This window comes from Mya arenaria, chromosome 12 (assembly GCF_026914265.1).
Source record: "Mya arenaria isolate MELC-2E11 chromosome 12, ASM2691426v1".
NCBI classification, from domain to species: domain Eukaryota; kingdom Metazoa; phylum Mollusca; class Bivalvia; order Myida; family Myidae; genus Mya; species Mya arenaria.
Window position 1 is genome coordinate 4,897,937 of NC_069133.1, and position 112,063 is coordinate 5,009,999.

General features: G+C 34.9%; 7 protein-coding genes and 1 long non-coding RNA gene across 11 annotated transcripts; 5 read left to right on the forward strand and 3 right to left on the reverse strand.

Annotated features, from left to right (window-relative positions):
- Window positions 1–507: 507 nt before the first annotated feature.
- On the reverse strand, window positions 508–1,467 carry LOC128211693 (uncharacterized). Its single transcript, XM_052916710.1, has one exon. It carries the CDS (start codon window positions 1,465–1,467, stop codon window positions 508–510), a length of 960 nt encoding a protein of 319 aa, XP_052772670.1.
- A 380-nt stretch (window positions 1,468–1,847) lies between these two features.
- On the reverse strand, window positions 1,848–3,242 carry LOC128211694 (uncharacterized). Its single transcript, XM_052916711.1, has one exon. It carries the CDS (start codon window positions 3,240–3,242, stop codon window positions 1,848–1,850), a length of 1,395 nt encoding a protein of 464 aa, XP_052772671.1.
- Window positions 3,243–12,082: 8,840 nt separating this feature from the next.
- LOC128212455 (antiviral innate immune response receptor RIG-I-like) lies at window positions 12,083–28,803 on the forward strand. Of its 3 annotated transcripts, none has more exons than XM_052917924.1 (18): window positions 12,083–12,331; window positions 12,400–12,535; window positions 12,742–12,876; window positions 15,345–15,479; window positions 18,944–19,321; window positions 19,546–19,584; window positions 19,706–19,819; window positions 20,299–20,385; window positions 20,844–20,993; window positions 21,169–21,257; window positions 21,422–21,670; window positions 21,943–22,105; window positions 23,710–23,796; window positions 25,023–25,198; window positions 25,447–25,588; window positions 25,681–25,914; window positions 26,137–26,304; window positions 27,234–28,803. In XM_052917924.1, the coding sequence occupies exons 3-18, from the start codon at window positions 12,744–12,746 to the stop codon at window positions 27,851–27,853; spliced, it is 2,964 nt and encodes a 987-aa protein (XP_052773884.1). In that variant the 5' UTR covers window positions 12,083–12,331; window positions 12,400–12,535; window positions 12,742–12,743; the 3' UTR covers window positions 27,854–28,803. The 3 variants fall into 3 exon arrangements, with proteins under 3 accessions (XP_052773884.1, XP_052773883.1, XP_052773882.1); XM_052917923.1 differs by having other exon boundaries at window positions 12,442–12,535; XM_052917922.1 differs by lacking the exon at window positions 12,400–12,535.
- Window positions 28,804–37,201: 8,398 nt separating this feature from the next.
- On the forward strand, window positions 37,202–49,993 carry LOC128211696 (antiviral innate immune response receptor RIG-I-like). Its single transcript, XM_052916716.1, has 17 exons — window positions 37,202–37,362; window positions 39,783–39,923; window positions 41,088–41,222; window positions 41,387–41,645; window positions 42,332–42,450; window positions 42,612–42,656; window positions 42,929–43,126; window positions 43,466–43,552; window positions 43,688–43,843; window positions 44,268–44,323; window positions 44,631–44,879; window positions 45,157–45,319; window positions 45,550–45,636; window positions 46,385–46,540; window positions 47,030–47,272; window positions 48,000–48,167; window positions 48,369–49,993. Exons 2-17 carry the CDS (start codon window positions 39,791–39,793, stop codon window positions 48,986–48,988), a joined length of 2,874 nt encoding a protein of 957 aa, XP_052772676.1. The 5' UTR covers window positions 37,202–37,362; window positions 39,783–39,790; the 3' UTR covers window positions 48,989–49,993.
- A 2,433-nt stretch (window positions 49,994–52,426) lies between these two features.
- LOC128211697 (uncharacterized) lies at window positions 52,427–58,465 on the forward strand. Its single transcript, XM_052916717.1, has 5 exons — window positions 52,427–53,126; window positions 55,370–55,682; window positions 56,148–56,255; window positions 56,688–56,868; window positions 57,720–58,465. Exons 1-5 carry the CDS (start codon window positions 52,427–52,429, stop codon window positions 57,837–57,839), a joined length of 1,422 nt encoding a protein of 473 aa, XP_052772677.1. The 3' UTR covers window positions 57,840–58,465.
- A 2,808-nt stretch (window positions 58,466–61,273) lies between these two features.
- On the forward strand, window positions 61,274–64,972 carry LOC128211698 (uncharacterized). The gene has a single exon (XM_052916718.1). It carries the CDS (start codon window positions 61,274–61,276, stop codon window positions 64,970–64,972), a length of 3,699 nt encoding a protein of 1,232 aa, XP_052772678.1.
- A 26,530-nt stretch (window positions 64,973–91,502) lies between these two features.
- On the reverse strand, window positions 91,503–92,168 carry LOC128211132 (uncharacterized). The gene is made up of 2 exons (XR_008257216.1): window positions 92,062–92,168; window positions 91,503–91,737 (listed from the first exon to the last, which is right to left on the reverse strand). It is a non-coding gene; the product is annotated as an uncharacterized LOC128211132 (long non-coding RNA).
- A 5,323-nt stretch (window positions 92,169–97,491) lies between these two features.
- Window positions 97,492–111,833, forward strand: LOC128211374 (antiviral innate immune response receptor RIG-I-like). Of its 2 annotated transcripts, none has more exons than XM_052916095.1 (18): window positions 97,492–97,693; window positions 101,063–101,203; window positions 101,907–102,041; window positions 102,166–102,424; window positions 103,108–103,226; window positions 103,388–103,432; window positions 103,700–103,912; window positions 104,235–104,321; window positions 104,502–104,657; window positions 104,981–105,072; window positions 105,483–105,731; window positions 107,327–107,489; window positions 107,675–107,761; window positions 108,548–108,720; window positions 108,920–109,061; window positions 109,207–109,449; window positions 110,084–110,251; window positions 110,478–111,833. In XM_052916095.1, the coding sequence occupies exons 2-18, from the start codon at window positions 101,071–101,073 to the stop codon at window positions 111,095–111,097; spliced, it is 3,084 nt and encodes a 1,027-aa protein (XP_052772055.1). In that variant the 5' UTR covers window positions 97,492–97,693; window positions 101,063–101,070; the 3' UTR covers window positions 111,098–111,833. The 2 variants fall into 2 exon arrangements, with proteins under 2 accessions (XP_052772055.1, XP_052772054.1); XM_052916094.1 differs by having other exon boundaries at window positions 97,493–97,693; window positions 104,978–105,072.
- The last annotated feature ends 230 nt before the right edge of the window (window positions 111,834–112,063 follow it).

The following is a 112,063-nucleotide window of genomic DNA, read 5'->3' on the forward strand; positions in this document are numbered from 1 at the left end:
AAAAATGATTACACGCGAAATAAAACTGATTACGAATTACTCAGCTCTTACTCAACAATAAATTTCTTAATTAAGTCGGTCACGACTGCTATCAAAGATAAACAATTTACTACTCTTAATTGTTTAACCCAAAATTTAAGTATTCCAAAAACAATTCACAAATATGTTATTACACAAATTAACCATCAAGTTCAACAACCTTGCTTGATTGTAACAATACATACTTCAGTATGCAAAATGTATGTATCTAAAACAAATGCAACAATACAAATAATGTAATCAACACATTACTTAGTTCCACACAATCTTTGTTAAAAAGGCTTAACCATGTTCCTTTATGTAATATTAAAGGTAATATGACACCATATGCTGCATAATGCATGTAAATGATCAAATAGACTAGTAAATGATAATATCATGATGGTAACGTTTGTCATTTCTAAATGAACACAACACTATACAAGTATATGTTGTAGGTGTAGCCATGGATCACCAGTCTCTTAGTCTCTAAGATGGAACAAGCAGCACCATCTCATTAACTGGGCGTACATATGTAGTCGGTTTCCCATTTTTGCCAACAGTCCGCACTTCCGCAGTCCTGACAAGTCCATCGTTACTGGGTTCTGCCCGCACCACTAGACCCATAGGCCAATAATTTCTGTGTTCTTGCTTGTCTCTCAACAACACTACATCACCACACTGAAGATCTCTCTGCTCTGCTGTCCATTTTCTGCGCACTTGCAATGTTTGAAGGAACTCAGACCTCCACCGCTTCCAGAACTGTTCTGCCAGGATTTGAACCCGCTTCCACTGTGCCCGATACATGTCTTTAATATCAGTTGTTATAACTACGTCCACAATACACTCACTTTTTTGTGTAAGGATCAGTGCTGGATTTAATGGAGTAGGGCAAGAAGAATCTGCACACACTGGCACTAATGGTCTTGAATTAATAATGGCACTCACTTCCGCCAAGAACGTAGTTAAAACCTCATGTGTAAGGCTGTTTCCAGGTAGATCCAACAACATCGAATCAAGAATTCTTCGCGTGACGCCGATTATTCGTTCCCATACGCCTCCACGGTGTGATGAATGAGGAGGATTCAAAATCCACACTGCACCTTCCTGGTCCATATATCTTCTAACACTGTCATTGACGTTGACGCCTAAAACGTCTAACGCTCCCATGAAGTTGGTCCCGTTGTCTGAACGATATACCTTGACCTTGCCACGGATACTGGTGAATCTACGTAAAGCATTGATGAAAGAAGAACTGCTCAATTCCTCAATTACCTCGATATGGACTGCTCTTGATGTAAGGCAGGTAAACAGAACAGCCCAACGTTTGTTTGCAGCTTGACCGCCCCTCGTACGTCTGCTCACGACATGCCATGGACCGAAACAGTCAAGCCCAACTGACGTGAAAGGAGGACCTGGCCTCAAACGATCTGTTGGCAGATCAGCCATCTTCTGACATCCCAATCCTCCACGAAGTCGTTGGCATTTCACACAATGATGGATGACAGACATAACAAGCCGCTTGGCTCCTGTTATCCAGAACCCTGCTTCTCTAATGGCACCTTCTGTAAAGTGTCGACCCTGGTGTTTGACCCTCTCATGGTAATGTTGTACTACCAATCTAGAAGTATGGTGTTTACCCGGAAGGATAATGGGATACTTTTCGACAACTCCCAAGTCTGAATTTCGAAGACGCCCTCCGACCCTCAACGTCCCTTCTTCGTCTATAACTGGATTTAAGCTTACAATTGAACTGTCTTTTGGTATTCGACTGTTATTCTGTATAGAGTCAATTTCTTTGAAATACACCTCTCTCTGGACTGACTGAATCACAATTTTCTCGCAAATGTTTTCAGCTCATGATTTTCAACGTGCTCATTGTCAATGGAGTCACTGGCGCCATGTAGCTTCCTATAAACACGTCGCACAAATCTTTTCAAGACCACCAGTGCATTCACCAATCTACTCCACTGAGAGAAAGTTTCAAAGCCTCTTGTGTTTAGATATGTCTTAGACACAATATTTGTTTTTATGCACTGTATGACTGGACGTATCTCTGGGTCGTCTGCTGGAGAGTGAAGCTGGTACATGTCTTCTGTGTCGCGTGTCTCGGTGAGAAGAAAACTTGGTCCGCAAAGCCAAATGCTGTCTTGAAGAGTTTCTGCCGGTGTGGGTCTCGTACCCAGGTCCGCCGGGTTTTCTTTAGTAGGCACAAAACACCACTGATCAGGTCTCGAGAGTTTTAGAATTCTACTGACACGGTTTTCTACGTACACATAGAACCGTCTCACACGGTTATGGAGGTATCCGAGTACCACTCTACTGTCTGTGTAAAATCTCATTTGTCCAACTGGCATGTGTAAGTGTTCACAAATGATGTCCGCTAATTCTACAGCTAATACCGCTGCACACAACTCTAACCTTGGAATTGTATGTCCGTGTTTGGGTGAAACCTTAGATTTTCCTATGATGAAGCCAACACTCGTGTCTCCATTTGCATCTATTGTCTTAAGGTAGGCGACAGCAGCTATTGCTTTCTCGGATGCATCCGAAAATATGTGAATCTGTTGGTCAACTGTAGCACTAAGTGACCCTTCAAGGTAAGTTCGTGGGACTTTCAAGTCCTCAAGATGTTTTAATGATTCGCACCATTTTACCCATTGATCCCTAGTGTCGACTGGCAATGGCTCATCCCAGTCTGGAGATTTCGACATCAGGTCCCTCATGATGATCCGTCCATGGACTACGACAGGGGAGATAAATCCCAGAGGGTCAAAAAGACTGTTCAGTGTAGACAAAATACCGCGTCTTGTGCATGGCTTGATTTCTTCAGAAATTGTGAACGTGAAATAATCAGAATCTAGGTTCCAGTTCATTCCAAGACTTCTCTGTACAGGGAGATTCTCATGTCCCAAGTCTAGATCTTTTAGATCTTTCGCCAGATCTTCTTTCGGGAAAGCCTTCATGACCTCTCTGCTGTTTGATGATATCTTGTGTAGCTTCAACTTTCCACCAGTATCCAGTGCCTGTTGAGTCCGTTTCATCAAGTCTATCGCCTCTTGTGGAGTCTGCAGTGAAACAAGACCGTCATCAACGTAGAAATCTTGTAGTACAAAATTAGCCACATCTGACCCGTATGTGTCTTCCACCATCAGTACACTCTTGTGAAGCCCGTAAGTAGCTATTGCAGGAGACGGGCTGTTCCCGAACACGTGCACACACATTCTGTATTCTACTAGTGGCAACTCAGGGTTGTTGTCCTTGAACCAAAAAACCTCAGGTAGTTACGGTCCTTCTCTTCAACATGGAATTGGTAGAACATCTGTTGGATGTCGGCAGAAACTGCAACGGGCTCTCTTCTAAATCTCATAAGGACACCAAGCAAGCTATTATGTAAGTCTGGTCCAGTCATTAGCACTCTGTTCAGTGATAGACCCATATATGTGGCTGAAGAGTCAAAGACCACTCGAATCTGATCAACTTTCTTAGGGTGGTATATACCAAATATAGGTAGATACCAGCATTCAGTGTCCGACATTACTGGAGCTGCTACTTCAGCATGGCCATTGTCTATCATTCCCTGCATAAACTGCATAAAATGACGTTGCTTTGTTTCATTCTTTCTCAAATTGTCAACCAAGCGGTTCATTCTGTTCAGCACCATGTTCCTATTGTTTGGCAACCTTGGTCTAGAAGATTTGAATGGCAAAGGTGCAGTCCAACTGCCTTTACTGTTTTTCTTGAACCCACTGTCCATGATTCCTAGAAATTCCTTATCTTCGATAGACGTGCCTATTTTCTCATCTCTATCAGTCACTAGGAATACTTGTGATTCCTCATCGCTGTCCAAGTTGTCATTCAAATGTCTACCAACGTCTTTGACTATCAGCTTATTTTGGCACTCTGGAAACACAGAACTTCTCCCGTCTACGTGTACGAATGTCTTCTTCACAGTGATGGTCGGCTGGTGAACCTTGCCTAGACATGTCTCGCCAATCACAACCCAGCCTAGACTTAACTTCTGTGCATACGGTGAACCTCTTGGACCAGTCCTCTGTTCAAGTACGTGGTGGGCCTCTGGCAAGTCCCTCCCCAATAGAAGCAAAATCTCTGCTGATGGATCGACTTCGGGTATATGAGCCGAAATGTCTTCTAGATGTGAATGGTAAAGTGCGCTGTCTGGCGTTGGGATCTCATCTCTCATATCTGGGATCTGATTGCATTCAGTCAGGGATGGCAGATTCAGTGAGGATGAACCATCAAAACTACTGATGACAAAACATATCAGAGTCAGCCCTACGACCTGTCGTGTTTGTGACGCCAGCACACGATGACAACCTGTATGGCACTTCAGTGTATCCTTCTTCAAATAAGTTGAAGAACTCGGGCCGAGCTAGCGACCTATTGCTTTGGTCGTCTATGAGGGCATACATCTTTTTCTCTTTGACTGGATTGTTTATGCTATGTACTGTCACTAGAACTACCTTAGCACATGATTTTCCCATGGAGATGTTGCGACCACAGATCTTTGTGCATGCAGAGCGAATGTCGCCACTCCCACTGTCGGCTGAACGAGCCTCCCCGCCATGCGCATGTAGGGCTGTTGGATGGCTGTTTAAGTTACACACAGTGCATATCACTCGTTCCTGGCATGAATTTGCCCTGTGATTGGTTGACAACCCACATTTGAAACATAATTTATTGTCTCTAAAGTACTTTTTTCTGACTCCAAAGGGCTTGTTAATGAAAAAACCTACATCCATTTAGGTTGTGGCCAACCACATTGTGGTAACTGCAAGTATTCATGTCAGTAGGTGCCACTGCCACTTCTGTTTTATAACTTCGGATTCTTTGTCCTTCGTTGACACTATCTCTAGAGTTCTTGACCTTTTTCCCAATACTGTCTTTTTGTGTGTTTTGCTCGTAAACAAAGCTTGGATTGTTCAACATTGAACTCATGTCACAAACAAACATTGCAAACTCTGAGAATGGTGGATACACAACGTCATTTCTCTTCATGTACTTGATTGCTCTATGTGTCCATTTTGACTGAATGTGGTATGGCAGCTTCTGGACAATGGGGTTAACGCCTGTAGATGAGTCGAAGTACGCCAACACAGAACTATACGTGGGGCTCTGCTTGGTAGCCTGTATCTCCGCCAAAAGGTCACTGAGATCATATAATCTGTGCTGATCTTTAGTTGTGATTCTCGGGAACTCTGACAGTTTACGTTTAAGGGTCATTTCAATAACTTCCGGAGCACCATATCGCTCGTCAAGTCTCTTCCAGACCTTAACAAGGGCTTGCTGAGGGTCGCTTATATAGGCCGTTTTGATGCTGATAGCATGTTTCTTTGATTGAGGGCCAAGCCACTTCACTAATAAATCTAGTTCCTCTACACATGTGACATTCAACTCACTCACTACATTGCTGAAGCCCTCTTTCCACATCAAGTATTTGTCTGCAGCATCATTAAAGGTATACAGTCTATTAAACAGTAGGTCTTTCTTTATCAGAAATTTTGACAGTTCGGTTGCAAGCGACGGGATTTGTTCATCGGACTCACGGTGAGACACTGACCCAGCAACACTTTCGACATAGATTCTCGTTCTTTCCTCGGGTCGAACCTCAGCGATTTCATGGACACTTATAGACCCCGGATTTGTTTCAGTCTCTTCTTCTTCACAGGCCCTTTGTTCCTTCAACGTATTCAATTCTGCCTGAATCTCCGACATCTCCCTCTCTATCTTAGCTGCGGCCATGGCCTCCTGCTCTCTAAGTGCTGCTTCCTTCTTTCTTAACAGTAACTCTTTCTCTGCATAAGCAACACGTCTCTTCGCTCCTTCTGCCTTTATCATTGCCTTTGATGCGTTTGAAGTATTTGATCTATTTGATCTCACTGACTTGACCTCAGCTTCTAACATTGTCTTTGCATGTTCAATGTCCTTTAGCACTTTCTCGACATGTCTATTATACTGACTGTCTATCTCGTTATATTCACTAATAAGTCTCTGACCTTCGTACGAACGTGATTGTTCCAGAAATGTCACATAGTCTCTAACCATCAGTTTGTACTGAGCGTAGCTCAAACATAATGTGGAATGTATGTCCTTCAATAGGTCTCTATTTTCACAATTTGTATCTACCTTTGCAATGATATTGTCAACTGTATGCCGTTCTGCTGACAGCTGGCTTTTGTATCGTTCCACTTTCTCTGTGAAATTATCTAATGCTTTCTCCGTGAGCCGTATCAGGCGTCTTTCTTCAAGGTCGACCCCAGGGTCCTCTGTGTCTTTACTGGCCATCTTGCTGTTCGTAGGTTATTCACTGTACTGTGGCACGAGAAACAACTAGAGTGCGGCAGCTATCTTTTATTCTACTCATTCGTTCGATCGTGAATAACTGAAAATAGAACCAAACCAATGTTCAAGATTCAGTTAACACAACATTTCACATAAGCAATTTCCTAAACAAATAACAAACAATAATCAAAATATGAGACAAGAGTGAGTAACAGAGCTTACTTAAGCTATACATCAAGAAGGTACGTGCCAAAAACTGCAAAAGTAGCTTGCAAAACAGGTTTCACGAAAACTACTTACAAAGTGGTTCGACTCGCAAAATACAAAGAAATGCATGGTATTATCGCAAAACCGTAAAAGGTGCTTAATATATATATCAAAAGGTATTATGTGATGGACAAAACCTACCCTATGGGCCACAAATGACCAAGTAAAAAGCCAAAGCTCAAAACAATTTTGTTTGCATGTTTTCTTCACGCGGTAAATATGGACGACAAATTTACCTCCTCAAGAAAGAGCTCCCAAATACAGAACAAGCAGAGTAAATCATGGCACGAACGAAGCGACAGTCAATACAGAGTTGTTCCCCTTATTAAACTGCAGCACAAACTTGGAACTGTAACTATCTGTTACAGAACAATATGCATGGGGAATTCAAAAAGGTATTTGGCAACATAGCTCGAAAACTGTCCCTGGTCTGATTTGCAGTCCTTTACAAATAGCAGATTTAGCAATGCATCTTTATACTGTAATAAGTCAGGTGAGGAACAAGACGGAAAGGGAGAAGAAGAGATCGGAAACGTGTTCAACGCCTTAAAACGTTAAACAAAAGTAACGTTGACCATGTGAAAGGTGGCTGAAAACCAGAAAAATGTGTTTGTGTCACACTATTTATACGTCTTTTGCGGTATCAGCCCTGTGAGAACTGTTACCATTTTGTTCAAATATGCCCATAAGCAAGAGAACATACTTCAACGTTGATAAAAATTGGCATTGTAAATTGACCAATAATCCATTACCAAATGTTTGTTGTGCTGTGGCAGCTTAGTTTCTGTCTTATATTAAATCCTTATTTACTTCAGTGATTTGGAATCACTTCAGCTCAGTATGTGTGTATATCATAAGGGACTCTAATGGGGGGTGATTATAAGCTGATTATATAATTGCATAATGCTTTATATTATTATTATGTTTCCTATTGTTGTAAGGCGACGGTTTACTATCTAGTAAGCTTCATATGCATTTTCTTTTATTGTTCTATTCAACAATTGTTCAAATTCAAGCATTACTGAGTAATCCCCAGTTGATGGTATATTGAGAAACTAATAAAATAACTGTTTACATTTCAGTAACAAATAGATAAAATGCATTCAATCCGCCTTTTTTACCGAAATAAATCACGCCATGATCAATATCGTGACGGTAATAAAAAAAACAAAGTCACGAAACAATAATGTAAACGTTTCATAAATATGACTGATGAAACTTGACAACCTTCAAATAAAACATTTACCTTTCCCTACTGAATATAAAGCCACGAGGCAAAAAGGAACGTATGTTTCAATGAAACATTCTATAACTTTCTAGTTAGTAACTTTGCTTTGGCATCAAACTCTTATATGTGCATCAAAATAACACATATAAACTGTAAATTATTGTGACGATTTTCTACACATTACTTTGACAATCGTAAAACATTTACAGTGATAACAGTTAAAAATGTTAAACAGTTACTAGCTTGAAACGCCTTACATGTACGTAACATTGTCACTTTCTAAACATTTTTACAAGTATAATTTGAAATCATTGGGCTCGGAATAACGTCGGCCATGTTTCCTTTGAAAAAAAATCCTTTAGTATCATTATCGACAGATACATGTACAAAAGGCAGGGCACGCAGACACTGGTTGAGTTCGATGCCCGGCGGCCGTCCGCATTGTTCTGGCGACATATTTCTTTCATATTAATTGATCTGATATGGCGGATTCCGGTCCTTAATTTTTGACATCATTTTGAATTTGAATCAATTAACGACATACCATGAAATCAATGAAACATCGAAACCAACCTTATTACGAAGTGTAAACAGTAAGCTGTTTGCTTGACAGATGGTGTTTGGATAATCTGTCCTCACGGGCAAACTGCACTGCGTGCACACAAAGTCAACAAAACGCATCTTTCTGCAGGAGATATATCGTGGTAACATCAGTACTGGATGGCCAAAGCCTTCTTAAAGGCCTAGTTTAAGAAATGTTTGGCATGATAATCCCTAAGGGCCATTTAGGTTCCATTTTTATAATAAAACATCCCAAACTGCACAGCAGGATACTCAGATTGGAAATCGGATAAGACAATTAGGCAGTAAGATTAAGATTAATTAACAGAGGTTGTACAAATACACGTTTTTTTTTGTTTGTTTTTTTTTGGGGGGGGGGAGGGGGGGGGGTCACTTATAGAGGGTTTAAACCAGGCCTTTAAGCTAGTTATTAACGAAATAACGATCAAAGATTTTAAGCTAATCGCCATCGCGCCAAATGAGCCAGTGCAATGCAAGGCTCCACCGCCAAAAAAGTACTTTTTTAAGAGAAAGGGTACCCTTTCATCCTGTCAGAATACGACATATGTGTTGATATGTTGCGTCAGACGATTGGAAAGACTCCATTTCACGGAACAGTACAAGTGCTGCCAATATGCTTGCAATTAACATCGCGGAAGTTTCAATCAACTCGAATCGAATAGTGAGAACTTAAGATATTGATATAATTATAACAACAATGGATCATAACTTTAAGGGCCTGCAGCGATGCAAAAGTGGGTGGGGAAGGTAAAAAACCATGCTTGTTAAAGCTAGTGATGAATGAAGAACAGTTTGAGGTAAATCGAAATCACACCATATCAGCCTGTGCTGCCACAAATGTACTTTATTAAGTGGAAGTGTAGATGTTCACCCTGCCCAGATACAACAGAAATAATATTATGTTGTGGCAGACGGTTGGAAATTCTCCATCCCTTGGTAAGTACAAGTGCCACCAATATGATATCAATGAACATCGCGAACGTTTCATTGCTATATAGATTCGACTCGAATAGTAAGAACGAACGATTTTGCGATAATTAAAACAACAATAAAAAATTACTTGAATCGGACGTGTTAAATTTATACACCCACAGAAAATGTTACAAATTTTCAAAAAACGTTTATCCGATAATAAATTAAAAAGTAAAAGTCTACTACGCTATCTAAACGTAACAAATTTAGACGTTAAAGAGCGATTAAAGCACTGACATGCATATAGCCTTTATAGTTTATTAATTATAGTAAGATGTTGCGCCTCCTCTTGTGGGCCTGCCATAATTGCGAGGAATATTAACTTTTTAATTCAAATTTTGTCTTCCTCTGTCGTTACAAAGCAAGATTCTAAATACAAGATCCGGGTTGTTATTTAATCGGAAGAAATGTATTTAAATGACATACAACAAGTATTGTTTTAATACTATTTTGCTGTAATTGTACTTTGGTATCAAAGTAAACTGAAAAAATGTATATGCCCAACCGTAGTTTACTTTTAACTACATATTAAACAACCCAATATTAGCTACATTAGGCCACATGACGCTGCATCTACCCTGCCCTCATATTGCCTTCACTTTGGGAGAAATCCTGGTCTCAAATACAGAAATAGGGGCCATTTTATCAACCATCTCGTCGTACGATCGATTTTTCGAAAAATTTCGGGATGTCAAGACTATTTTCATCAAACGAAAAGCCAGGCTGGAAATATCACTCCATGCATATTTAGATTTACAAGTTATTTTTTCTGATGTTCGCTTAATATTGAGTTAAAAATCGTGATCTTACGATATTTTGTCAAACATTCCTCGATAAGATGGCCGTAACATACTTATTAGTCTATTCAATAAAAAGGGACGGGTCGATAATTCTCTTTTAACTAGCAAAGATATCAAGAAGACTTGTCACAGAAACGTGACATAACAGAAAACATCAAGAACGTAACACATTCCATTTCTTACAAAACAAAGTAACATATGACCACAAAGTACTATTGAGTAGATGCCAATTAATTTCTTGTGTTCTTTTAAATCATATTGTTTGGCATATATGAAGATGTATGTATGTAAAAACGTAAATAACGTTACAGATATTTTTACCAGGATTCACTTTTTAAAGGGTATAGTAATTATTTTTTATGTTAAAGAATCAAAGTTACAATCGATGTATAACGTATAACGTTTAAGTAAATGTTAAAGGTAAATGGCTTGATCGTGATTACCGTATTGGAAGCCTGGTATCAATTATTCACTGTCTGTTATTACTGTTGTGATAATTGAAGTATGGTCAGTGTAATAGCAGTCAGCGGTTCTGCAAAACACATTGAAGGCCCAAGCCCAATCTTTCACCTACTGACCTCAGAATCAATCGGGGTCATCCGCTGGTAGTGTTCAAACTGCCTACCAGGAATTAAGTTTCTAGGCCAAATGTTTATCAGTTATTTACCTTGACCTTTGATCCACTTATCGCAAAATTAATAGGATTCATCCACTGGCCATGATCAACCTGCCAAAACTAAGTTTTCAGCTCAAGGTTACCAGCACATTTGCCTTAAAACACTGATCGCAAAGTCAATAGAGTTCATCTACTTGCCATGACCGACCTGCCTTCCTACTTTGAGGTTCTTCTGCATCAGCGTTCTTCAGATACTGAACGGAAACGGATTTGCCGCTTAGAGTCACCGCATCCTTGATCATTTTCTAAGTTATATAATAACCAATATAGTTCATATGCTCGTCCTTATCAAACTGCGTTACGATTTATTCTAGAATAATGGACGTGTTATACGGGGTTCGTTCAATCCCTAACGTCTAAACGGGTTTTTGCAAAAACAGGGTGCAAAAAGAGGGGTGTGAAAAATATTGAAATTGTATTTAGAGAAGTATTTTATGTTTGAAATTGATGATAAAGGTTTATATACATATTTTATCATATAAGTGCAAAGATGTTTTGCACAAAAACAAGCATTGAATGTTTTGAAACACAGGATTTACCTTTTCAATAAAACGAAACTTGACAGACACAGACAACAATTATGCCAATCATAACAACTCGACCATCTCCGGCAAGCTTCGATATAGACCTCGTAAATACAATCTCGGCAATGGCCGAGGTGTTCTCATTGTTGTCAAACTATAAACCGCAGCCTTGCAGGAGCCCTTCAAGTATATATCATTATGTTTTGACAGTATGGAATGAAGGAAAACACAAACTCATACTAATTCGTTGGATATTTTTTTTGAGAACGGAACTAAAATTAAATAGCATTATCTGGTAATATTTCTTGTTTTTATGATATTTTAGAGATGCAATATGCTTTTACCCGGAATCCCGATCGGAATAACTACCCACGTTTGGTACAAAACAATTTGTACGTGAAGGATTTGCCATATCAAAAATCGTAATAAAACATCCGTCAACGTACAGTTATTTTGACAACGTTCCGATTTTAAAGTCACTTGGCATTTAAATCGTTCTCAAGTTATAGATCGGAAACATATTGGGCGGACGCACAGATGAATGGAGGGACGGGCGGCATGATTATAATATGCACACCTTTTTGGAATAAATGATTTACTCTTATATATAATTAGTCGTAATGCATAAACTCTAGTTGGGTTACCCTAAAACATAATGCAAAAATGACGTGGCCTACAAACATTTCTATTTACATCGAAGTGAAATCGAAAGTACAGTTTTAGAAAACAGATTGTGAGTATTTTTAGAAACTTACGAGGAAGAGGATCAATATGTTACCTTCTGTTCGTCGGTATTCTTGTTATCTTCATTTGTGACATTGTTATTTTCTAAAATTCCTTCGACTTATATGATGGTAATATGTAATTTGACAAAAATGATAACATAATGATTTCAAGCTGCATCATTGGACAGGACAACACATTTTCACTGTGACATTGGAGATGATAACACAATAGCAAGGTACGTGAGTTTTCTCATGTTCTATTTTATTTATACTAGGACATTCTTTAAGTCATTTAATTTCCTAGGCAAATGATGAAGCTATCGAGAGTGAAATGCTTGTTTACCAGGATCGGATGATTTAAAACTTGTCAAAACCTGTCGTGCAAAATAACGGGGATATATCGTTGAGTTCAGCACTGCTCCCTAAAGAAAATGAAGCTGGTAAATATTATACATATTTTTGTTTATATAAATGACTAACCAAAAAAAGAACCGGGAATAATTAATATAATTAAATTGATATATTTTCTCCTTTTTTTATATTTTTTTAGACAATTACTCATGTATTCATTTTGATGTCTAGTTATTTGAGTTATTTCCCTTTGATTGAATTAATCTAGTCTCAATAGTCCAGAAATCGTTTTCAGAAATGTCTGCAGACATATACCCTAAAGTGTCACTTCTAGAGGAGAGATTGAAATTTTGGAGGATTGAAATTGTACGATGTTTGGACAAGCCAACATTTTTATCACAATTGGCTGCTAAGGATGTTTTCAACGAAGGTACATGCATATTTTTTTTACAGGATATGGAGTATGTCTCTGATTTTAAAGGTGTCTTATTATCGATTCTTATTTTGGTTAATTGATATGGTAGCTAAGGCTCCTTCGTTTACACGTGTAAACGGCGTTGTGTCGTTTTTCGCCCGTACACGTTCACAAAACCTCAGACCGTTTAACCGAAACGGTCACACTATTTATAAGCGTACGGAAATATTCTCTGTATTCTCCGTGTCGTGTGCAGTTAACGAGGTTGGTTTCGTCAGTCTTAAGTGTGGCAACATTTCACTAAATTTGAAAAAGATTGTCGTATGAAGGTTAAGTGCAACTTCTGTGGAACGGAATTATCGTATTCGGGAGGAAATACAGGAAAAATGACGAATCATTTGAAGCACGCCTATAAATCTATTAAACAAGACCGCAGTATTTGTTAATATACACATTCACTCATCTACAAATCTCGTAAACCAAAAACCTGTAGTACGTGCTAAGATGCTGATTAACGGGAATTTACTTTATTCCCGAAGATAAATAGTGAATTTCTAAATAAATATGTTTAGTATTGTTTAACAATAATCCCCATTGAGAGGACAATCTGATAAAAATAGAAAATCATGACATTACAACATGTGTTAATACAGCGTGGATATGAATGAAAGATCGGGAATTTGAAAAAGAAATATTGGATTAATTTCCTCTAAGATTTAAATAAACAGGTAAACAGAAAGTTGAAATTGGATACTGTAATCCATGCCTACTAGAATACAAGCGGTGATTATTCATCTTGATCAATGAAACATGAAGATATCTATTGTATATGTACGTACAGGCAGTATTTATTTACTACGACCTTTCCTCAACGGCATCGGTTCGTTTTCATGTACCGTGTACAAGTTTACAAAAATATGTAAACGTGGGAGCCTTAATGGTAGCTTTAGCTGTTTTTCAATACTGTATAATGACTTAAATTAACTTTACACGAGAAAGGATCGCATCGGTTTTAAAGGCGATAAAAAAGTAACATTTAAATTTAAGGTCGAAAAACGTTTTGCATTCAAACGCCAAATAGTTGCAATATAGGAACACATGTAAATAAATATGCGAAAGTACCAGTTCATGAAACTATCTTTCAACATTGTTTTTAGCGCCTAAACACTATCCACATAACTTGGTATTGTGCCCCGGATAGTGCATGTATATCGTACACTATACAATATTGTAGTTTCTTTTTAATGCGGCACAGAACAATGTTGTGTGGATAGTTTTATATATTAGGGAGCGATTCAATGTTGTACGGATTGATTAATATATTGGGACACTATCAAATGCTGTGTGGATAGTTCCATATGTAGGGGCACGAAACAATATCATGTGGGTAGTGTCATATATTGGGGAACAATACAATGCTGTATGGATAATTTCACATAAAGGGTAACAATGCAACATTGTGTGGATAGTTTCAATTATAACTGGGCGATACAATAATGTGTCATGGTTTTTATACATTTGGGGCACTATTCAATTATGAGTGGATATATGAGCCTTAGTATATATATATATATATATACATATATATATAATTATCCACACAACATTGAAAAGTGCTTCAGTATATAAACTATTGTGCCTTAATATGTATCAAACTATCCACAGAACTACATAGTGCCCAAATATATGAAACTATTCACACAACACTGCATAGTGTCCCCCAATATATGAAACTATCCACACAACATTGCATAGTGTGCCCCAATATATAAAACTATCCACACAACACTGCATAGTGCCTAAATATATGAAATTATCAACACCACACTGCAAAGTGCTCAATATATGAAAATATCCACACAACACTGCAAAGTGCTCAATATATGAAACTATCCACACAACACTGCATAGTGCTCAATATATGAAAATATCCACACAACACTGTATAGTGCCCCAATATATGAAACTATCCATCCAACACTGCAAAGTGCCCCAGTATATGAAACAATCCACACAACACTGTATGGTGCCCCAATATATGAATTTATCCACACAACACCGTACGGTGCTCAAATATATGAAGCTATCCACACAACACCGTTCCCTTAATATAATAACTTTCAAAACAACAAATTGTAGTGTTCCATTTTAAAGATCACTTGTAGTCCAATACAGATCAGTTTGCATTTTCATTTTTAATATATATTCAAATGACCAATTAATAATATTCGAAAGCAGTTCGACACAAAAAAGCTTAATAACAAAAGTGTAGACAAAGTACTTTTCCGTGTGATGTTAACGGATTTTGAACGAAATTCCAGAACCTTCTGCGTGCATATGCTATTGCTAAATTCCCCTTCTAACCAAAGAAATTATGTTTTAAAAATTCAAACGAATACACGTAAAGCATTTTACAATATTGAAATATTTTGCTTTCCCAACCCCCTTTTCAATTGATGAGCCTAAATTCATTGCACTTGCAGATGAAAAGTCGAGGTTATATGATATATATCAGAATCGAACAGCAACAGAAGCCGGAGAGGCTGTTCTGGACTCCTTTGGTAGAAGCTCTGCTCCAAATAAGTGGATGTCCTTCCTAAATGCACTTGAACAAGAAGGTTCGTTAGTTTTATTTAATAATATATAAGCTTTTCACACATACTTACAGTTATGAACTTCTTATACACTAATATTTTCTTCTACGGGTTCAGGAATTTTGTAAATAAGCATTCATTGACTAGCATACTGACATATTTCTTGGACCAGCTGAATACAGTTGTGTATTAAATAAAGACGAATGTCAAATTCTTTTATTTACATGCATTCCCCGGTAAAAAGCGCCTACCTGCGCTGATGATAAACGAAAACCGCAAGGAAATATGTATATCCGATCGTTTTAATTCCGTTTAGACGTAGAATACATACTGGTAATCCAATAAGAATCACAACATAACATTATAATTTTAATGAAATTTGCTTTCTTACATTGTGACGTTATATCCGGTTAGAGGACGTCATGATTGGTACTAATTTCATGACGTCAATCCCGGTTTAAATACTGAAAGCAAAACGTCTTTCAGATATTTTCACTGAAATCAATTATACAAAATATTCTTACATTGTGACGTTATATCCGGTTAGAGGACGTCATAATTGGTACTTTTTTCATGACGTCAATCCCGGTTTAAATACTGAAAGCAAAACGTCTTTCAGATATTTTCACTGAAATCAATTATACAAAATAATCGAGGGGTGAAAGCGAAAAGGCTTTATCTTCTTCTTCATCTAATGACACTTAGAACCTTTTCGCATTCACCCCTCGATGTATCCTCTCAAGATTTAGATAAAATCATAATAAATAACTTTATTAAGATAAATCTGTATCATAAAACAACACAAAGAAAATCAACTGTTTGACTTGCTAAAATATTACCAAATAAGAAAGTCATTCTTTCCAAAAAGTTATTTACAAACACGCGGGGTAATATATTTTCTGAACAATAGAAATTTATCAATGTTATATTACAAATGTGTTATTCTAAAATATGTGTAATGGTCAATGTTCTTCTTTAACAAATGTTCTTGTTGTTAATTCTTATGCGCCCATATTACACTGATCCATTAGGCCACACCAAATTGATAACTTGTTCATCGGATTTTTTTCCAAAAAATAATGCGAGCGAAATAATAAAAAAAAATATTTGTTTTGCATTTAGCAAATAAGAGGAGCGAGCGAAGAGCGAACAATTATATATAGTGATTTAACTCACCTTTGCTCACATTTTATTCACTTATTAACTAAACAATGATATTGTAAACATTACAAGGATAACATCCAGTGAAAGAATGATAACACTAAAAGATAATTCTATACAGATATTAGATTTGAGATCAAACAAATGCTATTTGAGATCAAGCAAATGCATTTCTTTAAACTATTTCATAAATGAGAGAACTCAAAACCACAGTTTTCCAGTTTTTTAAACCTTTTTGAAAAGTGTTTTCAAAATACCCTATTTGACACAAGCGCCAATGGTTACAGCCACCTACCTGCACATGGCATATCCAAATCTATTAACTAGGTTAACTAGGTTTTCCACTTTTCCAGAGTAAAACTTGGATAAAAATAATTATCTATTAAAATACATTGTCATATCTCATGCCATGGAAATGACTAGACAAGGTGACTTGAAAAATAACTCACAAAATGAATATAGGCATTTGCAGTCAAATATAAACTACAGCTACATGTATCACTCTTGCTTTGTCTACATGATTGGCCTTGGTAGGCATCTAAGTTAAAAATGATACAGAAATACAGAAAATTCCAGCCAGCGCCAGTTTGATTTTAGGCTTTCTCAGAATTTAAATTCTTTTTTAAATTTGCAGACTTTCCTTATTTTTTTAGATATCTTATTCAAATTTAGACAAGTAATATAAAACATAAACATAAATACAAGACACTTTTACTTCTCTTGTACTGCAAGTACTGATTGTGTTAGTTTTCATATATGGCAAAAAAATATTTCAAGAAAATACAAGAATATGCAATATTTTTTCATAGACAAAAACCAATCAGCATACATATTTAACACTTGAATGTTTTCATATAAATATAGTTTAAATATACACATGAACATCTAAAAAAATCTACAAACATTTATTCGCAACACAAAGCGTGATTAATACCTTTTTCCAATCACACAGTCAGGCACCATTTTTTTATCCTTTTTGACTAATATTTACAAAATATACACAATCCGGCTTGTTTGATGTTTTTGTGTTAATGGTAAAAGCACATATAAATGTCAGTCAGGTTAATTTTTAGCGTCATCCTACTGTCCATGAACATTGACTCATCGGGGACAAAGGCCTCCACCACAAGCATGCCCTTGTTGCCTCATCGGGACAGGAATTTCATGATCCGCTGCGTCGGAGGAATCTGAAATTATGATGAGCAATTTATACATAAATGTTCATTGTAGTATAATAGTATGCATTACTAAAACAGTTTGATGATGACACAAGAAAGGTGGTGTTCGTTTCTTGTCCAAACTTTATTTTTCTATTACTGTACATGCATTGCATATGAATTAAATAAACACTATACTCTGATATGTAGCAAAATAAAAACAAACATGCATAAATCATTAAATGCACTGTATAATTATTTTTGAAGGAAACAAATAATACAAAAAATACATCATATTTGCTATATATACAGCAAAACAACAAAGAAGTTAAAATACACACCTGAAGTTTTTACCTGGACAGGTGTAGTAGGTATAGATGAACGGTTGGAAACTGTCTTTTCACTGTAACGGTCATCCGAATTCCCGTCAAACGTGTCCGAACCAAATTCAAACTTTGGATAATCACTGTCATTCACGATAAAATTCAGCACTTCTTGCCCAGTATATATACGTTTACTTTTAGCGTGAGCCAAATTTAAACAAACACATTTGTCCAAAATTTAATCAAACTTTAATTGGTTGTAGAATTGTCATTTGTTGACGTAATTTTCAAGCATCTGGAAGTGAAATGCCAATTTAGTCTCGATCATCTAGGCGCTTGTATCCGGGTATATATTTCATTGACTCTTCTTAGAGCGGCTGCATGATTGAGCCGGTGTTTTGATAATTGTTACGATCGAAAAACGCGGTTATAAGGGAAAAGGCTACATTCTACTAAACAAATAAGCGCTCGTAAAAAAATAACTATTTTTTTAGATGGTGCGGGCGCAAGTGATAAAACAATAATTTTTTTTTTGCTTTTCTGAAGAAATAGGTGCGGAAAATCCGATGAACAAGTTATTAATTTGGTGTGGCCTTAGGCACGTTTCATAATTACTTTTTCACATTTAATACTTTTCACTTTATATAAAAAACAAGAAAGGATCTTTACAATTATATAAATTCTAAATGTCGTTTTATATTTTCGAGTATACCATACATTTTTATTCATTTACGAGAACCGATCCGGTAATGTTTTAATTGTGTCTACGAGTTGTCTAATTGTCGATGACAAGCCGGTAAAAGCATATCAATTGTTAAATTCTCAACCTTGTTTGTCACATTTTCAGAGCTGGTATACGTCAAGTCATTACTGGAAGAAGATAATGTAGGTTCGGAAAAGGACAGGTTAAGAGGTCGAAAACTGATACGACTCTTTGGTCCGGAACTAGAGAAAACTATTAATCCAATAGACATAATAAGCAGCCTTGTTTCGAAGAAGGCTATAACAGAAGTGGACCGCGATGAAGTGCTAAATCTATGTCATACCAAAAGCAGGTTGTATGGTATAATGTGTCTTTTGCGCAGAATGCAGTCTCAATTACGACCAAGGGAATGGTATTACGAGTTCCTTCGCGCGCTTCGGGATAACGACTACACCTCGGAGTGTGAACTTTTAGAGCCGGATTTCTTGGAATGCCCTCATATGTTTGATCCTGAAAACGTTTGTAAGTATTCCATCATTTTAATAATAGTATTCATATTTTAGATGTAGTTGTATGTCGAGATCTGTTTAAAACAACTGCGAACAATTAAAAGGGCAATGCCTTAATACATTTATAAATGGGCCCAGTTAATCATGAAATAATGAGCATTTGTTTGATGAAATAACATTTTTGAAGTACACATGCTTTGCAAAAATGAATATTACGTAAAATCGTGTTCTTTAAAGGTGAAACACCAACTGATGGGGTTAAAGAACAGCAAACTGGTAAACAGATTCTTCGTTTTATTAATATTCATGTACAGCGTATGAAATAACATTTAAAGTTATCGGTTATTTAAGATCATCTTATTAACAAAAAGCTTTGATGTAACTTCTTTTTTTAAAGCTTGTGGCGCGTCCGAAAAAAGATCACAGTGCGATCAATCTTTGGAAGGAACAGACAAGGCGAAAGTATTTTCATCTAGTAGTACGGACTGCAAGAAAGCACTCAGTCTAAAAGGTCAAGTGAACTTTTATAACATTTTTAAGGACCATGATAGTCAATCAAACATTTGACGAAACAAACATAATATCGTGCTCGATACAAATACAAAAGTGGAAGGATGTGCTTTAACTGATTTGTGTTCCTTTCTTGATTTCATATGGTTACTTAAGTACCAATTTTAACTTGTTCAGATCTGTTCATAATACATATAACTTTTGGGTGTATGGATTTCAACCATCTCATTAGACCTCGCCATCTAAAAATGAGAACTGTTTATAATAATTACTGACCTGGCCTAGAAATCAGAACGGATTGTAATTACTCCAGGCCTCGCACTTTAGAAATGAAAACTTTAATACTTACTACATATCTCGCACTTTAGAAATTTTGAGCTGTATATAACTACTACAGATCTCGGACTATAGAAATGATATTTTTTACTACAATCGTTTGATACGGCGAACACATTCATGTACTATTTGCTTTAATTTTAGATCCAGACCCCGTACATGAAGACGATGCTGTACAGTCGGACGAAGATGAACTTGATTCTGATTCAGAATACAAAGACGATTTTCAAAGTTTGTGTATTATATATCAGTTAAAGAATAATTAAAAAAATGAGGAATGTTAGTTAGTACGTTCTAAAGGCATTTGATAATTTAGATAGAAAATAACCAATATCTATAGTCGTTACAAAAATTAAAGTTAAATGACGGATATTTCTGTTGAATAATAAGGCTTAGATATTATATAATGTGTGTGTAATTTAGCAATGACGGGTATGAATGGTCTAGTATCATATGTGTCAGACCATAACCCAAGAGGGTATGGGTTCAATTCAAGCTAGGTCGAGAGTTCTCTTGTTGTATTGGTGACTGCAACTCACCTAAGATCCCCACCAGGGTTTCCTTCTCGTGGCTTCTCAAACTGGACACCACTACTGGTTTATATCCAGGAACTGGGATCGAGAGTAATTCATCAGCATTTGTCATTGCCGAGGTTACTGAAACTACTATAAGGATCTTAAATATTGCAGATCCAAAACTTTGTCTGAGGGATTACCAGTATGAACTAGCTGAGCGAGCGATTAAGGGAGAAAACACCATCATAAGCGCTGAGACGGGGACTGGCAAAACTTGGGTTGCCTTGCATATCGTCTCAGAGCATCTTAATAAAGGGACGAAAGGTATAGACTCTCGCTTTTGTTAAACATTCAGCCAACGTAGCATCTGCTATTTAATACATTCCATATTTGCTGTTAGTTCATGAATATATCTACAGTCATCTCTTATAAACGTGGTTAGCATATGGCACCATACTGTTGAAATATTAGTAAATTATAAGTGCTCGGTATATTTAAGGAGCCCGGAAAGTTGTAGTCATGGCTCGAACAGGAATTTTAATTCGCCAGCAAGCAGATAGATTTAAGCAGATTCTTCCAAATTATAACGTAAGTATCTCGTCATTCCGATTTTCTTCAAATTAAATTATTTAAGTTTGTTAATCGTTTGACTGATGAACATATGTTTTATCCAGAGTTATTTCTCTCTCTATACATTTACAACCTTTATGTAAAATGAAATGGTGACCAAATTATATAATATACAATTTTAGACCAAGTTTATATCTGGAGGAGAAGATGAATCAACGATGCTTCATGTCTTCGTGAAAGATGCGGATATCCTCTGTTTCACGCCAAAGATACTTGTCAACAATTTAGAGAACGGGAACATACCAAGTCTTGCTGTATTTTCCTTGTTGATATTCGACGAATGCCACCATACAAAGGGATCGGGAGCGTATGGAGAGCTTGCAAGGTTGTACCTTACAGAGAAATTTGACAGAGTTGCTGGACTTCCACAGGTAATATTTGATTTTCATACGGTATAATATTTTAAATGCCTTACAAAGATTTCAGAACGAAATGGCATTTTTTATTCTATTTGACAGCAAATTGTCATGGACATCATGTGTAATATATTGGCATTTGAGACATAATTGCGAAAGACAAAGTTTTTTTTGTCACTTGGAACTCATATTACGAGTACAGTCTTAAACTAAGCTAAATACTTGCCATCTATGTTTGCTATGCTATGTACATTCTATGAATTACAATTCAGTTTCTCTGTTATCAGATTGTTGGTCTCACTGCGTCTATTGGTGTAGGCAATGCAAAGAATGAGGAAGATGCTGTTGAGTATATAACCAAAGTTTGTGCAACACTCGACGTCAAACGGCTGTCAACTGTTGAAAGATGCAGAACTAGTTTTGAAAAGCACGTGAATACACCGAAAGAAGGTCTGTTGTGATGATATCTACTTCGTATTGTAAAAAATATATACGAACAATAGCCGTAGCATTAAAACAGCAATAATTTAATGTGCCAAGTTGTAGGTGTCAACATTCTAGTTTATGAATTTCGGTGGTGTATTAATACATATAGATTGAAACAGTGAATTTAATGAAATACAATTTACCGTTTTACTCATTTTAACCGGATAGGGGAAATTGCATAAAGTATTCAAGAATAAAATTACAACATATTTCACCGAGTGAGCACAAACAAAATTTATTTCACGACTTTCTTCTTACTGAAACAAATAGTTCACTGTAGAAAATAAATGTTCGCACATACTTTCGATGTATATATTTGTTTGACTGTGTAACTATGAAATACAAACTTCCCGGTAAATTCACACAACACTTATCTGATAAATAAACTGAACAAATCCAATAACACATCAACTGTCGCGTTGTATTTACTCTGCATCTGCAAAACGATAAACAAGCGAACCAGACTGAACTCTGATATTGAGAGTGATAAAATATCAATGTTTCAGAAATCAAACTCTTAAAACTTTCTCAAAACTTTGTTATTTGCAATGTTTAGCTTACAATTTCTATCGACCTTTCAAATATGCATTCATATAATGGCGACCAGTGTAAGTTGGTCAATGTATTACCTGTAATTATTTAGGATATACATGAATTAATATTTTTTTATTGATAAACGTTTATGAAATGCTTGCATGGAAACACAGTACATAGAGCTAATTTATAACAAAACGACAGTCTACATCATCGGCGATCAAAACATTGCGTTCAACGAGTAGCGGGGTAGAAAAGGCTTTATTTATTAAAGTGACACTCTTATTCAAAATCAAAAAATACACATGTATAACAAAAATAAATTTTGATTGTTAACCTTTAACTACTTACTGAATGATGGATGTATAGAAAATATCAATCACTAATAACAAGATTGTAACCATGTATTTAATAGCTGAAAACGCAAAAATATTAAATGATTCGTGAATGCTAAAATATTTACTGTGATCTACTTTAGTCTCATGAGGTTGAAATGCCGTGTTTTATGCATATTTCTTTCAAATTAACTCGATATCCTTCATAAGAACCACTGTTTTTGACATTTATTTATCCTTTTGGGATTACTAAACAATAGTATTAATTGTGGTAATTCGTATGTGGGAGTAAGAGTAAAACTTTAATAAATATGAAAACACCCATACATGACCAAAATTGAATTTAAAAGTAACATTAACTTCATGTAAGATCGTTTTTATCACTCCTGGTCGTATGAAAACACCATTTTGTACAAATAATACGTTATTAAGAATATGTTTTTTTTATGACATTGAAATAAATCTGATCTAACACTAAACTCCACAAATATCCTCTATATAATAGATCATGTAAGTTAATTTCAAAGAACGAAATGATGATGTTTTCTGTATTGTGAAGCGTGTTTTTCATTTAATTTGATTTTGGTCATTATGACAGAGGGTGCTAGTGTTCGGTTCCAAATTGAAATGTCTCATAAAATGATAGCGATTACCAATATTCGCAAGATCGAGGGATCATAAATACTCATCTGATTTCAGACACAATCAAAATGACAGTTCGGGTCAAAGATCCATGCAGAAATGTGCTGATTCAAAATATGATCAAGACAGAAGATATACTGAACGGTAAGTAATTATTTTGTATCATCTGTATAAGGGTTGTCGCGTTTGGAGCGCAAATTATTATGGTGGGATCTCGTTCTTTACCCGTATACTACAAAGCCTATGTTTATGTTTCTAGTAAATGTAAAGTGAAGTGTAATAAATGAAAACAAAGAGCTCAGATTTTTGTTTGTAATCGTCTTTTAAAGGCCTTCCATAAGTCAAAAATGGATAGGGAAGGTCAAAAATTAAAACGTTTCAAAAGTTCATGTTTTAATAAGTTTTGAGGAACGATCTTTTTGGGGAGTAAAACATTTATTTTAGGTGACATGCTTTGGGGTAGAACAAATTTTTCAGAAGAAGATTTTATCAGATTTTGGATAAAATAGATTCATATTCTTTCGAGAAAGTCTATCGACATTGTTACTTTTTTGTGTCAAAATGTCCCAGACTACCTAATCAACAATGTCTTTAGAGTTCTTGATGATATCTTTTCAAATAAAAAAGTTATTAAAAAATGGAAAATAGTGGATGAAATTCATTTCCTGGTTACAAAAATGCAAATATTTTTTTTGTTAAATAGCTGCAATTACCACAAAGCCTCGAGACATTGTTGATTGGGTAATCCCGATAATTTTGACTCATAAACATATTCATTTTATATAAAGACATTTCCGAGAAAACGTAAATGCTTTTTAATTAAAAATCTGATAAAATCTTCGTTCGTTAAAATTGCTCAACTCCTTATTGCAGCTTTTTATGTTGCAATGGATATATGAATTATGCTTGCTTAATATTGAAACTCAAAACTAAATAAAAATTGATTTTTTTTCAATATTTTCAATTTTGGTCTCTCAAACAACGTTTGCATTGTGGTCGGCCAAGGTCCCGGTTTTTTTGGGTGTAATTGAAAATTGCATTTGTTTATCCTTTGATTGCTTTATCACAGGAACGGCATGTGTTTGTTCAAAATATATCGACTGTGATTACGGATCAATGAAAATTGCATTTGTATTTTTGCTATTATTGCTATAATTTTCACGTAAAAAAGTATACCCAAGCATAGTTTACGTAAAAAGCAGCTACTTAAAATTGATCGGATTTTGGCGATCGTTTGCGTTTACCTTTCTTTAAGAAGTACTTTGTTTTAAAAATATCGATATCTGAAAATTGCTTTTTATCATCGACACATTCTACTTGTTATAACTGGACTTCTTCCAGTAGTCTACATGCATTATTCTATTTTTCAGACATCTGTTTCTCAGTGTGTGAACCAGATATCATCGATGTACTTGATAAAAGGCCACGGGAAAGGGGAACTATCGCATATTACGGCTGGACAATACAAATAGACAAAACAGCAAAACGATTTGTTCACGATCCCGAAAGTCTTCGCAATATTACAACGTGTGCAACGTATTTAAATGTACGCAATTTTATTATTCAATACTTCTCGGGAACATTTTTTGAAGAATCCTAGCAGCAATTTCGTTCCTAGGATATATTTCATATGTGCACTAATTCCATTGGAAATTTGTTTTTTTAATAGTTATTGTTTGCATTTGCGCACCTTCAATCTTACCCAGTATTATTTAATGGTGTGGATGGTGCTACAGGAGGCTTTCTGGATGTATTGATATCGATGAATGTATGTAACATAGTGCTTTTATCCAGGTCTACTGTTCTGCGTTTGAGGTGAATACACTTTTGCAAATTCGAGATGTTATGAAATACTTAGCAAATGAGACAAAAGAAGAAGCTGAGAGGAGATCAAAATTTACTGACCAAGAAAAGGAACTATTTGAAAACTTCAAGGGTATGGCGTTTTTTTGTTGTATTTTATATGTAAATGTTTAGATTTTCCCTTTTCACTTACTGATACTCTCATAACGTGTGAACTGTTTATAGAATTACAGAAAGATTTAACTAAGAAAAGCAGAGATGTTGACGCAGCCAATCCAAACGTCGAGATAATTTGCGACCAGCTAACAAAAATGTTCCAGGAAAAGGGTCCAGAGTCAAGAGCTATGGTCTTTGTTAAGGCAAGAGCAACATGCTTAGCACTTGGAGATCTTTTGGACAAACGATTAGTGTATAAAGCTCGATGTCTGTATGGACAAAAGAAAATAGGATCAATGAATGGTAAGATGTTTAATAAAAAGAAATTCTCATATAAGCAGCCGTTTGATGAAACATACATATTAATTTGGAAACTAATTAGAATGGGTCGATATATATTATATGTTTTTCTACTGATTTACCAATAAAATTCAAACAGAGCTGTATAACAGTTGAAATTGCTGAATTAAAACTTTTCTGCAGTGTATTTCTTATCTTATAAATGGAGATGTGATGTTTTTCCAGGTATGAGTCAAGAAGAGCAGACAGAAGTATTGGAGAGGTTCAAGGAGGGCCGCTTTAAGATAATTGTATGCACGTCTGTTGCAATTGAAGGGATAGATGTTCCAGATTGCAATATTGTCATCAATTACAACTACTCTGGTGATGAAATCACAAAGATACAAATGAGAGGTATCCCGTTATTGACATCGTTCTGAACAATTGGCTTAAACCGAAAATGTATTTTTCAGACATAATCCATCCAGTTTTGGAATACATATGAAACAATTAAATATTTTTTTATAATTAATAATGGTAAACAAACCCATCCTAATAGGCCTGCAAACGGCACACCGTTCTTTTACAAGGAAAGCATTCACTGTCAATCTTTAAATATCTACATGAAAAACTACAGAAACAAGCTCAGTAGCCAAATGTTTAAACATAAACCCCGTTTAATGACACAGGGTAAACGCCAAACACATGAAACACAAAAACAAAAATAATCACAAACAAGATACACTGAACGACATCACGAAGCTACACAAAAAATACAGTGCATATATTCTATATAACAAAAGTTATGTATGTTTATCAAGGATTGTCAGGTACCGCCTTGGAACGGTCAGTAAAATGTAAATTTACTGGGGGGTTTAACTAGCTTGTGTGCACCACCTCAGTCTTATCCCAACAATCCGATTAAGGTAAAAGCGTATAAGGTAAACCTTATCAAACTATGCATTAATTTGATGAAACCTAAACGAAAAATGAATAATAATGAACTAATAGGTAACCCCCATGCTTAAATATAGGGATCCCGACTCTATCTATAGATAATGTAACACAATTCAGAGTACCAAATACAAGCTGCAAGTTTTAAGGTTAAGTGAAACATAATCACCTCTTTTCTGGCCCTCAAAAAACCTGCTAAAATAATGCACTTCATGTTTTAATTTTACATCTGATATCACCATGGCTCTTCATGTTTCTACTTACTCCTATATACATTGCCAATATGGGCATTGTGTACATGCTGATGTTGTAAGACATTGAAACCTACATAATGAAATAAGTTACGAAAGCTGAACTTATCATAAATATTTTGGTTGGTATCGTTGTAGGAAGAAGCCGAACACATGATGCATCCACAGTCACACTTGGAAATGAAAAGTTAGTTGAAAAAGACATGGTGAATGTCTACAAAGCCAACTTGATGTACAAGGCAATGGACACCTTTAAGAAGATGGACGCCCATGAATTGGAACACAAACTATACTTGTACCAGAAAGAGGAAGTACGGAAGCAAATAAACAAAACAGATTTGTTAGAAGCAATGAGAAACCGTCAGTCCTCCGATGATATGGAAATTCTGTGTGTCAAGTGCATGAAATACATTTGTCACGTGTCTAGCATGCGTGTACTATCCGGAAGTCAACATTTTGTCATCACTGAAGAGTTTCCGGAAAAGGCTGATAGGAAGCCTCATAAAAGACCAGAACGCTATTTTGGGCTCGATAAGAAAGAGAAAATGTCATGTAAACGGTGCGGCCAAGACTGGGGTATCGTTGCGCAAGGACTTGGTTATGACATATTCGTGTTTAAAATAGGAGGAATTTTGTTCCGACAAGAAGATATAGACAAAATCCAAGACTTTCAAAAGTGGGGTCTGGCTCCGAAAATGATTGACTGCACTTTGGACGAAATTCCAAAACTTTTAGCATACCAAAACCGACAGAAATGACTTGCGCATGTAAACAATATCTGTTTTATGACATTAACATGTTAATACTATGGTCGTTGGAATTTGCTGTGTTTTTTGTATGCAAGATAAATTATATTTGGTATTGCTTCTATTCTTTTGTGGCTTTATAGGAACGTATTGTCTGATGATAACAAGTTATGTGTTTTATTTATATTCTTTAAAATAAATTAGGTTGAGTATAAACAAAGTATGTGTGTAAATATTAATCTGGTCATGAATCGTTTTTCAGTAGAGGTTTATCATTCTTGTAACATATATTCACAACATATTTGTGTGTATTGTCCAACTCTTCATTTAAATGCCATCGTTTTCACTTCATTAATTTGATTGTGTATTATTTAACGTTAAGCTTAAAATTAAAAAGGAACTCGTTGCCAGCTGATTTCATATGATATAGATTAAAAGGGATTTCATATACTCAAAATTTACATGATCTGCCAAGCAAAAAATGAAATGTTTTATTATCTCAGATCATCTAGCATTACCCAAGGTCATCTTACTGCATGCAAGACGGTACCCAAAAATCCTAGTTTTCGTTATAGTATATATGTACTGTGTTATTTGTAGAGTTTTGAGCTGTTATTCCATGTTTCTGGTTTGTGATTGTTTGTTTTTGTGTTCTTTGTCTTTGGCCTTTACCCTGTGCCATTAAACGGGGTTTATTTTTTATTTAAACTTTAGGCTATTGAGCTTGTTTCTGTAGTTTTGCATTATTGATAATGAAGCCTTCATTATCGTGGTTTAAGTAATTGCAGATTTGGCATTACTAAATTCAGCATTTAAAGCACATAACCTAAATTTTAAAAAAAATGTGATTTTACGAAATTGATTAACATGTTCACGAAACGCTTTGTAAATCTGTTTGCTATGTATATACTATTTGAATATGCATAGGACGCAATCATAAATATAAACACTCAGAAATAAAACAGTGTTTTTATAATGTGTATAATATATTTTATAGTTTTCCAATGACCTTTATTCTGAGAGTATTGTGCCTGTATTTTTATACGGTGCTATTCATATTCAGCACAAACTTTTTCCGCGTTCTTAAAGTACCGTATTGATTTGTGTATACGTTTTTTTTTCCGAAAAATGCATTTTTCCCAGAAAACCGGGATTTGCTTATTGGCTGTCGTTGAAAATGATAAATTTCGAAAGGAATGTAGCCTACTAAAAAGGCAACTTAAAGCTTTTAAACAAACGAAAGCTTTTGAACAGAGGGCCCGATTTCTGACTTTTGACACTACCGGAATGTTCGGCTGGAAAATTGCATTATTTCGCTCTTCTCCAATGATGTTCCAGGCGCGTTTGCAACAATAAAACAAAGTTTCAATGAGATAACTTTTTTAGGAAAATGGCAGGTCGATGATAATGATGTCATCAAGAAAGACTGCATCTCACCAAGATGTTTAAGGTTTAAGGTTCGATCCCCACAAGGGTTACCTTCATTGCCTGTTTGCGTGTTCAGAACGAAATGGCATTTATGTCTACTGTTTGACGGCAATAAGTCATAAACAGGATGTGTAATATATTAGCATTTGGAACATATTTGCAAAAGTTTTTTGTCACTCGGAACTCGTCTTACAGTCTTAAACTGATCTGAACATTTACCGCCTATGTTTGCTACGCTAAGGACATTTAATGCAGTCTACGAATTACAATTCAGTTTCTTAGTTATCAGATTGTTGTTCTGACTGCGTCTATTGGAGTAGGAAATTCAAGGAATGAGGAAAATGCTGTAGAGTATATAACTTAATTTTTTGTAGCACTCGACGTCAAACGGCTAACAACTGTTAAAGTATGCAGAACTAGTTTTGAAAAGCACGTGAATACTCCGAAAGAAGGTCTGGTGTGAAGATATCTAATACTTGTTGTAAAATATCTACACGAATAGCCGTAGCCCTAATTTGAATTGATGTTGAAGGTTGATAATATCCTGATATTCACATTGATTGAAAAAAGTGACTTAAGCTCAACACACTGTTTCACTTATTTTAACTCGATAACAAAAATTTGCACACAGTTCTTAGAAGAAAACTCTATTTCTGGTGTGATATAATTTTGCTTATTTTTCTAATTCAATATATATTAGTATGCTTTTCATGAATAATATGCTTAAAATAAAATTAAAAAGTTTTTTAAGTGTAAAATTGCAACTTAGTTCACCGAGTGAGCACAAAAAGTATATTTCACGATTTACTACACTAAAACAAAAAGTTATCCGCTACTTCGTTCTTGCTTTTCGGTGAAATATGGCGTTTTATAAGTAAAATAAAACAGTGAAAATAGTAATACTTCCACTGCAAACTAAGGAATAAATATCAAATTTGAAGACTAGTTTTGAAATCAATTGGAGTTACTATCCTTTGAATAAAAAGGAATACCCCACTTTTGAAACATTTAATTATATAAAAAAATAGTTCGACAGAAATGCATATTTTCAAAGAAAAAAATGGAAAACAAAACATTACTTACCGTTTATAAGGGTATGGGCATACTATTTTTCAAACGTTTTCTTGAAGATCAATGCCCGAACATTAACTTTCATACAACCTGCCTACAAGCGATTCAGACTGTTTTCTGACAATGAACGTGTTTGAATATCTATGTATCATGCAAAAAAGTTTTTTATTTTCAATGTTTATCACTTTCACTATCGACCTTTCAAATATTTATTAAATAATGGTAACATCTGACCAGTGTAAGATGGTCAATGTATAAACTGGAATCATTTGAAGCATAAATGCATTAATAAAAGTTTATATATGAACGTTTATGATATGCATGCACGGAAACACAGTACATTACCTAATATCACCATTTATTGGATGAGTGAAATCGTGATATACCTTGCCTTGTTGACTTTAAATACGATGCTGGACCTAGTCGTATGCAATAGTATTCTAGCTCTGCTGACGGGATAGATGAGGCGTATCATTGATCTACTATCGTATTTGGAAACTATGTTTATCACAACATGATTGTAATTTGATTTCACTAATAAGATGAACATCATCCATATTTATGTTAAACCTTCGCGTAAATTTGTCTTGTTTATTTAATGTCATGTACATATCCGTCTTGTGGATGGCGATTGTTTCTTGTATTCATCCAAGTTTATGATGTGTGACATGTAGTCTATTTAAAGACTGGAAAGCTAGTTTTGAATGATCAAATCGATGCTCTTACACGGACGAAAACTTAAAAAACAACAACAGAAAACAACACAAATATCTAATGAAAAGCAGTCTAGTTTCACACAAATTTAGGCAAAAATTGTGAGGTAACAATTTCTGGCTAAGCCCTAAAACACCTCTCGCGTTTTGAGCGCAACTCTTTGGAAGGATCTCGTTCTTTACCCGAAGTGTATATCGCAAATGTTGATGCTAACAGTGCAAGTATAGTTATGTGTAGTGAATAACAACAAAGGGATCAGATTAATGTTTAAATTCTTTTATGTCCTGATTTTTTTAATTTAAATTTAAAATTGCATTTTTTATCCTTTGATTGCTTTATCACAGAAACGTCATATGGTTGTTCAAAATATATCAATTGTGATTACAGAACAATAAAAACTGCATTGGTACTGTTACAATTAGTCCTATACTTTTTCTTGTAAGAGTTTAAATAGCATAGTTTACGTAAAAAAACAACTACTTATAATTAATCGGATTTTGGCGATCGTGTGCGCGTACCATTCTTGAGGAATTACAATGTTTTAACAATATTTAATTGATGTCTGGAAATAGCTTTTTATCATTGACGCATTCTACTTGTTATCACTAAATTTCTTCCAGTAGTTGACATGCACTATTTTTTTTGGCATTTGTTTGTCAGTGTGTGAACCAGAAATTATCGAATTCTTGATAAAAGGCCACGGGAAAATGGAACTCTGGCATATTACGGCTGGACAACACAAATAGACGAAAAAGCAGAACGATTTGTTAACAATCTCTACAGCCTTCGCGAAATTACAACGTGTGCAACATTTTTGCCTGAATCCTAGGAGTATCGTACTTAGGAGATATATTCAGAAGTGCACTAAGTTTATTCGATTTTTTTTCGAGGTACTAAGTAATTCCTAGGATTTTCAATGAACACACTGGTTGGCTATGGCATTGTTGTACTTGCCGATGAAAAATCTCGAGATTTATATTTTCTTTCCGAATTGTACTGCAATCAAACTATCCCTGATATTATGTTTTTATTTAGGGTTTCTATTCTGCCATTGAGCACCCTCAATCTTACCAAGGTTTCTGATTTCATGGTGCGGATGGTGCTACTTGGAATTCTTTCGAATGTACTGATATCAATAAATATCTCTAACATTGTGTTATTTATCTAGGTCTTCTGTTCGGCGTTTTGGGTAAATACGCTTTTGCAAATTCGAGATGTTATGAAATACTTAGCAAATGAAACAAAAAAGAAGCTGAGAGAAGATAAAAATTTACTGACCAAGAAAAGGAACTGTTTGAAAACTTTAAAGGTATAGCATGTTCTGTTGCATTTTGCATGTAAACTGTTGATATTAAGATTTCCCCTTTTTGACTGATACTCTCATAACTTGTGCACTGTTTTTAGAATTGCAGAAAGATTTAACTAGGAAAACCTGAGAGGTTGAAGCAGCAATTCTAACGTTGAGATAATTTGTAACCGGCTAATGAAAATGTTCCAGGAAAAGGGTCAAGAGTAATGGTCTTTGCAAGAGGAACATGCGTAACACTTGGGGATCGTGGGGACAAAAAATACTCTATAAATCTCGATGTCTGTATGGACTAAAAAATAGAGACAGTGAAAGGAAAAGCGTATATTATTATTATCATTTTGATTTAATTCGCGTATTGACAGCTGCTTGGTGAAACATATACTAGTAAGTATTAGGAAACTAATTAGCATTTCAGGGTTGAAAAAAGTTCATAAGAAATGTAACGATAGGTTTAATACTAATTTAACAATATAAATCAAATTGAGTTATATTACTGTATACTATAATTAAAATCAAACGAAACACTTTAAAATTGTTGATATGTTACAGCTGAATCGGAATATTTTAATATTAGGTTGGATTTCGTACCGTTTAAAGAAATATGATGTTTTGCTAGATATGAATCATGAATAGCAGACAGAAGTTTTGTTCAGGTTCAAAAAGGGCAGCTTTAATATAATTTTATCCACGTCTATTGCAATTGAAGGGATATATGTATTTAGATTGCAATATTGTCACGAATTACAACTTCTCCGATGACGAAATGATAAATATACAAATGAGAGTTATCCCGTTAGAGATATCGTGCTGAGCAATTGGCTTAAACGAGGAACGTCGGTTTTAAATTTGAACTTTCCAGATTTTAAAAACGATAGATCTATCAAATGTATTATATATTGTGAAGTAATTATTAAACACATGCCTGTAGGGCCACACACGATACGTCGTTCAATAAGCAGAAAGAAGCCGAAGGTATAATGCCCCCCACAGCCACAATTGAAAATGAAGGTTAGTTGAACAAGATAAAGTGAATGTCTACAAAGCCAATTTGATGTAAAAGGCTAGGGATACCTTTAAGAAGATTGAATTGGAACACAAGCGAGATATTTACCAGAAAGAGGAAGTACGGAAGCAGGTTAACAAAATTGATTTGTTTGAAGCAAGGAAAAACCATTAGTTCAAAGATGATATGGACGTTATGTGTGTATAGTGCATGAAATAGATTTATCACGTGTCTTACATGAGTGTATTAACTGGAAGTCAACAATTTGTCATCATCCAAGCATTTCCGGATAAGATTGGTAGGAAGCTTCACAGAATACCAGATCCTGCTCGATTCGAATAAAAGTATAAAAAGTCTTGTAAACGTAACATCCAAGACTTGGGTAACGTTGTAGATAGATAGATAGATAGTTTATGTTTAAACTTGTCGCTACTGAGCTTGTTTCTGTAGTTTTTCACATAATTTGGACACGACATATTCGTCTTTAAACTGAAAGCTTTCTGTTCCGACAGGACGATATAGACAAAATCAAGGCTTTCAAAAGCGGGGTCTGGCTCCGAAATTGGAAATTATGATATTGGATGTTACTACAATGTAGGGGCGGATCGGCGTATCAAGGATCTGGTGTAAGAGGAGGCGTAACATTAGGGCGTAACCTTTTGACTTGCAGACCGCCCCCAAACCCAAGATTAATATGGTTTAAAGTGTTGAGAGGGGGGGGGGGGACCTCCCCCAAGACAATTTTAACAATTATTAGTCCGAAATGGTTCATATTTGGCGGATTTCTTTAATCTCTTTTCCCCTGTATTGATTTTAAAAGTAAACTTAGGCGAGTATAGTGGTATGGGCGCGCGCCGGGTCCATCCCTCCTGGAACCGCTAGTGCAATGTACTGTGTTGTTTGCATACAAGATACTAGCCCAATTCTATTAGACATTATCATCATTATTGATGCTATTTTACAAACATGTGTTTTGAAACTGGATCGTCATTTATGTTCGTTCCTTAAATGTTCGCTTGTTTAAAGAAGACATGTTGAAAATACATTTCAATTTTGAATGTGAATTTGTAAATGAAGTTTATAATTATTACGTGTATACTGTTATTCTGGTCGTGTATCTTTTTGCAGAATAACTAAATCATTCTTGGTGCATAAATATATTAAGAATTATAAATATTTGACCGTACCGTCAAATTCGTCGTTGAAACTTTGTTTAGTCTTGAATGATAAACTTTTTTTCAATGTTTCTTGTAATTTCAAAAAGAAACATACCAACAACTTAAATCATTTGATATAATTGACTCGAAGCATTTACGCGATCTGCCAGACAATCTTACATTATTTAAACAAATGGCATCTTATATCATCTTCAGTTTTCAATACATCAAGATTTGGACAAAAATGATTATTCTATGATGATTGAATTTAACGTTTTTATTTAATTAAATACACATTTTCATGAAAAAGGGTGTTTACGAATTACAGACATAAAATAAAAAACATCCGTTTTCATTGTAACTTGCGAAACTAAAGAGGCAACAGATCCTTTCAGAGAAAAGAATGCTCATCCCTAAAGGGGTCAACTGGTCTTATATACAGTATTTTCTCCGTCCACACGGAGAACTGGTTATGCCAATTTGCATATAACCAAGTACATCAACGTACTATAAACGTACTTCCGCCTAGAGCGGAACGTTAGATTACTTATTCCTCCGAGAAGATTCGCCCCGAGGTTTAGCCTGAGAAACTCGTTGGTACGGCAATTCCGATCCGGCAGTTGTCTTCACCGCTTCCAACATTTGTAACGTGCGAGTCTAAAGACGCAACAGATCCCTTTAGAGAAAAGCATGCTCAACCCTACTGGTTTTATATACAGTATTTTTACATGGATAACTTGTTAGGCATATTACCAAGTACATCAACGTACTATGAACGCACTTCCGCCTACAGCGGAACGTTACATTATCAATGGTAAGAACCGCTTTTACAATGAGTTCAATAAAAAACACGTACCTAACATTTCGGGCGTTATACTAGTCTTTGCTTTCGTTTGTCGTTCGGTTTTGAGTTAAATGAACTATCGCACTGTTTCAGTGTCCAACCCTAGGTGAATGACCTATCTTATATTTTGAACTTCAGCTTCCGTCCTCATTAAAAAAAAATGTTGTACATATGAACGACATGGAATCGATAAGGGTTCATTCAGTGGCATCACCAAGTGTGTGGATGCGATGCACTGATGGATCAAGGCGCATCCCCACCCACACCCAAAACAAAATCTTCCGAAATTATTTTTAAATTTCAATATAGGAGAGAATAAAGGGAAAAAATAAGCCCAAAAATGCACCATTTCAGACAATAAATTGTTTAAATTTTCTTAGAACTGAACCTCAAAACTCCCTTACCAACCCTTTAAACCAAAAAATCGGTTCTGATGGAGGGGCGCAATTCAAAAGGTAACGCCCCTAAGTTAAGCCGTCTATAAATTTGAATCCTGGATTCACCCCTGCGATACATCTGCTCCGGATGCGTGTCGGTGAGTTCATCGGCTGCTCGTTGTTTCCGTTTGCTTTTCAAGACGTTTTATCATTTTAAATAATCATTTCTTCAAATTCTGAGTTTAAGAACAGTTCTTTATAAAACAAATCATCGAAATCTTAAAAAACCCGCCTTATATTGCTGCGGTGCAGACTACAACAAACATGTGTACTCTACACGTATCATAAATGTACTTTTTCAAGTCATGGGAAGCAAATGAAAAAGTAGTCCCGAGTAGTCTGCGGTAAAATGATGAAATGTTATTATTTCGCTGGAGCCAAATAATCGTTAACCTATTTTCCACATTTTCTCCGATGAGCATGGAATACTACTTGCATAATTATATTTTTTCAAATAAAAACATATTTGATTTTGAAATGTCGTAATTTAAATTTCATACTTTACAATTTACTATTCTAATATATCATTTTAGCGAGTGACTCATCCGACCGTAAACGCAGTTTGATGCTTATGTAACCTGTATTGCATGCAGGACTTTGCATATATATATTTTTTTTTATAAAGTTTTAAAGTTGAAGCCCATTTCCATGAAATCAATATGAATTTCACCAAAATTAAATATTTTCTTTGCAGTGTTTCTGTATAACATCGGGACTATTCAAAACTGTACACTTTCTTTTGTCAATTCAGTTCAGTTTAATGCATTTATTAGCTTTAAACCTTCAAAAACGAATATCATTAGCGGAACTGGCTTACAAAAAAAACAACATTTATTAGTACTACGTTATTGTAAAAAGAAGGATTGTTAATGACTGAATGAACATAAAAGGAAAATCAGTGGAAACGATTGGTAATGATATGAGAATGAATGCAAATTACTCCATATCAATGTAAATAAACAACGATTTGCATTTGAATAGCAATTGCGTACATAGATAAAGTCAAGAGTTTTTCTCAACTATCGAAGACATGTTCATAGCAAACTTATCAATATACAGGTCGCATATATTTACTTGGGATATATTTTACCCAAATCTTGTAATTTGGACACTTCATTTTCGCTCATTCCCGGCCTGTTATTGCGTAAACATATTCACATAATATTAACATATTCATAATTAAGTTCATTTAGTGTATATTATAATAAATAAAATATCAACTTGAAGGGGCATTGTAGCTGACAATTATTAATAATAAATATAAAGAAGCAAACTAGTAGTTCTAACCAATACGTAATGCATTAAAGCGAACACAGAATGACGTGGCCTTTCGTGGCCCTTCGTGGCCTATGAAATGAATTCGAAAGCGAAAGTAGAATTTTAGAAAATAGCGCGGGGGGATTTTAAGAAAATATCGGGAAGATCGCAGATCAATATAATGGAGTGTTTGGATATGTTCACTTTGTTTGTCAATAATATACCATTTAAAAGGCTTTGTTAATCCAAACAGATGACATTTCTCTACCTTGGAAACCATACGAATTGTATAATTTAAGAGGTAAGATTTGGATTTAAAATTGTTTGCATATAATGAATTAAAACTGCTTGACTAGAAATGACACAGTATAGCAGACAACCAACATAAATATGGGGCACTCGAATAGATATATGTCTCGATAATACTCAACAGAATTTGTTCGATAGATGGAACAATAACGTTTTAATTGTCTTCATTTATTTCTTTTTTAAATCATTGAATCAGGAAATGAAGGTTGACGTACGTACAATGTATGTTAACATTGCAAATTAATTAAAGTAATTACGTATGGTATAGTTTATAACCCTTAGCTCAGTGCTGGTATGTTTTGTTCGACACGGTTGACCGATACCTTTTGATAAATGCATTGAAATCATGAAACAAAGACACAGTGAGTTTAATATTTATATGAAAAACTACATAAACAAGCTCTGAAGCCAAAGGTTTAAACATAAACCCCGTTTTATGGCACATGGTAAACGCCAAAGACAAAGAACACAAAAACAAAAAATCACAAACAAGAATTATGAAACATGGAACAACAGCAAAAAACTCTACAAACAACACAGTGCATATATACTATATAAAAAATTAGGTGTGTTTATCAAGGATTGTTAGGTACCGCTTTGGAACGGTCAGTAAAATGCAAATTTACTGGGGGTTTAAATTCTATCCCCTAACCCCTAACCCTAACCCTTAAAACAAATGTCCTAGATTTTAACTTAAACTGATTTTAATCATAAATTCGATTTCCCCGGATTTCCCAGGCCAAGGCAAAAGCTGGTTTTCCAGGTACAGAGATTTTAAAACTACGGGCAATCTCATGAATTGCTATCTGCACTGAACTCTTAAGGGAAAATAAAGCTGTCATTTATCTTATAAATGTATAATAAATTATGTTTAAGTTTTAACAGTTTTGTTGTATCATCACAGACGCAGCTATATCTATATATAGAATACTGCTCTTTATATTATATTGATATGCACTGTAATCAATACTGAATGCCAGGATTGTAATGAGATCGATTTGCACAAGAAGCCTAGCGAGGTTGTTTATATCGAGTGAGTGCAAAACTATTGCAGTTCAATTGGGCCAGTTTTAATGATAAACCCTAAAAGGAGAAAAAATCGAATTGATTTCATTTAGATTAGCAATTTATCAGTTATACCATATAGTTTATGACGTATACAAACTAATCATGACAGCCAAAAATAGATTGATATTTATTATACACACGTTATGTTTAATATGTGTAGTATGCTGAGGCCTGAGTTACATTTAGGCCAGGATTAAAATAATGTTTTTTATGCCATTAAATGTTAACAGAATATTCGACAAAATGTTACTCTTTAAATGACCTTATTATAAGAATTGTAATTAAATCCTCGCTTTACAAACTGAAGTGAGAGCTATATAGGAATCACGCGCGTTGTCCCGTCCGTCCGCCCGTCCCTCCGTCCGTCCCGCCTTCATGTCCGGTCCATAACTTTGCAATTCATGATAAGACTGGGATAGAAATTCATTCATCGGCTTCTATCTAATCAAATATAAACATTTATTTAACCTTTAACATCGCTCGAATAGCATGATCTTGCTTTTTGTTGTCCCCGATGAGGACGTGTAAATCCATGTTTTGCTGCCTCGATTACCTGTATAACTCTCACCTTTTTATCACTCAACTTATTCAGTAAACCAACTCTATCGCGAAAATTGCGCGGCAGACGACATACGTCGGGGATTTCTCCCGTAGGCCATTTGTTATTACGTTATTTGAACAACAAACTTACGGATGCTGTTTCACGTTGTTCTGCGCTCATTTTTACGTTCTTACGTACTTAGGAACTATCTAATACAACGCAGTTACATTAAATCTAAATACATACGCAAAAATTATGAAGTATAAGAGTTGCACATACGTTAGTCCGTAAGTAAAACGGACCCTGGTACCTACCTTTATCGCCATGGAAGTGTTACTGAAGATAGTGATTATTAACATACATTGTTAATTTTGGAAATACCTTTGCAAAATTGACGTCGATAAGACGACAAAACACGGATTAATAATGTTCAAATTCACTGTCACTTATATAACTGGGCCAAACACTCTGCCCATGTCTTAGTATTGTGCCTATTAGCATTAGTTTAATATTTTAACTACATTAGATTAAATTGATTAAGGTATTGTTTACACACACATTTTTATGATTTATTTTATGAATTGCGCGAGTCGAGCAATATCATCCTATGTCAAAGTGGTATTCTGGGGATGTCATCAATTATGTGATAGCTCTTGTTAAATTAACGTTATGCCTCCATTCACAAATAATGAATTAGTGACTTGCCTTGAGTATATCTTGCAATAAATTTCAAGTATTGCGGGATATTCTTATGCAGCTAAAGGTCCTGCTTGTCTATTTAACATGGTATTTGTTACATTCAGGCTAAGGGATGGCTTCGTTTGAAGAAGACATGGAATCGCTGGTTGAACTGCGGGTCAGACACTGGAGACCAGCTATTGTCCAATGCATCCAGACACATCAGTTATGTACCAGACTAGCTTCTAAAGGGATTATAACGGATGGTAGGTCCTGGTGCCCCAATTGCTTGACACGTCACAGAATTAAGCTAAGATTCCTATTTCTTTTTGGTATATATGTTAATCATGATAAACTACTTGCTATTATGTAAAATAAAATAAAAGCATGTCATTTTCTAAATGTAATAAGGACTTAAACCTGTTCGGTTTCATATTTTTGTAGGATTTGTGTCTACATGAAATGTTTACAAATATTAGAGTACTAAGCTGGTTGTCTCATACTAGTGTTTAGGTTGTTATGTAGCATCGATATGGCCTATTTAGTATAAAGATATTGTAATCCCATCACATGATTTAAAGAAAATATTCGCTAATAATTGCATTCCTCATAATGCACAATTTCCATATTCATAATTACGGCATACTTGGTGAGGACCTAATTAAATATTTATGTTCATTAACTTGTTTAAAAGACAGGAGTTGAATAGAATCTGATCTGGATAAATGTAAAACAAGGGCCTCAAACTTTGGTATCAGTGATGGGTGGATTACAGCCAATGTATTTTTAAACCAAGAGAATATTGTTTCTTGTGACGTCACGTCATAACAAGTATCTTTGCGCGATGTTAAAATGACGTCATAAAACAAAATAGTGCGTCGTTAAAATGACATTCATTATGAAAACATGTGGCTTTACAGTGATCTAACCAGTAATGTATATACTAAAAGGGTTATGAGTACTTCGTTTTGATCCGGAATGCCGTATTAGACACTCGTGGATTTTTGCAGATTTTGATTTATCTCGGCATGCGCCTTGTAAAATCCGAATCTGCAAAAATCCACTCGATTCTAATACAACCTCCCGGATCAAAACGCAGTACTAATTACCCTTTTGTATATGGTATTACTTGTACTTAAAACTATATAATTATACTGTTCAAAGCATTTTATGATAATGATATACATATACAAATACTGAACATGCGAAAACACTACTGTTACTTATATATAATAATACTGTTATATGCATAAAATACAACTGTTTAATGTATATAATAATATTCTTTTATACAGATATATTGTTACATGCTTATACAAATCATGCATATTATAATACTGATATATGCATGTTTATATTATAATACTGATATATTCATATATTATCTTTGTTTAATACATATAATCAGCTGTAAACTTGAACCTTTTCAGTTGAAAAAAACCGGATATGTGACCTTTATCGGAATAAAACATGTCTTGATGCAAGTAACGAACTGTTAAACCTTGTGATCAGTAAAAAACAAGCACAAAAGTGGGCTCTTTTTTTGGAGGCACTCGATGACGAAGGTATTTTAAGATTTTTATTTCAGTTGTTACATATATATTAAACCAGAATTAAACGTTGGTGCATTAATTGATTTTATTAAACTGAAACATTTTATACTTTCTGTTTACTTTTTGTAAGAAACGTTTTACTAGTAAACAGATATATTCATATTTCCTTGCGATAGGTCTGGAATATGTGAAGTCACGTTTAATAGCGTCAGATATAGAGTTACCAGAAGAGAGAGAGCACGGAAAGACGATGCTTCAGTTTTTCGGCCCTGACCTAGAAAAGGAAATTAATGAGCCTCTTCAAATAGCAAGATTATTAAAAAATAAAAAGGTTATAACTGATGTTGACTTGCAAGAAATAACGAATTCGACTCTGCAACGGTCAACAAATCTTGCTGTGCATATTCTTTTAACAAGAATGCAATGCCATAAGAGGTATGAGCGTTTTCTTATTTGAATAAGCTAATAGATGGATAAACATAACTTGTATTTGATTGCTTGGAAAGCTTTACACATTTGGCTATGCTTAGTTCTTGAGCTCGAACGCGACGAAAGCCATAACACAGTAAGCTAATACAATGCAGAAGACTCTACTGAGAGCACATTGTATTATTAAACCTCCACACATCGGTTACTGCCGTACAATAACTACTGCCACCACGCATGTCATGTGGTGATAATCAACATCACGTAACGTCATTCAAAAAGATAAACGAAAACTCATTTAAAACACCTTTACTTTTTTAACTTTGAAAACAACGTATCTGGATGGAACATTAATAACTTATTGCATACAAACTTGTGACAAAAATTCGAAGTTTTTAAAAAAGGTTATTTACTTGAAATCCAGATATGTTCTTACTTGGTGATAAAGATCTTCTCTGCTTATCAAGTGAGATCACTACGTAGGAGTTTGTGCAAATTAATGCAGTGAGCGACCAGTCACTATCATTCATCGAACAGGCTGAAACACTGATATGCGTTAAAAATGTAGTTATGTAATGTATTATATTAACTTATTTAATTACATTTGAGTCTGCTTCCTGGGTTAAGGCCAATAAAAGTTATCATTTTGAGATGTCTTGCCCGGTGTCTGCTTAATTGAGAGTTTCAAATTTAAGACCAGCAGAGTGGTACTATGAGTTCCTGTGTTCACTCCGCGACGAAGGGTACCAACATCTTGCAAACAAATTGGAACCAGATTTCCTTAAAAATCCATCTGCGTATATGCCTAAGCTTGGTAAGATTTTATGCATTGAATTGAACAGACACAAGTAGTGTGGTATTCCAAGAATAACAAAGTTATGTCTTCTATGGTTCTAAGTTAAACAGTTTTATAGTCGCACCATCAAAATTCACATGTTTCTTTATACGTTGTTAAACTCAAACCTCTTAATTCAGGTCCCATTCAACCATCAAACAATGAGAAAGAGCACGTGCTTGAAGGTAATCTCAAGTATTTATCTTTTAGCAACAATACCAGTTCTATTCCGTTTAAGAATACTTATGCATGCATATATTTCTACTGATACTACTGCATAATTAACTTAATTTAAGTTTTGTTCATTTGTCTTGTTTTTGTTTATATTAGCAGAAGAACGAAAAACATAATTATAGAAAATAAATCTCTTCTGCATTTCTGAACACCAGTTATCTAAGTTTATCGTTCAGTAATTACATATGATAGTTCTGACATATATTTACCTTAAATACTTTAGATAAAATGAAGTTCGAACCAAGCAATGACCTTAACGCACAGGCCCCATCTACAAGCGAGACATTTGAATCGAAGTCGGAGTCTGAAGTGCAAGAACAAATACTTAAAAGGGGAACCAATAGTGGAAATCGAAATGATAGTAGGACGGATATTGAAAACTTAAAGGACCTGAATATTAAGCCGGTTGAGGAATTTACAGGTATTTAAAAGAGCCTGTGTGTATTATGTAGTGAACCGATATTTTTGCAATAAAATAATGAAGTTTACTTTACCTGGCTAATCGCTTTCTTTTTCAATATGACTTAGAAATGTATGAAAATTGTAGACTACCTAATGGTTACCCTGTGTTCATGGTAAGTTTCTGCATTTCATCAACCAGTGTTGTAAATGAACAGTCTCAATAAAACAGAGAATGTTTTTTCTAAAGTTTAAATTTGCGTAAAGTGCGTAAAAAAACATCTGTTGTAATGCGTTTTGCTTGGATTGCACTTGTGTGCACTTTTGTACGTCACTTACTTCATAATAATTATGATTTCAGACAAAACAAATGAATCCGACGCGGAAAGTGAAGAAGAAAATACGCTTGCTTCTGATTACGAAAGTTCAGATGCTGAGGAAGAAGAACGTATGCACTGAATATTAAATAAAATTGTATAAGTATAGACACATATACATTTAAAAGACCATGTTATTGCATTTCATTTTTAAAAAGTCAGATGAATGACTGGCTATTTTCCATTCTGTACTGTTTATCTTTTAGCAAAACCTCATTCATTAGAGTTCCGGGATTATCAAATAGAGCTTGCAGAGGAAGCTATAAAGGGAAAGAACACGATTATATGCTCTGAAACCGGAACCGGAAAAACTTGGGTTGCTCTACATATCGTTGCAAGCCATCTTGCAAAAGCTAGCAATTGTAAGCGTTTTTATGCTCAGTAGTTTTAGTAATTCAATTACTGAGACAAGCCCCGCAGTCAAAGGCTTATAATTCATAGTGTTTAGGCGCTGCTGCTGGTTTCCATTGTTCTTTAAATGCATAATTATAAAGGCGTTGTTCCTCTACAGTTTTTTTTTTCAATTTGTACATCAGCTAGCTACTATAAAAAAGATATATGCTAGAATTGTTGAATACTAGATTATACAAATGTTCATTTGACATATTCTAAGAAGACAATGACCTTATGTTTGAAAAACATATACTTTATTAAAGTTTTAAGGATACAAGTGTTCAATAGCACTATCCATCGGGTGACTGGAAAATAATACGTTATGCATTTAAATCGTTTGTATTTTCTTGTCTTTTTAAACACCGAAGAAGGTAGTGTTTATGGCCAGAACAGGCGTTCTAATCAAGCAACAGGCAAACAGGTTCAAACGCTATCTGCCACAATACCAGGTTTGTCTTTACGTGTTTGAGCGTTATTTGTACTTCCTATTTGTATTGTATTTTATACTAAGCCTGTGTACGCTAAACCACACAGTGACAAGCCTAACATTAATAAGGGTAAACAGGTTACAAAAGTATAATCGATAAATACATCCTTGTTTTGCTAAACACATAGCATTAGTTAATGAGACAAAATCGTTACATAATAGGAGAAGCAGTATTAACCATTAACCATAGTATATGCATTGAAACCTTGCAATTTATGTTTAAGTTTAATACATATACGCGTACAACATGTGCTTTTCTTCATTTTTAGACCAAGCTAATCACCGGTGAAGAAGAAGAGTCCCGAATGATTGACGCCTTTGTCCCCAACTATGACATCATGTGTTTCACACCGCAAATACTGCTGAACAATCTTGACAGTAAAAACATTGAAACCCTCAGCAAATTTTCGCTATTGGTTTTCGACGAGTGTCACCACACAAAGGGAGATGAGCCCTACGCAAGACTTGCTCGAAGGTATCTCATAGAAAAGGAAATTCAAACAACAAAAATGCCACAGGTAATACGCTTGAAAAAGTCACTTGTTCATTACAAGCCCGATAGTAATTAAATCAATACAAACACTGTTTAGAGGCATAAGGTAACAGCCAAAACTGACACTAAACGGAAAACGTAGGCATACAATCACCACATACACAAGTACAAACATCACAAACAGCATCAAACTAGCATACCGATAAGAGGTCGGATATCCGCCTGGAAATGATTAGTGACACTCGAATTTCGTAACCGCTAATAATCGAATCTGTCAATTTTACATTTTTTTATTTATACAGATGATTGGTCTAACAGCATCAGTCGGTATTGGTCCGGCGAGAACCGTCGAGGACGCTGTTGATTATATTCTGCACCTTTGTGCGAAGCTTGACACAACACTCTTATCAACTGTTGAACGGTGCAAGGAAAGCCTTCTGAAATGGACCAATATACCGAAAGAAGGTTAGTCCACCTCTGTTGATAATATAACATGTTAAACGTTGTCCTGCATTATATCATTATTGATAGCCGTGTAAGCCCTTACCGAATTCGCTTCCTTCATTTCTTTGAAATATGCCTAGAACAACATTAAAATTCAGATATATTCTGTGCTAAGTTTATTTGAACAAGTCATCATACCAATTCTTGTTAAAAGGTTCAACTAAATTAAAGGTATACATTTTGATTTGCAGAAGTTATGAAGATGGTTAAACGGGAACCTGACCCTGGTAAGGACATCATGTTTAATGCAATGGATGACACAGAATCTTTACTAGAAGGTGAGCTTACAATAGTTTTGTTTTATAGGTGATTCTGAATAGAAATATTGTTTGTAAATCAGTTCAATACATTTTTCATATGATGTCATGACAGTTTTAGTGTTCGAGCGTCAGACCTTAAAGGTAATTGATAATCAAATGGAATCGTATGTAGTGCTTCGATTACTATATAATATGTAGTTCATACATGACCATGTTTGCGTTCATGAGTATGATGACTATCAACTATGAATGGCATGATTTTGATACTTATTGCCTTTGTTCAACGACTTAAACTTACATTGTTAAGATTTTTTTGAAATCTTCAAATATTTAACTGACCTGCTTACATTATGTATTGACAAAATGTACTCAGCTGTACAGGACGGTGAACAAGATGGCTAGTACAAGGAAGGAATGGTTCAGTGGTCAATACAATGAATTTGCTTGTAAATTACTTTTGACAATTGTGTATCGACATTGATTATAAAACAAAAGCATTGTCGTCGGCGTGCCACTATCAGCGACGATAACATTCGATAAATGATACACCACTAGATGAAATTCATATCCATTTGGTTATCCTGGTCCTTTGGAATGTGTACATAGTTCCGCGTTAACCGTTTCATGGGATGTTGAATGCGTTGCATTTACAATTCATGCCGATGAACAATCTCATTCAAACCGAGACTGCTGTTTTAATAAACGGTATGCAGTTTGTGCTTCTCAAATATTTTCAGTAAAACCAAAGATATGATATCAATTACAGATATGGCGTTTTTACAGCCTGATCTTACTGATTTAATGATAGAGAAAAAGCCAGCAGAAAAAGAGTCGCAAGCTTACAACAAGTGGACTGTTGATATTGAAAGAGCGGCGCAACTAAACGTAACAGATCACGAAGCGGCTCGAGACATCAGCTCTTGTGCACGATATTTAAATGTACAGCAATGTTTTGTCATTTTTTAATGTTTTTCATAAACGTCACTCAAAAAGCAGTTTATGTTGTAAGTTAAATTAGTAGTTAAGTGTTTTTGATGTAACAACATGTATTTTGGTTATGAGCAATATTCTTCATGTATGCTTTGGTTTAGTTCGATATTTAGGCAAACTATTTCGTATACACGCGTTTGTTTTAGGTGTACAATTCCGCCCTAGAAGTCAACAACCTTTTACAACTGAAACACGTCATTAAGTACCTGGCAGATAAACATACCATCGAAAGTCAGGGGAGAGGAAAGCACACAGGTCAAGAAAAAAAAACTGTTTCAAAAGTTGTTGGGTAAGTGTAACAAAAATTTATATAGTAAATTTGTCAAACTAACTTTTGAAGGATTTAGAATGTGTATTTCTTAAAAAGTTAAAATTATGTACGGTCTAAACGTCATTTATATAAAGTAATTATGTTTGATAGATGTCCAAAAAAGTTTGTCTGCAAGCGCAAGGGAAAGAGACAATGAAAACCCGAATGTGAAAATAGTCAGCGGTCAATTGCGCCAGATGATTCGGGAAAAGGGAGATGACTCACGAGCAATTGTATTTGTGAAGGCACGGGCTACTTGCAGAGCACTGGCGGAGTATATCGATAATGATCTGCGAGAAATTGGTGTCCGAGCACATCCGCTATATGGCCAACAAACTCGCGGACTAGACGAAGGTAATAACTAAATAAAACAGTTTGTCTGTTTTCAAACAAAATTCGATGCGTTGTGACGGCATTAATGATGGCGTTGGTGTTTTCGTCGTCGAGCTCGTGCAAACACCTGAAACTAATTCCTTTTTTAAAACGCGCACAATATTCACATGAATATTTAAACACCTGGTACCAGTGTCATTAAGTCAAAGCTTGTTATTGTGACTCAAGAAACTTCCGGGTATTTAACCTTAATGAAATGACCATTTGCAACCGCTTTCGGTACTTTTGTTGAAATAATGTCGGAATGTTAGTTTAAACATATTTATTTTACAACGATTGTGAAACAAGTTATTACAACATTATATTAATCACTCTCGTTGGCACGATTTTACGCGAGAGTGTGGTCTTGTGTTGTGGGGGAATGTTTATGATTGTTTTTGTAATTTTATTGTTTATTACTAGCGAATAACGTTTATATTTTGTTGTATTAAAGAAGGACAAAATACTAGGTCAGAACATTTATTGAAATTTTCATGGATGTGTACTCGGTCTGTTTTGTCTGTGCATTGGTTGTATCTCGTTCAGTGTCTGTTAGGCCTTAGCCTGGTACCATGTTAATACTATGTTATATAGTTGCCTACCTGTCTTGTTCCAGAACCTTTCATTGTTGTATTACTACAGCATTCATTCATCCTAGTTTATGAAACAATTAACCCTCGCACTATTGGCATTGTTATAAATCCTACAGGTATGACTGAGATCGTTCAGACTGAGACTGTTGAGAAGTTCAGGGAAGGACATTACAAGGTGATGGTTTGCACCTCTGTCGGAACAGAGGGCATAGACGTCCCTGATTGCAACATCGTGGTCAACTATAACTACTCCGGGGATGAAATAACAAAGATACAAATGAAAGGTAAACAGATGACTCGTATCGGTATAACTAAATTCGAACAATCTTCGATGGCTATTCTTTCGAACAGTCTCTCGTTCAGGATCTAGACAAGCAGAACAAGGTATATGCATTTTGTGTTATACGAATAATTGCTATAAATAACACGCACAAGGCTGTTTTATAATTCACAGTAATAATATATTATTTTAAATTAATTCTAAGGTCGAAGCAGAAAACAAGACGCCACTCATGTTCTTGTAGGAAGCGAAAAACAAGTGGAGCAGGAAATGGTGAACGCGTACAAAGCAAATCTTATGTATAAGGCGATGGATGAATTTAAGCGGCTTAACCCCAAACACATTCGGTATAAAATTGCTATTTACCAGAAGGAGGAGATGCAAAAACATAGATATAAGATGGAATACGAAAAGGCTAAGAAAAGCAAAATGTCGGAAGATGATCTAGAAATACTTTGCAGGAGATGCAACACAAAAGCCTGTCAAGTCTCTGACATTCGAAAGCTTGGTAATGGTTATCTTGTCTTGGACAAGAGCTTTGCTAAAAGAATCAGCACGAAACCGCACAAAAGCCCCAAAAAGTACAACGGAATTGAAAAGAAATCAAAAATGTTCTGCAAGAAATGCCCGTTGGACTGGGGCATAGTTGCAGAAAGGGATGGCATCGACCTTTGGATTTTAAAAATAAAATGCTTCAAGTTTCGGAACCTGCGTTCTGCCGATGTTTCAGCTTACAAACATTGGATAGAAGTTCCATATGATGTCCCTGAGATGACCCTTGAAGACATTCCAAAATTCTTTGGAACTGTAGACGAAATAGCCTGAACTGTTTTTATTCAAATGGAATTCGATCAGCGTTTCTTCGACATAAGTACATACAATTAGAGATAACAACGCTTTATTTATATATCTCAATATGTGGACTTGGTATAATACAAATGTATATGACCTGATTATTAACTTTGTATTGTTATTATCTAAAGATCAGCAGTTTGAATGCCCTTATTTTGCATGTTTGCTTTATGTTTTAGACGTAGATCAGTATTTTAGTGCAAACTATCAGTATTGTTTTGAAATTATATTTATTAAGTTTAATCAAAGAAACGGATTTTAATACGAATAAGTGTATAATTTGAAATATTTTATATTTAACTTATTTGTCCGAAGGATTAAATACAGCCCAAATGGTAATCCTTTAATTGAGTATAAACAAGGTGAGGAAAATAACATGTTTGTAGAACTATATTATTTAAAAGATGCTCCTTTTGCTGCGCTTTCTGATTGGAGGTATACCGTACGTTAAGTTAGGCAAAAGGGCTAAATTATTTTGTACGATGTTAATTTAACAGCAACACATATATTCATAAAATATTTTGACAGGTTTTATGTAGTTTAAATTTTCCAATGTGACAAAGGATGTATTTAAATTTGATTGAATGTTCTTTTTTCAAATCAGATTGGGTATTGTTCATAATACAATAGAAGACACATGGACAAGCTCAGTAACCAAACAATCACTTGGTTATTAAAGAGTCATGCCTGTGATGTACATTCTGTATATATTTTATTTTAAACCATATTTTAATTGTTGCTGACATGCATTGTGTATTTTGGCTTAATGTCGCAATGTACAACACTTCCAATATTGCTTTGTATCTGTGAGACTGTTAATGTTAGAAGGGATTTATAAAAAAAAATGTATTCAGATTTTTGACCTGTGTGAATATGTTGTTTGTGAAGAAATGTTGATATATACAGTTAAATATAAGTTAAACAAATTATCATTTAGGATATAAACTTTATTGAAACACGATATTTCAAAATGTTAATAGATAAAGAAAATATATCTCACCTCAAAGAAAATGACGCTTTTCGATTTTTTGAAGCCGGTAACATAATCAAGGTACATATTACCCGATTAAATTTAAATACCCCCATAAATTGTCCGGCACTCCAAATTCATAACGATATTAAAGGTAGTTAAAAAATAAGCGATTTTTAACGAATCACTTAAGTACTGCCGCGTCAAGCTACGCAGAAGAAGAAGAAGAAGAAGACGAAGAAGAAGAAAAAGAAGAAGAAGAAGATATACTGATTATTTGTTGGAATTAAAGTAAAAAAGCACGGTAGAAAATTTCAATTGAATATTCAATGCATAACTTTACAAAAAGAAACAAGTAAAACATTATGTGATTACATGACAATATAATATGGAAGCCCGAGCAATAAATAATTCATATTTTATACTATAAAAATGTTCAGAAAATCAATCTGTATATGAAAGGCGAAAGAAATACTTTTGGCTTGTATATTAATGAGGCTCCAGGAGGGGGTAAAGAGGCCCTCAGAGTAATTGAGGAGGTTCGAGGAGCGGGTCATTAGACACTCGGAGTGATTGAGGAGGAAGCCAGGAGGCTGTCTAAGTGGTCGAGGAGCGCCTCATTTTTTTAAAATTTCACAAATGTATACGTCATCAAAATCTTAAATCGCGTAGCACACAGTGAGATCACGTCATGGTGAGTATGTAATGTTGTTCATCATGGTTTCTGCAGTTAGTAGGCATCCTGATTACTTAAACGACTGATTTTAAGGAATGTAATAAGTATGTTATTAACTAGTATAAGCATATTTTTAAGTATATTGATATTATATAAGTAAGTATTAAATAAGCCTGTTTATACATAAAAGCGCAATAACTGCAATGGGATTCCCAACTATGCACTACGCTTTTAAATTGACACGCCCTAGCAGTCCTCAAAAATGATTCATTTTCAAAATGGTGGATTAATAAAGGTAAAGAAGGGCTCAATAGAGCGCATTGTTCCTGTTGATGCATACCTGGCTTTAATAAACTAAAATGAACTACATCAAACGTGAAGCGTGTGGAAAACTTTTGTTTCCAATTGTCACACTAACGCCTTTCACGAAACATGGATTTAAGAACCCTAGACCTATCATTGACCCATATATTTAATTTTTAATACGTCAGTTAGGAAGACTAAGATTTTCTTAATTAATCATTGGAGCAGCCCTAGTATTTATATGGAAAATATGTGACATTTATGTCACATCAGAAGACATTTAGACAACTTAAAACAAGCAACGTGTGGCAAAACTATCGGAGACAAATGTGTTATGGAATTAAGTGACGTCTGCATTCTGCATTGTGTAAGGTTCTAAACAAATAAATCTCCGAAACACTCGACCCCGCTCCAAAGTATTTCTGAGTTTTGCTCTGCATCAAACTAAGGAACGTCGTTACTGTCCAAGATTTTATCGAACTGAAATCTCCGCTTAAGAGTGGCGTAATTAACGGATTCATGTTCTTCGTAGTTGTGTGGTTCTTTCAGATGATTAACTGTCTTCTTTATTGCTTTCTTTGACAGCTTCAAACCATGTCAGCTTGGCCCATCAAGAATGTTCATCAGGGTATTTCTGTAAGTACCCCGCATATCTTCCAAGACATCCTTCTTGGCTTCGCTTTCACTAAGGTCGGTATATTCCTGCATAAGTTCATACTGAGATTGACACTCTTGAAAAGCCTCATCGGCAATCTCTTGTCAAGGATCAATATCCGAAGAGTTCTCCGAGGTTACAGACACGTCGTTCCTGTTATCAGACTCATTTCCAGGTCCAAAAATATCGTCTTGGTCAGTAACGTCAGACATCGCGTCTTCATCCGAATCTTCGTTTGAATGCGCAGATATTTTATGTCGCAACAAATTATCGTTTCTTCCGAAACTTTTCAAAAAATGTCACACTGGTACATCGCAACGAAATCCTATAGCGCTCATGAGGAGGAGTGAGTGAAACATTCAGCTTAAAACCTGCCATTTGGTAACGATGTTTACGGACTTTTCTGAAGTTTGTCTAGGCTTTTTCTGCCTAGACGGCTCCATCTTTCTTGACCGTCACGCATGTTTTTGGCGATAGATGTCGCCTGTTCAACCGGCAGAACCATCCGTACTTATACCCCTCAAAATAATTTAAGGACCACTATTGCATACCATTATTTTGAAACAGTACACATAATGATAATTTATCCATTGAAGTACCAGTATACATGTGTATAGTGTGCATGTAGAACACAGTTAATCGTACCTAACTGCACGGGTAAATTGAGGATTTTGATTTTGTTTGGGTCACCCTGCGATATTAAGTGTTTCTTACCATTCTTTAAAAAAGTCAGTTTTGTAGTATTACTGATGAAACACAACACAAGTATGGATAGTTTTAGACTTGAAGAGTAATTATACAGCAATTATGGCTCTTAAGAGACATTTACCGCTTGGTGATATAGAACAAATGGTTGGAATGCTGTTGGCCGGACAGACTCAACGTCACGTTGAACGTCAGTTTAACGTGAGCCATTTTGTGGTCGGCCGTGTGTGGCAGAGGTACCTGGATATTGGCTCTGTTGTTGAACTAGCAGGAAGAGGTCGTCCGAGGAAAACAACGGACCGTGATGACCGTTATATTGTTAATATGGCTAAACGTTGGAGGTTCGAATCCGCTAAAACGTTGAATGCAAACTTTCGTGTGGCATCTGGGATTCGAATCAGTGAACAAACTGTAAGAAACAGACTTCACGCTGCCAATATTCGTACTCGGAGGCCAGCTGTCCGTCCTCCATTGAAACCAGGCCAAAGGAGGTTAAGGTGGGCTTTTTCTCAAGACCACCATAACATTCCACTAGTTAGACTCCGGTCAGTCCTGTTTACTGATGAGTCGAAGTTTCGTGTTGCCTTCCATGACGGCAGGAGACGTGTGTGGCGGCAGAAAAATGAGCGTTTCAAGGACTGTTGCATCCAGGAACACGATAGGTTCGGCTGCCCGTCAGAACTTGTTTGGGGTGGGGTCTCCTATGATGGTTCTACTGACTTGTACGTCATCCAAAACGGTTCTTTGACCGGTGTTCGCTATCGAGATGAGATCCTTGATGCATGTGTGCGACCTTATGGAGGTGCCAGGACTTTGTGCTTATGGACGATAACGCCCGTCCGCACCGGACTCGTGTTGTCAATGACTACATTGAACGCGAAGGAATAGAGCGTATTGACTGGCCTGCCCGCTCTCCTGATCTTAATCCAATAGAGCATGTATGGGACATACTTCAACGCCAGCTCAACCACAGACCCGGGAATTCAATTCCAGGTGTAGGCTGTGATTGACGCGTGAGTTGGTGACACGCTATATTAACTTTACTTGGTGTGTGACTTTCAACATGTCACATTGCTGTTTGTAAAATTTCATGCCCCACCCACCGATATGCAAAACGTTCAAATTTCAGTGGTGAGCACACCTTTTTAACTCACATGTGTTTACCATTGTTATTCGCTATTACGTACTTTTACAGTTGTTAACTACAGATATCATGTAGTTTATATTATAAACTGTTGTGTTTGTACTAATTAAATTGATGAAATTATAGCCCTTTAATTTTGTGGTCCTTAAATTATTTTGAGTAGTATTTTTCGTGTATCGAATAGATCTATTTTTTACACTTAAGTACGACTTGACTACTTGTCATCCGAACACTCACTGAGGTTTAAAACTTCATGACACTTGATTTTAAAGTAGCATCATTAACCGCGCAGGTTTGTGCCAAGGCTATTCCTCAAAAGAAACAAAAATGTTTTTCGATCCTTAAACGTTTGCTCACTACATTTTCATGTGTAGGAATAATACGCGCAACATTTGCCGCACGAATATAGACGAATTTCGTTCTCGTTTCGTTTCATACTAATGCAGATCAGTCTAGGATATGTCGTCGGACACTGACTTTAATTCAACACAAGTATATTTGTCAAGGGATGCGCACAATGCAACCCTTTCGTTTTTCAAAGGCTTAGAAAACACTACTAGAAACGCATTTAAGCACCCTCGAGACTCCTTTTTGCCTCCTGTGTCCTCGTCAATCCCTCCTGCCTCCTGTTGAATTTGAGGTACATACTGAGGCACATATTGACATAAGGCTCTGAAAAAGAACGAGCCTCGGGTGGTATTCAATATAAACCTTAAGTCGATCTTAATCTAAGGATAATGTAAGATTTCCTTAAATGGCAAGATTTCCTTAACTTTTAACTTAAGATGCAAGGAAATACTTAAGTCGTTCTTAAATACGGCCTTAACCTTAGATTCGTCCTTAGAAATTAAGGAAGCATGCAAGCTACCTTACAACAAATCTTAACTTAAGAACGAGCACATTTTAATCAGTTTTGCTTGTTTTGTTACGCGTTGTATTCGACGCGTGTGGTACGGACCATTTAACTTCAACCTACAACGCTTCAGCCAGTACAGGTACGCTTAATTTACGGTATTTATTGATAAACTCCATATGGTTCGTACCTCCAACGATCGTCCCCGTCAAAGGTTGTATTGCTGTTTGTATTGTTTCTTCTTCTAGGATCTGATTGCCCTATTAAATGTATCATTCAGTATATCTTTTAACAGTGATTCAAATATTTTGATCACTTATTGATATGTGACCTTTTGTTCAGATAAAACTGTAGAGTAACATGTTTTCGCGATCTATAAAAAAACGATTAAATACACTCATCCTTGAACATCTCTGATCATTTGTTTAGTACTAGCTATATAATCATACTTTATTGCAGATATTTTTCTATAATTTATTAGCTTTTTCTGAACTTGTAAAATATACAATGTACAGGCAATTAATTTATAAACTACAGAGTAATTCAGTACAATAACATTGTTAATGCATTAAATGGTTTATTCCTAATCAAATTTTGGACCATTATTTAGTGATATCTATAAGCCATCGCTGATGACAAGATGATTTATTTCTATTTCAGGCCATGGATCGTGCTCCAAATTTGAATGATTTGACAGAAATGGAAATTATTCAGCGGTACAGATTTGACATGAATGGCATCTTATATCTGGAACAGTTAATCGGGAATGGAATCACCCCAAAAGTGAATAGAAATAATGCCTTACGTGCCCGGCAGAAAATATTAATCACATTAAGGTACTTAGCAACTGGGCCTATACAATTTAATGACAGTGACTAACACAAAGTAAGCCAACCTACTGTTTCTAGAGTTTTGACTAGAGTCTTTGATGTCTTAACAACGCCAGATATTGTGAGATAATTTATTAGATTCCCGACAATCGATGATCAGTTCAGGCGAAACTCATTACAGTTTCAGGGAATCGCCTGATTTCCGAATGTTATTGGAGTGATCGATGGGACCCATATTGGAATTAACGCTCCTTATGAACATGAAGAAGTGTTTGTGAACAGAAAGGGTGTTCATAGCATAATTGTTCAAGAAGTGTTCGATCCTTTACATAGAATTATAGATGTAGTTGTGAGATGGCCAGGATCCGTCCATGATAGCAGGGTGCTCCGTGAAAGCGGTTTATTTGACTTGTTTGAAGGGGGGCATGCAAATGGATACTACTTGTTGGGAGATAGTGGATATCCAGCTAAGAGATGGCTGCTAACCCCCTACCTGGCACCACAGAATGCAACAGTAGAAGGCTACAACCGGTATGATTTCTGGGTATTATTCCCAAAGTAAACTTTCATCCCTCTTGTGTAATATGTAACATGTGGGTTATAAATATGATTTTTAATGCTAATTTGCAATATATGCTTAGTAGCTAATCAATAGTGAATTCAGCCACATGTATGCATTTAATGTTAATTTAATTGTAGATACCATGTTCGAGTGATTTCTTTGTTTTAGTTTTAGTTTAGTTGATACATAAAGACAAGCATATAGAAACTTCCTTGGAATAAATGTATGTTTATAAATATACATCATATCTTCAGTGTATTTCTTACTTTCAGTATACAGTATTTCCAATATATTGCATGCATGTGGTAACAGGATTGTATATGAAGATTTTGTGAGCTGAAATATTTCCGCAATTGATCAGTGTATGTAAAGAACAATGATACATAGATGCAACTTATGTCATAGATTTGATGTGTACATTTTTTATATTGCAGAAGTCACAAAATCACACGAGCTCTTGTTGAGAGATCTATTGGACAACTTAAGAAAAGGTTTGGTGTTCTCCATGGAGAAATAAATTTGGAGCCACACAAAGTTTGCAAGTAAGTTTCTAGGGGAAACCAGGGCATGGAGAAAACCTACTTGTCCTATTTGGTGACTACAAACCAAACTTGCATGTACCCAGGCTGGGAATCAAACCAGGGCTGTCTTGGCAGACATATAAAGAGATAGTTGTCAAAAAGTGCATGCCCTATTAAATGATAAGATGATAGCATAATGATGAAAAACAAGTTACCTGAAGTACATTATATTTCATTAGACTAGAATATATGTAAGCATATGTCACTCTTTACCATAATATATTCATTATCATTTTATTGAGTTTCTTGTCATTATCTTTTGTCAACTCTCCTTTTGTCAGTGGGAACACATTATAATGCATTCATTTTCATTGTAAAAATGTTAAACATATAAAACTATACTGCAGTAAGAAACCTTATACAAGACTAGCTAATTGCAATATATTCTTTCAGGGTGATTGTAGCATGTTGTGTTCTGCACAACATCTGCAAAGAGAGAGCAATCCCTATTAACGGCGATGATGATTCTGATGACGGGATGATAATGCAGATGATCAACTGGCACAGTGAGTGCGGCAACCTCCAAATGTGGCGGGAAATAAATTCAGGGATCATGTTGCAGCAACATATTTCAGTCAGTAATGATTCTTGTTTTTGCTGTTGTTGAAAGAACCTAGTTATTTTAAAAGCCTTGCCTTGATTATGTCATAGGCTGTGTCATTGAAATGCAACACCTTGGTAATTTCTAACACCTTGTAAAATAAACTTCAATACAATTTGGTACACACTTTACACAGCAGATATTAATATCTACTTAAAGGTTCATAACTCTTGCTCTTTTATTTCAAAATCATACTCGTGTCTTATTACACAAAACCAGGTATGTGTGTGTGATTTTTGTTTCCTCTGTGGCACTCATGCATACCTTCTTTCGAAAGTTAAAATATGCATATATATGAATTTAATGTTTTAAATATTTAAATGTATACTACATTATCTAAAGACTTATATTTTAGCAAACATTCATGGTCAGTTTCTCATCTGTTTATATCCAATCAATGTTTAAACTACAAGAAGTATTGGTCAAAGTATAATGCATATATTTCATTTAAATCCAGTAAGCTTAGTTTAGGAAAGTTGAACCATTATGAAGTCATTGTGTAAATCAGAAATGGTCAGAACTTGCTCAAAAAATTTAAGGCCAAGTTAAAAGTTTACTTAGACAATAAGTAGTACTAAGGGAGGCTTATTTAACACACATATTGACATCAAAATATTTTATTATGAAAACTTTAACAAAATTATACAAATATCACCAACAAATGCCAATTTATTATGAAAATTTAAACAAAATTAAACACAATTTCACCAATAAATGCCACTATGTAGCTTCAGGAAAATAACATATTTTGATTAACATCAATGATCAGTTTTAAGTCTTTTTTCCAAAAGCTGGACTTCAAGCTGGAGTTTCCTCTTTTTCAGGGCCATGATTTCCATGCAGGTGCTGCAGTGACTGCAGCCGTTGTTGTTAGTGTTGTTGCTGCTACTACTTCCAGAACAGTTGACAATGTAACTTGTGGAAATATCCTGTACCAGCTGTAGTGGCTCCTCGTAGTCAGACATTAAGAAATAAGAAAATATTTACACTCAGAGAAAGCCTATGGTGTAATAATGTTTGACTTATGTTTGTTATTAAATAATGTATTTAATGAAATTCATATGTCAGAATTATGTATACAATTTGTTTTCTTACTCAATGGTATGCGAAGGCTGTGAAGGTGTCTCCACTGCACTGCAATTCGAATTGAAAGCAATTAAAAGCAATTTAAAAGTGATACAAGTGTTTTAAATACAATTCATTCAATTCAATTTTAAACAGTCTGTAGATAAAAGAATGGTTTACATTTAGTAAATTAAATACCTTTGCATTTGAAGTATTGTGCTGTCTAGCCCACTGCCTAATCCTACAATGTTGGGTGAATTTTCCCCAACAACTGCCATAACTCGTTCTGTCACCTCAGACAGTTTCACAGGATTTGTTCCAGAACCTGAATAATAATGGTGTAACAACTCCATTAAATTGATCATCTGCAATTATTTAGCTTGTAGCTATATTTACATAATAATCGCTTGTACCAAAAGATTAATCTAATTTTGAATATTCACAGAAGTGTTGAGTTGTTAAAAACAATTGTTTGTTAAAACTGCACCTACATATATGTGTGTGATTATTGTGGTTATAAACTTTAAAAACATAATTGTTGCTTCACCTTTTTTAAAGCAAAAGCATTTGGCTAAAGATACATTTTATACCAATTAGAATCAGTATACTGTTATATTTTTATTTAAAGAATACATACCAGTTCTACCCAATTCTCTCTTATATTGGGAATACTTTGCCCTGTGGGTTTGAACAAGGTTGTCCCACTTCTTTGTTAGTTCAGCCGCTGTTCTGGGGTGCTGTGAATCCTAATTGAAGGCATCATTGATCTTGATCCACAAATCCTTCTTTGTTTCTGAGGTAATTCCTGGAAAAGTTCAAAACTACATAAACTTGCATGTACATGACGTTTATGTCAGCAGTGCTACATGTACACATATGTTTCATAAGTGTTTGTCTGAAATTTAAAACACCATGTTATCTAATTTTAAGCCAATGCTGCATGCACACGTGCACACACAAAGCACGTGTACGTTTTATATATGAACACGTGCATTCTTAATATAAAATGCAAAGGTTTTCTTACTTGAAGTGTACTTGTGCTTCTGAAAATCGTGGTTTGTTTTGCCTGGGTCAAAAGCTGACACTTCCCCCATAACTCTAGCTAATAAAATGCAATCTTGCTGCGTAAAATTAGGACTTCTTGTTTTATTTTCCGCCATGATGTATGCTGTCTATAACGTTCGCGCACTCGACTTCCGTTACTATATTAAGAACTTGGAAACTACCGAACGTTCCATAAATAGAAATATTCAGCCAGCTGTGCTTGATAACCGATTTAAGGTCAACCTTATAATAAATCTTAAGGATAAGTTATTCTTACGAAAGGTAAGGATAAGGAACATCTTAAGTTTACTTCAACCTTAAGATTTAACCTTAAGATTTGATCTTAAATTCGCCATTTAAGGATAAGGCCAATTTTAAGTTTAATCTTAAGATTTTTATTGAATACCACGGTACGAACCATATGGAGTTTATCAATAAATACCGTAAATTAAGCGTACCTGTACTGGCTGAAGCGTTGTAGGTTAAAGTTAAATGGTCCGTACCGCACGCGTCGAATACAACGCGTAACAAAACAAGCAAAACTGATTAAAATGTGCTCGTTCTTAAGTTAAGATTTGTTGTAAGGTAGCTTGCATGCTTCCTTAATTTCTAAGGACGAATCTAAGGTTAAGGCCGTATTTAAGAACGACTTAAGTATTTCCTTGCATATTAAGTTAAAAGTTAAGGAAATCTTGCCATTTAAGGAAATCTTACATTATCCTTAGATTAAGATCGACTTAAGGTTTATATTGAATACCAATTATTAAAACATCGGTCATAATTTTGTAGACCCTTCCGCGTGTCACATGATAATAATCAGGCGACGGCTTTGAAAAAAGTTAAAATTTTCTTTTACATATTTTGTTTCATTAACGTTCTTTCATGAAACTTGAATACTTTATTACATAAATACGCGCAAATATTTATTTATCAAAAATGAAAAAAAGATAATAACCTTAAATCAAGTTAGTTGTCTTAGGCGGTGGCACGGACTTTCTCTGCTGAAGAAGGAATATCATTCAGTAGGAAGAAGACAGAAAGAAAGTTTTATTAGTCAAGGCTCATTTTGAGCATCTGACATAACAATGCAATAAACAATATAAACATTAAAACATATTTAAAACAAAATAATAATGATAATGCGTTAAGTGGAATTTACAATATTTGTTTTTAAATAAATCACAGATGGAGAATGAGACATATTATTATGATTATAAAAATATATAATTTTATTTTGTAAAGAAAGGCCTCCGGCCCATAAAACAACACATACAATACAAAACATAAAGGTTTTAGATTTGTGATTTCTTAATGACAGTCATTTTTTCTTACCTTTTTGTTTCATAGTTACATTTACGAAGAATGCTATTTTTTTATTCGATCATCGTTTAGACTTTGCATAAGATTTATGAAGTTTTTGAAGTCTTGCCTACCCGTGTACCATTTATAGATATAAAATTGACTTTCTTGCCTGAATCTGTTACATTGAAAGAATAAATGAAATTCATCTTCTACACAACTGATATCAAAATTAATTAAGCAATATCTACACACTCTATTTTCCCTTTTGATACCCAAATGTCGACCAGTCTCAATAAACAATTTATAGCTAGAACATCGAAATCTCGCTAACGATTTCCTCACATAAAATGGTAGATTAATACATAAATATTTTTTTTGGATTTAACAAAGTTTTAAAATGCTTACATGTGTCACATCGTGTTGAGTCTCCCACATGTTCCGACTGACGTAAATCCATCAAATCTGGTCTTGTTAAACGTTTCTGAACGACGTACATCCATCGTATAATTAGAATGTTAAACCAGCGACGTACATCTATCGCGTAGTCAACTTTAAGTGACTTCCAACCCGTGATCAAAAACACACGCGACATATATCCATCGCGTGATCAGAACATTAGCGACGTACATCTATCGCTCAAAATGTCTGATGATTGTTCTGATCATAATGGTTATCATTGTGAAAACAGAAATTGAAATGTGTCATCCATTTCAACTTACATACAGATAAATAAATAATTAAAAATCAATTCATATTATTTTGGTCATTAATCATGTAAATTGACATACCTCTTCGTTTTCTTTCATTACCAATGTATCCTTCCTTTTCATACACTTTTCGTTAAAACTGCATATAAATATTTACTATACTTGTTTTGTTAAAACTTTACGTCTGTACCCTTTTCGCTTAAACCTCGTTATGAATGTACTGGATTCGCTGAATACTGCGTCCGGAATCTGTTGGGCCCATGACGGGAGTTTATGTGTTGGATGAAATTAGTCATCCAACATTGCATTGTTCCACGATATATGACACTGTCTACACAACATTGTATCGTGCCCCTACATATGGAACTATCTACACAGCATTTGATAGTGTCCCAATATATAACACTGTCTACACAACATTGTATCGTGCCCCTACATATGGAACCATCTACACAGCATTTGATAGTGTCCCAATATATGACACTGTCTACACAACATTGTATCGTGCCCCTACATATGGAACTATCTACACAGCATTTGATAGTGTCCCAATATATGACACTGTCTACACAACATTGTATCGTGCCCCTACATATGGAACTATCTACACAGCATTTGATAGTGTGCCAATATATGACACTGTCTACACAACATTGTATCGTGCCCCTACATATGGAACTATCTACACAGCATTTGATAGTGTCCCAATATATGACACTGTCTACACAGCATTGTATCGTGCCCCTACATATGGAACTATCTACACAGCATTTGATAGTGTCCCAATATATGACACTGTCTACACAACATTGTATCGTGCCCCTACATATGGAACTATCTACACAGCATTTGATAGTGTCCCAATATATAACACTGTCTACACAACATTGTATCGTGCCCCTACATATGGAACCATCTACACAGCATTTGATAGTGTCCCAATATATGACACTGTCTACACAACATTGTATCGTGCCCCTACATATGGAACTATCTACACAGCATTTGATAGTGTCCCAATATATAACACTGTCTACACAACATTGTATCGTGCCCCTACATATGGAACTATCTACACAGCATTTGATAGTGTCCCAATATATGACACTGTCTACACAACATTGTATCGTGCCCCTATGTATGGAACTATCTACACAGCATTTGATAGTGTCCCAATATATAACACTGTCTACACAACATTGTATCGTGCTTCTACATATGGAACTATCTACACAGCATTTGATAGTGTCCCAATATATGACACTGTCTACACAACATTGTATCGTGCCCCTACATATGGAACTATCTACACAGCATTTGATAGTGTCCCAATATATGACACTGTCTACACAACATTGTATCGTGCCCCTATGTATGGAACTATCTACACAGCATTTGATAGTGTCCCAATATATGACACTGTCTACACAACATTGTATCGTGCCCCTACATATGGAACTATCTACACAGCATTTGATAGTGTCCCAATATATAACACTGTCTACACAACATTGTATCGTGCCCCTACATATGGAACTATCTACACAGCATTTGATAGTGTGCCAATATATGACACTGTCTACACAACATTGTATCGTGCCCCTATGTATGGAACTATCTACACAGCATTTGATAGTGTCCCAATATATAACACTGTCTACACAACATTGTATCGTGCCCCTACATATGGAACTATCTACACAGCATTTGATAGTGTCCCAATATATGACACTGTCTACACAACATTGTATCGTGCCCTTACATATGGAACTATCTACACAGCATTTGATAGTGTCCCAATATATGACACTGTCTACACAACATTGTATCGTGCCCCTATGTATGGAACTATCTACACAGCATTTGATAGTGTCCCAATATATGACACTGTCTACACAACATTGTATCGTGCCCCTACATATGGAACTATCTACACAGCATTTGATAGTGTCCCAATATATAACACTGTCTACACAACATTGTATCGTGCCCCTACATATGGAACTATCTACACAGCATTTGATAGTGTGCCAATATATGACACTGTCTACACAACATTGTATCGTGCCCCTATGTATGGAACTATCTACACAGCATTTGATAGTGTCCCAATATATAACACTGTCTACACAACATTGTATCGTGCCCCTACATATGGAACTATATACACAGCATTTGATAGTGTCCCAATATATAACACTGTCTACACAACATTGTATCGTGCCCCTACATATGGAACTATCTACACAGCATTTGATAGTGTCCCAATATATGACACTGTCTACACAACATTGTATCGTGCCCCTATGTATGGAACTATCTACACAGCATTTGATAGTGTCCCAATATATGACACTGTCTACACAACATTGTATCGTGCCCCTACATATGGAACTATCTACACAGCATTTGATAGTGTCCCAATATATAACACTGTCTACACAACATTGTATCGTGCCCCTACATATGGAACTATCTACACAGCATTTGATAGTGTCCCAATATATGACACTGTCTACACAACATTGTATCGTGCCCCTATGTATGGAACTATCTACACAGCATTTGATAGTGTCCCAATATATAACACTGTCTACACAACATTGTATCGTGCCCCTACATATGGAACTATCTACACAGCATTTGATAGTGTCCCAATATATGACACTGTCTACACAACATTGTATCGTGCCCCTACATATGGAACTATCTACACAGCATTTGATAGTGTCCCAATATATGACACTGTCTACACAACATTGTATCGTGCCCCTATGTATGGAACTATCTACACAGCATTTGATAGTGTCCCAATATATGACACTGTCTACACAACATTGTATCGTGCCCCTACATATGGAACTATCTACACAGCATTTGATAGTGTCCCAATATATAACACTGTCTACACAACATTGTATCGTGCCCCTACATATGGAACTATCTACACAGCATTTGATAGTGTGCCAATATATGACACTGTCTACACAACATTGTATCGTGCCCCTATGTATGGAACTATCTACACAGCATTTGATAGTGTCCCAATATATAACACTGTCTACACAACATTGTATCGTGCCCCTACATATGGAACTATCTACACAGCATTTGATAGTGTCCCAATATATAACACTGTCTACACAACATTGTATCGTGCCCCTACATATGGAACTATCTACACAGCATTTGATAGTGTCCCAATATATGACACTGTCTACACAACATTGTATCGTGCCCCTACATATGGAACTATCTACACAGCATTTGATAGTGTCCCAATATATAACACTGTCTACACAACATTGTATCGTGCCCCTACATATGGAACTATCTACACAGCATTTGATAGTGTCCCAATATATGACACTGTCTACACAACATTGTATCGTGCCCCTATGTATGGAACTATCTACACAGCATTTGATAGTGTCCCAATATATAACACTGTCTACACAACATTGTATCGTGCCCCTACATATGGAACTATCTACACAGCATTTGATAGTGTCCCAATATATAACACTGTCTACACAACATTGTATCGTGCCCCTACATATGGAACTATCTACACAGCATTTGATAGTGTCCCAATATATGACACTGTCTACACAACATTGTATCGTGCCCCTATGTATGGAACTATCTACACAGCATTTGATAGTGTCCCAATATATGACACTGTCTACACAACATTGCATCGTGCCCCTACATATGGAACTATCTACACAGCATTTGATAGTGTCCCAATATATAACACTGTCTACACAACATTGTATCGTGCCCCTACATATGGAACTATCTACACAGCATTTGATAGTGTCCCAATATATGACACTGTCTACACAACATTGTATCGTGCCCCTATGTATGGAACAATCCACCCAGCATTGCATAGTGTCCCTATATTTGAAACCATTGTGCCACTCTTAATCCCAAATGAGATGTACCACAATTAAAACAAATGTTTTACATTAACGATAATGATAATATAATATGGCAAACGTTTCTTTTGAATGATATCGTGTTTTATGTGAAAGAAAGGTGCATACAATACGGTATTTCTACCCTATTATACGACAGTTAATCACGGCAAATCTTAAAAGACTAACAAGTCATTCAATATATGTGCGTTTCCAGCTATTAAATACAAGGTAACAATCCTCTTATCAGTAATAAGTATTTCATCAATGCATTTTTAGTAAGCAGTTAAAGATTTATCACTCAAAATTTATGTTTGTTTAACGTATGTTTTTATCGATTTTAAATAAGAGTGTCACTTTTATATATTTGAAACTATCCACATAATACTGTTTAGTGCCACAATATATGGAACTAGTTTATGCCTTGTGATATATGAAACTAACCAGACAGCACTGTGCCCCAATACAAATATGAAACTATCGTGTTTTGATATATATGAAACTATCCACACACCACCTTATGGTGGCCCAACATATGAAACTTCTGTGTCGTGATATATATAGAACTATCCACACACCAATGTATGGTGGCCCACCATATGAAACTACCGCGTCATGATATATATGGAACTATCCACACACCCACGGGCGTACCTAGGTCAAAATCTAGGATACGCACAGTCTAGGGGGTCCGGGGGCATGCCCCCCCCGGAAAATTTTGAAATCCAACATCGCATTTGGTGCTATCTAGGGGCCTTTTGGCACGTATAAAATCATACAAATAGATGAATGTTTACCTTAATAAACATTGTTAGTCCCGATATTTTTTTAAAAAATTCTCCAAAAATCAATACTTGTATTTGAATTAAATAAACAAAAAGATCTGGGGTGATGGGTGGCGTCTCTATTTAACATCCAATCCGCTGAATAATTGAGATATTGCGTTGACCAGAAAGGCTTGCGCACCTCACCGGTATATTTAACCACATTCATGGTAAATGTTCATCAAACCCAGGCCTGACATTCGCTCAGTTGTCATGGTACTCCTCAAATACGTTTTGACTCGACGCATTGTCGAAAATGAGCGCTCATCCGTGGCCGTTGCTACTGGCATACACAACAAAACCATGAGGCAGATCCTTATGTTAGGATACGATGCCTCAGTAGCTACGTCCAATGCTTTTTCCAGGGTTGAGTAGGGAGCAGGTGAAGTTACAGTCCACTTCGCTGTCCAACGTTGACACTCTCGCTCGAAAGTCGGCTCGTCATCTGGCAGGTCTAACTTGAACTCCTGGAATATTTCTATCGTTACGGCATGGGTGAGACCGTCGACCTGCAAATAAATCTTTATTGTATTTTCGCACTTATGCCATTTAAATATATGCGGCCAATGATCCGGTGCTTATTAGATTAAAGGGTTTCATTTGTTTCATTAGGATTTTCTTATTATTGTGGAAACGATCAATAATTATTTAATTTTAATATCTTTAATGCATGCGCATGTAAATAAGTTAGCATAAATGCTACACGATTATTTGGTAAAAACGCACATGATGAATCAGCTCACATACAGTATTAATGTATTCAGATATTAACCCGTTCACTGGCAGGCAAGTCGTGTACATGCGCGATATTTTTTCAAATTCCGATTTTGTTTCCTCACACTCCCTCGACCTTTTGGTAATATCATTGTGAAAATGTCAAACAACTTGGATCCAAATGAGACGTCTCATTCGGATCTAAGTTGTTTGAATATATAACGATACTCGGGGTAAGGCAGTGAACGGGTTAAAACCTACATGGTATTACCAATGTAGTTTTATGATTGGTGCATTGCATCACAAACTATTCGTTTTATTCCTTGATTACACTACCTTTGGAGGCAGCAGATACTGTGCCTTGTACCGTCCATTGCCGTTCAACAGCCGTGCGTCTAGATCAACAAGCAAATGGTCTACGAACGAGCCGAGATAGTAAACAAACGGTTGTGGATAAGCTAAGAGAAGAATTTCGATAAGGATGTTTTAATAAACCATGCAAGATATATCATAACATTATATAGTACTGACCTGGAAGGGAACTTATACTGGTGAACGTTGTTCCAAGTTGCGGTTAATAGCTCTTTCTTCTCACTGTCGTCTACTTTTTGCCCGAAAATACCACCGTAAGGCGGATTAAATGTCTGTTCAGTCATTTTTAAAAGTCCCGCCTTGTAAACATCATTCGGATCATTTACCAGGAGGTCAACAGGATCCACACCGATTTGGCAGGTTATGGGAAAATAACGCATGTATAACTTAAGTTGAGATCTACATCGTGATCACCTTTTTTGGGAAATTTAGGTATTACACTATAAAAACCAACAAACGATAAAATTCTGACGTAATTATTTCTTATACCCCCCCCCCCCCAGCCTTTACTTTTTATTGCATTTTTGGAACTTTTATTTTTTCGCTTTTTTCTGACGAAGTGTACGCATTGGCGTACTGGCGTATGCCTGGGTACGCGCCTGCCGGACACACCAATGTATGGTGGCCCACCATATGAAACTACCGCGTCATGATATATATAGAACTATCCACACACCAATGTATGGTGGCCCACCATATGAAACTACCGCGTCATGATATATATGGAACTATCCACACACCAATGTATGGTGGCCCAACATATGAAACTACCGCGTCATGATATATATGGAACTATCCACACACCAATGTATGGTGGCCCACCATATGAAACTACCGCGTCATGACATATATGGAACTATCCACACACCAATGTATGGTGGCCAACCATATGAAACTACCGCGTCATGATATATATGGAACTATCCACACACCAATGTATGGTGGCCCAACATATGAAACTACCGCGTCATGATATATATGGAACTATCCACACACTAATGTAAGGTGGCCCACCATATGAAACTACCGCGTCATGATATATATGGAACTATCCACACACCTGTGTATGGTGGCCCAACATATGAAACTACCGCGTCATGATATATATGGAACTATCCACACGCCAATGTATGGTGGCCCACCATATGAAACTACCGCGTCATGATATATATGGAACTATCCACACACCATTGTATGGTGCCCCACCATATGAAACGAAACTTCTGTGTCTTGATATATATATGAAACTATCCACACAACACTGTACAGTGCCCAACTACTGTGTCTTGATATATGTAGCTATATACACTCCACTGTAGAGTGCCCCAACATAAGAAACTACTGTGTCTTGATATATATGTAACTATCCACAGGACACTGTATAGTAAGTACCCTTATATATGAAACTACTGTGTCTTGATATATATGAAATGATCACCATAATATGACAATGAGCCCTAGGTTATATGAAGCTATCCACACAATATCGTTTTGCACCTAGATAGATGAAACCATCTACTCACATTGTATCGAACCACAAATGTTTAAAACGGACCACTTAGCATTGTATCGAAGAACAATATGATATCATTTCTTTCCAACAAATTGTATTCTAACGGAATTTGAACGAATTTCCAGAACGTTGGGCATGTGCTATTGCTAAAATCCCAACCCCCATTGAGCCTTTATCGTTATACTTTCAGATGAGAAGTCAAGGTTACATGAGATATATCAGACTCGAACAGCAACAGAAGCCGGAGAGGCTGTTCTGGACTCCTTTGGTAGAAGCTCTGCTCCAAATAAGTGGATGTCCTTCCTAAATGCACTTGAACAAGAAGGTTCGTTAATTTTAGTTAAGGTTTTGATATATACGTATAGTTATGAGCTTCTTATACATTCATATCTATATGTTCTATGTCAACATTATTGTTTAATATGCATTTTATGAATCTTATAAATAAATGATTATAATGACCATTTTATCACAAGCGCAGACCAAAAAAACACCTACCTTCGCTGATGATAAAGCGAACACCACAAGGAAATGTGTATATCCAATCGTTTTAATTTCGTTTAACAGTAGAATGAATACTGGGATGAAATCCAATAAGAATCACAACATAAAATTATACTTTTAAGGAAAATTGCTTTCTCACAATGTGACGTTACTGCCGGTTAAAAGACGTCACAATTGGTAATATTTCAATAGGTCAATTCCGGTAAAATTCTGAAAGCGGAACGTGTTTTATTAAAAATCAAGTTGAAATATAATGTTTTCCTCTCAAAATTTAGATGGTAAATTAATAACTTTATTAAAAAATATCTCTATAATAAGCACACAAAGAAAAACACATGTATGACTTACTAGAGTATTACTAAATAAGAGAATCATTCTTTCAAATAAACTATATACAAACATGCGTGGTTATATGTTTTCTGGACAATAGAAATAGAGCAATGTAATATTACACATCTGTTATACTATAAAAATGATGGTTATATTGAAATGGAAACAAGATTTACATGTTCTACTTGAACATATGTGCTTGGGTTTACTTCTAATTCGTATGCACCTATTTTACACTGATCCATTATGCACTTTTTTATATCTTTTTCACATTAAGTATGTATCACTATATATACAAAACAACAAAAGATCAAAGCAAACACAAACTTTTTAAACGATGTTTTATACTTAATATGAATTAGCCATACATTCATTTTTTTACGATAACCGATCCGGTAATGTTTTAATTGTATCTACGAGTTGGCTTATTGTGGATGACAAGCCAAACAGATAACAACAATTGTTACATTCTTAACCTTTGTTTGTCACATTTTCAGAGCTTGTATACGTCAAGTCTTTGCTGGAAGAAGACAATGTAGATTCGGAAGAGGACAGGTTAAGAGGTCGAAAACGGATACGACTCGTTGGTCCAGATTTATTGAAAAGTATCAATCCAATAGACCTAATAAGCAGCCTTGTTTCGAAGAAGGCTATAACAGAAGACGACCGCGATGAAGTGCTAAATCTATGTCATACCAAAAGCAGATTGTATGGTCTAATGTGCCTTTTGCGCAGAATGCAGACCCGATTGCGTCCTGCGCAGAATGCAGTCTCAAATCGACCAAGGGAATGGCATTACGCGTTCCTTTGCGCGCTTCGGGATAACGACTACACCTCGGAGTGTAATCTTTTAGAACCGGATTTTGTGGCGGTGTTTTTATTTTAGCCACATTAGAGTTTAGGTCTTAACTTTATGAAAGACCACAAACACAATTTTTCACTGTTTCTTTCTTTATTTATACAGTTTTAACAATTTTAATTCCAATAACAATTCACAGTAAATGTCCTAAATAGTGAATAGTAAGTAATGAATTTATTTCCAGATGTTAACACTTTATAACTATTATAATCCAACAATTTGTCATATATCCAATTTATAATTGATAGTCCGATGTTTTAAACCTTTATAAATTCTTTTTATTTAACTCCTTTTAAATCACTTGTAACTCTTTTTAATTATAATTCCTTTTAATTAACTTTTTAACTCTTTTTTATTCTAACTTTTTCAACTCTTTCCTAAACGCCCAACAAAGGCCTTTTATACTATTATTTACCGCCAAAACAAACATGAAGTGCACGAGTATTGTGAGTAGCACGAATTCCTGTGATATTCGTGCGACTCCGCCGGAGCAATGACACCGTTGAATAACACCGGTAGACTCATGGCGATTAGTTACAAGGTCAACGGTGCAAATGAAAGAATGTTATACTTAAACGATTAAACTGTAATATTGTAAAAAAAACTTAAGGTAATACAAATTAAAGTTTAAACAAATGATAACAATATAACATCTGTATAACATAAGAATCAATCTCAAAAGTATTGTATATTTAACTAACTCATATTAGAATAAAAGTATGTTATTTCGCGATGTTCGCGACAGATTTCTTGGAATGCCCCCATATATTTGATCCTGAAACATTTGTAAGAATTTCGTAATTAAATTCAAAGTATTCCTATATTTAGTTATACTAGTATGTCGTGACCTATTATAAAATCAACAGAAAACAATTAAAACGGCCATGCTTTCATACATTTATTAATGGGCCCGAATTATTATGATTATATAAGCTACTTTCTGAGAAAAAAAAAATACTGTACACATGCCTTTAAAAATGAATATTACGTAAACAAAATGTTCTTTAAAGGGAAAACCACAACCGATTGGGTAAAAAGAATCCACCTCTTAATAAATAAAATTGATGTAACTTTTCTTAAAAAGCTTGTGGCACGTTCGAAAAAATATCACTATGCGAACAATCTTTGAAAGAAACAAACAGTACGGGGCAGCGCTCAATCGAAAAGGTCAAGTGAACTTTCTCTAGCATCTTTTATGGACCTTGATAGTCAGTCAAACATTTCTCGAAAGTAACAGAATCAAGAGGAATGAAGAGGAATGATTATTGTTTTGGTTAATATCATCACTATTGTTATAACTATTGCTATAAACATTCGCCAATACTTTCATAAGTGGGGTCTGGCTCGGAAAATTACTGAATGCACTTACGTTGACGAAATTTTAAAACGTTTAGTATACCATATCCGACAGAAATGACTTTGCGCGTGGAACTATGATTTCTTTGATGGATCTAACTATGTCAATAATTTGATAATTGAATATGTTTTAAATTTACTGTGTATATCTTATACAAGCCAATTTTGTTTGATATGGTTTATGACATCATAATTGATGCTATTGTATGAACTTGTGTTTTGAAACTCGAAATAATTTGAAATGTGAAATTGTAAGTGTTGTTTATAAGTTATATGTGTATGCTTACTCTCTGGTCATATGTTTTTTGCAGCTTCATTTTTGGTGCATAAATATATTACAAATATGTATTTTTTGTCCGTATTGTTAAACTCGCCATTGAGACCCCAGTGTTATGTCTTGAAAGACGTAAAATCTTCCAACGTTTGCTTGTTATTTCAAAAGTTAAGTGTGAACAGCTGCATTCATCTGATATAGATAATTGGAAATTTAATGTACATGTGTTTTAATTACTTGGGTATTTACGTTATCTGCCAGACAATATTACAATATTTAGTGGTAAGTGGTCACCAAGCCGGACAAGTGGGTTTTCTCCGGGCACTCCGGTTTCCCCTTTAACACAAGACCACATTCTCGCGCACCATCGTGCCAACGAGAGTGATTAATTTAAATTGTAATAGCTTGTTTCACCTTTATCCGGGCTTTCTCCGATTTATTACAATATCAGAGAGCATTATTTGCTAAACTGTCCGTAAACTGTTCGCACTTTTTACATTTACTGCCAAACTACCTTGAAATGGTCCAACTTAATAATCTCAAGGTCTTATGACAGATCAGCAATAATACGGACGATGTTCTGGCGACCTCCCATACAGGGCAAGATTTGTCCGATACAACCATTGATGGTGATGATATGCCCATCGGCTCCTGTTCCTTGGCAGCACGAGTGTGTTTGTTTAGACTCTAAACATTCATTGTAATAGTCTTTTTCCAAGACTATTTTCCGGGAAATCTACCACTCCGAAACTCATTCAAAACATATGCAAGGTTGTATTTTTTGAAGAAGCCTAAATATATTCTGTTTAAAGCCAAGCAATTGCAAGTTTAAACTAAAGCGCACCAGTGTTTGAACAAATATATTATTGGCAAGAAACTTATCTGGTAGCCTGAATAATTGTCCAAGGAAGTGTAATTTGTTTTAGTCCACTCCACAATTTCTTCAACAGATTCAATATTTTAATAAGCAGGCCAAATTAAAGTCAGTGTTTGTGGGTGCACTCAACTGTTGATTTTGTTTAATAAATTTTCTGTGTGAAATTTCCAATTAATGCATGTCCGTTCTCGAATAGTTGAACCAAAGCGGAGAACCATAATATGCCTTTGACATTACAACATTTTCATAAATTGTCCTTAGAGTAAGAGGATTGAGTTTAATTGTGTTAAAACCGCTGTGCAGAATTGAACTAAATGTCCCCCTCAACTTCGTGACCGCTTCCGTAAAAATTAAGTTTAAACTACTAAACTTATATTACAATATTTCAACAAATGCATTCTTAGATCATCTACCATTTCCAAAGTCATTTTGATTGCTGTATAACTTAAGTAGGAAGCTTATATTACCGACTGCTTAGAGGCCGCAGATCTTACGAGAAAAACATAACACTGATTATTTAAGGCACGTATAAGGAGATTTAAGAACAGAGCTAGGGTTATAATCGTTCAACATAGTTGGCACACAAGGACATACATACATGACATTCCATCAAAAGGTCATGCTAACAATTGTAACGGCAAAATGGCGTTAATAACTCAAACAGAAATATTTCTATTGTATTGCAGTATTTAGTCTTGTGAATCGAACTATGGCAACCACTTGAAACAGTATTCGATTTTAGATCCGTACATCAATACTTATAAAAGCCATTTCACATTGATTCTTTGTTATGCGTCTGGACAGCTCTTATTTCAAAACCTACATTCCTACTTGGATTCACACAAAAGGCGCTCGGACAAAAATGTAAGTAATTCAAACCTTAAATAGCTGATTCAGAGATTCCACAGGGCGCCTTTGTCGAAACACTTCGAATACATGTACAGCATCTCGGCGTTACTCACCCTCTGTGTGCGCGTATGACCTACACTATTTGCAGCCAAATGAACAGGCATCAAGATTTGAACAAAAAATATAAATCTATGTTGAATCATTTGTCACGCTTTTCGATTTCAATTCACATTCTAATGAAAATGTTTGTTTTCGTATTGCAAATATAAAAACAAAACAAAAAACAACAACAAATGTATCCATTTTTAATAATGAAAAAAACCGCTTTTTCAAATGATTTTTTATAAAATAAACCCCATCGTGCCTAACACTTTGGGCGTTTTCACCAGTGTTTGCTTTTGTTTTTTGTTCGGTTTTGAGCTGAATGAACTCAATAAATGAAGCTGATAGAAGAAGAAGGCGGCAACTGACAGCTATGACAGGTGGGGGACCAACGCCCCAATGAGAAGAATGGGAGGTTAAGGAAAACACTATTCTCGATGAAATTATTTATCAAATGGATGTATTTCTTTTATTCAGAAATGGTGGTGAATAAGATATAGCACTGTTATAGAAAGATGATGATAACGGCAAAATATTGGAGATTATTATTGATGATGTTCATAATGTGATTAAAGCTTTATTTGATTAGAATTTCAATTGAAAAGTTGAATCTGTAACATATTTATCAATTTCATTGTGGAATCTGCAGTTATCGGGTTTCATGAAGTTGACACTATTTTAAAGGTTAATTTAACAGTTACGCAGCGTAGGAAATCAAAGCACTGAAAGTTCTGAGGGACGGTGCCTCTGGTGTATATGCAGAAAAATATACAGGGAGAGCTGCCTGGTTTCAAAATCGTCGTTGTTATCAACTATTGACAGTTTGGTTATTTCAAGAGCCAACTTTCGTCATGCATAACTATTTTTTATGAATGCATGTTAAGCAAGCGATCACTTCGTACGAAGTTGCGTACGATGATTTCTGCGACCGTTTTATTAACGCTTTCGTACATAATTACTCTTCAAAAGGGGGAAGAATCGGACTAAAAATGTAAACAAACCGTAGATGTGAGTATACTAAAAAAATCGCAAATAGTGATTTGATCTGCTTCGCTTTTCGAATAATCAAAATAGATATTTACTATTTATTTTAATAAATATAGTGGGTGGTAACCTTTTGTCGACTACGGTTGCTACGGCAAGGTTTGACCCGTTTAAACAGCTGTTTCTGTGTCACATTGCAATGTTTTCAGGTTATGACACATTTCGATACCAACTATATTTATTTCTTATCGCTTGTACTGTGTATAATAATTGTTATGGCGTTAACATGTTAAATAATCACATCCCAAAAGGTAAATGTACTATTACGTTCGTTAATTCTTTGTTCTATTCGATTGAAAACCCCGGAAGTACAAAATTAAGAAAGAGTTTAGTTAGCGAATATTATTTGAACTGTATCTTAAGGTATGTAAGTTTACACACTCAAATATGTTTTAATATACAATTCTATATACTAACCAGTATACAAATGACATTTGTCATTACAAATAGGTATACCTATTGTCAATTACAGTATCATCTTCGTTTGTTGTTGATTGCAATCTTTTGAAAGAAAAGCTCAGTCATCTGAGATGCAGTGTTGCATCACTGAAAAGCATTGGGTGTGACTGTATATCTCAGCGTATGATTAAACCTACTATTGCAAAAACTATGCAAACAGTAAACGGGGAGTAGGATTATTATTATATTTTTTATTGTTATTATTTCAAAAACAGATGCAATTGCCATTAAAACATTGTATGAAATAAGAAAATACTTGCTACTGCAATACAAAATATCACTGTCAAGGCAGGCATTTCAATTGAATTTGAGAAATGGCTTTTACAAACAAATTTGTACTGTAGTGTTGTTTTTTTATCTCTTAAGATAAATGTGTATTTTTACAAGAAATATTATCAAGAATTGTATTTAAAAAAAAAAGTAGACCATTTCTTTTTCATTTTACTAACAACTTTCACGTTTTATGGATACTAGTAAAGATTTATGTATCTTCTATTTTACAGGTGCCCATCATAGAGTGTTTCTCTTTGCCTGCAATCAGGATACATCAACTGACCTTTGAACTGTGTTTTCCAACTTGGGATTCAAACACATGCCCTCTTGGGTAGGAGAAAGTCAGACAAACACCTGTGGCTATATCACTATACTTCTTCAAGTCTCGCTCTATGAGTGATCATGATGTGAAATAAAACAAAACGCAGTCATCTTTTTGTCATAATAAATAAGTTATGAACAAATAAAATATTTCAATCATTTTATTCATTCGTTATTTTGACAAACAGTATGAATAAACATACATGTATACCAATAGACAAACAAATATTTGGCAAAGAATGGGCACAAAAATATGAGAATATTGAAGTTGGAGATTTATTGTTAATATTGATTTTAATGTGACAGAAAATGCCCCAATTTGCCAAAAAGCATTGAATATCAAATGACATTGCTTGAAAATACAAAATTCTGCCCAAATGAGCATAGATCTGTGAGTTGCTGTCTGGTATTTGTTTATAAAAGTCATGATATATAAATCAAAGTTTAAAAAAAAATGTTGCAAACATAAAACAGTGGAGGATCTGATGTTATGTTGAAATGATATACTCGTATAAGCTATTTAAACTGTATATGAGCAGATTCTTATGGAAATATGAGCTTTAAGTATTACTTTATTCCAAAATGGTGACCTAGAAGGTTTAGTTCCTTGTATTGGTCAATGTTATATTGTTCACTTAACAGCTTGAGGTAAATGCAAGATATAATACAGTCAAGTTCAGAAACTGCTCAACAGTTATAATAATAAACCCTTCCTCTCAATATGGTGTACATTTGTGGGAAGTTATATCAAATCCTTCAAAAGGTAAAAGAGACATGGAGCAGACACACTTTGTAACAGACGGACAGACAGACAACTCGAGCTAAAAGAATTAGTCTATTTCAGGAGGAGACATACTTAGCCAAATGGTTCTTGAGAAAAAGTCATTGAAAATAATTTATAAAAAGTACAATAAACAGGCAGTCATAAAAGTTAACATGAACACTGACTTAGGCTTAGATGAGCTGGATGAAAAATGTCTTTAACAAAAGAATTGAGAAGTTGCCCAAAATGTTACAGCTACATGTAAGAAATGAGCCAAGTGTCAACAAGAGATGTTTGTCAAACATTATGCCCCCACCTGAGCGCCATGTTGTCAGGATTATATGAACAATTGAATGAAATAAGCATAGACCGAAATGACAGCTGATTAGTCACTGACATTGGATGCCGTTGAGGCAGTTTTAAGATTATGACCATTTAAAGTGTGAGGATAGACTGGGTTATGACCATGACCTTTGACTCTATGAAATCAAAATCCATATGAGTCATCAGCTGGTCTACTAAAATCTAAGTGTCAAGTTTGAGGGACATGGGTTCAGGCATTGACAAGTTATCACACAGACAAGCTTTTTTTCAATCAATGTCACTGTGACCTTGACGTTTGACCCGATGACCCCCAAAATGAAAAGGGGTTATCTACAGGTCAGACACAACTCCAAGTCCGGTTTGAGGGCCATGGGTACAGGCATTGTCAAGTTATCACTCGAAACATTTTCGCATTCAAGGTCACTGTGAACTTGACCTTTGACCCAATGACTCCTAAAATCAATAAGCGTCATCTCCTTGTCAGGCCCAACTTCCATGTCAAGTTTGATGATCATAGGTTCAGGCATTGTTGAGATATCACTGGGAGAAGATTTGTTATCTTTTTTGCATTAAAGGTTATTGTGACCTTGACCTTGGCTCGATGACCCTCAAAGTTAAGAGGGGTCATCTACTGGTCAGGCACAACCTTTATGTCAATTTTGATGACCATTGGTCCAGGAATTGTCGAGTTTGCTTTCAAGATCACTGTGACCTTGACCTTTGACCCCTAAAATCAATAGGGGTCATCTACTGGTAAGGCCCAACCTCCTAATCAAGTTTTAGGGCCATGAGTGCAGGCATTGTTGATTTATCACTTGGACAACCTTTTACCATTCAAGGTCACTCTGACCTTGATCGTTGGCTCGATGATCCCCAAAAACAATAGGGGTCATCTACTGGTGAGGCCCAACTTCCATATCAAGTTTGATGACCATAGGTCTAGGCATTGTTGAGTTATCACTCGGACAAGCTTTAAAATTAATTTACCATTCAAGGTCACTGTGACCTTGACCTTTGACCCGATGAGCCCTAAAATCATCTACTGGTCAGGCCCAACCTTCATGTCAAGTTTGATGACCATACGTCCAGGAATTGTTGAGTTATCACTCGGACAAGCTTTGGTCTACAGACGGTAGACGGTACCGACCGACTGACCGACCGACCGACCGACATGTGCAAAGCAATATACCCCTCTTGTTCGAAGGGGGCATAATAAAAAATGTCTTATTATGCACAACAGTAATTACATTGACAGAGACATTTTTCCTTTGAAGTATTTATAAATTGAGTCAGTAGCTGAGTCCTTGGATGACATAACAGTGCAGTATGTTGGTTATAAAATTTGTTTCCTTTTTAAATGATATGCCAGCATGTATAAAGATGGTCTCTTCTTCCTGTATAGAGTCAACATCAAAGTCCACAGTAAATAGATTTATGTGAGTTGCAAGAAGACAGAATTTTCAAGTTTAAACAATTTACAATGTTGAACTGATGTAAATAGTTGCTCAGATCACAGCAAGAGTAAACTGAATCAGAATGAATCCATTGAGGGTGTTGAAACAGTTTCTGTTTGAAGGCTGTTCAACTCAAGCACAATCCTTTGATATGAGATGGTGGCATAAACTGTTTTGTGAATTTTGTCCTTGAAAAGTCTTTGGTAGTCTCAAGTATCACCTTGAAGAACAGTTAAGATGAATTTTGTAGAGATTGGAAAGTCTATTGCTCTTTCGGTAACTTTCATTCTAGGTTCTGAAGTATTTGTGACATGGCGCTGAGTCTCTGAAACGAAAAACAAAAACTTTTTAAGAGCAAAAAAAACAATGATATTTTTTATAGAGTACATATACAAGATATTTTAAATTTACACCTTTTAACAGTCACAGAATATTTCACAGAGCCACTTGTAAAATACGTATAATAAAACATCTGTTGTTTTCTCAGTTAGATAAAGGGCACAACTCAAAATCTCTTAAAGCCGGATTTATAGACCTAATAATTAGGACCCATACATCATATACAAATAAAATACAATAACATTAGTGTATTGTCTCTGACATGACGGACGGCTATAATGATACCTTGAATTTGGTTCTTTGACAACAGACTTATCTGCTAGAAATCATTAAAAACCCTTTTTATTTCTTTTGTTTTCTTTAAGGCTGCACTCTTACAGATTAACAGTTTTGATAATATTTTATCTTTTGTCCAGGAATGAGCCAATTTTGTGTAAACATCTGAAAACCAGCGATACAAAAATGCTGACAAAAAATTTTATCGCAGTTTTTCATATTTCTGTCGCAAATTAATGTTTTTGAAAAATGCATAAAACATTAATTTTTAAAAATAAATATGAAAACTTGCAATGTGATTTTTTCAGCAGTCTTATATCACTTTTTGCTATGCATTTTCACATGCAATGTTACATATATACAGTATCCAGTGATGTGGATCATTCCATATATATGCTGCACATCTTTAATATTATAAAAAAAAATGTTTATAATTATAGAATGTGCATCAAACTATATGCATGATAAGCTTAAAAGTTTGTATTAAATTGAGATTTGGTAAAAAAAATGCTACAAACTGACTGTAAATACATACATAATGCACGATTTCCACTTGATTTGCTCTTGTGGTGTATTAACTTTTATCTTGATTATAAATAACACAAGTAAACCGGAAATATGGAAATTTAGTTACCCATCCAGAAACCTGCAGTTCTGTGAAACAATCCGTCCCGCCTAGTTACCAGCATCTTGGATCCATGTCAAGATCTGAAATAAAAAATGAATAATATATTTATTTATAAACAGGCTGTTTTCTTTCTGAAGCTTAAAATATGGTTGACATTTTTCTTTAAATGCAAGGTGGTTTCTGTTTTAATAAAGCCATTGCTTGAGCTCAAGTATTCATCAGTCGTGGGGTTCAAGATCTGAACCTGTCCCACTTTTGCACCCAGGTTTACCGTACTAATATTATACGGTTCATGAGTGTGTCCCAGTACTAACCCACACAGGTCAGATTGTTTGCAAATTAAGTTATCAGGAACGGTTGATAGAGCACAAACTTGCAAACAGGGAGTCCCCAGTCCAAGATTGAAAAAAAAATGTAGTTTGGGACAAACAAGTCTCCCAACTGTGACACATAGAGCTTATGCTTACCTTCTGGCTGCTCTGGATATTTTAAACATACTTTTTGACTAGCTACAATAATGAGCAATCAACGATACTTTTATTTATTATTTTGACATTTCTTATGTATCCCTGTAACGCTAAAACTCTCTACCATTTAACATTGAGCGAAAGAATAAATAGTTATATTATGCATCGATGTTGAATAATAATGACAAAGTTGTTCAATATATACCCGACAGTGATCTAAACTGGATTTAATTAGTCATTAGAGTCGTTATTTTCACATAAATATATTCTTGGTCACGAATACCGTTATACATGTACACAACCTGTCAGATTTTGGAAATTGCTAGACTTTTAAATTAAATACTGTAGCTACTTTCTAGTTCTGAGTGATGATCAAAAGTCAATTACTATTTTTTGTCGTTTGTGACTATTACAGTCTAAGTGATGATCAATCGCTAGTCAATAATTGTATTTTTTTGTCGTTAGTGACTTTTACGTTCTGAGTGATGATCAATAGTGGATATTACTATTTTTCTGTCCTTTCCTACTTTTAAGTTCTGAGTGATGATCAAAAGCCAGTCAATATTACTATTTTTATGTCTTTTCCTTCTTTACGTTCTAAGTGATGATCAATAGCCAGTCGATATTACTATTTTTCTGTCTTTTCCTAGAAAAATAGTTAATATTACTATTTTTCTGTCGTTTACTTTTTTTACGTTCTGAGTGATGATCAATAGCCAGTTAATATTACTATTTTTCTGTCGTTTCCTTCTTTTACGTTCTGAGTGACGATCAATAGCCGGTCAATATTACTATTTTTCTGTCTTTTCCTACTTTTACGTTCTGGGTGATGATCAAAAGCCAGTCAATATTACTATTTTTCTGACTTTTCCTACTTTTACGTTCTGAGTGATGATCAATAGCCAGTCGATATTACAATTTTTCTGTCTTTTCCTACTTTTACGTTGTGAGTGATGATCAATAGCCAGTTAATATTACTATTTTTATTTTATTTTTTCTACTTTAATGTCTGAGTGATGATCATTAGCCGGTTAATATTACTATTTTTGTCGTTTTTAACTTTTACGTTCTGAGTGATGCCAGTTAATATTACTATTTTTCTGTCTTTTCATTCTTTTATGTTCTGAGTGATGCCAGTTAATATTACTATTTTTCTGTCTTTTCATTCTTTTATGTTCTGAGTGATGATCATCAGCCAGTTAATATTACTATTTTTGTCGTTTTTGACTTAAACGTTCTGAATGATGATCAATAGCTGGTTAATATTACTATTTTTTGTCGTTTTTGACTTTTACGTTCTGAGTGATGATCAATAGCCAATTAATATTACTATTTTTCTGTCTTTTCCTTCTTTTATGTTCTGAGTGATGATCATTAGCCATTTAATATTACTATTTTTTGTCGATTTTGACCTAAACGTTCTGAGTGATGATCAATAGCTGGTTAATATTACTATTTTTTGTCGTTTTTGACTTTTACGTTCTGAGTGATGATCAATAGCCAATTGATATTACTATTTTTCTGTCTTTTCCTTCTTTTATGTTCTGAGTGATGATCATTAGCCAGTTAATATTACTATTTTTTGTCGTTTTTGACTTTTACGTTCTGAGTGATGATCAATAGCTGGTTAATATTACTATTTTTTGTCGTTTTTTTAATTTAACGTTCTGAGTGATGATCATTAGCCAGTTAATATTACTATTTTTTGTCGTTTTTAACTTTTACGTTCTGAGTGATGATCAATAGCCGGTTAATATTACTATTTTTCTGTCTTTTCCTTCTTTTATGTTTTGAGTGATGATCATTAGCTGGTCGATATTACTATTTTTTGTCGTTTTTGACTTTTATGTTCTGAGTGATGATCATTAGCCAGTTAATATTACTATTTTTTTTTTTTTTTAATTTAACGTTCTGAGTGATGATCAATAGCCGGTTAATATTACTATTTTTGTCGTTTTTTTAATTTAACGTTCTGAGTGATGATCAATAGCCGGTTAACATTACTATTTTTTGTCGTTTTTTTAATTTAACGTTCTGAGTGATGATCAATAGCCGGTTAATATTACTATTTTTTGTCGTTTTTTTAATTTAACGTTCTGAGTGATGGTCAATAGCCAGTTAATATTACTATTTTTTGTCGTTTTTTTTAATTTAACGTTCTGAGTGATGATCAATAGCCAGTTAAAATATTACTATTTTTTGTCGTTTTTTTAAATTTAACGTTCTGAGTGATGATCAATAGCCGGTTAATATTACTATTTTTTGTCGTTTTTTTAATTTAACGTTCTGAGTGATGATCATTAGCCAGTTAATATTACTATTTTTTATCGTTTTTTTAATTTAACGTTCTGAGTGATGAACAATAGCCGGTTACTATTACTATTTTTTGTCGTTTTTTTAATTTAACGTTCTGAGTTATGATCATTAGCCAGTTAATATTACTATTTTTTGTCGTTTTTTTAATTTAACCTTCTGAGTGATGATCATTAGCCGGTTAATATTACTATTTTTTGTCGTTTTTGACTTTTACGTTCTGAGTGATGATCATTAGCCGGTTAATATTACTATTTTTTGTCGTTTTTTTAATTTAACGTTCTGAGTGATGATCAATAGCTGGTTAATATTACTATTTTTTGTCGTTTTTTTTTTAATTTAACATTCTGAATGATGATCAATAGCCGGTTAATATTACTATTTTTTGTCGTTTTTTTTAATTTAACGTTCTGAGTGATGATCATTAGCTAGTTAATATTACTATTTTTGTCGTTTTTTTAAATTTAACGTTCTGAGTGATGATCATATGCTGGTTAATATTACTATTTTTTGTCGTTTTTGACTTTTACGTTCTGAGTGATGATCATTAGCCAGTTAATATTACTATTTTTGTCGTTTTTTTAATTTAACGTTCTGAGTGATGATCAATAGCCGGTTAATATTACTATTTTTGTTGTTTTTTTTCAATTAAACGTTCTGAGTGCTGATCTTTAGCCGGTTAATATTACTATTTTTGTTGTTTTTTTTAATTTAACGTTCTGAGTGATGATCAATAGCCTGTTAATATTACTATTTTTGTCGTTTTTTTATTTTAACGTTCTGAGTGATGATCAATAGCCAGTTAATATTACTATTTTTGTCGTTTTTTTAATTTAACATTCTGAGTGATGATCAATAGCCGGTTAATATTACTATTTTTGTCGTTTTTTTAATTTAACGTTCTGAAATTTAACGTTCTGAGTTATGATCATTAGCCAGTTAATATTACTATTTTTGTCGTTTTTTTAATTTAACGTTCTGAGTGATGATCAATAGCCGGTTAATATTACTATTTTTTGTCGTTTTTTTAATTTAACGTTCTGAGTTATGATCATTAGCCAGTTAATATTACTATTTTTGTCGTTTTTTTAATTTAACGTTCTGAGTTATGATCATTAGCCGGTTAAAATTACTATTTTTTTTTTTTTTTTAATTTAACGTTCTGAGTGATGATCAATAGCCAGTTAATATTACTATTTTTTGTCGTTTTTTTAATTTAACGTTCTGAGTTATGATCATTAGCCAGTTAATATTACTATTTTTGTCGTTTTTTTTAATTTAACGTTCTGAGTGATGATCAATGGCCGGTTAATATTACTATTTTTTGTCGTTTTTTTTAATTTAACGTTCTGAGTTATGATCATTAGCCAGTTAATATTACTATTTTTGTCGTTTTTTTAATTTAACGTTCTGAGTGATGATCAATAGCCGGTTAATATTACTATTTTTTGTCGTTTTTTTAATTTAACTTTCTGAGTGATGAACAATAGCGGGTTAATATTACTATTTTTTGTCGTTTTTGACTTTTACGTTCTGAGTGATGATCAATAGCCGGTTAATATTACTTTTTTTTGTCGTTTTTTTTAATTTAACGTTCTGAGTGATGATCAATAGCCGGTTAATATTACCATTTTTTGTCGTTTTTTTAATTTAACGTTCTGAGTGATGATCAATAGCTGGTTAATATTACTATTTTTTGTCGTTTTTGACTTTTACGTTCTGAGTGATGATCAATAGCCAGTTAATATTACTATTTTTGTCGCTTTTTTAATCTAACGTTCTGAGTGATGATCAATTGCCGGTTAATATTACTATTTTTTGTCTTTTTTTTAATTTAACGTTCTGAGTGATGATCAATAGCCGGTTAATATTGCTATTTTTTGTCTTTTTGACTTTTACGTTCTGAGTGATGATCAATAGCCGGTTAATATTACTATTTTTTGTCGTTTTTTTAATTTAACGTTCTGAGTGATCATCAATAGCCTGTTAATATTACTATTTTTGTCGTTTTTTTAATTTAACGTTCTGAGTGATGATCAATAGCCGGTTAATATTACTATTTTTTGTCGTTTTTTTAATTTAACGTTCTGAGTGATGATCAATAGCCGGTTAATATTACTATTTTTGTTGTTTTTTTAATTTAACGTTCTGAGTGATGATCAATAGCCGGTTAATATTACTATTTTTGTCGTTTTTTTAATTTAACGTTCTGAGTGATGATCAATAGCCGGTTAATATTACTATTTTTGTCGTTTTTTTAATTTAACGTTCTGAAATTTAACGTTCTGAGTTATGATCATTAGCCAGTTAATATTACTATTTTTGTCGTTTTTTTTTAATTTAACGTTCTGAGTTATGATCATTAGCCAGTTAATATTACTATTTTTGTCGTTTTTTTAATTTAACGTTCTGAGTTATGATCATTAGCTGGTTAATATTACTTTCTTTTTTTTTTTAATTTAACGTTCTGAGTGATGATCAATAGCCAGTTAATATTACTATTTTTGTCGTTTTTTTTAATTTAACGTTCTGAGTGATGATCAATAGCCGGTTAATATTACTATTTTTTGTCGTTTTTTTAATTTAACGTTCTGAGTGATGATCAATAGCCGGTTAATATTACTATTTTTGTCGTTTTTTTAATTTAACGTTCATAGTGATAATCAATAGCCGGTTAATATTACTATTTTTTGTCGTTTTTTTAATTTAACCTTCTGAGTGATGATCATTAGCCGGTTAATATTACTATTTTTTGTTGTTTTTGACTTTTACGTTCTGAGTGATGATCATTAGCCAGTTAATATTACTATTTTTCTGTCTTTTCCTTCTTTTACGTTCTGAGTGATGGTCAATAGCCAGTTAATATTACTATTTTTTATTTTATTTTTTCTACTTTTATGTTCTGAGTGATGATCATTAGCCAGTCAATATTACTATTTTTTGTCGTTTTTTACTTTAACTTTCTGAGTTATAATCAAAAGCCAGTCATTAATAATGTTTTTTTGTTATTTATGAATTTTACGTTCTGAGTGGTGATCATTAGCCGGTCAATAATATATTTTCTTACTTTTATGTGCTGAATGATGATATATTTAAGTGCAATATTTGATTAACTTTGATTTTATTACAGATTGTACTGTTTCTAGTAAATAATGAGAAATGGCTAGATGTTATACAATATCATACATCATGATGTCACCAACAATGTCATGTTCTGAGTATTGGGAAATAGTTGGAGACTCAGCAGTGCAGAAACTAGTTTACTCAGGTATGTTAAATGGCTGCTAGGTTACTGTTTGAAAAAATAGTATGCAGATGTGCAAGTGACATTGTGCAACTTTGGGCGTTGGAGAAAATTGTTACAATTTTTGAAGATTTAATACTTTAACTATTCTCATGTTTTTATAGCAACCATGGCTCTCATCCTTAAAGCATTGCAATTGGCTTTTTAAAAAGACCTGATTGTTGGATAATACCTTAATGCATCATTAACTTTTTCTTTATTTATGTTCCATATGAGATTCTATAATCAAAATTAATATTACTAGCTTTAATAATTATTGACATTTCATTTGACTTTTGACATGTCTTTTGAGTGCTTCCTTAGTCATTAATGTGTAATCATTCAGGGCCCTTATCGCATTCTGTAATGGCTCATTCACCTACAGCATGGCCAAAGGTTTATACTATTCATCCATGTATTTGTAAAAGAAATGTTTGCATTTTAAAGAGTGTCAGTCAAAAAATAAATGAGCATAATAACCTTGAAGTGATCGGTTACAAAAGTTGTTATCTTCCAAGCATGGAATATAGTCACATGTAAGTCATGTTCTGCTCTATATTTACAGAATATTTGTTCCAACTGACGGATGATATTGTCAGATAAGAGCACATTGGCAAGTTGCAGACGTTGACTTTCTGAATTACAGAAAATAGTTTCAGTCAGGTATTGTACATCATGATTGGCATATATATTAAAAATTTAGTTTTGAACAAAAATTAGCAAAAATGTTTTTTGATAGAGAAATAACAGTGTTTTTCAAGAACATTTTCATTAACAAATTAGACATAAATCTCATTGAGATTTTATTTTACATGTCGCAATGCAAAAACAACCAAAAATGGACAGTATATACTTAAGTATACATGAATGGACCAAAACTGCCAAACTTCAATCCTTGAAAGACCAGAAACTTTCATAATTGAGGTGAATGCACTCATGAAAGTTCCAAATATCAGCAAGTAGTCAGCAAGTCATAACATATTGAAGTTTTCTTATAAAACTTTGAAAATGATGGCATATAGTATTTTTCTTTATATCTTCTTTTGTTTGTGTTTCAGGATACCAGAAAGCATCAGGACTTCCAGGGCATGGCTATAGCTCCTCCTGAAAGAACATTAGAAACACTTGATTATTTGTGTGAAATACTTTGAAATAAAAAATACTCTTACTGCATGATTTAATTCCTAAAGAAAATCAATAAACCTAAAGAATGATTTATATATATATATATGTAAAAATATGTTCCAATAAAAGTATCAATTTTTACATTTATCTTTTTAATTTGAATTGCTATGAGTATGGATTAAAACCTCTGAAAAATAAAGACAATGGAAATATTAACAGAATCTGGATTTATTTAAATCTAGAGATTTTTTTATAGTCGAGTTAAATGTCTATCCGGGTCACCTTATTTCCATACATCCATGTAGCAGATACTTCATTTGCTATGTTTGTATCAGAAACATGAATTTCTGATGCTTCTGAAATTTTAACTTTATTAAACAAAAAAATAACAATTCAAGAGAAATATGTATCATGTATGTGAAATGAAATGATGGCTGTTATTTCTCAGTAGTTAAACATTTATCTAAAAATACAATATTATGTATGTATGTTGGTTTTAGAACAAGTCATTATAAAACAGAATATTTCTGAAAAGTATCAAATGATATGAAGCATAATCAAGCATACCAATGCATCATTTTTAATTACAAATGAAAAGAAGATCATAGAAAAAACTGTTACCCAAAATTGTTTTCTATAAAATTCAAAAATTGTTTTTTCTTATTCTAAATGTGGGGAACAGTATACAATCACAAACAGTTGAAACAATAATTTGAAACATGAATAGAAGGTGTACAAAGAAATATTGTTGTTGAGCCTGCTCCTCATATGAGTGAAGTTGGGAAAATATCCGGCTAATAATACATTTTACCTCTTACAATATGTGATTACGATACCATACATGTAAGGTAGCAAGGACATCTGAACAACGAAGCTAGTGTGAATACTTCTATTTGAATTATATTCTTTAATTCCATTCCTTTGTTGTTATTTTCCTCTTCATCCACTTCATCGAGCTTCACAGTTTCTTGTCTGGTGAATCATCAATGCAGATAGTACATTACATAATTGGTAGGAAAACTAATTTTCACTGCCAACATGATTACTACCGACATCAACATAAAATTCCTGTCAAAGCTGTAACCTTTTATTTATAACTTCTATTCTATCATTTTCTTTGTAAATTTGTTATTATTGATATATTGTCCTTTGTTTGACAAATTTCATTTCCAGTTTCTTTCTAGCATATGTTTCTAAATTCTCCAGATCATTAGGCGACTGGTCCATGTTCTTTCTAGCCCTTAGAAGGTGGTTTCGAATGTTTCTGCTGTTCAGAAAAAAACTTTTGTTGGCCAAACTTATGCCCGGCAGACAAAGTGTCCAGACATTCTCCTTTAGGTGTTTCTTCACACTCCCAGTGTCTGTTATGCACCAGTCAATTGTAACCACGCCGCCCCCCAGGTCCGGGGAATAGCGGGGACTGACTTTTGGTCCAGCCAATCCTGGGTGCAAATCCCCGCCCTGTGGGGATGAACTGATGGTAAAATCCCCACCAAATGCCCCGAACCCTGGGGACACTAGGTAAGGCCATACATGCCGGCGGGGGGAAAAATACCCCGGAATTTCGATCCATCCCCTGGTCTCCCGGCGGGAGATAAAAATCCCCCGGAATTTAATTTTTTTTTTTTTTTTTTAAATTTTACATCAGGCAATAATGACAAAATCAAACCACAGTATGTGAGTGAAACTCTCCAAAAGTAAACTTTTACAACAAGTGATCAATTAATTTGTAGTAATTATCAAAGGCAAAGAAATATTACTCTTTTGGAAGGAAGAAATTTATAATATTTATTCTATTCTCTTATTGTCTGAAGGTCATCAAAGCTGATAGAATTAAGCACAATTTTTTAAAAGACTTCGGAGGAAGGTAAATTTAATTTAATTGTCTCGAAAACATATTTTTCCAATGACATATTTTGTTTTGCAAGTGATTACAGTATGACATGACAGTTTATCATAAAAATATGATAAATCATGACATAAAATAATTCTGTATAATGAAAAAGTTAGAGGTTTTCAAAGCAAACTATATGTGAATACATTTTTTCATACTTGCGTCTAAAAATACTTTAAAATTTCGCCAACTTAGACCTGCTAAAAAAATCCCCCTGAATACAACCAAAATCCCCCTGAATTTTCAGCCTTTTGAACAAATCCCCCTGAATGGTCCCCAGAAAATATGGCATGTATGGGTAAGGCCCATTCCTCACTATGTTTAGCGCGAAGACAAAACCACGGCATTCACCCTGGCACTGCCGGGGCCACCTGGAAGATAAAAACACGGCCCATTTCTCTGGCTATCCCAGGTATACCGCTGGACCTGGGGAGGCCATGGTTACTTTCGACTGCTGCATTATACCTTCTTCGAATAGCTTATAAATCTTTGCAAAGACCCTTTCATCCATGGGCTCAGATAGTCCAGCAGCATTTGCAAGGTAATGCCATTTATAACTTTGTATATGATTTCATAGAAGTCTATATTTACCATTTGCCAATATTTGAGGACTAATAATAAAATTAAAATCAATCAGCATGTTTGCACTTGACCCCATCAGTAACTTTACATTTGTTTATTTAAAACTTTTAACCAACAACATCCTTTACCTTTATATTATTACGGGAGTAAGTTATTTCGATGTCTGTACATATTTTGTATAAACATGTTGATTATATAGTGTTGCTTTCAATATAAACTATCTTTATCATTAACTTCAGTGAAATCCCCGCCAAATGCCCCCGCCCCGCACCCCAGGGACCCTAGGATAGGCCAAATTCCACCTTTTATGGCGCAGACAAAACCACTGCATTCCTCCGGCACTGCGGGGCCACATAGAAGTAAAAACACAGCCCATTTCCAGTATACCGCCTGACCTGGTGGGGCTGTGGATACAACTGATTGTGCATAACACATTCACTTGGCACTGCGGAGCTACCTTGAAGGTTAAAACACGGCCAATTTCCCCGACTATCCCCAGACCTGGGGGGACCGTGGTTACAACTGACTGATCAAATAATGCATAGATCCTTCCCATAGTACTTTACAAGCAAACAAACCCACTCTCATCACAATTAAGTGATAATAAATTTTTTCTGAGTGGCAGTTATCATAAATTTGGGCTTTGAAATGCTGTTAAAACGTATATGGTTATCTAAAGCATTAGTCTTTTTTAACATCACTCAATGATAGTCTGTCACAGCAAAATAATTATAAATGGTGAGCTCAAACATTGAGCTTGACATTCTTCGACCACTGTACAGGCTATTTTTCATCGCCCAGAACTAATCTTTCAGTGAAATCACCATATGGTTGGCTAAAACATTAGCAAAAGCAAGCATGCTTGAATCAAAGTATTGAAATCTTCATATGCCTGAATGTTGAAGTTGATTTTCCGCAACATTGTCAACACTGTAAGCAGCCATGAACGTTTGTAACCTCCTTTTCTAAGAGTTCAAGCTGCAGACAACAGTTTATAAACATTATGATCTTTGTTGAGCGAATGAAAAGTCGCGACCCCTATGACTTTCAAATTAAAAACATTCTGTTCATGTGAAATGTCAGAATTAGTCAATAGTTTAGTTATTTGCGAAAATAGAACATGCAGGAAAAGATTCCACATGAAATGCGTCGGCATAAAAATTAAAAATAGACGATCAGTTGGTAGAAATACATAAGACAACTGGTCGTGGCAGTGCATTTGCTGCAACAAAATCAATAGTTAAACAAAATAAAAATAATAGAATTCCTGAAGTACTGAGTTAACCTACAAATTTGATTTACATGTAGTTATGCACTGTTTCTTTTTGTATTTCTATTATCAATAGTATACTTATAACTGAATTTAATATGAAAAAAAACACACATAATGTGTTTGTTAATCATGACATTAATTTTAGTACATGTGCATATTTTATGTTTTTATCTTTGTCTTAATTTATTATTTGTTTTATTGATATAAAATATGAAAAAAATGGTGACATAATTATCACAGGCATCTGAATCATTGTTTGTCACTAAAATGTTGTTTAAAACCATTTTGGGTACATACAATGAGATAAACAACACATCTGAAGATATTTGGTGTCTTTGATATACAAAAAAGAAACAAGGTATGTAACTCAAACTTACCCGATTTCACGGTAGAGTCCAGTTTTATGCAAATTTCTCAACCAACATAAAAACAATCCATTTTTAAATAAGTGACATGGAAAGAAGAGTCAATTACCTTTAAAATGGTGTGCGATATGTTGGTATAACTATATTGTCTTTAGACAAACAAGCATAATTCAATGTCCAATTCTCGTGTTTTTCTTTAGTCGGAAAGAGTCCAGCAAATTCAAATCGTCAATTTTCCCCGTGTAAACAGTACTAAACACAGACCTATTGAAGTTATTTTATGCTTCAGTGTACAGATAAATTAATTCCATTCCATAATATCACGAAAACCCTAACATCACAATGTTAGAAACAACTGTATCAGTCTTTAAACTAAATCCTCTTTAAATTTCGTAGGCAGCTGGCCATTTTACCCACAAGCGCCCCTGGTGGAGATGATGTCATTGACATGTACATTTACCATCTTTGTACCGGTATTTGTCAACAGTATCATTTAGTGCGACGTACATATGCTCATAATGAACCAACAGCCCAGCAAACATTTGACGTTGGAAAGATGTTGTAACAACGTCAGAAACTGACGTTGGATATATGTTATATATTGGTTGAAAATGAAAGTTTTTTAGACGTCAGATTCACGACGTTGAAACAACGTCGGAGTTACGACGTTAGAACAACGTCGGATTTACGACGTTGGAACAACGTCGTGATATCGACTAAAATCCATTGTATAAACATGCATACCACACAGGTAACAGGTAATTAAGAATTACCACAGGATTTACCTACATTCATTAACAAACAACTCCGGAATGTACAAGTTTAATTTTCACAACAAATCTGTACAGACACTCAAACTGTTAAATGATAAAGGCACATTAAACTAATGACACATGGTAAATTTATATGTTTAGAGATGTAGGTTAATTAACGTGTGTAAACAGTTCGTCCTCCACCCCGTTGTCTGTCTGGAGCGTACTTCAGACAGAATCCAAATTGCCCCATCAACCTCATGTTCAGTAGCAGAAAACACAGTGACACTAGCTGAAATACATAAAAATCTTGTTAAATTAAATGATATTGACTTGAAATTGCTGAAAATATAGTTTTGATATCAAATTCCACACAACAAAATTTCTCAAGTTTTTGGTACAATATTTTTTTCATTATCTCTTAGTTGTAATACTTATATTTCAGTAGAGAACAATTAACACTGTTTTCTCATACAAAAAAGTACAAATCGGCGCGATACCAATTGAGGGCGAATCGGGTTGAATTACATGTATGCTAAATTTTCATTGAAACCGCCTTGTAAAACAACAGAAAATTATTGCTATAAACCGTTAAACATGCATTGTATCAACTTACCTTATTGTATAATTTTAAAAATGTACAGTCGAGACTCTAGAGGAGTAATTGACTATTTCTATCTCGTCAATATTCGTACAACACATGAGCAATATGGCGGATCGAAATGGGTTCAAAATTGCGCGCGTCTATTTTTAGATAAGGAATTAAACATGCATTTTTTTCGGAATTATCCAAATGCGGGATTTGAAACTATCGATCTACGTATTTCTGTTAATGTTTGTTCAACAAGATGATTTTAACAACAAAAAAAAAACAAAAAGAAAGAAAAAAAGTCTATAAACATGCGACACCATGCGGAAATTCCAATTACAGAAACCAAGGGCACCGACAAGGGAAGCAACTTGAAAAATAAAATGATCGAGTTTTAGTATTTATTTGCAGCAGTATCACGATTTTTCGAGCAACTTCTTGTTACATCATGTGTATATCATGTATAAACTTACAAATACAACATATTACAAACAATAACCAAATCACAACGTCGGTTCGATGTCTAATTGCGACGTCGGACTGACATCGTGATTTTGACGTTGATACAACGTTGTATTTAAGTCGCCGACGTCGCGACCTAAATCAAACCTATATCCAACGTTGATCCAACGTCATGTGTTTGCTGGGAGGGTACTAATGAAACACTGAGTGTTGGGAGAGTCTGTCGTTTCGAGGCACATTGAAATATGACAGCCCCGTTTTCCTCCTCACACTCTGATGCATCGGCTAAAAAGGTCGACACTGCGCTTTTACCCGACATGTGTCTGTTAAGATTATGTTTTCCTTTTTGAAGATTAGTGAGTAAGGTGTTGAAAGGTGCTCATACAATTGTGAATTGGTGGAACCTGAGTGCATAATTAGATTTGCCTCTCCTTGTCTATGCAACATCAATCCCTTTCCCTCGCCACTTCGTTAGATCTAAGTCCAGTTGTGTAGGTTTTCAATAAGGTTGTTTGAAATGGTCCTTGCATCACTTCGTGGCAGTTCTAAAAAAACACATTTATTTCCTTACCAACAATATACCGCACACAAACACTCATCTGTTCTGTTACACTAATATCAGTCATTTCATCAACTATGATGCCAAAAAACTGGCATTTTGAAACATCACATACAATCTTTTCACGTATATAGTCAACCATACATGTAATGTTTCCATTTGGAATTGCGATGTATACTTCGCATTCTTTAGACTACTTTTCAGATGGTTGGAAAGTTGTTCATCATGTCTGCTTATCCAGTTAATAAAGAAGTTAAAATTGCTACCCTCGCGGTTTTGATCTTTTAACCACCTCCCTCTAAGAGGAATTTCTCGTGATGAAAGTGTTATAATAACTGGGTGAACTATGGCAATAAGAACATGTCTGTTTTCGAATAATTTATCGGAATAAGCTGTGCTCAACAATGCATTTATCGATTCTGTTTTTCCTGTACAAACTTTTTTAAATATCACACTAGCGGTTACCTCTTTAATACACATGTGTTTTAGAACTATTGTGACTTGGTAAGATACCTATTTTAACCCTTAACAGCATTTTCCAATCTTTAAATGGTGAACAATTAAATTCTATGTGCCTAACATCTGCATGTGCAAACAAAAATTCACTATCGGCATACCGTAGCCAGTTACAGTGCGTCTCCCTAGAAATGTTGAACTTTCTCTGTTTAATTGCAGGTTACTTGGAACAGTTTAACATTGAAGTTAAGAATGTTAAATATCTCTTCATACGAAAACTGTCTATGACCAAAACTGCTAAATCCGGACAAACTGTAAAGAGTGTGGAATAAAACATTGGAGCAGGCAAAGTAGTTACGACATGAAGTGATAAATACCGGTGCTGCTTGCTTTCGACTTTTTTGCATCACACAGGCGTTTTATTTATAGGTCATACTAGTTAAATGCAGTTCTTCTCAATGAATCATTGTCGGACCTGGACCTTAGTATCACTTTGTGCAAGTCGTAATGATTTTGTAACCCTTACGTTCATGGCCGTAAATCTTGACAATGCAGAGGATCATATCAATAAAACCGTCTGCGCCAACCACTCAAAATGTGTCCAGGTCCATCACAAACCCCGATTCTTGACCTGTATGAAGCGATGTCTACCAATGTAGGGTAAAATTCATGCGGAATCTTTTGAACAATAGCGCGCAAAAATTGCTGTCGAACGGAGTCGGACAAGGCTCAATAACAGCGAGGATCGTGCCTGAACTTGCCTTAGCATCTATAGCTGTTACTACGACATAATACATAATTGTTCTTAGTTCTGTTATATTGTGGTGGTGTCTCGAATTCAGATGCAAATTTATTACTTTTCATTACCTTTTTTTATTTTTGCATTGCAAATTTTAACCGATGCTGCTGCCTCGGTGTGCCTCAGTGTGGCTACGGCGCTGTACAGTAGCAGTTGTAATACCGATGTTTGTAATGCTACTCGCAGTTTTACGAAATGTTTACGATTACCCTTTAAGTTATTTTCATGAAAGAACACAGCACTTTACAGAATGGGTAGTTGTTTCGTCAACATATCAAGTTTACAGTTCGTCAACCTTATTATAATTAGCAAATAATGTTATCACTGTGTTCACTGTTCAGTGCTCAAATTCATCTTACTTTTTGTAAATGTATGTATGGATATAATAAGGACTAACTTCTTTGAATGATCTTGCTTTCTTATGATTGAGGAATTTGTATTTATTGACCACCATTTCTAGACAGCATCTGTTTTGAAGTTCAATGCTTCGTGACTCGTCGCCAACCAACAGAGTAAAAACGGCGTTGAATAAACAATTGCCATCACCGGTGCTACGGATAGCTATCTTGGTGGTCGCCTGATATTCCCGCAGGTATGTATTGGCTATTTCGTCCTGTTGGTGTGTTTCAAAATCAGAATGAAGTCTTGTTTGAATAGGTATGTCTTTGACAAACAGTTTTTCCTTTTTACTCCATTTAATAAACTCTCAACTCCTATATCTGAATCACGCCTAAGTAAGCACTGGTTTTCGTTATATTATAGAGGTAATATTATTTATTTTATTATTCCAGATATGTCTTCATGAACGCCGGAGGAAATGACATCGATGGGCACTGTCGACCCGAAGAGATCGCTACCAATATAATGAGGCTAGTGTCTGAATTGAAGCAGCGTGGAACAGAGCGTGTGTGGGTGTCTGCCATCGTCCGGAGAGGAAGATTTCCGGCACATACGACAATGACACCAACAAAAATCAGAAAATCAGTAAATGAAAGACTTAAAAAGGCTCTTGTGGATGATTATGTCGACATGGGGAAGCGTCTGACATTCACCAGACATTATGATAGAGACTTAATTGGTTCACCCGGGCAAAAGGGAAGGTGGCATGGACGTGTTTCTTGGAACAGTCCTAAGGTCATTCGCAAAAACGCAAAGGGCAGACAAGCGAAAAGTCCTCATGAATGTGGATAATAGACTTGTAGTGAGTTTAAACTGATGTTAAGTTTTATATAAATGTTTTTATTTGTACTCCATGATATGTTTCATTGCTATGTACGTGCTTTAAATTGAATGAATAAATAATGAAAAAATCTTTGATTCCTTGTCTACTTATTGTTTAAGTAAATCATTGCCATAACTCAACTCAAATATAACACATATATATATATACTTATTCACTGTTTTCGTATTTTAGTCATACCGGGTATGACTAAAATACGAAATAGTCTATTTTCGCGAAAATAGCTTTGTTGACTAAAATACGAAAATAAGATTAGAAATGTTTGTCATTAGGTAGATTTTTTTTGAGATAAAAACTTAGTTTATATCATTCTTATATTCAGGTGACGGTTATTTAGCATTAAGTAATGATTTTATCGAAAATAAGGCTATTTTGGGCGAAAATATTATTATTTTTTGGTGAAAATAGAATTATTATTTGGTACGAAATCATTAAGATATACTAAGATATATGTATTATATTCAAGGGGGAGGACGTAATTTGATTTCTGGCAAACATTAAGTGAGAAAATTTTCATGGCAAACAAAATGGCGTATTTTTATTGACAAGTGCCGATTCTGGGACCATTTTTGCCTGGTAAGTTGATCATTTACCAGGAGCGTCATAGAACGCAGTAATTTTAAATAACTAAAAATAGCGTTTTTTACGATGAATTATGTTTTATTTTAATTAAAAGTCTTGCAAACATATATATTTGATTGCGCTTTATTGAAATGACATACTATATCTTTCATAAACCATACTGAAATAAATGAAATAAGAAGAGCAACGATCACATGATATGACATTCTTAATGTCACAATAAATGAATACATTGCAGGTTATTTATTATCTTTAAGCAAGGACTGTTAGCAACTGCGGAATGCCACTCTTGATTTTTATTTAAATTTTAAATGCAATGGAACGGTTTTCCTTATGAACATTCTACTCTTATGGCCACACATATCTATATCCGCAATGACGGCCACACATATCTATATCCGCAATGACGGCCACACATATCTATATCCGCAATGATGGGCACACATATCGATATCCGCAATGATGGCCACACATATCTATATCCGCAATGATGGCCACATATATATGTATCTACAATGACAGCCACACATATCTATATCCGAAATGATGGCCACACATATCAATATCCGCAATGATGGCCACACATATCGATATCCGCAATGATGACCACACATATATATATCCACAGTCGGCCACATATATCTATATCCGCAATGATGGCCTCACATATATATATATCCGCAATGATGGCCACACATATCTATATCCGCAATGATGGCCACACATATCTATATCCGCAATGATTGCGACACATATCTATATCCGCAATGATGGCCACACATATATATATCCGCAATGATGGCCACACATAGCTATATCCGCAATGATGGCCACACATATATTTATCCGCAATGACGGCCACACATATCTACATATGTGTAAAATTTCCTTCATTCGCCATAATTTTGGTCAAGGAGATATAAGAAATCTTTATTTTTTATTTTTTTTATCTTGCAACATTAGTGTTTTTTTACAACATTATATAAATCATGCTCGTTGGTACCGGATGTTACGCGAGACTGTGGCCATGTGTTGTGAGGGAATCGGAAAACCCGGAGAAAAAAACAACATGTCCAGTTTGGTGACTCACAAACATGCGTCCAGGCCGGGAATCGAACCCGGGCGGCTAGGTGCTAACCACTTCCTTAATGATTCCATTCGTACTTATCATTCATCACGTAGTTATAAGTTCATTGAGTGCATATTTATAATAAATAAGATATAACTTTGAAGGTGCATAGTACAATTAATTACAATAAATATAAAGAAGCAATAGCTCTTAGACTAATACATTCTAATCAATACGTAGCGGCATTAGTGAACACAAACTGACGTGGCTCTTGTTTTGCCTACGAAATGAAATCGAAAGCGAAAGTAGAATTTTAGAAAATAGAGTTGGGGTGATTTTAAGAAAATATTGGGAAGACCGTCAGTGAATACAATGGAGTGTTTGGATATGTTCAATTTGTTTGTCAATAATATACCATTCAAAAGGCTTTGTTAATCTTAATAGATGACATTACTCTACCTTGGAAACCATACGAATTGTATAAATTAAGAGGTAAGTATGGATTTAAAATTGTTTGCATATAATCATTAAAACTGCATGACTAGAAATGGCACAGTATAGCAGACAACCAATAAGAATATAGGGCATCATCAAATAGATATGTCTAGATAATACTCAATAGAATTTGTTGAACAGATAGAATATTAATGTTTTACTTGACTTCATTTATTTCTTCTTTAAAACATTGAATCAGGAAGTGAAGGTTAACGTACGTACAATGTATACATGTTAACAGTGCATTACGCATGGTATAGTTTATAACCATTAGCTCAATGATGATAAGCATGTTTTCTTCAACAAGGTTAACCGATTATATTTGATAAATGCATAAATAAAAAAAAGAAGATAGAATGAGTTTAAAGCGAATGTCCTAGATTTTAACATAGTCTGATTTTAATCAATAATTCGATTTCCTAAGCCAATTATCAAGCAAGGTAAAATCTGGTTTTCCAGGTACAGAGATTTTAAAACTACGGGCAATCTCATGCATTGATGTTATCTGCACTGAACTCTTAAAGGAAAATAAAGATAGCATTTATCTTTTAGATGTATATTAAATTATCTTTAAGTTTTAACGGTTTTATTGTATTAAGTTTTTATCATCACAGACGCAGCTATGTTTATATATATAGAATACTGCACTTAATTTTATACTGATATGCAATGCAATCAATACTGAATGTCAGGGTTGTAATGAGATTGAATTGCACAAGAAGCCTAGTGAGGTTGTTTATATCGAGTGAATGGAATGTATATAGAGCTTTTGATACGTAAGTGCAAAACTATTGCACTTCAATTGGGACAGTTATAATGATAAACCCTAAAAGGCGAAAAAATCGAATTGATGTCTTTTTCATTAGAATTTATCAGTTACTAGTATACCATACAATTTATGACGTATACAAACTAATAATGACTTACATGCAGCCAAACATAGATTGATATTTTTATACACACATTATGTTTGATATGTGTAATATGCTGAGGACTGGGTTATATTTAGCCCAATATTAAAAATAATGTTTTATGCCTTTAAATGTGAACAGAATATTGGACAAATTACATTATTATAAGAAATGTAATTAAATCTTCGCAGATATAAAACAAGGCATCGTCATCAAGGTGAGCTTTTGTGAACGGTTTTTGCCTTCGTCCGTCCGTCCGTCAACAATTGCTTAAAAACATCTCCTCTAAAACTACCTGGCCAAATTCAATGAAACTTCACAGGAAGCTTCCTTGGGTGTCCCTCTACAAAAATAAAACAAGGGTCACGATTGATTAACAACAACATCAACAAAATGGCCGACTTCCTGTTTTACTTAAAAAAAGCATCTCCTCTTAAACAACCAGTCCAAATTCAATGAAACTTTACAGGAAGCTTCCTTGGGTGACTCTCTACAATAATACAACAAGGGGTCACGATTGGTCAACAACATCATCAACAACAACAAAATGGCTGACTTCCTGTTTTGATTTAAAAAAAACAACATCTCCTCTGAAACTACCCCTCCAAATTCAATGAAACTTTACAGGAAGCTTCCTTGGGTGACCCTCTACAAATACATCAAGGGGTCACGATTGGTCAACAACAACAGTAAAAACAACAAAATAGCTGACTTCCTGTTTTGCTTTGAAAAAACATCTCCTCTGAAACTACCACTCCAAATTCAATGAAACTTTACAGGAAACTTCCTTTTGTGATCCTCTACAAAATGCAACAAGGGGTCACGATTGATCAACAACAACAACAGCATCAACAAAATGCCCAACTTCCTGTTTTGCTTTAAAAACATCTCCTCTGAAACTACCTGGCCAAATTCACTGAAACTTTACAGGAAGCTTCCTTGGGTATCCCTCTACAAAAATACAACAAGAGGTCACGATTGATCAAAAACAACACCAACAAAATGGCCGACTTCATGTTTTGCTTTAAAAAACATCTCCTCTAAAACTACCACACTAAATTCAATGAAACTTTACAGGAAGCACCCTTAGGTGACCCTCTACAATACAATAAGGGGTCAAGATTGATCGACGACAACAACAACAACAACAATATGGTTGACTTTCTGTTTTGCTTTAAAAAAAAAACATTTCCTCTAAAACTACCAGTCCAAATTCAATGAAACATTACAGGAGGCTTCCCTGGGTAGCGTTCTACAATAAAACAACAAGGGGTCACGATTGATCAACAACAACAACAATCTGGCCAGCTTCCTGTTTTGCTTTAAAAAACATCTCCTTTGAAACTACCAAGCCAAATTCACTGAAACTTCAGGAAGCTTCATTGCATGACCCTCTACACAAATAAAACAAGGCATTGAGATTGATCAGCAACAACAATAATAATAAAATGGCCGACTTACTGTTTTGCTTTAAAAACATCTCTGAAACTACCAGGCCAAATTCAATGACACTTTACAGGTTTGCATGACCCTTTACAAATATAAACAAGGCATCGTCATCAGTAAAGATATGTTTAAATTGCAACATTTGTATTAATGCTTTATCACAGAGTTGTTGCCCTTTGCTTAGGTGAGCGTTTTAGGGCCATCATGGCCCTCTCGTTTTAATAAATGTTTTCCTCAATGAGGACGTGCAAATCAATGTTTTGCTGCCTCGAATACCTATATAACCCTCACCTATCTATCACTTAACTTATTCGGTAAATCTACTATATCGTAGAAATTACGGGACAGACCACGTACGTCGGGGATTTTTCTCGAAGGCCATATTTACGCTATTTGAAACAACAAACTTACGAATGCTTTTTACGTAATTCTACGCTCATTTTAACATTTCATACTTACGAACTATTTAGTACAACGCAGTTACATTAAATCTAAATGCATTCTAAAAACTTACGAAAATATTAGAGTTGCACATACGTTAGTCCATTAGTAAACGGACCCTGGTCCCTAGCCCCAACGCCGTGGAAGTGTTACTGATAGTGATTTGTGTAATTAACAAACATTGTTTAATTTGGAATTACCTTTCAAAATTGACTCCAAAAAGACGACGGAACACGGATTAGTAATCTTCAAATTCACGGTCACTCGTATATATGCCCTTCAGCATTAGTTTAATATTTTGGCCATATCAGATAAGATTGATTAAGGTATTGTTTACACACACATGTTTATGATTTATTTAAGTATTTGCCCGAGTCGAGCAATATCATGTCAATGGGGCTTTCTGGGGTGTTATCAATTCTGTGATAGTTCATTTTATATGAACGTAATGCCTCCATTCACAAATAAAAAAATAGTGACTTGTCTTGATTATATTTTGTAGTATTGTGGGATATTCTTATGCAGCTAAAGGTCCTGCTTATCAGAAGATGATATGTTTTACATTCAGACTAAGGGATGGCTTCATTTGAAGAAAACATGGAATCGCGGGTAGAACTGCGGGTCAGACACTGGAGACCAGCTATTGTCCAATGCATCCAGACCCATCAGTTATGTACAAGGCTAGCTTCTAAAGGGATTATAACGGATGGTAGGTCCTGATGCCCCAATTGCTTGACACGTCACAGAATTAAGCTAAGATTCCTATTTCTTTTTGGTATATATTTTTTAAAGTTAATCATGATAAACTTCTTGTGTTTATGTAAAATCAAATAAAAGCATGTCATTTTCTAAATGTAATAAGGATTTAAACCTATTCTGCTTCATATTTTTCCACGATTTTGTGTCTATATGCAATGTTTACAAATATTAGAGCACATAGCCGGTTGTCTCTTACTAGTGTTAAGGTTGTTACGTAGCTCAGATATGGCCTATTTGATATAAAGATAACGTTATTCCATCAGGTGATTTAAAAGAAAATATTCGCTAATAATTGCGTAGATCTAATGCACAATTTCCATATTCATAAATACGGCATACTTGGTGAGGACCTGATATATAACATATAATTATACTGTTTAATGCATATCATGATAATGCTATACATATACATATACAAATACTTAACATGCAGATAATACAACTGTTACAGACATATAATAATACAGTTATATGCATAGAATACAATTGTGTACTGTATTTAATAGTACTCTATTATACAGAGATTTTGTTACATGCTGATAAAAGTCATGCATGTAATACTAATAAATACATGTTTATATTATAATACTGATATATTCATATATCATCTTTGTTTAATGAATATAATCAGCTGTAAACTTGAACCTTTTCAGCTGAAAAAACCCGGATATGTGACCTTTATCGGAATAAATCATTTTTTGATGCAAGTAACGAACTGTTAGACATTGTGATCAGGAAAAAACAAGCACACAAGTGGGCTCTTTTTTTGGAGGCACTCGATGACGAAGGTATTTTAAGCATGTGATACGTTCCATTATTATTTTGGTAAAAATTGTTTTACTAGTAAATAAAGATAGAGATTAAAAAAAGATAGTGAGTACTTTATATCCATGTTCATATTTTTTGTGATAGGTATGGAATATGTGAAGTCGCGTTTAATAGCATCAGATATAGAGTTACCAGAAGAGAGAGAGCACGGAAAGACGATGCTTCAGTTTTTTGGCCCTGACCTAGAAAAGCAAATTGATGAGCCTCTTAAAATAGCAAGATTATTAAAGAATAAGAAGGTTATAACTGATGTTGACTTGCAAGAAATAACGAATTCGACTCTGCAACGGTCAACAGATCTTGCTGTGCACATTCTTTTAACAAGAATGCAATGCCATAAGAGGTATGAACGTTTTCTTACTTGAATAATATAATAAATGGATGAACACAGCTTGTCATTGATTGCTTGGAAAGCTTTACGCATTTGGTTTTTCTTAGTTCTTGAGCTCGAATGCGACAAAAGCCATAAAACAGTAAGCTTATACAATACAGAAGAGTCTACTGAGAGCACATTGCATTATTAAACCTCCACACATCGGTTACTGCCGTACAATAACTACTGCCACCACGCATGTCATGTGGTGATAATCAATATCACGTGACGTCATTCAAAAAGGTAAAAAAACTCCTTTGAAACACCTTACTTTTTTAACTTTGAAAACAACGTATCTAGATGGAACATTAATAATTTATTGCATACAAACTTGTGACAAATACGTAGTTTTCAAAAAAAAGGTTATATCCTTAAAATCCAGATATTTTTCACTTGGTGATAGAGTTCTTCTTTCCTTATGAAGGGAGATCACTACGTACTAGTTTTTGCATAAGAATGCAGTGAACGACATGTCAACTATCATTCATCGAACAGGCTAAAACACTGATATGCGTTAAAAATGTAGTTATGTAATGTATTATATTAACTTATTTAATTACATTTGAGTCTGCTTCCTGTGTTAAGGCCAATACTAGTTATCATTTTGAGATGTCTTGACCGTAGTCTGCTTAATTGAGCGTTTCAAATTTAAGACCAGCAGAGTGGTACTATGAGTTCCTGTGTTCACTCCGCGACGAAGGCTACCAACATCTGGCAAAACAATTGGAACCAGATTTCCTTAACAATCCATCTGCGTGTATGCCTAAATTTGGTAAGATGTCATGGATTGAATTGAACAGAAATAAATAGCGTGGTATTCAAAGAATAACAAAGTTATGTCTTCTATGGTTCTAAGTTAAACAGTTTTATAGTTGCACCATCAAAATTCACATGTTTAGATATACGTTGTTATACTCAAACCTCTTAATTCAGGTCCTATTCAACATTCAAAAAAAGAGAAAGAGCACGTGCTTGAAGGTAATCTCAAATATTTATATTTTAGCAACAATACCAGTTCTATTCCGTTTAAAAATACTTATGCATGTCTATTTTTTCTACTGATACTACTGCATTATTTACTTTAAGTGTTGTTCAGTTGTCTTGTTTTTGTTTATATTAGCAGAAGAACGAAAAGCATAATAATAGAAAATAAATCGCTTCTGCATTTTTAAACATCAGTTATCTAAGTTTATCGCTCAATAATTACATATGATAGTTCTGACATCTTCACCTTAAATACTTAAGATAACATGGAGTTCGAGCCAAGCAATGACCTTAACGCACCAGCCCCATCTACAAGCGAAACATTTGAATCGAAGTCGGAGACAGAAGTTCAAGAAAAAATACTTCAGAAGGAAACCGATAGTGGAAATCTAATTTATAGCACGACAGATACTGAAAACTTAAAGGACCTGAACATAAAGCCTGAGAGAATGAAGTCGGTTGAGGAATTTAAAGGTATTTAAAGTATAGTGTTTAATTCTGTAGTAAACCGATATTATGAATTAAAACAAATCAAGTTGATTATTTCCATGCGCTTCGCGTTCTTTTTCAGTATGACTTATTAAGTATAAACATGGTAATGAAAAAAAAACAACAGTGAGAGTGGTCATTTTATCAACCAGTGCTATTATTGAACAGTTGCAATCACACCAAGGCTGCTGTTTACAAAGTTTGAATATAAAAAGTGCATACAAAAGATTCTCCTCACACATGTTTTGCTATGATTTCAGTGTAGCGTACTTTAGTACTTCACTTACTATGACTATTATGGTTTCAGACAAAACAAATGAATCCGACGAGGAAAGTGAAGAAGAAAATACGCTTGCTTCTGATTACGAAAGCTCAGATGCTGAAGAAGAAAAACGTATGTACTGATATTAAACAAAGTTGAATGAAGTATATACACATATACAAATAAGACGCCATGCCATTGCAGAGTAGTTCATTTGAAGAAAGTCCGTGATAACATCATATTGAAAAGCACAAATTGTTGAAAAACATATGAATCAGAAACTGCTTTCTGTTCTATACTGTTTATTTTTAGCAAAACCTCATTCACTAGAGTTGAGGGATTATCAAATAGAGCTTGCAGAGGACGCTATAAAGGGAAGGAACACGATAATATGCGCTGAAACCGGAACCGGAAAGACTTGGGTTGCTTTGCATATTGTTGCCAGCCATCTTGCAGCAGCTAGCAATTGTAAGCGTTTTAATGCATTTACGGCACAAGCGACGCGGCCAAAAGTTTATAATTCATGTAATTGCTCTGCTGTTGCTGGTTTTCACCTCAAGACCCATTGTTCTCTCTTGAAGCATTGATATAAATCTGTTCCACCTCTATAGTCTATTTCTGAATTTTTCACATCTTCTATATACAAAAAATATAGAATACTACGCTTGTATTTTGAATACTAGTACCTACAACATCTCATTAGACATGTTCTTAAAACACGATGCATTAACTATTGAAACTTTTTTTGTCATACATTTATGAATTAATTTATAAACGTTAAAACACAGCAGGGAAACCAAGGAAAGTAGTGTTTATGGCCAGAACAGGCGTTTTAATCAAGCAACAGGCGAACAGGTTCAAACGCTTTCTACCCCAATACCAGGTTAGACTTAACGTGTTCGATCGATTAACTGAAGCTCTTAATGTATACTTACTTTAATCAGAGCCTTGGTTGGTTGTTAAAAGCACAATGTCAGATCTAACATTGTTTAGGGCGAATACGTTATTAAATCATATTTGGCAAATACCTTTTTTTGCCAAAACACATAGTATTATTAAGACAAGAACACTTTTTATGATATGAGCCGCAGTAGCCTTAGACCATATTTTATACAATACGTTGCGTAAAATTAATTGTTTAATACAAATACGCGTACAACATGATCTTGCATTTGTATTTTAGACCAAACTAATTACTGGTGAGGAAGAGACCATATTTTATACAATACGTTGCGTAAAATTAATTGTTTAATACAAATACGCGTACAACATGATCTTGCATTTGTATTTTAGACCAAACTAATTACTGGTGAGGAAGAAGATTCCCGAATGATTGACGCCTTTGTTCCCAACTATGATATCATGTGTTTCACACCGCAAATACTGGTAAACAACCTCGATAGCAAAAACATTGAAACCCTCAGCAAATTTTCGCTGTTGGTTTTCGACGAGTGTCACCACACAAGGGGAGATGAGCCTTACGCCAGACTTGCTCGAAGGTATCTCGTAGAAAAAGGAAGACAGACAGCAGGATTGCCACAGGTAAATGGCACAATTGTTCATAGTATAAATAGTTTCGGTTCTTGGACATGTATTTGATGTTAATTTGCTAAATAGTTTTCTGAACTTAATTAACTTGTCAGTTTCTTAATTATATCCCCCTTCGAAGGAGAGGGGTATATTGCTTTGCACATGTCGGTCGGTCGGTCTGTCGGTAGAACAAAGCTTGTCCGAGAAACAACTCAACAATTCCTTGACGTATGGTCATCAAACTTGGCATGCAGGTTTGGCCTGACCAGTAGATGACCCCTGTTGACATAAGGGCTCATCGGGTCAAGGTCACAGTGACCTTTAATGGTAAAAGAATTTTAAAGCTTGTCAGAGTGATAACTCAACAATGCCTAGACCTATGGTTATCAAACTTGATATGGAAGTTGGGCCTGACCAGTAGATGTCCCCTATTGTTTTTGGAGGACATCGGGTCAAGGTCACCGTGACCTTGAATGGTCAAAGGTTGTCCGAGTGATATCTCGACAATGCCTGCACCCATGGCTCTCATACTTGACTTGGAGGTTGGGCCTGACCCCTATTGATTTAAGGGGTCATTGGGCCAAAGGTCAAGGTCACAGTGACATTGAATGATCAAAGGTTTTCTGAGTGATAACTCATCAATGCCTACACCCATGGCCCTCAAACTTGACTTGGTGGTTGGGCCTGACCAGTAGATGACCCCTATTGATTTAAGGGGTCAAATGTCAAGGTCACAGAGACCTTGAAAGCAAACTAGGCAATTTCTGAACCTATGGTCATAAAACTTGACATGAAGGTTGGGCATGATCAGTTTATGACCCCTCTTGACTTTGAGGTCATCGGGCCAAAGTCAAGGTCACAGTTACCTTTAACGCAAAAATAGCAAATCTTCTCCCAGTGATATCTCAACAATGCCTGCACCTATGATCATCAAACTTGACATGGAAGTTGGGCCTAACCTGTAGATTACCCTTATTGATTTAAGGAGTCATCGGGTCAAAGGTCAAGTTCACAGTGACCTTGAATGCGAAAATGTTTCAAGTGATAACTCGACAATGCCTGCACCCATGGCCCTCAAAACTTGACATGGAGTTGCGTCTGACCTGTAGATGACCTCTTGTGATTTTTAGGTGTCATTGGGTCAAAGATGTTAGTCACAGTGACCTTGAACGAAAAAAGCTTGTCTGTGTGATAACCTGTCAATGCCTGCACCCATGGCCCTCAAACTTGGCATTTAGGTTTTTGGTGACTCCTATGGATTTGGAGGTCTTAGAGTCAAAGGTCATGGTCATAACACACTATATCCTCACACTTTGAATCTTAAAACTACCTTAATGGCATCCAACTCCAGTGACAAATCAGCTGTCATTTCGATCCATGCATATTTCATTCAATTGTCCATATAATCCTGACAACATGGCGCTCAGGGTGGCATAATGTTTGACAAACATATCTTGTTATGGATACATTTGTGTCAGCAATGAAAACTACAGGGACAGGCTCAGTATTCAAAGTGAAATATAAAAAAAATTCATATGCGTAAGGTACCCAAACGACACTGAACTAAAACACCACAATATCAATGTGTCAATGGGTGTTGTTTACAGATGATTGGTCTAACAGCGTCAGTCGGTGTCGGGCCATCGAGAACCGTTGAGGAAGCTGTTGATCATATTCTGCACATTTGTGCTAGGCTTGACACAACACTTTTATCAACTGTTGAACGGTGCAAGGAAAGCCTACTGAAATGGGTCAATATACCGAAAGAAGGTTAGTTCATTTCAGCTAATTACATACTACGTTAAGCTTATAGCTAAGTGTGTCGTCTTGCACAGTATCACTATTGATAGCAGGGTAAGCCCAAACTGCATCCGCTTGATTTCTTTCTTTTCTTGAAATATAACTCGACCAAACGTAAAGTTCAACCAAGTTAAGATATATTTTTTGAATAACAGAAGTTGTAAAGATGGTTACACGGGTCCCTGACCCTGGTAGGGACATCATGCTAAATGCGATGGATGACACAGAATCGTTACTTGAAGGTGAGCTTCCAATAGCTTTGTTTACTAGTCGGTTTAAAAGTTAAATGTTGTTTGTAAATCTTGTCAATATACGTTTAGATAGGATGTGATGATAGTATTGGTGTTGCTGAATCGATAATCGATTCGACTTGAAATAAGGGTTTTGATTTACTTTAGAATAATATCAAATGTGTATAGTTCTGTTTATTGTGTGTGACTTTATAATGAAGCAAAAAAGTTCATAATCTGGAAGCTGCATTCATGACCACGTTCAATTAATTCATGAGTTTGTTTGCTATAAACTGTAATTGTTGTTTCTGATTCTGATAAACCATGCTTGAAAAGGTTTTAAGAGTCTTTAAATATTTAACTGACCTCTCTACATTATATATTGGGAAAATTTTCTTAGCTGTACAGGAAGGTGAAAGTTTAGTAAGAACAAAACATATGGTACAGTCTTTAATATGATAAATAGGCTTAGAATATGCTACTTTGGGCAAATATGTAGCCACATGGATTATAGATCTACAACATCGGATGACGTTTTAAACGACGATTATATATGGTAATTGTTTATAACTTGATGAGAGACATCAATATGGTTTTCCTGGACCTTCTGGATCATTGAATATGACGTGTTCATACCATACATTATTCCGCCTCAACCGTAATATGTGATGTTAAATCCGATGCAATTACAATTATTGCAAATAAACCACCAACCGGGACTATTGTTTAAATATACGGTATACAGTTTTAGCTACTGAAATATTAAAAGTAAAACCAAACGTATAATTCCAATTACAGATATGGCGTTTTTACAGCCTGATCTTACTGATTTAATGATAGAGAAAAAGCCAGCGGAAAAGGAGTCACAGGCTTATAACAAGTGGACTGGTGATATTGAAAAAGCGGCGCAACTGAACGTAACAGATCACGAAACGGCTCGAGACATCAGCTCCTGTGCACGATATTTGAATGTACATCATTATGTTGTCATTTATTATGTATTTCCTTACATCAGGCATGTATAAAAAGTTTGTGTTGCAAGCTTCATTAGTAGTTGAATGTTTTCAATGTTACAAAATGTGTGATTGTGATAAACAATAATCTTCATGTACGCATATATATATTTTCTATATTCAAGCAAACCATTGCGTATGCACACGTTCTTTTCAGGTGTACAATTCCGCTCTGGAAGTCAACAACCTTTTACAACTGAAACACGTCATCAAGTACTTGGCAGATAAACATAACCTTGAAATGCAAGGGAAAAGCAAGCACACAGATCAAGAAAAAATTCTATTCAAAAAATTGTTGGGTAAGTGTTACAAATTGTTGTATACAATATGTGAGAGCGAACGAACTGCTGAAAACTTTTGAATGTGTATTTCTTTAAAACAAAATATAGCTTTTTTATTTAACAGAAGGCACAAAGTGATATTCATATAAGTATTCTTTAACAGATGTTCAGAAAAAATTGTCTGCTAGAGCAAGGGAAAAGGACACTGAAAATCCAAATGTGAAAATCGTCAGCGATCAATTGCGCCAGATGATTCAGGAAAAGGGGGATGACTCGCGAGCAATTGTGTTTGTGAAGGCACGGGCTACATGCAGAGCACTGGCAGAGTATATCGATAGAGATCTTCGAGAAATTGGTGTCAGAGCTCATTCACTATATGGCCAACAAACCCGCGGAGCGGACGAAGGTAAGAATCAAATAAAACAGATTGAGAATGTCGATTTTCGTACAAACTCGACGCTTTAGGACAGCCTTGGTGTTAGCGTTAATGTTGTCGTCGTCGGAAATGTGCTTAAAGCTCAATATTATTCATTCCTCAAAACTATTACGATATTCACATGAAGATTAGTACACAATACAAGTGGTATTAAATAGCAAGGCTCATGACTGTGTCTTAACAAAGTGTCAAATTTGTAGCCGTTAACACATAAGGGGAAATGAGCATTTGCATACTCTTGCGCACTAAACCTTTTGTTTAATATATAAGTATCTCTACTTTCACAAATGATTACAGTTGACATTACGGAAGAATGTTTATGGTTGTCAATTTCATTTGATGTAATGTAGTATTTTAAAAAGTCAAACTAAGTCGCTACATTTTTTTATAAAGATATTTAAATTTCTGTGTGGTATGTCTGTGATGTTTGTCCGTTGTTTGTTTCCGGTTCAGTTTCCGTAATGCCCTAGCTTTGTATCGTGATTAAAGTTTGCCTACTTGGCTTGTCCATGTAGCTTCAATTGTATAGCATCATCCAGTAATTAAGCCATATTTTATGACCAAAGTAACACTTGTACTATTGGTATTGTTAAAAATCCTACAGGTATGACTGAGAGCGTTCAAACCGAGACTGTAGAAAAGTTCAGGGAAGGGCATTACAAGGTGATGGTTTGCACCTCCGTCGGAACAGAGGGCATAGACGTTCCTGATTGTAACATCGTGGTGAACTACAACTACTCCGGGGATGAAATAACCAAGATACAAATGAAAGGTCAATAGATCTCTGTTCACAGTATATCCAACTTCAATCCACTGCTATTAAATACTTTCGAAATGTCTTTCATTCAGTCTCTAGCCAGGCAAAGATGAAGCGAAACATAATATACGTATTTTGTGGTATATACGAAAAACGGTTTTTAGTTTAACACACACAAGACCGTTTCATGATAAATAGTAACATACATGTATTGTTTATGGTATTTTGTTTCTATTCTCAGGTCGCAGCAGGAAAAAGGGCGCCACTCATGTTATCGTTGGAAGCGACAAACAAGTGGAACAGGAAATGGTGAACGCGTACAAAGCAAACATGATGTATAAGGCGATGGACGATTTTAAGCGGCTTAACCCAAAGAACATTGGGTATAAGGTTGCTATTTACCAGAAGGAGGAGATGCAAAAACATAGATATAAGATGGAATACGAAAAGGCTAAGAAAAGCAAAATGTCGGAAGATGATCTGGAAATACTTTGCAGGAGATGCAACACAAAGGCCTGTCTGGTCTCTGACATTCGAAAGCTTGGACATGACCATCTTGTCTTGGACAAGAGTTTTGCTAACAGAATCACCACGAAACCGCACAAATCCCCCAAAAAGTACGACGGCATAGAAAAGAAATCTAAAATGTTCTGCAAAAAATGCCCGTTGGACTGGGGCATAGTTGCAGAAAGGGATGGCGTCGACCTTTGGATTTTGAAAATACAATGCTTCAAATTTCGGAACATGCGTTCTGCCGATGTTTCAGCATACAAGAAGTGGATAGAAGTTCCATATGCTGTCCCCGAGATGAACCTGGAAGACATTCCAAAGTTCTTTGGAACTGTAGACGAAGTAGCCTGAACTGTTTTTATTCAAATGGAACTTTGATCAGCTTTCCTTCGACATAAGTCGATACATTTAGAGATAACAGCTCTTTATTTATATATCTGAATCTGTGGACGGTGTATATTATGAATGTATTAGACTTGATTATTAAACTTGTATTGTTATTATCTAAGGATCAGCAGTGTGTATGCCCTTATTTTGCGTATTTGCTTTATGTTTTGGATGTAAATCAGTCTTTTAGTGCAAACTATCAGTATTGTTTTGAAATTCTATTTATTAAGTTTAATAAAAAAAAACGGAATATAATACGAATAACTGTATACTTTGAAGTACTACATGAACTTATTTGTCTGAAGCACCAATTGTAATTATTTAAATGAATATAAACAAATAAACAAGCTAAGGGAAATAATCTGTTTTAGGAGCATTATTGTTTTAAGGAAAACTTCTTGTGTTGCGCTTTCTGATACGAGGTAGGTTTCTTTAGGTTTAATTAGGCGAAAGGTGTTATTTATCTTGAACGATGTTTATTCAACGGCAACACTTTTGTTCATCAAAAACCGAGACAGGTTTGATGTAGTGTTAATTTTCAAATATGACAAAAGATGTATTTAAATTTGTTTGAATGTTCTTTTTATTAAAGAGTCATGCCTGTGATGTATATTCTGTATATATTATCTTTAAAACCATATTTTTATTGTTGCTGACATGCATTGTGTATTTTGTTACAAGGTACAATACTTGCAATATTGCTTTGTGTTTGTTGGAATGTTTATGTTAGAAAGGATTGACGAAAAAATGAATTAAGATAATTGACCTGTATAAATATGCTTTTTGTGAAGTAAATGCTGATATATCGGAAATATATTTTCCTTGTAAGAAGAAATATACCAAAGTTAGACATATTATCTTTTAGGATATAAATTTTGTTGAAACACGCTATTTCAAAATGTTAAGAGATATAGAATATGTATCTCACCT

Bases quoted from the DNA above. Each gene is read 5' to 3' on its own strand.
- LOC128211693 (XM_052916710.1), bottom strand. From the start codon at position 1,467: ATGGCTGATCTGCCAACAGATCGTTTGAGGCCAGGTCCTCCTTTCACG.
- LOC128211694 (XM_052916711.1), bottom strand. From the start codon at position 3,242: ATGTGTGTGCACGTGTTCGGGAACAGCCCGTCTCCTGCAATAGCTACT.
- LOC128212455 (XM_052917924.1), top strand. From the start codon at position 12,744: ATGTCTGCAGACATATACCCTAAAGTGTCACTTCTAGAGGAGAGATTG. The intron at 20,386-20,843 runs GTTTGTGTATTA...TAAATATTGCAG, and splicing joins ATACAAAGACGATTTTCAAA to ATCCAAAACTTTGTCTGAGG. The intron at 25,589-25,680 runs GTATGGCGTTTT...AACTGTTTATAG, and splicing joins ACTATTTGAAAACTTCAAGG to AATTACAGAAAGATTTAACT.
- LOC128211696 (XM_052916716.1), top strand. From the start codon at position 39,791: ATGGCTTCGTTTGAAGAAGACATGGAATCGCTGGTTGAACTGCGGGTC. The intron at 44,880-45,156 runs GTAATACGCTTG...TTATTTATACAG, and splicing joins AAACAACAAAAATGCCACAG to ATGATTGGTCTAACAGCATC. The intron at 46,541-47,029 runs GTGCACGATATT...TATGTTTGATAG, and splicing joins GGCTCGAGACATCAGCTCTT to ATGTCCAAAAAAGTTTGTCT.
- LOC128211697 (XM_052916717.1), top strand. From the start codon at position 52,427: ATGGCTCTTAAGAGACATTTACCGCTTGGTGATATAGAACAAATGGTT. The intron at 55,683-56,147 runs GTATGATTTCTG...TTTATATTGCAG, and splicing joins ACAGTAGAAGGCTACAACCG to AAGTCACAAAATCACACGAG. The intron at 56,256-56,687 runs GTAAGTTTCTAG...ATATTCTTTCAG, and splicing joins GAGCCACACAAAGTTTGCAA to GGTGATTGTAGCATGTTGTG.
- LOC128211698 (XM_052916718.1), top strand. From the start codon at position 61,274: ATGACGGGAGTTTATGTGTTGGATGAAATTAGTCATCCAACATTGCAT.
- LOC128211374 (XM_052916094.1), top strand. From the start codon at position 101,071: ATGGCTTCATTTGAAGAAAACATGGAATCGCGGGTAGAACTGCGGGTC. The intron at 101,204-101,906 runs GTAGGTCCTGAT...GAACCTTTTCAG, and splicing joins TAAAGGGATTATAACGGATG to CTGAAAAAACCCGGATATGT. The intron at 102,425-103,107 runs GTATGAACGTTT...TTCAAATTTAAG, and splicing joins AGAATGCAATGCCATAAGAG to ACCAGCAGAGTGGTACTATG.